This window comes from Anguilla rostrata, chromosome 3, assembly GCF_018555375.3.
Source record: "Anguilla rostrata isolate EN2019 chromosome 3, ASM1855537v3, whole genome shotgun sequence".
In the NCBI taxonomy this organism is placed as follows: Eukaryota; Metazoa; Chordata; class Actinopteri; order Anguilliformes; family Anguillidae; genus Anguilla; species Anguilla rostrata.
This window is the reverse complement of record NC_057935.1, coordinates 73,348,595-73,488,635: the sequence shown is the minus strand read 5'-3', so window position 1 is coordinate 73,488,635 and position 140,041 is coordinate 73,348,595. Positions and strand designations below refer to the sequence as shown.

The 140,041-nt window shown below is 46.8% G+C and overlaps 11 protein-coding genes and 2 long non-coding RNA genes across 21 annotated transcripts in view; 8 read left to right on the top strand and 5 right to left on the bottom strand.

Annotated features, from left to right (window-relative positions):
• LOC135251921 (TBC1 domain family member 8) overlaps positions 1–11,251 on the top strand; it is a 34,290-nt gene extending 23,039 nt beyond the window's left edge. The window contains exons 10-20 of one of the 2 annotated variants that reach the window (XM_064329801.1): positions 1–13; positions 563–680; positions 1,386–1,671; positions 2,028–2,148; positions 2,595–2,693; positions 3,744–3,812; positions 5,294–5,549; positions 6,888–6,953; positions 7,748–7,834; positions 8,183–8,280; positions 8,612–11,251. The exon at positions 1–13 is cut by the window's left edge and continues 202 nt beyond it. In XM_064329801.1, coding sequence (XP_064185871.1) covers positions 1–13; positions 563–680; positions 1,386–1,671; positions 2,028–2,148; positions 2,595–2,693; positions 3,744–3,812; positions 5,294–5,549; positions 6,888–6,953; positions 7,748–7,834; positions 8,183–8,280; positions 8,612–8,992 — 1,594 coding nt within the window. In that variant the 3' untranslated portion in view covers positions 8,993–11,251. Of the gene's footprint in view, positions 14–562; positions 681–1,385; positions 1,672–2,027; positions 2,149–2,594; positions 2,694–3,743; positions 3,813–5,293; positions 5,550–6,887; positions 6,954–7,747; positions 7,835–8,179; positions 8,281–8,611 lie in introns of both variants that reach the window. The other variant, XM_064329800.1, reaches the window with a different exon arrangement.
• Positions 1–12,803, top strand: part of LOC135251924 (uncharacterized) — a 96,310-nt gene extending 83,507 nt beyond the window's left edge. Inside the window, exon 2 of the long non-coding RNA XR_010329235.1 lies at positions 12,535–12,803. This is a non-coding gene — a long non-coding RNA (uncharacterized LOC135251924). The remainder of the gene's footprint in view (positions 1–12,534) is intronic.
• Positions 12,804–12,905: 102 nt separating this feature from the next.
• Positions 12,906–25,035, bottom strand: cpb2 (carboxypeptidase B2 (plasma)). The gene is made up of 11 exons (XM_064329805.1): positions 24,516–25,035; positions 23,479–23,554; positions 22,626–22,750; positions 22,126–22,234; positions 21,620–21,721; positions 21,294–21,401; positions 20,571–20,681; positions 16,060–16,150; positions 15,349–15,551; positions 14,839–14,923; positions 12,906–13,965 (listed from the first exon to the last, which is right to left on the bottom strand). The coding sequence occupies exons 1-11, from the start codon at positions 24,584–24,586 to the stop codon at positions 13,778–13,780; spliced, it is 1,269 nt and encodes a 422-aa protein (XP_064185875.1). The 5' UTR covers positions 24,587–25,035; the 3' UTR covers positions 12,906–13,777.
• Positions 25,036–25,971: 936 nt separating this feature from the next.
• Positions 25,972–41,353, bottom strand: lcp1 (lymphocyte cytosolic protein 1 (L-plastin)). Its single transcript, XM_064329781.1, is given in 16 exon segments — positions 25,972–26,590; positions 26,938–27,062; positions 28,109–28,229; positions 28,627–28,774; positions 29,420–29,484; positions 29,883–30,012; positions 30,399–30,594; positions 31,189–31,284; positions 33,705–33,847; positions 34,470–34,635; positions 35,103–35,184; positions 35,613–35,745; positions 36,446–36,575; positions 37,205–37,365; positions 37,832–37,905; positions 41,192–41,353. Coding segments are annotated over 15 exon segments (1,890 nt in total). The 5' UTR covers positions 37,893–37,905; positions 41,192–41,353; the 3' UTR covers positions 25,972–26,457.
• A 1,611-nt stretch (positions 41,354–42,964) lies between these two features.
• LOC135251911 (protein downstream neighbor of son homolog) lies at positions 42,965–50,184 on the bottom strand. 2 transcript variants are annotated; one of them, XM_064329776.1, is made up of 10 exons: positions 49,633–50,184; positions 49,275–49,361; positions 48,199–48,399; positions 47,805–47,983; positions 47,337–47,515; positions 45,678–45,768; positions 44,667–44,807; positions 43,988–44,186; positions 43,478–43,693; positions 42,965–43,337 (listed from the first exon to the last, which is right to left on the bottom strand). In XM_064329776.1, exons 1-10 carry the CDS (start codon positions 50,050–50,052, stop codon positions 43,200–43,202), a joined length of 1,851 nt encoding a protein of 616 aa, XP_064185846.1. In that variant the 5' UTR covers positions 50,053–50,184; the 3' UTR covers positions 42,965–43,199. The 2 variants fall into 2 exon arrangements, with proteins under 2 accessions (XP_064185846.1, XP_064185847.1); XM_064329777.1 differs by having other exon boundaries at positions 49,275–49,358.
• A 1,298-nt stretch (positions 50,185–51,482) lies between these two features.
• Positions 51,483–64,010, bottom strand: LOC135251912 (runt-related transcription factor 1-like). 3 transcript variants are annotated; one of them, XM_064329779.1, is made up of 7 exons: positions 63,865–64,010; positions 61,842–62,095; positions 58,067–58,223; positions 55,213–55,317; positions 53,635–53,823; positions 53,090–53,248; positions 51,483–52,507 (listed from the first exon to the last, which is right to left on the bottom strand). In XM_064329779.1, the coding sequence occupies exons 2-7, from the start codon at positions 62,037–62,039 to the stop codon at positions 52,065–52,067; spliced, it is 1,251 nt and encodes a 416-aa protein (XP_064185849.1). In that variant the 5' UTR covers positions 62,040–62,095; positions 63,865–64,010; the 3' UTR covers positions 51,483–52,064. The 3 variants fall into 3 exon arrangements, with proteins under 3 accessions (XP_064185849.1, XP_064185848.1, XP_064185850.1); XM_064329778.1 differs by having other exon boundaries at positions 62,861–63,904; XM_064329780.1 differs by lacking the exon at positions 53,635–53,823 and having other exon boundaries at positions 62,861–63,904.
• Positions 64,011–64,363: 353 nt separating this feature from the next.
• LOC135251914 (uncharacterized) lies at positions 64,364–69,033 on the top strand. Of its 2 annotated transcripts, none has more exons than XR_010329230.1 (3): positions 64,364–65,707; positions 67,124–67,353; positions 68,126–69,033. It is a non-coding gene; the product is annotated as an uncharacterized LOC135251914 (long non-coding RNA). The 2 variants fall into 2 exon arrangements; XR_010329231.1 differs by having other exon boundaries at positions 68,329–69,032.
• A 6,202-nt stretch (positions 69,034–75,235) lies between these two features.
• Positions 75,236–86,907, top strand: LOC135251910 (calcipressin-1-like). 2 transcript variants are annotated; one of them, XM_064329773.1, is made up of 4 exons: positions 75,236–76,122; positions 84,217–84,390; positions 85,206–85,365; positions 85,571–86,907. In XM_064329773.1, the coding sequence occupies exons 1-4, from the start codon at positions 76,006–76,008 to the stop codon at positions 85,738–85,740; spliced, it is 621 nt and encodes a 206-aa protein (XP_064185843.1). In that variant the 5' UTR covers positions 75,236–76,005; the 3' UTR covers positions 85,741–86,907. The 2 variants fall into 2 exon arrangements, with proteins under 2 accessions (XP_064185843.1, XP_064185845.1); XM_064329775.1 differs by lacking the exon at positions 75,236–76,122 and adding an exon at positions 82,265–82,751.
• A 1,090-nt stretch (positions 86,908–87,997) lies between these two features.
• LOC135251908 (potassium voltage-gated channel subfamily E member 1) lies at positions 87,998–89,661 on the top strand. Its single transcript, XM_064329771.1, has one exon. The coding sequence runs from the start codon at positions 88,679–88,681 to the stop codon at positions 89,093–89,095; it is 417 nt and encodes a 138-aa protein (XP_064185841.1). The 5' UTR covers positions 87,998–88,678; the 3' UTR covers positions 89,096–89,661.
• A 242-nt stretch (positions 89,662–89,903) lies between these two features.
• On the bottom strand, positions 89,904–92,329 carry LOC135251909 (small integral membrane protein 11-like). The gene is made up of 3 exons (XM_064329772.1): positions 92,171–92,329; positions 90,377–90,577; positions 89,904–90,117 (listed from the first exon to the last, which is right to left on the bottom strand). The coding sequence occupies exons 1-2, from the start codon at positions 92,183–92,185 to the stop codon at positions 90,389–90,391; spliced, it is 204 nt and encodes a 67-aa protein (XP_064185842.1). The 5' UTR covers positions 92,186–92,329; the 3' UTR covers positions 89,904–90,117; positions 90,377–90,388.
• A 458-nt stretch (positions 92,330–92,787) lies between these two features.
• Positions 92,788–95,920, top strand: dnajc28 (DnaJ (Hsp40) homolog, subfamily C, member 28). 3 transcript variants are annotated; one of them, XM_064329768.1, is made up of 2 exons: positions 92,788–92,888; positions 94,066–95,920. In XM_064329768.1, exons 1-2 carry the CDS (start codon positions 92,870–92,872, stop codon positions 95,184–95,186), a joined length of 1,140 nt encoding a protein of 379 aa, XP_064185838.1. In that variant the 5' UTR covers positions 92,788–92,869; the 3' UTR covers positions 95,187–95,920. The 3 variants fall into 3 exon arrangements, with proteins under 3 accessions (XP_064185838.1, XP_064185839.1, XP_064185840.1); XM_064329769.1 differs by having other exon boundaries at positions 92,796–92,883; XM_064329770.1 differs by lacking the exon at positions 92,788–92,888 and adding an exon at positions 92,895–93,428.
• Positions 95,921–98,061: 2,141 nt separating this feature from the next.
• On the top strand, positions 98,062–104,126 carry LOC135251905 (solute carrier family 22 member 15-like). Its single transcript, XM_064329766.1, has 4 exons — positions 98,062–98,452; positions 99,797–99,905; positions 100,488–100,560; positions 101,346–104,126. The coding sequence occupies exons 1-4, from the start codon at positions 98,317–98,319 to the stop codon at positions 101,607–101,609; spliced, it is 582 nt and encodes a 193-aa protein (XP_064185836.1). The 5' UTR covers positions 98,062–98,316; the 3' UTR covers positions 101,610–104,126.
• Positions 104,127–105,735: 1,609 nt separating this feature from the next.
• On the top strand, positions 105,736–120,570 carry LOC135251906 (interferon-induced GTP-binding protein Mx-like). The gene is given in 13 exon segments (XM_064329767.1): positions 105,736–105,888; positions 109,589–109,705; positions 109,808–110,006; positions 111,143–111,292; positions 111,515–111,669; positions 112,571–112,709; positions 113,111–113,309; positions 117,600–117,631; positions 117,749–117,939; positions 118,262–118,403; positions 119,025–119,183; positions 119,558–119,841; positions 119,989–120,570. Coding segments are annotated over 13 exon segments (2,082 nt in total). The 5' UTR covers positions 105,736–105,807; the 3' UTR covers positions 120,223–120,570.
• The last annotated feature ends 19,471 nt before the right edge of the window (positions 120,571–140,041 follow it).

Sequence of the window (140,041 nt, the reverse complement as noted above, 5' to 3'; positions counted from 1 at the left end):
CGGCTACTGCCAGGTACCCGCCCCCCACAGCTATCCCGCAGGCCCCCACTGTTGTCTCCCCGCCCGCCTGTAGTAAAGAAGCAGAAAGAACTGTTCAATAAACCTTAGATTAAAAACTCAATCTCCTCTCTCTCCCTTTCCCACCCCTCCCTCTTCCTTCCTGTTCTGACCTATTCAATTTTTATTCTCTCTTTCAATCTCTCTCTCCCGCTTTCTGTCTCCCTTTCTCTCTCTCTCCCTCTCCTCCTTCCTCTCTTCTCTCTCTCCCTTCCTCCCTCTCTCTCTCCCTCCCCTCTCTCTCCCTCCCCCTCTCTCCCTCTCCCTCCCTCTCCCCTCTCCTCCTCCTCCTCTCTCTCTCTCTCCTCCCTCTCCTCCCTCTCTCTCCCTCCCTCTCTCTCTCTCTCTCTTCTCCCTCTCCTCTCCCCTCCTCTCTCTCCCTCCTTCCCTCTCTCTCCTCTCCTCTCTCTCTTCTCCCCCCTCCACCCTCTCCCTCTCCCTCCTCTCTCTCTCTCTCTCTCCTCTCTCCCTCCCACCCTCCCTCTCCCTCTCTCTCTCTCTGTAGTCCATGAACATCCTGGCCTCTGTGTTCCTGCTGTACTGTCGGGAGGAGGACGCATTCTGGCTGCTGGTGGCTGTGTGTGAGAGGATGCTGCCCGATTACTTCAACCGCAGGGTTATCGGTGCGCAGTTAAACTCAGCACTTACATACAACCCTGCTTTCTTCATGATGTCAAACTCAACGCTTACATACAACCCTGCTTTCTTCATGATGTCAAACTCAATGCTTATATACAACCCTGCTTTCTTCATGATGTCAAACTCTAATTTAAGATAAGAAGAAACAAAGTTACCTGAAGGTTATACAGATAAATGTGACTATCGTGTAGAAGGAAATTAGAAACAGTTAAGGTGTGTGAGTGTGTGTGTGTGTGTGTGTGAATAATGTGTGTGCATACCTGTGTGTGTGTGTGTGTGTGTGTGTGTGTGTGTGTATGTGTGCATACCTGTGTGTGTGTGTGTGCATAATGTGTGTGCCTGTGTGTGTGTACATACCTGCGTGTGTGTGTATGTAGCTGCGTGTGTGTACGTACCTGTGCGCATGTGTGTGTACGTACATGCGTGTGTGTGTGTACGTTCCTGCATGTGTGTGTGCATGTGTGTGTCGTGTGTGTGTGTGTGTACATACCTGCGTGTGTGTGCGTGTTTGCGTGTGTGTGCTCCGTGCGTGTGTGTGTGTGTGTGCGCGTGCGTGTGTGTGTGCGTGCGTGTGTGTGTGTGTGCGTGTGTGTGTGTGTGTGTGTGTGCGTGCGTGTGTGTGTGTGTGCGCGTGTGTGTGTGTACATACCTCCCTACATACCAGGTGTGTTCCTCTCTGCGGGCTGCAGGGGCGCAGGTGGACCAGTCTGTGTTTGAGGAGCTGATTCGGGAGCGGCTACCTCTGCTGGCCGAGCACATCTCCGACCTGGCGCCGCTCTCGTCCGTCTCGTTGTCGTGGTTCCTCACGCTCTTTGTCAGCGTCATGGCGTTCCGCTGCGCCGTGTGCGTGATCGACTGCTTCTTCTTCCACGGGATCAAGGCCATCTTCCAGCTGGGCCTGGCGGTGCTGGACGCCAACGCACCAGCGCTGTGTGCCAGCTCTGACGACGGGCACGTGCTGATGATTCTCTCCAGGTTAGACCCCACCTGCCTGGGGGGGATACAGTGGAGGCAGGAAAGGAGGGAGGGAGGGAGGGAAGGAGGTGAGTGCAGAACATGATGGAGGGAGCAGGCACAGAGAGAGGGAGGGGGGAGGAGTGACAGAACAATGGAGTGAGGAAATATGTGGGTCTGTATTGCTGAAGTGGAAACAGGTAATTATGCTCTGTGATCTTTAAAATAACTACACTCTGTAGCAGGAATAAAACAAAAAACTTCAACCCATGAAAAAGTCACAATGAGTGCGTGTGTGTGTGTGTGTTTGGGTGTGTGTGTGTGTGTGTGTGTGTGTGTGTGTGTTTGGGTGTGTGTGTGTGTTTCTCGGTTTGCAGTTTCCTGGATCAGGTAAGGCATGAGGAGGACCCTGTCCCCGGGCCTCAGGGCTCACCGGAGGACGGAGAGGCGGGTGTGGAGGGAACTCAGATCAGTGACCTCATCAGAGACTCCTATGAGGTTAGACCCCGCCCTCAACCAGGCCTTATTTGGGCAGTACTTCCTGTTAGCCGTGTACAAACCAGTTCAGCAAATACAGTGACCTTTCTCCCAGTGGGATTATAAGTACCAGTGAGTCTTTTCAGTGGATAAAAGAATCATTAATTTGTTGGTTGTGTCCTGGAACAGAAACTTCTTGAGTTGAAATTAGGAAAAAGCACCGGGGACCTGGGACTTGCGAGTTTGAATCCTGCCAGTGACAAAGCTCTTTCTTTACTTCAGTTTGACTGTTGTTCCCAATGGGGAAAATGTCCTTTTTGTCAAGCGTTAAAAAGCATAACTTTTTCTGTCTCCTGTTTCTCTCTCCATTCTTCTGCCTCCCTCCATCCCTCCCTCCATCTCTCCCTCTCTCCCTTCCTCCCTCTGTCCATCTCTCCCTCTCTCTCTTCCTCTCTGACCTTGTACAGAAGTTTGGTGATCTGACAGTGCAGCAGGTGGAAAGGTTAAGATGCAGACACAGGATCCAAGTTCTACAGGCACATGAGGACACCGCCAAGGAGAACACTGTGAGTCGCACGTACACACACATGCACGCACGCACACACGCACTCACACGCACACATGCACACACACACAAACACACGCACGCACACACACGTACACACGCACCCGCACAAGCACACGCACACACACACACACAGACACACACATGCACACACACGCCCGCACACACACACGCACACCCACACGCGCACACAGACACACACGCCCACACACACACACACAAACACACACGCACACCGACTGGCTGAAGCTAAGCAGGTGGGGGCTTGGTTAGTACTTGGATAGGAGACCACCAGGGAATACTGAGTTGCTGCTGGAAGTGGTGTTGGTGTGCCAGCAGGGGGCAGTCTTCCCTCTGGTCAAATAAACCCCATGAGACGTTAAACTGAAGTCCTGACTCACTGTGGTCATTAAAGATCCCATGACACTATTCTGGAAGAGTGAGGGGTTCCCTGGTGTCCTGGCTAAAATCCCAGATCTGGTTCTCATAAAAACTTGCCACCTAATCATCCCCTGTTTTAATTGGCTAAAAAAATGTTCTCTCCCTCCAGTGGAGCTGCTCAGTGGCCAACAGTAGAGGATTGTGGTTGTACTGGGCAGCTCCCAGGTGTGAATGTGTATGAGTGTAAAGCAGGGCGTTCCTGCGAAAGAGCATCTGTGCTCAGTGAACCTACCCTGGGTAAATAAAGGTTAAAAAAACTTTAAAAAAAAACGCACACACATGCACACATATACTCACACACATGCACAAGCACACACACGAATGCACGCACACACACTCACACACACATACACACAGACACACTCACACACACACAGACACACACACACACACACATACAGACACACACACACTCACACACACACACACACACACACACACACACACACACACACGTACGCACGTACACACACACCCACGCACACACACGCACTCACACACACACACACACACACACACACACGTGTCTCTATGCTGCTAAACTGCTAAAATCCCTGGCCTGTGGACCCGCTTTAATAAAGTCTCCCCCCCCCTCTCCCTCGTCCCGCAGCTGAGGGTGGTCTCTGCTGACGTGTCCCTGTCCCCTGAAGATTTGGCCGATGTCTACGACCTTTTCAAGGTTAGAGGTGATCCTTTGTACTCAGCACCTTCTGGGCTCACAGTGAGCTCAGGCTGGGGTGCTGGGTAATATTCTCAGAGCGTTGGGTTGAGGCTGGTGGTGCTGAATGATGTTCTCTGAGAATGCTGGGTTATGGCTGGGGTGCTGGGTGATATTCTCTGAGAATGCTGGGTTGAGGCTGGGGGTGCTGGGTGATATTCTCTGAGAGTGCTGGGTTGAGGCTGGGGGTGCTGGGTGATATTCTCTGAGAATGCTGGGTTATGGCTGGGGTGCTGGGTGATATTCTCTGAGAATGCTGGGTTGAGGCTGGGGGTGCTGGGTGATATCTCGAGATGCTGGGTGGGCTGGGGTGCTGGGTGATATTCTCTGAGAGTGCTGGGTTAGCTGGGGGTGCTGGGTGATATTCCCCTGGTGAGAATGCTGGGTTATGGCTGGGTGATGCTTGAGGTGATATTCTCTGAGAGATGTCTGGGTTGAGGGCTGGGGTGCTGGGTGATATTCTCTGAGAGTGCTGGGTTGAGCCTGGGGGTGCTGAGTGATATTCTCTGAGAATGCTGGGTTGTGGCTGGGGGTGCTGGATGATATTCCCTGTCACTGCACTTCTACAGATCTCAGATCTTTCTTACCAGAAATGCTGACTGAATGGGAATCTGAAGATATTTTATAATAATAGAGTTGATCCCCGTACTTCTTGCTTGCAGTGTTACTGGCCATAAAAGTCTAATCATCTCTAAAACTATAGCTGCTCTTATTTGCTTCAGTTTGTAAGTTACTCTGGGTAAGAGCTAGATGGGCTGAATGGCCTGTTCTCACACTCATAGGTCCTTATAGATGTAATGTAATGAATCTGAGCTCAGTGGAGCTGCTAGATAGCTCTCAGATGCCTGGCACCAGCGCCACCTGCAGGCCTCCCTGTTCACTGACAGTTCATCTCCAAGCAAGATTTCCTTTTATCTATTTTACACATTTACACATATGTGAGTGTGTGTGTGTGTATGTCCTCTGTAGTTAGTGTGTGCATGTTTGCATGTGTGTATGTGTGTGTGTGTGTGTATGTCCTCTATAACAGGTGTGTGTGTATAGTATGTCCTCTGTTGTGTTCTCTGTAGCAGGTTTGTGTGTTCGCGTGAGTGTGTGTGTGTGTGTGTATGAACTCTATAACAGGTGTGTGTATACAGTATGTCCTCTGTTGTGTTCTCAGTAGCAGGTTTGTGTGTGTATGTGTGTGTGTGTGTCCTCTATAACAGGTGTATGTGTACAGTATGTTCTCTGTTGTATTCTCTGTAGCAGGTTTGTGTGTGTATGTGTGTGTGTGTGTCCTCTATAACAGGTGTATGTGTACAGTATGTTCTCTGTTGTGTTCTCTGTAGCAGGTTTGTGTGTGTATGTGTGTGTGTGTGTCCTCTATAACAGGTGTATGTGTACAGTATGTTCTCTGTTGTGTTCTCTGTAGCAGGTTTGTGTGTGTTTCTGTGCTGCAGACGGAGTATTTCATCAACCTGTACTGGGGTGAAGAAGCAGGCGGTGCCGGGGGCGGGGCCCTGAGGCAGCACAACCCCAGTGGGCCGTACGCCGAGCAGTACCAGGTGGATCGGGTGCAGTTTAAGAGCCTGTACCACCTGCTGGCGCCGTGGCTGTGTGGCCTGCACACCGACACTGTGGCTGACCGCACCTTCTGCCTGCTCGACCTGAACCAGGAGTCCCTCGTCAACTTCAGACATTTTGCCGGCTGGCTGGGTACGCCTGCAGTGCACGTGTGTGTGTGAGTGTGTGTGTGCGTGTGTGAGTGTGTGTGTGTGTGTGTGCATGTGCGTATGTGTGTGTGTGTGTGCATTTGTGTGTGTGTGTACGTGCATTCGTGTGAGTGTGTGTGTGTGTGCATGCGTGTGTGCACGTGTGTGTGTGCGTGTGTGTGCGTGCATGCGTGTGCACGTGTGTGTGTGTGCGCGTATGTGTGTGTGTGCATGCGTGTGTGTGTGCTTGTGTGAGTGTGTGTGTGCATGTGTGTGTGCTTGTGTGAGTGCGTATGTGTGTGTGCGTGTGTGTGTGTGCATGCGTGTGTGTGTGTGCGTGCGTGAGAGTGTGTGTGTGTGCATGTGTGTGTGTGTGCTTGTGTGAGTGTGTGTGTGCGTGTGCGTATGTGAGTGTGTGAGTGTGCATGTGTGTGCGTGTGTGTGTGTGTTTGTGTGTGTCTGTGTGTTTTAAAGCATGTGAACAAGGGCAGAGATACGAGTATAATGGGACTCGGGGTGAACAGGGACGTCTGGAGTGTGGGGTACATCTGTTGCATAAACACATTGCAGTGCCTACAGCTGGCACCAAAGCACCATCACCATCCCCAAGACCACAGGGAGCTCTTAGCACAAATTGATTCAGGAATGACATCGTTGGAGTGTCATGTGAAGTTCCTGGCAACAAAGTAAATCACCTCTGATTGGTCTGAGACCTTTATTCTGCTGCGGTTTGGTTTAATCCAGCTGTTTTATTGGCCTTGTAGAAATGTGTGATCTGCCAAAGAATTTATGCACAGAATGGGTTTCTCAAGCAAGGGATATGTTCTGAAATAAGGCAGAACGGAGCACTGCTGATTAAAGTAGTTAAAAAAAGTTTGAGAAATTTTTTCATGCTTTCACTGTCTATTTTTTCAGGAAATTGTCATGCTTTCTGAAAATGACATGAACTAACAGGAAGTAATACCTGGTTTCCTCACAGAATAACTGTAACAGGAAGTGAAGCCTGGTTTCATCACAGAATAACTGTAGTTCAGTGTGGCAATCATCCCTACTTCTTTCCTCTTGGAATTTCCAGTTCTATATTAGTTCATATATTTTCATGAAGAAGCATACCTGAGGAATCCATTGGCTCTCATAGTGTCTGTAGCCACTCCCCTTCATAAATATTTATGATTAAATAAAAAGTTGTAACACTTCAGATTCAATGGTAGATAGTTTTCTGTATTAAGATAATACAAAGATAATTATCTCGTTAATCTAGATAATCTTTTGTGAAACATGGTTTGGCCTTCACCTTGAGCTCAACTGTCTCTATGAAAACTGTGTTTACTCTGTCCCTCAGATACGATGTACTGTGGGGAGCTGAACGAGAAGATCCGCCTGCTGTATCGCCTGCACGTCCCCCCAGGTGAGACCCCCCCGACTTCCCATATTGGGCAGATTCAATTTGTTTCCAGAGCAGTGATAAATGTGTAGATTAATTATAGCAGTGATAGATATGTGGATTAATTAGAGCAGTAATAGATATGTGGATTAATTATAGCAGTGATTGACGTGTGGGCTAGTTAGAGCAGTGATAGATGTGTAGATTAATTAGAGCAGTGATAGATGTGTGGGTTAATTAGAGCAGTGATAGATGTGTGGATTAATTATAGCAGTGATTGAAGTGTGGGCTAGTTAGAGCAGTGATAGATGTGTAGATTAATTAGAGCAGTGATAGATGTGTGGATTTATTAGAGCAGTGATTGATGTGTGGGCTAGTTAGAGCAGTGATACATGTGTGGGCTAGTTAGAGCAGTGATAGATGTGTGGATTTATTAGAGCAGTGATAGATGTGTGGGCTAGTTAGAACAGTTATAGATGTATGTGTTAATTACAGCAGTGATAGATGTGTGTGTTAATTAGAGCAGTGATAGATATGTGGGCTAGTTAGTGCAGTGATAGATGTGGGCTAGTTAGAGCAGTGATAGATGTGTGGAATAATTAGAGCAGTGATTGATGTGTAGGCTAGTCAGAACAGTGATAGATGTGTGTGTTAATTAGAGCAGGGATAGATGTGTGGATTAATTAGAGCAGTTACAGATGTGTGGGTTATTTAGAGCAGTGATAAATGTGTAGATTAATTATAGCAGTGATAGATGTGTGGGTTTATTAGAGCAATGATATATGTGTGGGTTAATTATGCATTTGGATGTTGTGCAGCTCTCACTGAGCATGAGGATGACCCCTCCCCCCTGAAGACCCCGTTGCTGTCCACCAGCAGACCGCTCTACATGGAGTCCCCTAACGGTGAGAAACTGAGCACAGACCGGTTCACTGTCTCTCAGGGAACAAGGGGAAAGAGGAAAGGGTTTAGGTTAAATGGAGTTATCATACACCATCAGTGAAATTATCACAAAAGAGAACTGATGGACTTTTACTTTTGCTCTTACTGTGAAAGAGAGCTGAAAGAGTTTTACTTTTGCTCTTACTGTGAAAGAACGCCGAAACAGTTTTACATTTGGTATTACTGTGAAAGAGAGCTGAAAGAGTTTTACTTTTGCTCTTATTGTGAAAGAGAGCTGAAAGAGTTTTACTTTTGCTCTTACTGTGAAGGAGAGATGAAAGAGTTTTACTTTTGCTCTTACTGTGAAGGAGAGATGAAAGACTACCAGGAGCAGCTGAAGCAGATGCTGAAGGATCTTGCCAAGGAGAAGGAAGAGAACATGGAGAAGCCGTTACCCATGATGACTCAAGTAATCCAGAGAGTTCCACAGAGATCCCCCGACATTCCACCGTTTTGATGGGCAGCAAGTCTCTTGTGATTTTTTTGTAAACTGCAGGGCAGCATTTGATTGTCAATGCAGTCATTACTTGACTACAGACCCCACACTTTAAGATCTAAATTGACTGCTGATTGAAAGGAAACCACAAATCCTACATGCCCTGTAGCCCTCCAGAACTTTAGTTTGACACTTTTTTGTTAAGCCATCTTCTGTTTGGTTAACACATCCCTCTCATCCCAGGACTGGTTATGATCCTGTCCTGTTTGGTTAACCCATTCCTCTTGCCTTGTCTCTTGTGCAGAGGGAGTTCATCCAGTTCTGTAAGACCCTGTACAGCATGTTCCATGAAGCTCCGCAGGAGGAGAACGAGCTCTTCCAGGCCATTGCCACAGTTACCAGCCTGGTTCTGCAGATCGGGGAGGTGGACCACAGAAGCCGGTGCTCCCGGGAGGAGGAGGGCAGGGCCGCAGCGGCAGAGGAACCCCCCTCGCCCAGCATATCGAGGTCCGGGAGCGAGTGGACGGTCAGCTTCGCCCAGATTCTGGCCTCCCTTCTGACAGAGCAGTCTCTCGTCAACTTCTTTGAGAAGCCCACGGACCTCAGGACCAAGATCAGCCAGGCCCGGGAGAGGCAGTACCACGAGCGGGTCGGACTGCTGGAGATACAGCAGGGACCGGGCTGAACCGAACCCTGCAGCAGGTCTGATTATCGATGATCCTTCAACCAACCGTTCGTCCTAGTGACTCAGATGAGGACGTGTCTTTGTGCCTTTACTAAAAATTCAGTGTGTCGTGGTGACGGGCGGGAGTGAGGGCCAATAGGAAAAGAGGAGAGCTTGTCACTTTGGATCTGGGATCTGCCCTCATTGAATACTGTTACCCTTGTCATTTGTGAGCTGACCCAAGAGCCCCAGATGAGCTTTTTAAGTGTCACAGCTCATCTTTGTCCTGCTCTGTTTCGCTGTACCTCCAGCTGGGAATGCACTGCATACTTGCCAGAGCAATGTGTTTTTACTTTTTACTAGATTTTATTTTTAAGGAAATGCCTTAAAATAATCCATGTTTTTTTCAGATAAGTACACCGTATTATGGAGGGAAGAAATTAAAACCTTTCACACACGCACACACGAACACTCGCAGACACACATGAAAACACACGCATGCATGCACGCACGTGCACACACACACACGCACGCACATGGACAAGCACACTGAATGCCGAGCTGGATGGGGTTGCAGGTTTGAGTCCTAGTGCCCCATGCAGTTTTTTCAGAGCCAAAGGAAGTGGCTTCTCATCCATGCACCAATTAGAACAGAGTTCAGGCCATCTCGGAAAACACACTGAGCGTGAGGCACATCAAAATGAAATGGACCTCTTCATGCGTAGTGTTTCTTTGAAGGGATAGTTTAGGTGCTGGTTTCCTAAAATATTACCTCAGGTTTAGTGTATGATTTTGATTGGCTCTCACAGTCTTTGTGATGTCCTGCCGGCTTCACAGTGGTAGGTATTGGGCATTCTGGGGGTTGTGGTCTAACACAAGAAAATGCACTTCAGCAACTCCTAAGCCATTTGTACAGAGGTTGTGTGTGTGTGTCTATATTACCCAATTATCCTTCAAAAAATTACATTTCATATTGATTTTGGCTCTGAAACCTGAGACTGCTGCATTCAAGGAAAGGGAGGAAAGTGCTGGTGTGATATTAAAACTGGTATTTAACATGTACAGTACGTTAACACTGAGAATAAAAGCTATTAAGTAATGTGTTCATATGTGCAGTCTCAGGAAACATGGCCTTCCTCTGTAAACTGCTCTGGAGTTAATTGAAGTGTATTTTTGTGTTTAAGACCATGGACCCCCAAACGTCCCTACATTAGTGACTGTAAAGCCTGTACATCTTCTCCAGATATCTAAAATATCCTTCATTGCAAAAACAGTATTAGCCAATCAACAAAATACATAAAATTTGAAATATTAAACAATCCAGATATCTCCTTGTGTATCCGCGCTGATAACCTGTTCTTTTGTCCGTCCCGTAAATAGCTCTGCTAGCTCTGCAACGTATCCGATGCTTGAGCTAACCCCCATTTATCAAACAGGAAGTGCCGCTGGGGGGGTCGTGGAGTGACCTGGAAGTTCACAACTGAGTGTTGTTCTGTGTGGCCTGAATCAAGTCTTTTACAATTCTGTCCCATTAAGTCATTTACAATTCTGTCACATCAAATCTTTTACAATACTTTTACATCAAGTCGTTTTAATGTGAACCGATGAAACCATGTAGCCGAATGTGTGCTTCTGAAAATACATCTTTCAACGCAGAATAATCATAGGAAAGTCTCTGCATAAGAATGAAATGAAACGGTTGATAAATTTATTGTTTGTGTTTTCTGAGGACTTTTTTTCTGATTTGCACAGACTGCCTGATTTTGTTCCAGTATACATATGATCTGTTTTCATTAACTTTTTTTCTTTACTTGAATCTTGAATGAAAGAAGAGTAGAAGGAGATGGCATCTGGTCACAGAGTACCAAAACCTGCCTATGCAGCCGTGTGTGTGTTAGCGTTAGCGGGGCACAAACGGCTGTTTGCACAGTATTAATGAACCCAGCGGGTCCTCCATTTGCAGCTTCTGAGAATGTGAAGTCCTCCTGATGGTAGCTTTGTGACCCCCAAAGTGGGGGGAGCCTGCAGAGGTCATCAGAGACTGGCCGGTTACTGCAAATCAGTGTTTCCCAATGGAGGAATCAAGTCTGTGATTGACAGCATGTGGTGGCAGCGCTAGCCAAGATGAAGTACTATGAAGAGGCCTTTTCATTTTTATTATTTTTATTACAATATTTTAAATCTTGTAAACTTTTGTTATTCTTTTTTTCTACAAAGAATTTTAAAAAATGATTTTGAACATGATTCACAACATTAAAAAAAAACTCTGGGTTCCACAAATGTGTCATTTTTGTAAATTGCATTTCCGTAGTCTTCTGTAATTGGAAGGTGCCATCTTAGAAAACAGGTTGTCTAAACTGCATTTACATTACAGGCATTTAGCATACACTCGTGTCCAGAGCGGTGACATCACCGTACTGGCAGCCAAGTTTATCAGCTGTGTGTTTAGCTGGAGTTTAAACCTCAGGTTTAAACGACTAGACCATAGAACTGCATCACGACTTAAACAGCTGCTTTTAAACTCAATGATTATATTCATAGTTTTAAACAGCTGTTCCGGTCGTAATGTAGTTTTATGGTCTAGGGGTTTAACCCTGAAGTATATGCTCCAGCTAAGCACACTGCACTTGACCCCACAGGTTTAACACTGCCACTATAACCCATGACAGCCTGTTCAAGAGGAACATACAGCCCAGTGAGTTAGATTTTGTTAATTACCATGTTATGTGATGTCCTGAGCAAAGAAACTACTTTTACTTGGACAAGGTATCAGTTTGTAAAACTTTGGGCGCAATTATTTTGCCCAAGAGTTGCCAGAATCAACTCTGCACTATTCAGATTTATAGAAACAATTAGAATCAATTCACAGTGATTGAGGGCAAGCCGGTTTGCACCCCGGAGCAGATGTTGTTAGTCTGGCTCAGTGGTTCTCAAACTGGTCCTGGGGACCCCGTATGTGTGCTAGGTTTTGTTGCAACCACAAATGCAATCCCAGAATTTTAACAAGCTGGTAATTTTTCTTAATCATGCATTTTAATGTTTATAGGGATTATTTACCCTCTTATGTGACATTATGTCAGAAATAGCTTTATATGGCATGAAGAATAAAAGTCCACACTGTGCAATATTGCAAATGATTGCATAAAGAGAGGTAAAAACATTAGCTGATCAAATTAAAGACTAAAGCCCTATTCGCACGGGACTAGTATTACCTGGGGACCTCTAGTAACTTGTAATAATTGTGGAGGCTGTCTGTGATCTTAATCCCGTGTGAACCTGCCATGTCCGTAATTTGTGAAGTTAAAATTCTACCGCAAATTGCCTACCATATTTCGCCAAACACAGAGGTCATGTGATAATATTAGTCCTGTGCGAATCGGCATCTCAGTGATTTGGGGTCGTATTTTACTGTTATGCAGAGCAGAGCCTTAACATTTTCAATCATATCCGGGGGGATAATGTCAGTAAATTCGAGTAAAATACAGACTTCGCTTATCCCGTGCGAATGCGCCACACGAAACACAGACGTGGGGGGGTAATTTCTAATCACATGAGGTCCCCAGGTAATACTAGCCCCGTGCGAACAGGGCTTAAGGCTCCTAACTGGTGTGGACTCATGGCCACTAAAACGAACCACTTGGATAATGTAGAACTCTCCTGGCATAAGCTCCCCCCCCCCCGTGTGTGTGTGTGCGAGGCCGAGCTCGCCTGGTTTAAGCCCCACCCCCAGCATGTGCCGTGTGGCTAATAAACAATCTCCCGACTTAAGCCCTGTCCCCCCCCCCCCGTGCGTGTGTGCAAGCTCACCTGGCTAAAGCATCATATATAACAACATACACGTATAACTAGAGTTAACCATTTCTGTCAATTCTTTGTGTGCATCTCCCCCCCACCCAAAAAAATAATAATACTCAAAACACACAAAATTCTGGCATATTTGTACATGTTTTTTTATCTAAGACAAGTTAAAAATGATCAGCAGAACAGAACATAGTAGTTCAAGATTACATGGCAATATGTACTTTCAAAAATGTATCTGAAGTTGAATTCTATTTAAATTGTATCACTATTAAATGCCTAATACATTTGTAGGTGTACTAAAGCAGTAGTTCAGTATAATATTTGTGAAACTGTGCGTTAGAGATTGCAGGTTCACTTCCTAAGTAGGGCACTGCTGTCAAGCAAACCACCTCACCTGGATTACTTTAAGGGGTTTTAGAGGTGTGCACATCATTAGATAAATTTATACGATATACCTGGGAAATGATTGCAGCTCCAGCTGATAGCTACATTTGTGAACGTTATGTAGGATGGCTGCACATTCAGGATTACGTTAAAATTTTAGTGCAAAAAGACAATGTAATTATTGATTTGAAAGAGGGAAAAAATCAGACAAGCATCTGTTCTGAATGATCAAACACAACACTGGTTAAACACTAAAATGTCTGGCAGGATCAAGCCAATGGCATAGTTTAATAGTTCAATGGGGCGTTATAGTAGGAGTATTACGACAGGGTTACTGGGTTTTGTAGTGTAATAGTTTGGGACGTTATAGTGGGAGTATTACGACAGGGTTACTGGGTTTTGTAGTGTAATAGTTTGGGACGTTATAGTGGGAGTATTACGGCAGGGTTACTGGGTTTTGTAGTGTAATAGTTTGGGACGTTATAGTAGGAGTATTACGGCAGGGTTACTGGGTTTTGTAGTGTAATAGTTTGGGACGTTATAGTGGGAGTATTACGGCAGGGTTACTGGGTTTTGTAGTATAATAGTTTGGGACGTTATAGTGGGAGTATTGCGGCAGGGTTACTGGGTTTTCTTGATGACCCCGAGGGCAATGGTCTTGAGCGCTGTGAGGGCCTCGTTGCAGGCTTTGGAGATTAGTTCTGGGGGCAGAAGGAAGCCGTAGCGCCCCCTGTCCTGCAGCTCAAAGGTGAAGGAGTATTTGATTCCCAGCTTATAGGCCCAGTCATCAGAGCCACCGGGGGCAAGATCTGCACACAAGGAGGGTGGGGGGGGTTGGTTGGGTGGAGAGGGGTTAATGCAGTGAGCCAGAACAGGTAGAGAAAACATGACCTTTATTTAAGCTACATTATCGCTGCTATAAAATATGTGTTCATATTCAGTGCACATAAAAGGTAGTTTTGCAGATTACAGTATTTCCCATCTGTGCAGCACGCAGGGTTTAAATGGATTGTCTGAGAGATGCAGATGCTTCCGTGGCCTGTACAAACCCCACACCTGGTGCTACTAGGAGACACACCACAGTCCTCAGTGTGGGGGTTAGGGTTAGGGGTAGGGTTAGGGGTCTTGTGGGGGGTGTTGCTTAGGGTTAGGGGTTAGGGGTTTTGTGGGGGTGTTAGTTCGGGTTAGGGGTCTTGTGGGGGTTGTTAGTTAAGGTTAGGGTTAAGGGTTTTGTGAGGGGTGTTGGTTAGGGTTTAGGGTTAGGGGTATTGTGAGGGGTGTTGGTTAGGGTTAAGGGTTTTGTGGGGGGTGTTGGTTAGGGTTAGGGGTTAAGGGTTAAGGTTAGGGGTCTTGTGGGGGGTGTTGGTTAGGGTTAGAGGTTAGGGTTAGGGGTCTTGTGGGGGGTGTTGGTTAGGGTTAGAGTTAGGGTTAGGGTTAGGGTCTTGTGGGGGTGTTGGTTAGGTTAGGGTTAGAGGTTAGGGTTAGGGGTCTTGTGGGGGTGTTGGTTAGGGTTAGAGGTTAGGGTTAGGGGTCTTGTGGGGGGTGTTGGTTAGGGTTAGAGTTAGGGGTTAGGGTTAGGGGTCTTGTAGGGGGTGTTAGTTAGTGTTAGGGGTCTTGTGGGGGGTTTTGGTTAGGGTTAGGGGTCTTGTGGGGGGTATTGGTTTGGGTTTTTGCATACATACATATAGTTCTGGCTCCAGCTCCATATTTGTAAGTGTTCCTGTAATACATCCTGATCTTCTGTGCTGCCTCTTGAGCAAGCTCATTCTGAAAGAGAAAGAACAGCGTGGTTTGCTGTAGCTTGGCAGGCAGATATATTTTTGCACTTGCACAGGTACAGTGCTCAGGACAGAGTGTTTACAGAGGAAGAACAAAAAACTGAAAAACCAAAGCGCAGAAATAGGCTTTGGCTCCATCTTCTGGCTGACCAAACCAATTGTGCATCTGTTTTATTTTACCCCAGTCTGAAGCATATGACTCCAACTGGGCAGCACAGTCACAGGAGTATATGCACACCTGTCAGTGGACTCTAGGTGCTGAATCCAACCAAATGGGTGGGTGGGTTTGGGTGGATGGGTGGGTTTTGGTGTATGGGTTTGGGTGGGTTTGGGTGAGTGGGTTTTGGTGTATGGGTGGGTTTGGGTGCTTGGTTGTATGGGTGGGTTTGGGTGGGTTTTGGCCCAGCGGCTCACCAACTCCTGGTGGTTGCTGGCCTCCTGGTAGGAGCAGGAGTAGGGAAAGAGCAGCATCTGGGAGTAGGAGTGCATGGACAGGTACAGCTTCACTGTGTACTTGTGGCTGCGCAGGAAGTTAGCCACGGCCTCTGCTTCAGGCTCCGACTCGGGGAACAGGCCGCAGTACGTATCATCACAGGCCCTGCTGGAGGAGCCCTCCGCTGCAGGAAGCCAGTGTCAGGGGTCAGAGGTCAGAGGTTTGGGTGACACACAAATGACTCTTTATGGCATAGTGTGCCTGGCACATTGGCCTTGGTTAGTTTGTACACTAAGTAGCTAAACTGGGATAAAATTAAACAGTTTATAAGTCAATGTTAAAGAACAAATGTTAAATAGCCAGGTATAAATTTGCTACTGAGCTACCTACCAGGCCTATGTTAGCTACTGAGCTAGCTATCATGCCTAAGTTAGCTACTGAGCTAGCTACCATGCCTAAGTTAACTACTGAGCTAGCTACCATGCCTAAGTTAGCTACTGAGCTAGCTTCCATGCCTAAGTTACCTACTGAGCAAGCTACCATGCCTAAGTTAGCAACTGAGCTAGCTATATGCCTAAGTAAGCTACCGAGCCAGCTACCAGGCCTACGTTACCTACTGAGCTAGCTACGAGGCCTACGTTGGCAACTGAGCTAACTGTCTGTTTTTCATGAAATACTGGGAAACAACATACTGCACCAGTTTGCATCAAAGTTTCTGTTGAGGTCCGTTCCCGGGCAGTAATTTTCTGGGTGCCAGGAGCGGTTCTTTCTCCACATGCGGTTCTGATTCGGTGAGAGAAGTTTAACAGATAGTTTACTTTCTGGGGTTTTGAAAAATATTTCATGTTTAGTACAGTGCCATGAAAAAGTTTTTGCCCCCTTCCTGATTCCCTCTGTTGCATATTTGTCATACTGAATGGTTTAAAATATTTAGACAAAATATAATATTGGACAGAGGTAACCTTATAAACCCAAAACACATTTTAAAAATTATTATTTCATTTATTTAATGAAAAAAGTAGTCAAACACCTATATCACCCATGTAAAAAAGTAATTGCTCCCTTAGTTACTCAATCAAGCAATTAACCAAATTTAATTGAGCAATAGATTCAGCTGATTGAAGACAGCCAGGCTTGATTGCAGCCAGAGCTGTTGAATCTAAACCTCACTCATATTGAACCTTACCATCAGACATTACATTACATTACATTCATTTGGCAGACGCTTTTATCCAAAGCGACGTACAAAAAGTGCATTTTCATGATCGTAGACAACTGCTGAACACGGGTTCAGTAAGGTACAATTACTTATTTTGTACAGCTATTTCTAGCCGAGAACAATGAACACTATCCTGGTCTAACATCTGCAAAGCCAACTAGGCAGAAGAATAAGCTACAGTATTAGGACAAATACAGTTTACCAAGAAGTGCAGGGATGGGGCAACATGTAACAAGTGACAGGAAAAAAAGGGTTTTTTTTTAATTTTATTTTTTTAAATTTATACAGCGTGGTGGTGGTTAGTCTAGGTATAGTCTGAAGAGATGAGTCTTCAGGCCACGGCGGAAGATGGATAGTGAGGGGGAGGTTCGGAGAGGGACGGGGAGTTCGTTCCACCACTGGGGAGCTAGGGTAGAGAAGCTCTGTGATCCCTTTGGGCGGGTGGGAGGGGTTACAAGACGCCCTGCTGCCGCAGAGCGGAGTGGTCAAGCAGGCACATAGAATTGAGTCATGTCCTGCAAGTAGATGGGGGCTGTCCTGTTGGCGGCAGTGTAGGCAAAGGTCAGGGCTTTGAATCGGATCCTGGCAGCGACCGGTAGCCAGTGAAGTGATCGCAGCAGAGGAGTGACGTGGGAGAATTTGGGGAGGTTGTAGATGAGTCGGGCAGCGGCATTCTGAATCATCTGTAGTGGCTGTATGGCACAAGCTGGCAGGTTTGCAAGGAGAGAGTTGCAGTAATCAAGGCGAGAGGTCACCGTAGCCTGGACGAGCAGCTGGGTGGAGTGCGTCGTCAGGTATGGTCGAATCCTCCTGATGTTGTACAGGAGGAATCTGCAGGACCATAATGTTGCCTTGATGTGCTCCTTGAGGTCCAGTTGGTCATCCAGGACCACCCCCAAGCTCTTGGCAGAGTGAGAGGCAGTCACTGTGGTGCCATCAACCGTGATTGAGAGTTCACGAAGCAAGGAGGCCTTGTACGGGAAGAAGAGCAGCTCAGTTTTGTTGAGGTTGAGCTTCAGATGGTGGCTGGCCAACCAGGTGGAGATGTCAGCCAGGCAGGAAGAGATCTTATCATTGACCCGTGTGGCCGAGGGGGGGAAAGAAAAGAAGAGTTGTGTGTCATCTGCATAACAATGATAGGAAAAGCCTTGTGAATTAATGACTGAACCAAGAGATCTGGTGTATAAGGAGAACAGCAGAGGACCCAGTACAGATCCCTGCGGCACTCCCGTAACAAGTGGATGAGAAGCAGAGGCAGACCCCTTCCAGGTGACCTGGTAGGTCCTATCTGCAAGATAGGAAGCGAACCAAGACAGGGCAGTCCCGGCAATTCCCATCCCAGCCAAGGTGGAGAGGAGTATTTTATGGTTGACCGTGTCAAAAGCTGCAGACAGGTCAAGAAGGATCAGGACAGAGGAAAGGCGTGAGGCTCTTGCAGTGGCAAGTGCCTCCGTCACAGCTAGGAGTGCAGTCTCTGTTGAGTGCCCGGATCGGAAGCTAGACTGGTGAGGGTCTAGCAGGTTGTTCTGATGGAGAAAAGAGGTTAATTGTTTAAGAACTGCTCGTTCAAGAGTTTTGGACAGAAAGGGTAGAAGGGATACGGGTCGATAATTTGTTACATTGGAGGGGTCTAAGGTGGGTTTTTTGAGTAGTGGGGTAACACGAGCCATCTTAAAAACAGAGGGAACATGACCAGAGGAGAGAGAGGAATTAACAATGGAAGACAGATAGGGAAGGAGCTCGCTGGAGATGGATTGGAGAACTTTAGATGGGATGGGGTCAAGTGGACAGGTGGTTGCGCGATGAGAGGTGATGAGTTGTAATACATCGGAGTCCTCCAGCATTTCAAAGGAGGTCAGTGCGGCTGTGGGTTTGTCCTGGGGGGTTGGGGGGCTCACTGGATGGGCAAAGGAGTTCCGGATTGTAGCCACCTTTCCTTCAAAGGCGGCCAGAAAGTCATCTGCGGAGAGGGAAGAGGGAGGTGGGGGTGGAGGAGGAATGAGGAGGGAAGAGAAGGTGGAGAATAGTTTACGTGGATTAGAGACACATGCACTGATCTTAGATTGGAAAAAAGAGGCTTTCGCAGACGTGAGGGCAGATGTGAAAGTCGCCAGCAGGGTATGGTATGCGGTCAGGTCATCAGAGGATCGGGATTTTCTCCACTTCCTCTCTGCAGCCCGCAGCTGTCATTGCATCGGTGGGCTTTAGTCAGAGTGAAGTAGTCACCACAAACTTTCTACAAACACACTATGCCATGATCAAAGGAAATTCCAGAAGAGATGAGAAAAAAAGTTTTTGAAATATCTAAATCTATTTCTAAAGCTCTGGGACTCCACCAAACCACAGTGACAGTCATTGTTTCCAAATGGAGAACACTTGGAACAGAGGTACATCTTACCATGAGTGGCTGGCCTTTCTCTAAGAACGCAGTGACAACTCATCCAGAAAGTCACAAAAGATCCCAGAAGAAAATTCAGACAACTGTAGGCCTCTAAAGTGTCAGTGTTCATGACTCTACAATAAGACTGGGCAAGAGTGGGATTTATGGGAGAGTATGAAGGCATGAATCACTGTTAAGCAAGAGAAACGTCAGTGCTCATCGCCAAGGGTGTTCCCCCTCAGAAGAAATTTTTTAACACAGCTGTGAAAATATAATTTCTGGTGAATCCTAAGGGGACCATATTACAGATTACTGATCAGTAAGACTGGGTGTTCTGAATTATTGGCTGAAATTGCAGAGCAGTCATGGCAAATCACGGAAAGCTGGAAAAAGCAGAGGTCGTACTTTTTCATGGAACTGCATCTGTTTTCACTTGGACCAGACAGTTTTTGTGTCCAATGAAGGATATGTATTATATTTACAGAACTTTCTGAATTTGCGATGCCTGCCGAGAACCACACAGTGGCAAGTCGCTGAGTTTCTCCTGTCCTCTATACTGAGTTCCTCCTGTCCTCTGCACTGAGTTCCTCCTGTCCTCTGTACTGAGTTCCTCTGTCCTCTGCATGGCTTTCTCCTGTCCTCTATACTGAGTTTCTCCTGTCCTCTGTACTGGCTTTCTCCTGTCCTCTGTACTGAGTTTCTCCTGTCCTCTGTACTGAGTTTCTCCTGTCCTCTGCACTGGCTTTCTCCTGTCCTCTGTACTGAGTTTCTCCTGTCCTCTGTACTGAGTTTCTCCTGTCCTCTGTACTGAGTTCCTCCTGTCCTCTGTACGGAGTTTCTCCTGTCCTCTGTACTGAGTTCCTCCTGTCCTCTGTACTGAGTTTCCCTTGTCCTCTGTACGGAGTTTCTCCTGTCCTCTGTACTGAGTTCCTCTGTCCTCTGTACTGAGTTTCCCTTGTCCTCTGTACGGAGTTTCTCCTGTCCTCTGGACTGAGTTTCTCCTGTCCTCTGTACTGAGTTTCTCCTGTCCTCTGCACTGGCTTTCTCCTGTCCTCCGTACTGAGTTTGTCCTGTCCTCTGTACTGAGTTTCTCCTGACCTCTGCACTGGCTTTCTCCTGTCCTCTGTACTGAGTTTCTCCTGTCCTCTGTACTGAGTTCCTCCTGTCCTCTGTACTGAGTTTCCCTTGTCCTCTGTACGGAGTTTCTCCTGTCCTCTGTACTGAGTTCCTCTGTCCTCTGTACTGAGTTCCTCTTGTCCTCTGTACTGAGTTTCTCCTGTCCTCTGTACTGAGTTTCTCCTGTCCTCTGTACTGAATGTCTCCTGTCCTCTGTACTGAGTTTCTCCTGTCCTCTGCACTGGCTTTCTCCTGTCCTCTGTACTGAGTTTGTCCTGTCCTCTGTACTGAGTTTCTCCTGTCCTCTGCACTGGCTTTCTCCTGTCCTCTGTACTGAGTTTGTCCTGTCCTCTGTTCTGAGTTTCTCCTGTCGTCTGTGATTACCTCTGCAATACTGGCTTTAGTCTGAACTAATTGAGTCAGTAATGTCCAGACAGCATTTCTGCAACATTAAAAAAAGAGTTTTGCGTTTGTGGTTCTGCTCTTACTGTGGTCCATGTGTATTTATACCCATCCGGGTTCATCACAGGAAGCACATAGACATCCATGCTGTCCAGGATTTCAGTGATATCAGCAACTATATTGTAGAAATCAATTGCCTGAAACATGAGACAGGGGAGAGAACATGCAAGAATTCATATTCTGTCACTGGCTTTTTCAAGAAGCGGATTACCATCAAAATAAACAATTACTATGTAAATGAATAAAGATTGCAGGTGTAGTGTACAGGTGGAGGGCAGGGTGGGGTAGGGTGGTGTACAGGTGGAGGGCAGGGTGGGGTAGTGTACAGGTGGAGGCCTGGGTGGGGTAGGTTACAGGTGGAGGGCAGGGTGGGGTAATGTACAGGTGGAGGCCTGGGTGGGGTAGGTTACAGGTGGAGGGCAGGGTGGGTAGTGTACAGGTGGAGGGCAGGGTGGGGTAGTGTACAGGTGGAGGGCAGGGTGGGATAGTGTACAGGTGGAGGGCAGGGTGGGATAGTGTACAGGTGGAGGGCAGGGTGGGATAGTGTACAGGTGGAGGCCTGGGTGGGGTAGTGTACAGGTGGAGGGCAGGGTGGGGTAGTGTACAGGTGGAGGGCAGGGTGGGGTAGTGTACAGGTGGAGGCCTGGGTGGGATAGTGTACAGGTGGAGGGCAGGGTGGGGTAGTGTACAGGTGGAGGCCTGGGTGGGGTAGGGTGGTGTACAGGTGAAGGACTGGGTGGGGTACTGACGTAGTTGACAAACCAGAGGCAGAACGCTGGGGAGATCCACTCTCTGGCGTGGATCCCACAGTCTATCCACATGGCTCTCTTCGGCTGACTTCCCCCCTTCCCTGACAGCTGCAGGGAAGCTTTCATTCAGCCACAGATTTAAATAATAATAATGTATACAGTAACACCTATCCTCTTTATGGCTATATTACCCACCATGATAATCCTTTTAAAACATGGGTTACATCAATTTTATATTTTAAAAAATCTCTATTTTATCCATTTATAATCGAGTCTTAGTCAATGCTCATATCCCGCTGTTTACTTGCTTCTTTGTTTGTTTGTACCTTTAGAACAAGAAGTGGTCTCTTTTCATATGAGGATCCAATCAGAATGACCTCCACCATCTCTGGGTGATCGTGTTTGGTTTTATTGATCCAATGATAGATCTACAGGGAGAGAAACGCACACAAGTACACATGTGCCTGCATGCTCACACACAAATGCAAACACAGATGAATAATAACAGCTGGTTTAGCTGGTTCATAATATGTTAAATCTGTTTATTCGGTAAGCCAGAGAGGTTTATGGGACTCTGCAGCCAATCAGCTGTACCGTAGGGGAATGATGAGGTGACCAGTAGTGGGCAGAACATTGCAGTAGAAGACTGGGCCGATCACCCCCCTGCTTTGAGCCTATAGGACGGTCTGTCTGACAGTAAATGCTGGTCTGTACTGTAAAGCTCCTGCTTGCTCACAGACAGATGAACATGCGCAGCGGTGATGCCTGCAGTGCTGTGACTGAATGAGGAGCGGCATGGCATGCAGGGAAGACCTATGCAGTGTGGTCTTACGTCCTCCAGGGGGTGGTAGCGCTCGTAGTAGGAGCCACTGCTGCGCGGGTCCGAGGCATTGCTCTGGGTCTGCTTCTCTATCAGCTCCTGGGTGTTATGCAGCAGAATCCTGAAATGTGTGCATCGTACACATGCATAGTTTGGATTCGACTGAAATATGGATTTCATTTTCAAGTAATAACTTCTTTTCTAGTTTATTTCTATTTTTGATGTGGGGGTGTGTTACGCACTGGTGTGAGATGTGGGGGTGTGTTATGCACTGGTGTGGGATGTGGGGGTGTGTTACGCACTGGTGTGGGATGTGGGGGTGTGTTACGCACTGGTGCGGGATGTGGGGGTGTGTTATGCACTGGTGTGAGATGTGGAGGTGTGTTATGCACTGGTGTGAGATGTGGGGGTGTGTTATGCACTGGTGTGAGATGTGGGGGTGTGTTATGCACTGGTGTGAGATGTGGGGGTGTGTTATGCACTGGTGTGAGATGTGGGGGTGTGTTACGCACTGGTGTGAGATGTGGTGTTTGGTCAGTAGATCTTTCACAGTGGTCAGGCTGGATCCAGGGACAAACAGGTGCACCTCCATATTGGGCTTGATGTACCCAGGAGCTGCAGGCTGCCACAGCACCGTCTGCAACAGGAACACACTGCTGTTAAACTTTCACACTGCAGTTAACCTTTCACGCTGCCACTGATCTTTCTGCACTGTCAGTACCACACTGTAAATATTACTGGCTACACCATTACCTCTGTGACATTATTAGGGAAGCAGGGTCCTTGTGAATGCATCACGTCCCCACAATGCTGTTGTGGACATTTTAGGTACGTGGTGATACCAGATGTTGTGGCCACATTATGACATCATCCTGCATTGGTATGCCAATCTAGCAGTAACACTGTGACATCATCTTGTTTTAGCATGCCAATCTAGCAGTAACACTGTGACATCACCCTGCATTGGCATGCCAAACTAGTAGTAACGTTGTGACATCATTCTGCATTAGCATGTCTTAGGAGGATTTAACACTGACACAGGCATCTCCATACAAACAAGTATTTGGAAATGAGTTACTGTCTGGAAAGCAATACGTGGGTAAATGCTCAGAGTGGGTACTGAGGAAAATGTAATGTGGTTAGACGTTCAGTGTGGTAACTGCACCTGTATCTGAAATGCATAAAACCGTTTCTACAGGTTGATGTGCTGTAAGGACCCTGAGGGGCTGGTCAGTCTTCTGCAGGGACATTTCTGACCACTGTCTCTGCTTTCAGTGCAGCTGAATCGCACCCTGGCTTTGACTTCAGCCTACAGTCAGCATAGCCCTATAAACCACCAAAACAAGCTCCACGTCTGAGCATTACCTCATAATCGCTGGACACGTTTCTGACGATGCTTACTTCCTCCTCTGTTTTTGAGGTGATGGAGAACACCTGATCGCTGCAGGATACAGGTAAACAGAGTTTCAGCAGGTGGTGATTTCCCGGATCTTTCCCCTCAACTCCTGCCCTGGGAGGCGTTGGGAAATCTCCCATTATTCTTATTTTCCCAGGATGTGGTTTGGAAGCCACAGTTACTGTAGAGCTTTCATAACATAGCAGCAGATACACCATTAATGTGCATATGTGGGTAAATGGGTATAATGCCAGCAGTATTGATTGGGAGGGGGTGGAGATATCAGTCATCCGGGTCAAAGGTCATCATGGCTGTTACTACACCAAGCAGGGCTACCGTATGACCACAAGCAGGAGTGTAATTTGTCTGTTGTTTGACTTTAACAGGGGTCACACTCATATGGCCCAATCAGTGTGAAAAACAACATGCCTGTGATGCACCCCTTTTTTTGTGGTGACATTATAGTGCAGAAACACTGCCTCATTTTTGGCTGGACCGCAAACAAGAATGTGACTGAGTGACTGAGTGATGAAGTTACACCATTGGTCAGCCGGATCACGTGTGTTAGGTCCGGCCATATACTAGGTTTTAACCTGGTCTTGTTTTAAAATATCATTATTACTCATGCCTGATTCTCATTGGTCAACATAGTACTTTCTCAAGGTCTCCTGTGAAAAGTTAATCCCCAAAATCTGAGTGCTTTTCCAGTTATTTTATGTCACTGTTCCCAGTAGTGAATAAATGAACTTTGTCCATGAATTGCATGATTGTGGTTGTGGCCATTTTGAGCATTAATAGTAATATTAACATTAACTGTGAACACAAGTAATGTGTACTGTGGGGATCTGACATTTTGCCATCGTGTTTAAAGATATTTAATGACAATCAAAGTGCATCCCTGCTAAGAATTTTTTAAATACAGAGGCTACAATGCAAAACTGACCAAAGAACAGAAACAGGAAACAAAATAATTATGTAAAAAAGGGCAATAAAAACAAGGACTTACTGTTTTGGAGTGCATTTGTTATTTTCAATCAGAAAACAAATCCAAAAACACAGTATCAGGAGAAGCTTCATGTTTCCAGTCGGTGTTCCAATAACAGGGTTGTGTAATCAGTCACTCCTGTGATGAGCTGCCGCTGCAGAGGGGGCTGTATTGATTTTGCTCAGAACTGTTTGTCTTGTGGTTAAAATTTACACAAATGACGATGAGAAGAAAACCCTCTGTGTACTGTGCTATGGCTTTAATGTGTATAACTGTCGTGTCAAATAATAAAAAAACAAGAAAACATCTATTGCAGGATTCCCCAACTCTGATCCTGGAGAGAGACACTATTACTCAGCAATTTATCAGTCTAACAGGTGATTATATTGTTGACGCATTTGATCAACCTTGGGTCTGATTAAAAAAAACCTGGGTCCTGGGTAAGGGACCCCATTGGATCGTTCGTCTATCTGGTGGGAAAAGGGTTGGGGACTCTTACGGACAGTGATTTGTATGTGAGTCCATTTTCTTTATCTCTTGTCTTTGTCTGGCCCAAGGTCACTTCCCCACACTGGGCACAGTGCGTAGGCTGTACTTCGGATTCCACAGGGCCGTGTGAAGGCTGTATCTGCCTGTGATTTCCCACACTGGGCACAGTGTGTAAGGGCTGTACCTGCCAGTGATTTCCCCACACTGGGCACAGGTAAGGCTGTACTGCGATTTCCACACTGGGCCAGTGTGTAAGGGCTGTACCTGCCGTTTCGGCCATTTGCCCCACACTGGGCACAGTGTGTAAGGCACCTGCCTCGATTCCACGGGCACAGTGTGGCTGTACTGCCGATTTCCCCACACTGGGCACAGTGTGTAAGGGCTGTACCTGCCTGTGATTTCCCCACACTGGGCACAGTGTGTAAGGGCTGTACCTGCCTGTGATTTCCCCACACTGGGCACAGTGTGTAAGGGCTTCTGTGATTTCCACCGGGGCCATGTCTACTGCGATTTCCCACACTGGGCACAGTGTGTAAGGGCTGTACCTGCCTGCATTTCCCACTGGCACGGTGTAGCTACTGCCTGACCCACACTGGGCACAGTGTGTAAGGGCTGTACCTGCCAGTGATTTCCCCACACTGGGCACAGTGTGTAAGGGCTGTACCTGCCTGCGATTTCCCCACACTGGGCACAGTGTGTAAGGGCTGTACCTGCCTGCGATTTCCCCACACTGGGCACAGTGTGTAAGGGCTGCACCTGCCTGTGATTTCCCCAGACTGGGCACAGGGTGTAAGGCCTGTACCTGCCTGCGATTTCCCCACACACGTCATATGGCTGCAGTGCCACAATGGCATTGGAAGACTAAATGAAATGGATCTCTGTGTCTAAAGTACTTTTCAGATGTGTGTGTGTGTGTGTGTGTGTGCAAGCATGTGTGTGTGTGTTTGTGTGCAGTGTATAAATGAATGAATAATAGAACACACCCAGGTAAAATCATAGTACCTGGAAAAATTTATTTGTCAGACTTCATATCATAGACATATACCTGTAATACATCAAATAGCAATACTGACACAAAAATGATTACTATTGAAATTAAAATTACTTTTAATAGACCCAAAGCACAGAAAATAGGTATCTCTAGATTAGAAAATTCCATATTAATTAAAACATAAGACCATGAAAATATAATTTGTAATTGAAATTATAATTTGAAATCAGATTTCAATTCTGTGTGTATGTTTATATCTGTGTGTGTTTTTTAAAATTTATGTTGCCCCTGTGAATCCCTGGCAGGGGAAAAAGAACGGGACTTGCGCACACACACACACACACACACAAACGTATGAAAAAACACAGCTGTATTTCAGACTTCCTGAGGGTGGAGCCAAACTGTGATTAAAACAGGAAGATGAGGGTGTGCATGGGGGGGGGGTGGGGGGGTGGGGTTGGGTTGCCCTGGGCAACAGTGACCTCACGCCCTCTTCATGCCACGGGCCATCAGGCAGGCAAACACGGTCATCACCATCTTGGGCTTGACCTCCACCAGGTCCTCCGGCAGAGCGTACACCCGCGCGCCGATCTTCCTCGCCATGGAGATCGCGTACCTGCCAGGGGACAGAGGAGAGGTGTGTCATGACCACGCAACTCGGTCATGTGACACTGTGCTCCTCTGCTTTAAACACGGCCGCCAGCCATGCTGCACTCTTTTAAGGTGTTAGCTGCTAGCATACATACTTAACATTTTTTCACGCCATTAAAATGGCTTATTTTTTATATGACAACACTTTTAGAATGTTTCCTATTCATAAAGAAATATTGTTCTATATGACTGTATGTTTTCACTGCTATATCTGCAGACTGCTTTGCTCTTATTGTGACCATGTGATTATGATAAGCATGCGGATTGGCCAGCAGAAATTAGTGATGATGTCACAGGGCCAAGGGGTCATACTTTGCGTTGTTGAGCTTCTCCTCGTCGGTCAGGTCGGCTGTCTTCAGCAGGTCATAGCGGATGGACCCAGGCTGGATGGAATCAATAAGGTCCAGAACTGGCATGCTGGTACTGATGGTCCCGTCCTGGAGAGACGCACGCACGCACACGCACACACACACACACACACATACAGGGTCATTGTTTTTACTTCAGTTTAAAGATTGTCTATTTAAAATGACAGAATGCAGGCATTCAATCATTCATAAACAGGAATGGGAAAATGCCAGCTGAATATATGTACGAGGAGAGGGGTTAAGTATGAAAAGCATTCAATGTGATGGTCCTCACTAAGACTCCCTAATCTGAATGTGATGGTCCTCACTAAGACTGTCTAATCTGAATGTGATGGTCCTCACTAAGGCTGTCTAATCTGAATGTAATGGTCCTCACTAAGACTGTCTAATCTGAATGTGATGGTCCTCACTAAGACTTCCTAATCTGAATGTGATGGTCCTCACTAAAACTGTCTAATCTGAATGTAATGGTCCTCACTAAGACTGTCTAATCTGAATGTGATGGTCCTCACTAAGGCTGTCTAATCTGAATGTAATGGTCCTCACTAAGACTGTCTAATCTGAATGTGATGGTCCTCACTAAGGCTGTCTAATCTGAATGTAATGGTCCTCACTAAGACTGTCTAATCTGAATGTGATGGTCCTCACTAAGACTTCCTAATCTGAATGTGATGGTCCTCACTAAAACTGTCTAATCTGAATGTATGGTCCTCACTAAGACTTGCTATCTGAATGTGATGGTCCTCACTAAGGCTGTCTAATCTGAATGTAATGGTCCTCACTAAGACTGTCTAATCTGAATGTGATGGTCCTCACTAAGACTGTCTAATCTGAATGTGATGGTCCTCACTAAGACTGTCTAATCTGAATGTGATGGTCCTCACTAAGACTGTCTAATCTGAATGTGATGGTCCTCACTAAAACTGTCTAATCTGAATGTGATGGTCCTCACTAAGACTGTCTAATCTGAATGTGATGGTCCTCACTAAGACTGTCTAATCTGAATGTGGTGGTCCTCACTAAAACTGTCTAATCTGAATGCGATGGTCCTCACTAAGGCTGTCTAATCTGAATGTGGTGGTCCTCACGGCAGCTGCCACTATGACGCCCCCTACCTTAAAGCCGGAGATGGTGCCTTTGCCAGCCTGGGTCAGTGTGTCATTGACCCATGTGACAATAGTGTCATCATTCACCTTCTGCCCATCGCCCAGATCCTCCAGGATGTTCAATGTATACCTGTGGGACAGAGAGCATGTGCACATGGATGGATGTTGGATGTAGCAGGGTAAGACACGGCGTGGTGTTGGATGTAGCAGGGTTTGAGATGGTGTGCTGCTGGGTGTAGCAGGGTAAGACATGGTGTGGTGTTGGATGTAGCGGGGTTGAGAGGTGGTGTGTGGTGTAGCAGGGTAAGACACGGCGTGGTGTTGGATGTAGCAGGGTTTGAGATGGTGTGCTGCTGGGTGTAGCAGGGTAAGACATGGCGTGGTGTTGGATGTAGCAGGGTTTGAGATGGTGTGCTGCTGGGTGTAGCAGGGTAAGACATGGTGTGGTGTTGGATGTAGCGGGGTTTGAGATGGTGTGCTGCTGGGTGTAGCAGGGTAAGACACGGCGTGGTGTTGGGAGGCATCACCTCCTCATCAGCTGCCATAGCAGAGCCAGGGTAAGGGTTCGATTCCCAGCGTTCAGGTCCTGCCCAGCGATCCCCACCAATGAGAATTTAGCCTGATTCTTCCCCAGGTCCACTGCGTAGTTACAGTTCTCCAGCTGTCAATCGTTACATCACATGCAGTTAGCACTCATCCAGCCGTGAACATACCTGCATCCACCTGAGTTATGAGAGTTATGAGCCAGTAGGTGGAGGGGGTGGAATGATTGGCAGGGTGTGTGTGTGGGGGGGGGGCGGTGGATGATTGGCAAGGTGGAGGGGTGGAATGATTGGCAGGGTGGTGGGGGGTGGATGATTGGCAGGTGAGGGGTGGAATGATTGGCAGGGTGTGGGGTGGATGATTGGCAGGTTAATGGGGGTGGATGATTGGCAGGGTGCGGGGGTGGATGATTGGCAGGGTGCAGGGGTGGATGATTGGTAGGGTGTGGGGTGGATGATTGGTAGGGTGTGGGGGTGGATGATTGGCAGGGTGCAGGGGTGGATGATTGGTAGGGTGTGGGGTGGATGATTGGCAGGGTGCGGGGTGGATGATTGGTAGAGTGTGGGGTGGATGATTGGCAGGGTGTGCGGGTGGATGATTGGGTGAGATGGTGTGGGTGATGTTGCAGGTGCGGGGGTGATTGGTATGGTGTCGTCGGATGATTGGTAGGTGCGGGGGATTGTATTGTTGGGGAGGGTGTGGGGTGATGTTGGGAGTAGGATATGCGGTGTGCGGGGATGTTGGACGATGTCTTGTATGTGTGGCCTCACCCTCATGTGCCGCCCTTTGGGTAGGGGGTTGTCACCTGCCCAACCGGGACTCTGATCTTCTCATAGAGCATGGACGATGACCATCATCCAGTCTTGCAACACACACCCATGCACACTTACACACATTACACATCCACAAACATACATACTTACACACACACTAAACATACATACTCACACATACACTAAACATACATACACACACACATACAGGCATATAGTGTTTATGAGGACAACCTGCCATACCATGGTTTACAGGGACACACAGGCACATGCAGACTCATACACGCATCATATGCACACATATACACACACACACACATGCACATTGTCTTTTTTCATGACTGTGGGAGGAGGAAGGAGATGAAAGAGAAAATTGAGAAAATGAAGGGGAAAGCAAAGCAGGACAGAACGAAAGGCAGCAGAAGATAGGAAAGAAAGAGCAGAGAAATGCTATGAGAGAAAAAGTGAAGGCAGCAAAGTTGTCTCTGAGGGTTCAGAAGTTTCAGAGCTCTGCTCACGCATAGAGGTGGTTGACACGGGGGTTTACACCCAGAGAATTCATCCAGTTCCGGAATGTTCTTTCCTCTCGAGTCTCTCCTGTGAGTGGGGGGGTGGGGGAGAGGGAGGGAATTATTTTCATGAGGAACAACAATGATTAGACTACCTGCCTATAGTCTGAGAATGAGCAGTGTTTCACTCTGGATTAAATTCCAAAAGGGATTTATCAGAGAGAGATGTAATGCACAGATCTGAAATCAGTATCACAGAGGGAAAGGAACTGGAGGGTTCTCTGAAATTAAATCAGCTCTTAGAGAGATATCAGCTGTAGTGAGGGAAATGAGCTCTGAGGGTTTGTGGGATTGCATTAGGTGGCACAGTCCTGAGCTCAGAGATGAGTGTAAACTGAAGACCATCGGGTGGAGCTACACTCACCCTCGATGGAGCTCCAGGGTCTGGGATCAGTGTAACTGCTCTGCACTCACCCTCAATGGAGCTCCAGTCAATGTCCTGGTTCTCCGGCTTCTTCAGGGCCGGATACTTGTTGAACAGGTTGGCGATGTAGGCAAGGTTCAGCTTGGGGTTGCCACGGACGACGTCAGTCGCGGTGACAAACTGGCGGCAGCCCAGGCGGTCAGCCTGCTCCAGCATGCACTCCGCCCTCTTCAAATCCTCCTTCTCCTGTAGGGGGCAGCAGAGAGGGCTCAGAGCCATTATTAGAACCAAATATACTAGGACTGTGGTTCTCAAACGTATGAATTCTTAATTATTTAACAAATGGTTAGTTTAAGACCATAGTGCTTGATGTTCACAGTCAGGGTTCTCAGACAGCCCTGGTTCTGTAGAGCCACATGGTCTGCTGGGTTTTCATCTTAAAGAACCAGTTTAGAGTCAAGAATCCAGGTTGGTTGAGTCAATGGTACAATTAGCTGCTCTAATTAACTGCTGCAATTGATGTAATTGATGTATTCATTGTTTTGGTTACAACAATGAATAGACTGCAACTCTCCAGGACAGGTGTTTGCCACCTGTGCTCCATATAGTTGGTAAAAGGCAGACAGGCAGACAGACAGACAGGCAGACAGACGGACAGCCAGACAGGCAGGCAGACAGACAGACAAACAGGCTGACAGATAGACAGGCAGGCAGACGGACAGACAGACAGACAGACAGACAGGCTGACAGATAGACAGGCAGGCAGGCAGACAGACGGACAGACAGTCAGGCTGACAGTGAGACAGACAGGCAGACAGGCAGACAGACACACAGACTGACCCTGATCCCGGACATGTCGATGGGAATTGCTGGGATGCCGTCTTCATCTCCTTTGGGGGCCACCTGGTCCAGGAGGTTGTAGTACGCCTTGGAATCCTACAGGTAGGTGAGAACCCTATGAGTGTGTGTGTGTGTGTGTGTGCGCGTGTGCATGTGCGTGTGTGCATGTGTGCGTGCGTGTGTGTGCGTAGTGTGTATAGTGTGTGTGTGTATAGTGTGTATAGTGTGTGTGTGTATAAGTGTGTATATTTGTGTGTGTGTATAGTGTGTAAGTGTGTGTGTGTATAAGTGTGTATAGTGTGTGTGTGTGTATAAGTGTGTATAGTGTGTGTGTGTATAGTGTGTATAGTGTGTGTGTGTGTGTGTATGTAAGTGTGTATGGTGTGTGTGTGTATAGTGTGTATAGTGTGTGTGTGTGTGTGTGTGTAAGTGTGTAAGTGTGTATAGTGTGTGTGTGTGTGTGTAGGTGTGTATAGTGTGTATAATGTGTGTGTGTGTGTCTGTGTATGGTGTATGTGTGTGTATAAGTGTGTATAGTGTGTATAGTGTGTGTGTGTGTGTTGTGTGTATAATGTGTGTAGTGTGTATAGTTGTGTGTGTATGTAAGTGTGTTAGTGTGTGTGTGTGTGTATGTAAGTGTGTATAGTGTGTGTGTGTATGAGTGTGTATAGTGTATGTGTATGTAAGTGTGTATAATGTGTGTGTGTGTGTGTATAGTGTGTGTGTATGTAAGTGTGTAAGTGTGTGTGTATAAGTGTGTATAGTGTGTATAGTGTGTGTGTGTGTGTGTGTATGTAAGTGTGTATAGTGTGTATAATGTGTGTGTGTGTGTGTGTGTGTGAGTGTGTAAGTGTGTATAGTGTGTGTGTGTGTGTGTATGTAAGTGTGTATAATGTGTATAATGTGTGTGTGTGTGTGTCTGTGTGTAAGTGTGTGTGTGTGTGTGTGTATGTATGTAAGTGTGTATAGTGTGTGTGTGTGTGTGTGTGTATGTAAGTGTGTATAGTGTGTATAGTGTGTGTGTGTGTGTGTGTATGTATGTATGTAAGTGTGTATTGTGTGTGTGTGTGTGTGTATGTAAGTGTGTATAGTGTGTATAATGTGTGTGTGTGTGTAAGTGTGTAAGTGTGTGTGTGTGTGTGTGTGTATGTAAGTGTGTATAGTGTGTGTATAATGTGTGTGTGTGTGTATGTAAGTGTGTATAGTGTGTATAGTGTGTGTGTGTGTGTGTGTATGTAGTGTGTATAGTGTGTTAATGTGTATGTGTGTGTGTGTGTATGTATGTGTGTGTATAGTGTGTATAGTGTGTACGTGTGTGTGTATGTAAGTGTGTATAGTGTGTATAATGTGTGTGTGTGTGTGTGTGTATGTAAGTGTGTATAGTGTGTGTGTGTGTATGTATGTATGTAAGTGTGTATAGTGTGTATAGTGTGTGTGTGTGTGTGTGTGTGTGTAAGTGTGTGTAAGTGTGTAAGTGTGCATAGTGTGTGTGTGTATGTAAGTGTGTATAGTGTGTTGGTGTATAGTGTGTTGTGTGTGTAAGTGTAAGTGTGTATAGTGTGTGTGTTGTGTGTGTGTATGTAAGTGTGTAAGTGTGTGTTGTGTTAGTGTGTATAGTGTGTATAGTGTGTGTGTGTAGTGTATAGTGTGTATAGTGTGTGTTGTATGTGTGTGTGTTAGTGTAGTGTGAAGTGTGTTATGTGTGCGTGTTGTGTGTGTAGTGTGTATGTGTGTGTTGTGTGTGTGTGTGTATTAAGTGTGTATAGTGTGTGTGTTTGTAGTGTGTGTTGTAAGTGTGTAAGTGTGTATAGTGTGTGTGTGTAGTGTGTATAGTGTGTATAATGTGTGTGTGTGTAGTGTGTTGTATGTAATGTGTAGTGTGTGTGTTGTGTTGTGTTGTGTGTGTATGTAAGTGTGTATAGTGTGGTTAGTGTGTGTGTGTATGTAAGTGTGTAAGTGTATATATGTGTGTGTGTGTAAGTGTGTAAGTGTGTATAGTGTGTGTGTGTATGTAAGTGTGTATAGTGTGTGTGTGTATGAGTGTGTATAGTGTGTGTATATGTAAGTGTGTATAATGTGTGTGTGTGTATTGTGTGTGTGTATGTAAGTGTGTAAGTGTGTGTGTGTATGTAAGTGTGTATAGTGTGTATAGTGTGTGTGTGTATGTAAGTGTGTATAGTGTGTGTAATGTGTGTGTGTGTGTGTGTAAGTGTGTAAGTGTGTATAGTGTGTGCGTGTGTGTGTGTGTGTGTGTATGTAAGTGTGTATAGTGTGTATAATGTGTGTGTGTGTATAGTGTGTAGTGTGTAAGTGTGTATAGTGTGTGCGGGGTGTGTGTGTGTGTATGTAAGTGTGTATAGTGTGTATAATGTGTGTGTGTGTGTGTGTGTGTGTGTATGTAAGTGTGTATAGTGTGTATAATGTGTGTGTGTGTGTGTGTGTGTGTATGTAAGTTGTGTATAATGTGTGTGTGTGTGTGTGTGTGTGTGTAAGTGTGTAAGTGTGTGTGTGTGTACCTTGATGTCGGAGCTGAAGTTGTTGATCTTGGCGCAGCCGGCCTTCTCCAGGTGGTAGTTGGCCCAGCGCAGCAGCAGCTCCTCAGGAGAGAGCTTCATCAGATCCTCCAGACTCTCTCCGTCTCTGAGCAGGGCGATCAAAGCTACACACACACACACACACTGTTACTATACACACACACAGAGCTTCATCAGATCCTCCAGACTCTCTCCCTCTCTGAGCAGGGCGATCAAAGCTACACACACACACACACACACTGTTACTATACACACACACACCACTGAGAGAGCTTCATCAGATCCTCCAGACTCTCTCCATCTCTGAGCAGGGCGATTAAAGCTATACACACACACACACACAATGTTACTATACACACACACAGTTACTGTACACACACACACTGAGCTACCATACACACACACACACACACACACACATTGTTACTATACTCACACACACACACACACCCACACACACTGAGTTACTATACACACACACACACACACACTGAGTTACTATACACACACACACACACACACACACACACACACTGAGTTACTATACACACACACACACACACAGTTACTGTACACACACACACTGAGCTACCATACACACACACACACACACACATTGTTACTATACTCACACACATACACACACACACACACACACACACACACTGAGTTACTATACACAAACACACACACACACACACACACTGAGTTACTATACACACACACACACACACACACACTCCGTACCCTCATTCCTGCTGATCTCGATGTCGGCGAACAGGCCGATTTTGATGACCTGCCAGAGCAGGCCGAGCACCAGGTGCTGGCGGCCCTCCTTCAGGTCCTCGGCGCCGATGTTGACCACGTGGCAGCCGATGGCAGACGCCGAGTTCAGCGCCAGGTTCAGGTTCTCCTGTCACCATGGCGATGCGTGGGGGAGGGGGAGGGGGAGAGGGCGAGGGGAGAGGAGGGGAGAGGGGCGAGGGTTACGTGTTTACAAAACCCAAAACACACGGTGCTACTGGACTTTTAAATGCTGTTTCTCTTCATTCTCCCCAACCAAACCTGTCTGACTGGGTGCGTCTACACATTCTAATGCTTGTGTTATTTAAACTTATATCTCTCTTTCCATAATTTCACACAGCACTAAAATAATTATTCATATATTGTAAAATAAATACAGAAAAACATTTTAATTAAAAAAAATTCCTAAGGCATGATTAAGAATAGTTATAAGGAGGAGTCAACACACAAATATGCAGTTAATTTCCAAGAGAAGTTTCACTTCTCATTGTAAGACTGATATCATTCAGTATTGTTCAGTTGAATTTGAGCATCATTACTCAGACTGAAAGCTCAGAGGCCATGCAGCAGCCTTACCTGGATGGTAAAGGGGGTCAGCTTCTTTTTGTTGATGGTTCTCTCGTCGATGGTGTCTGGCACAGAGAGGTTGATCATCTTGCTGAAAAGCACAATGGTGCATGGATATGACAATGCTCATATATTTGGAAGTCTGCTATAGGTCAAATAGGGAGAAAATGTTGAAAATGTAATGCAACCTAACATAGCATATTGCAGCATAGTGTAACGTAGCATAATGAAACATAGCATACAGTAGCGTAACGTAGCGTAATTTACCATAATGTAACGTAATGTAGCATAGCGTAACGTAGCACAGCATAATGCAATGTAACGTAGCGTAATGTACTATAACATACCATAATGTAGCATAGCGTAACGTAACATAACGTAACATAATGTAACATAATGTAGCATAACGTAGCATAGCGCAACATAACCTAGCGCAATGTAGCATAGCGTAATGTAGTGCAGCATACAGCATATGCAGCGGATGAATGTAAGACTGAGTCCACAAGCTCAGACTCGTACCAGAGGATGATCCCGTCTCCCACAGCAGTGAACAGGTCGTTGGTGTTGGGGTCCATCGGCAGCACGTGCTTGCAGTCGGGGTCATTCTCCAGTGCCTTGTTCACCCAGTTAACGAAGGCCACCTTCTCCTCCTCTGATGGGTACAGAGAGAAACGCATGTTAGGAGGCAGGAATAGTTCGGAGAAATTAGACCAGAAGTGTTTTTCCAGGTGTGTTTTTCTAGGTGCGTTTTTCCAGGTGTGTTTTTCCAGGTGCGTTTTTCCAGGTGTGTTTTTCTAGGTGCATTTTCTTTGCCAGGTCATTTAGTAGAAACAGATTCCCTAATTACATTACAGGCATTTGGCAGACGCTCTTATCCAGAGCGACATAGAACAAAGTGTATATGTAATGTCCAACTTCAGGCTTGGTGTAGTGCTACATACACCACAGTCTGCAGGTAAAATGCAAGATGGACTAAATGGCGTCTTCTCATTGTGATGTATACTCATGTCCTTCTTAAAACTTTTTAGAAAATATTTAGTTCAAAATAAATCAATATATGTTCCTACACACCCTCCTCCCCTGCATAAAGGTAAAAGTCATTGAAGCCACTTCAACCCCCCCCCCCAAAACCCCCCATCCCCCCACCGGTCCAGTCCCATAGTAATCAGTGCAGGAGGCCAGAGTGGATTAGCAGAAATGTGTACTGCAGGTTTTAATCCTGTTCAAAGCAGGGCTGCCATTGGCTGGAGCTCTAGGCTCCAATCCCCATGTGCACCAATAAGAGCCTTAATTGGGTGAAGTGAAATGTAATTGGCTGATGGAGGGTGAATTGAAAGGTGATTGGTCCTCACCGGAGTAGGAATGCTGGGTTCCAGCGCAGGCCTGCTCCGAGGTTCCCGCCACAGCGCAGATCCCCTCCTTCTTATTGATGGCTTTCCGGAAGGTCTTAGCCACCTCCGAGCTCTTCAGCCCGCTCACCACCTACAGAGAGAGGGAGAGAGGGAGGGAGGGAGAGGGAGGGGGTGGGAGAGAGGAGAGAGAGAGGAGAGAGGAGGGAGGGAGGAGGGAGGGAGAGAGAGAGGGAGGAGAGGGAGAGGAGAGAGAGGAGAGAGAGGGAGGAGGGGAGAGGGAGAGAGGAGGGAGAGAGGGGAGAGGGAGGGAGAGAGAGAGAGAGAGGGAGAGGGATGAGCAGAGAGGAGAGCGGGACAGCAGGAGAGCAGGAGAGAGGGAGAGCGGAGAGAGAGGAAGAGAGGGAGAGAGGGAGGGAGAGAGGGGGAGAGGGAGGGAGAGAGAGAGAGAGGGAGAGTGGATGAGCAGAGAGAGAGAGCGGGACAGCAGGAGAGCAGGAGAGAGGGAGAGCGGGAGAGAGAGAGGGAGAATGTAAAAGATATGTTACTTACAGCCTTTACACTTTGATCAGTTGATTATCAATGCATGGATGTACACACATGCATATATGTATGCTGATGCAGAGTGGTGAGGTGGTGCTATTTCTCCATCTCAGATCCCAGCCCTGTGATAACGGGGAAGTGCTGCAGTAGAACTTGGGGCGAAACTGGGGCCTTCACACACAAGGCCCTGTGATGACCTTCGACCCCCGGGGTACTCACTGTGAGGAACTCGTCGAAGCTGACCAGACCCTCGTGCTGTGCGCCGGTGGCTGCCAGGCTTTGAATGATCTCTCTGATCCGGTACCCAGGTAAGGGCAGGTTTGCGGCTTTGAAGAGGTCATTGAGGTCGTCTGTGCTGATCTTACCCTTGCAGTCCACATCTGGAGGGTGAAAAAGAACACAAAATGCAGCCATTAACACACACACCTACACACACACACACACACTCACACACACACACAGATGCACACACATACGTACCTTCTCACACATATGCAACCCTCGTACACACACATGCACACACATAAAAGAAAAAAACACATTTTGCTGCTGTGATATGGAGGTATACAGCTGGTCTCAGAAAGTCAATGCTGGTACAGATAATAATAATGTGTAACCATGTGATATCCTGGTTAAAATTCTAAAATATGTCTGTGTTTCCGAGCATAGAGCACCCATGTCTTATGATTTCAGCAATGTAACAGACCACTTCCTGAGGGGGAGGGGTGGAGAGAGCGAGAGAGAGAGAGAGAGAGAGAGAGAGAGAGAGGGGGGGGGTGTTTTTGTGGAGGTGGAACAGTCTGTGTGTGCAGAATTGGAGGGATTTCTCTTGTCCATTTCTCTCACCAATTTTGGCGAAGGCCTCTCTAAGATCCTCAATCTCGTCCTGGGAGATCTGTGTGGCCATCTTGTGACACACTCTGCTGGGGGAAACCGTGACAACCGTGAAATCCGTGACAACACCTGCCTGATCGCGAGGCTCCTTCCTCATGCACTGTTTAAGTGCTTTAGAGAGGAACTCTCCCCCGTCTCACTCATTCCTCAAACAGCAGCTCTGCAAGTTTCCAGGCAATAACAATTCATTAAAAAATACAAATAAAATAAAAATCCCCATTCCTCTGAGTTCTCAAAACTGAATTTCAGTTAAAATATAGATGTGTGCAAATGTGACTTGTGGTCATGAGTTCCCCTCAGTGTCGAAACTTCCTCCGTCCTGTGCTGCACATCCGCCCCCAGAAATGAATTTATGACTCAAAATGTTCTTAAAACGCTGTGAAACGGAACTGAGACACAATCCCAAGCTTATAATTTCATTATTTTGCAGACAGTTTTAGGGTTAGGGTCAGGACTTAGAGAAGGCTGCTTACAGAATGCACTTTTCACAAGGTTATGTGCAGCTGTTTTGACATGTTTGACAGTCCCCAGTAAAAGCACTGCTTATTTTATTGAGCTAAACAGCACAACTACCCCAAGACTCTCCAGAACATTCCTGAGGGACCTTATTACATTAACCCCCCCCCCCCCCCCAAATAATCCTGTATGATAATAATGATAATAAGATTTCTTGCTGTGTAAAAGAGTTCATTTTAATATGAACAGAAAATAATGAGCCAATACACAATGCACTGAATTTGAGAACAATTAAACAGCAAAGAACAAAAAACACTTTTGCCGTTTTACAATATTTTTGGCATTTCACAGAACATAAGAATGTTAGAGACTTTTAATCAAAAGACATTTTCTCAGTTGTCTTATGTCTAAATGCACCACAGTTCAGGAACATTTCCTTGTGGACCAAATGTATAACCAGCCCTGTTTATCAGCTGATGGTGAAAATGGACTTCAAAATTTGATTGAGAAGTTCCTCATATGTGATCTTTTTATAACTGTGCCACTGGCAGTGGTGCTCAGAACACTGCAGTATGTGTGCAGAAAGGGCCTCTCTCTGAGCTGCTGCAGACAGAGCCGACGGGACATTCACGCGTCTGGAAGGTATGAGCTTCAGGTATCAGGGCCCAGTGAACACGCAGATGCAGAAACTGAACGCTCTGCAATACTGTGCACGAATGTAAAGACTGTTAACAGCACTCTCTGTATTCTGAACGAGAGGAAAACAGACTCTTTCGTTTGCTTTTCTTTATTGGTCAAAATGACAAAAAAAATTCACTAAATCTAATGACGGATTAACTGTGTCACAGCCAAAGTGGAAGAGAGTGTATGATGCTGAGAATATACTACAGTTCACTTTCAGGGACAGAAAGTTTGGTAAGGGACTGAATAACTAAGATTGCAGGTGTAACATTAATGAAAATACGGCAGGCTCTAATAAAGGGGACCCTCTGATTGAAACATTAACTGAGACAATAAAAAACACTGGAGGAATAAGTCGGTTGTAGAAATGTTTGTAAGCAGATTGCTTCCTCTGTATTCTATAACTCCACAGTTTATTCAGACAACTTCAAAGACTTTTTTAGAAAGTAATTCCTGTTGGGTCTGTGGATTTGGATAATAACTCAGAGAAATCCTTGGGATCATTGGATTATTTATTTATTTTTGTGTGTTAAGAGTGTAAACAGGGAGCTAGAGTGCATTTGGGTTTTTTCTCTACGAGAGTGTCATCCACACGGTACGACAGCCTTATTCTCTGCAGGTGAAATCACCATATTTGAGCTGTCACTCTCTTCCTGCCTGTGCTTCCGCTTTTGCTTCTTCAAGACGTTTAAAGATGTTTTAAGACTCGTTCGTGACCAGTGAGCTCATCCACATCCTTAAACCAGCACTGTTGCTTTTTCTGCTGACATTTTCCCTGCTATGCAAGCATTTCACTTTATTCACAAAATGTGTACAAAGCAGCTGCTCTGTCTTTCTTTAGAAACTGAAATGAGTGGAAGAGGGCTCTTGAGTAGCATACCATTTAAGGCAACTGATCATTGTTCTCATTTTCCTGGATGGACTAACATCCATGCTGAAAATGATACAGTAGATTGTTATGCAAAATTAAATAAATGTTTGTCTGAATGCATGTATGAAATCTGCATGTAAATCTACATGTAAATGTAAATCTACACGTAAATCTGCATATAAATCTATATGCAAGTCTGCATGTAATCCTACATGTAAATGTAAATCTACATGTAAATCTGCATATAAATCTACATGTAAGTCTGCATGTAAATCTACTTGTAAATGTAAATCTACACAAGCTGCCTGTAGCTCCCTCGCTCCGTTTGTGATTTTTAAAATGGCTGCCAGGAGCCACGCCTCGAAGCAGACTCTGCACGTGCCCAGTACTGTTCTCTTCAAGATGTTATGCACCAAGCAGAAATAAATTGAAAAACAAACCATCACAGGTTCGCCATGTCGCCCATGGAAGTCCTTCACCAGACAGATGTAGCCTACCTGGAGCACTGAGCTCTGTGGAGAGCTGTGCAGAGGACAGTCTGTGAATGAACTCTGCAGCAGTGAATCAGAGCCAAGATTTCATTCTCTTTTTGGGGAAACAAGCAAGCTGGTGAGCCAGCGGGCTAATAATCAGTCTGCAGCAGGGTGTCTTCTATGCTTTTAGTGCTTCTGCAGAGCTCTACCACAACTCCCTGCCCAAGCCCAGCCGCCAAATATGCCCAATCCCACCCCGCTGTGCCTGAACGACCCGCTAACTCTGCCCAGGTCCACCCCGCTGTGCCTGAACGACCCGCTAACTCTGCCCAGGTCCACCCGCTGGCTGACGACCCGCAACCTGCCCAGTCACCGCTGTGCTGAACCGCTCTGCCCAGGTCCACCCCGCTGTGCCTGAACGACCCGCTAACTCTGCCCAGGTCCACCCCGCTGTGCCTGAACGACCCGCTAACTCTGCCCAGGTCCACCCCGCTGTGCCTGAACGACCCGCTAACTCTGCCCAGGTCCACCCCGCTGTGCCTGAACGACCCGCTAACTCTGCCCAGGTCCACCCGCTGTGCCTGAACGACCCGCTAACTCTGCCCAGGTCCACCCCGCTGTGCCACACCGCTAACTCTGCAGGCCACCCGCTGCTCGCTGCACGGAGCCCTCGCGCCTGCTCGATGCACCTCACGTGAAGCGTTTTTGGGAGGTTTGCATGCGCTCATGCTCACGGACCCTCGTGCAGTCGCCTGATCCGCTAAGGAGCACGCAGAGTCGCCTCAAACCATAACTCCGCGGCGGGGAACGGGCCGGGCGACGGTCCCTTACCTTCAGCTCTACCTGCTCGCTCTGGAAGTGGTTTGGAGGGTCAGCGGGAAGGGTTCTCTCTCTCTCCACACCTGGAGCTGTGTGCAGCCAGTTCAGCCGTCAGGGAAAGCTGAGCGACAGGCGACAGCCGCAGCTGAAAAACTCTCCAACGAGGAAGGAAGTGACAAGCGGTGCATTTCAGAGCTGCAGCAAGGCACAGGTTTTTTTCTTTTGTCTTTATAAGGTAGTCCTGACATCTCTTGATGATCGCATGCTCAGTGAAACGCTCTTTGCCCTCAGGGCCTTACAAGGCTGCAGACTGAAAGAAAAGCAGAAACCTTTGTGACCCCTCCAGGACCCAAGTTTGACTCCCCTGCTTTACTTCTTAATGATACAAGGTTGATGATAAAGGTTGACAAAAGGGGTTTATGGTGTCATTTTACAGCACTAAACATCCACTGCAACAGTAACGTACCTGGTCATACCTCTTCATGGATATTCAAGATCAAGATCAAGACACTTTACTGCCATCAGTAAGAACTGAGAGGGATTTATTGCAGTGCATCTCAAAAAGATTCACACACAATACACATCATCTCATAATAATAATCAGATAAATTCAGAGTCAATGGCTGGGAAACAGAATGTCCATGACAATATGGAATTGAGTGTCTGGTATGTGTATGGAACCTGCTTAAAGGATTGTTCATCATGAATCACTTGCGTTCTTTTCCAGAACCAACAGGGGGCAGTACCACATAATACAGCCAACCTCTTTGTACTTATTCCCAACACATCAGCGACTTCAGTGCTATTTTCATTTTCATTTGCCACAAAGGGTGAATTCTTGAAATTCTTGCACCTTTCACAGATAGCTGAGCTTTTGAGACCTTTTGAGAGCAGAAGAGAGATGGAACCTCACTGATGCTTATCTTATCTTTAGTGTAGCTCCCCAGAGGAAGGAAGCGTTTGGCAAGGTCGCCATGGCGATATCGTCATGGCCCAGCACAGATGGTGAGACACAAAGGATCTGGCCGGGAAATGTCGAAATTAAACGGATTTAAAAACGGTGTGGGACGGATCTAAAAAGGTGGTGTGTGGGACGGATCTAAAAAGGTGGTGTGTGGGACGGATCTAAAAAGGTGGTGTGTGGGACGGATCTAAAAACGTGGTGTGTGGGACGGATCTAAAAAGGTGGTGTGTGGGACGGATCTAAAAATGTGGTGTGTGGGACGGATCTAAAAACGTGGTGTGTGGGACGGATCTAAAAACGTGGTGTGTGGGACGGATTTAGACTCCCCTTTCATGATTATGTAACATACGTGTTGTCCAAGCAGTGCTACAATCAGATGTAACTGTCATTAAGCCACCGATGCCATTAGGTCCCTGTATTTATGAGCAATCTCCTGCAATGCTAGCAATCTTTGCTTTTCTTTTCTTAAAAACAGGAAGTCAATGTCCCTTCTCTACAGTCCCCCACAGGAAGTTCCACAGCGTCTGTGCAACGTGACCTTTAAATGGTCAACATGAAAAGCACCAGTGCCCTGTAGCTGAGAATAAAGGAACCAACCTACTGTTTTAACCATAAAAGTCAGTTTATCGAGGCGCGCACACACACACACACACACACACACACACACGAGCACGCCCACACACGCCCCACAGTCACAGAGACATACACATACCTTTTCATAGCTTGAATTTGAGAAGCAGTTTATAAAATAAAATAAATATTTAAAAACATGAATTTCATCCTACTGTTGCCAATGACAACATAATCACAGTGAAACATGCAACATTAAAAAAAAATTAATTTAATTACATAAAATTTCATGTAAACAAGACAACGGCTCATTCAGGTAAAAATGTTTGGCAGTAGAACAAGCGGTCCGTCAGTGATGGAGACACCAGGTAGCCCTGACAATGGCAGTGTGTGTGTGTGTGTGTATGTGCGCGTATCAGAGGCTCCAGGTGTAAGAGTACTCAGGCTCCAGGTGTAAGAGTACTCAGGCTCTAGGTGTAAGAGTACTCAGAGGCTCCAGGTGTAAGAGTACTCTTTCATGTGCAGGTGTCTGAGTGTGCTCTTTCCCAGGGTGGATGGCTGGACCAGCTGCCGCACGGTGCTGGGGTGCAGTCCGCACCCCTCCAAATCCTGCGCCGCTGTGTCCTGTGGAGAGGACACACCACCAGGAGGGCCGTTACCATGGCGACAGGGTTAGGGTTAGGGCGATGGGGAAGAGACTCTGCACAACGGAGCACAGCGATGGGGGCGTGTGTGTGATGATGATGATGACGAAGCACACTCACCTGCAGATGCGGCTCTGCAGGGGGGCCCACAGGGGTGTTGAAGACTGCGGTGGGCTCGTGGGGGTACAGGCCTGCAGAGAAGCCCCCCCTCTGTGCGGGGCGGAGCAGGCGGGTCAGGGCGTGGAGGGCGTGGGGCATCACCGGACCCGTCACCTCCAGGCTGCTCACGTCCTGATACCCCGTCCGCACCTGCGTCTTCACCTTCACACTGCGCGCCTGCGCGGGGGCAAGGGTCAGGGGTCAGGGGTCAGCTCTCTTCACAGATCCTCACAGAGGGGTGTGGCTCATTCGCTTAGGGCAGTATGCAAATCAAAATGTTTTAGCTGGAATGGAGGGGGGTGAGAAAGGGGAGGAGCTGACCAAAGCATGCTCAGGGAAAGGGGGAGGAGCCACATGTTTCTGAGTGTAGTGTGGGGGAGAAGCCAAAAGTTTATGGGTGGAGTAAGGGACAGGATTGAGCATGTGCAGAGGGGGTGGAGCTACCTGAGAGGGGGAGGGGGAGGGGCTGACCTTGAGTACGTGCAGTGTGGCCCCTCTGAAGGGGTTGGGGGCCAGCAGGGTGGGGGGCAGACCAGCCTGGGACCCGGCCGCCGCCACCAGGCTCTTGCAGTTGATGAGGAAGTTGAGGAGGGTGAAGGTGCTGGAGCCCTGAACCAGAACCAGAGACTCGGGCCGATGGTCCAGCTTCACCTCACTGTGCTCCTTACGCCTGAGAGAGTCAAGGAGATACACACACACTACACACACTATATACACATACACACACACACTATACACATATACACACTCACACAACAAACACACACACACACTATACACACACAATAACCACACACACTACACACATATACACACTCACACAATAAACACACACACACATACACTTACACTATAACCACACACACTATACACACACACAATAAACACACACACACACTCACACTATACAGACTCACACAATAAACACACACACAGTATGCACTCACACTATAACCACACACACTCACAATACCCACACACTGCACACACAATATACACACTATACACACACACACACTGCACACACACTATACACACACTGACACAAACACTATGCACACACACACACGCACAATAACCACACACACACATGCGCAATAACCACACACATGCACGCACACACACACACACACAGAAGGCTGAAGGATACAGCTTGATGGAGATGGAATCCGGCTTTTTTATTTTGTCCTGAACCCCCATCTCTTTCAGCCAGGAGAAACCACCATCTTCATCATCCTCCTCCTCCTCACCATATTCTTCATCATCTTCTTCCTCAGCCAGTTCTTTGGGCCTACAACAGCAAGACTCTTTATCACACCTGACAGGCGTGGGTGCAGTGTGTATGTGTTTGAGAGTGTGTGACACCATGTGTGAGTATTAGTATGAGGGTGTGTGTGTTTGTGTGTGAAAGAGAAAAAGATATAGAGACGTGTGTGTGCGAGTGTGTGCGTGTGAGTGAGTGAGTGTGTCTGTGAGTGAGTGTGTGTGTGTGTGTGTGAGAGAGTGTGTGTATGTGAGTGTGTGTGTGTGCGTGTGCGTGTGTGTGTGTGTATGTGTGCGTGTGAGTGAGTGTGTGTGCGTGAGAGTGTGTGTGTATGTGTGTGTCTGCGAGTGAGTGAGTGAGTGTGTGTGTGTGTGTGTGTGTGAGTGTGCGTGTGTGTGTGAGTGCATGTGTGTGAGTGTGTGTGTGTGAGAGAGAGAGCGTGTGTGTGTGTGTATGTGAGAGTGTGTGTGAGAGTGAGAGTATGTGTGTGAGTGAGTGAGTGAGTGAGTGAGTGAGTGTGTGTGTGTGTGACAGAGAGAGTGTGAGTGTGTGTGTGTGTGAGAAAGAGAGAGTGTGTGTGTGTGTGTGTGTGTGTGAGAGAGAGAGAGAGAGAGAGAGAGAGAGTGAGTGTGTGTGAATGTGTAATACTATCTTTATGGGGACCAAATGTCCCCACAAGGATAGAAAAATGAGGAAAATTATGCTTTGCTGGTCCCCACAGGGACAATAGACTGTTTTAGGGTTAGGGTTAAGGTTAGGCATGTAGTGGTTGGGGTTAGGGTTAGGGTTAGAGGTTACGGAATGAATGTAGTCAATGGGAAGTCCCCACAAGGACTGTGTGTGAGTGTGTGTAAGTGAGTGAGTGAGTGAGAGTGTGTGTGTATGCGCGTTTCTTACTCAGCTCCGTGTTCTCCAGTCTGATGTGCAGTAGAGCGGGGATTCTTGCACTTCTTCTTCTCCTCCACCAGGGGGAGTGTGAAGTCAATCCCTGCACACAGAGTCACCACGTTTACAGTCCCTGCAAATACACCATGCACTCACACACTCACGTGCGCGCACACACACACACACACACACACACACACACACACAGGCACACACACTAGGGTTGGGCCGATGTAAAAATTTTCAAACCTGTTTGATATTAAGCCAAATACCGGACCGGACCGGTAATACCGAATTTTACCACTAGGCGTCGCACGTGACTCAACCGCTCCCGAGTGGAACATAATGAGAGTCCATGAATGAGAGTGTAGGGGCATTACCGTTTTAAAGCAAAATTCTGGTCGGTAGTTCTATTTGGACCGTCGTTATGCAAAAACTCTGGTCGGTAGTTCTATTTGAACCGTTGTTAAGCAAAAACCTCTGGTCGTTAATCCTATCAAAACAATGATGCTATCAAGAAAAAATAGTTCCTTCTCGTTTTATACCATACAATTAGCACCAATTTTGGTCATTTTTGTCATTACATTATTTGATAAAACTGCATGAAACCATAGGTCAATCAAATTAATCTCCCTAGCACTGTCTTGCTTTCTAAATGGTGTGGTCGCGCAGTGTATACATAACGTCTTTCTAAGACCCTCTGAAGCGGGTTTTGAATGCCAGCTAGCTTTATGATAGGTTCGCCGTCACTTGTCACCTAGCCAATATTAAAATTCTTGGTTTTAGGTCAGAATGGTCTCACGGCATGCTTGTTATCCCGGCTAGCTAGCTAGCTAACTATTGAATTGTATTCAAAACAGCGGTTACTATAAACGCAATCGTTCACAAACATACGGATGAAAATGCGTCCGTAACCATGAGTTAAATGCGTAACGCATATTCTACTGTCCAAATAAGGGACGATTCCGATTTGTAAAGCTAGCAACAGTAACTAGAAATGTGATTCAACGTTGCCATCAATTGTGAAATTGGACATGGAAAACGGGAGGGGATGTAACAAGAATTCAAAAGCGAAAGTTGCTGTTTAAACTGCTTTAGAATGCTGGATTTTGTAGCACATTGATTTTAGAACTGTTAAAAGGCCAAGGTGTCCCTTTACTGAGAAATAATGCCCACCCCTGGACCAATCAGAATCGAGTATGCAGCCAAGCCGTTGTATAACGAAATTGGATTTCCTTGTTGCCGGCCTCGGCACTAAATAGCGCAGGCCTGTCAATCTTTTTTTTTTTTTTTGCACTCAGACACTAGTGGCTCCGTTTATAAACAAACATAATATTATGTTAATCACGTTGTCATATTGTTTATTACTAATGCAATACAAGTTTAATTTAGCGCCGTCGGCACAGGTTGCTGATGTAGGCTACTTTTTCATTTGCCAGTAGGCTACGTCTCATAATGAAAAATGCCGGTTCAGTCGGTTCGCATGAAATCAAACCGGTTTAAGGTCGTACACCGGACCGGACCGGACCGGCAAAACCAGAAACCGACCCAACCCTAACACATGCACACACATACACTCGCACACTCGCGCACACACACATACTCGCACACATGCACACACACTCACACTCACACACACTCGCACACACGCACACACACAGGAGCACCCACCCTCTGCCCGCATGGCCTCACGCAGCCCCCTGGTGGTGGGGGACAGCACTGCGGTGATGGCTGAGGTGCCGCTCAGTCCGGAGGTGCGGAATAGTGCGGTGAACTGGTAAGAGCAGAGGTAGAAGAACGGGCAGAGCCGAGCCTTCAGCAGACTGTACAGAGAGGTGAAGCTCACCGCCCTGCAGGGACCACAGACAGAGACAGAGTCAGAGAGAGAGAGAGGGAGTCACAGAGAGAAAGAGTCAGAGAGAGGAAGAGAGTCACAGAGAGAGAGTCACAGAGAGACAGAGAGAGTCACAGAGAGAGAGTCAGGCTCGCAGTCAGACCTCTGCATGAATTTACAGAACTTAATGCAAATCAGAACACTTTCAGCATTCACTCACACACACACACACACCTGTGCGCACGCACTCACAGGTTTGTGTGCCATTTCCCATGATGCCTCAGTGCAGGGTAGCCATCACTCACCACTCGCTCATCAGACTCTGCTGCAGTGCCGGGTCGTGAGCCCAGGGGGCGCTCTTGCCAGAGAACCTCCTCTCAGCGGCGATGCGGGGGAAGAGGGGGAGCCAGGGCAGGGAGGGGTGCTGCCAGTACTGCAGGGCCTGCTGGAAGGAGCAGCGCAGCTCCACGCTGCAGCGGGGCTCCTGCAGCACAAACATAAAAACATGCGACATGCATGCGCCATGCATCACTGTCATCAGGCTCTGCTGCACAGCTTAAAAAGCAAGCATGAACACTTTCCCCTTTACTCACTCACACACACACACCACGCGCGCGCACACTCACTCGCACGCACGCACGCACGCACACACACCATACTAGCACACAGCATGTTTTTGGGCTACAGGCTGCGGGGTACCTGTATATTTTGGGGTAGCGGGACATGCGTGGCACGGCAGTGCTGGGTCAGCCCCTGCGCCTCCTCCCCGGCCTTCAGCTGCTCCGCCCAGGAGAAGGAGAGAGGAGAAGTGAAGAGGAGGCGAGTCTTCAGGCTCCAGTCAGCCGGGTACTCCACACAGACATGGGGAGCCATTTCACCGGAGCCATGGCCCAGTGGGCTCTGGGGCAGACACAGGAGCATTAGCATGTCTATGGTCACAGCGTAGCAGCCTGTCTGCCTGCCTGTCTGCCTGTCTGCCTGCCTGCCTGCCTGTCTGCCTGCATGCCTATCTGTCCGTCTGTCTGTCTGCCTGTCTGCCTGCCTGCCTGCATGCCTATCTGTCCGTCTGTCTGTCTGCCTGTCTGCCTGCCTGCCTGTCTGTCTGTTTGCCTGCCTGCCTGCATGCCTATCTGTCCGTCTGTCTGCCTGCCTGCCTGCCTGCACTCTCCCTGACTGCACCATCACAGACTGACCAGCTGGGCCAGTTCTGCAGGAAACTGCTGTAAAGACAACCTGTCCTAAAACACATCTGTGTGCAAAAAACTATCATTACAGCATCTGCAGAGACAGCAGCTACGTAAGCACAATCATTACAGCAGCTAGAGTAACAGCAGCTACATAAGCACAATCATTACAGTAGATACATAAGCACAATCATTACAGCAGCTAGAGTAATGGCAGCTACATAAGCACAATCATTACAGCAGGTAGAGTAACAGCAACTACACAAGCACAATAATTTCCAATAACGATACAGTGACGACAGGCAGTACAGCTTCCCTATTCATTATGCATTCCCTGTGCATTGTTATTGAGCTGACTGATTATAAATAGAGCTGCTTAAGTTTGTAGTCAATTTGAACTATTTGACAAATAACCATAATAAAAATATAGTTTTTCAAAATACGATTCATGCAGCATAATCTAGAAAACCTTATACATAAGCCTTTCAAGAACCTGGCATTAAACTAACTGAGCAAACCACTATATAATTCCACAAAATGAAACAGTGTCAGGCTACAATAGAAGGCGCTCTTCGCGGCCTGAAAACTCACTGTCAGTATAGGAGGAGATATTTTCTCGTCTGCAAACAAATCGTCTTCAAAGAGAGAATCGTCTTCGGAGACAGAGGTCTGTTTCTGCTAAGGAAAGCACAGGCAGACTTCAGACAACAGCTGAAATATCAGGCAGTATGTTAGTAAGCACACAGCACATGCGATCAGTCTCGTTCTCTCAAATACAGCTCCTTCAATTATGCGTTGTTCTGGATTATAATTCATCTTTTTTTTTTAATGATCTTTTTCTGTGCGATTAAACATACATAACAGATGCTTCCCCGATAAATGTATGGTAAATCATAAGTAACAAGCGGGTTATCCAGTTACATAATATAGCCGTCAGCATCTACTGCACCTTGTCCGGAGCTTCTTGGTAGCGTTTCTCAGCGTGGAGGAGTCGTTCAGTGAACTGCTGCGTGTCCCGGCGTGCTGGCCCTTCCGCCTGGTTCTCCACCTCGGCTTCAATTATTAAAGGTTTGCAACCCAGAGAGTACGCATCTCCCTCGGACCGCACCACGGCTCTCTTCTTTGGGCTGTTGTAGGTGTTTTCGAGGTTGGCGAATGGGTTCCTGCGCTTCACGCCACCGGGCCGAGGCGGACCATTGAGCAAAGAGCCGGGGGAAAAGGGACGGACCCCCGGCACAGATAACCCAGGACTAGCGCTTGAATTCCGGCCGCCGGAGCCGACTCCCTCGCTGCGTGCTCGCTTCTTTCTCAGACGAAGGATATCAGACGGTCTCTTGAAGCTGGGGGAGTAGCCAGCTTGTTCCGACATTTTAATTTAATTTAATTTAACCTGAGTAAATATGTAATGTCTTGTCTGCGCGCTGTCTCCTACCCTCGACTTCGCTCCCGATCAAAACAATACAAATTTGGCGCGTGAAGGATATGACACACAGATGACGTACAACTTCCGTAAAAACGACTGGGCGGGTACTTTAGAATGCGCGCGCTTCTGGCTCGTCTCAGTGCAGCAGAAACAGGCGGCTGGTCGTCAGCTCGTCTTGTCGAAGGGCCGCCAGCGTTTACAACGTTGCGACGATTGATCATTTGCGGAAGAAAGGCAAGAGAGGACATGCATTCTGATTTTTAGCTTCCTGTTACGCAGACTACTGTTTAAAAACCGGTACGCAGCGTTATACTAAGGCAGATATGATGTAAATTAACCGCATTTAAACTGTCCATCTTTATATGAAAAGAGCATTAACTTGCGAAAATGCTTTGAATGTTTATCTAAAGAGCCATTAAATTAAACAAAGGAAGCAAGGATATTAGGAAATCCTTCACTTAGAGTAGTCAAAACAGTATCATTGATGTGCCTACTGCTACTGTCATAATTGATGCGATGACAAGCTAATTCCACACGAAATTGAATGAGACCGTGATCTGAAACAGGTGGTGTACAGGAAAGGACGGATAGATCAGAAATAATAAAACCATGAATGAGGACAGATTGAGAGTATGCCCTTTACTGAGTGGAACCGGTAACACCTGATTTAAAATTAAAAGTGTCTAAAATGTTCGAAAATTCAGTGACTAAAGCGGTTTCAGGGCAGCAAACATGGGTGTTAAAGTTTCCCAGTAATAATAAAATGACGTGCTTTTATTAAGAATAATCCAACCTCCACACACTGCGCATGTGTCCCTGTGGTATTGCGCAGCTGTTCAAAATTACCAATTTAAAGTCGCACAACATAAAAATATAATATCCACCAGGTGGCGATGTTTCCCAACATTCAACGAAAGAAATTCAATTTGACGCTACTCTTTCCTCGGCGTTTAAAAGTTATAATTTTCTGGTTACTTAAGCGACAGAAACGCCAATATGTGTATCAGTATCATTGAATGTAAGGAGTCATTAAGTATAATTTTCTGTTGAGATATTTGAAGATCAGCGGCATCATTTATAAGAATGTTATTGGATGGCGTCTTAAGCACCTGTGATACATAAATCTCACATGAACGTGCTTCAGTATTACTGAGTCGTGCGAATGAGGCCAATAACAGGCACGTTTCTCTCAATAAGGCTGCGTTTCAGCATTTCTTGTACTGCTCCTGCCTAAAATTGATAATCAATTCAATTGTCATTTTTAAACGTGAACACTACCCACTTCAAGTATTCGCACGCCTTGAGTTTAGTACTGTTTTATACACACACACAGACAAACACACTCATATACACGCACAAACACACATGCACACACATACACAAACTCATTTTAATTGCAATAACTGGTGCAATGTTGCATACACTTAAATATTCACAGTCACAATTATTTAAATAAAAAGATCTTTATATGACACACAACGTGAACAACATCATGTTTAACCTGATTGGTTCTTATTCTAGGACCAGAAACTGATCCAGAAACTGTTCACACAAATGCGGAGGAGCTGCTGATCTTCCACATAAATCCACATTTTCTGTTTTTTAAACCAACAACCTGAGTCAACTTCGATTTCTTCAAAATACATGAAACATAATGAGGCTGAAAATAATTATTAATAATTTCAAAATTCTTTTTAAAAAATACAATAAGGATAAGTATAAATGATGAATTCCTGACAGGTGTAATCCCATACTGTTTTATCCACAGAAAAAAAAGAAGAGGGTTCAACAGTTTGCCAGTGTGCCTGACACACTCAACCGGCCCACCAGTCCATCAGGCCCATCAGCAAGGAAGGAGGAAGTGACACAGTGAGGTGCAGGAAGTGACACAGTGGGGTGCAGGAACTGACATGGTTGGGTGCAGGAAGTGACACGGTGGCGTGCAGAGGGGTGGGGCCTCAGTATGGCCGCCACACCACCTCCTCCAGGCGTCCGGCTCCTGCAGCCATGCTGGTAGGGGAGCCGCTGTGGCTGCCCTCAGTCTCCGTCCCCTCTGTCTGATTGGGCAAGGATGGGTTGAGAAGGGCGGAGCCTGTGGAGGCACTCGTGCAAGGTGGCAGGATGCGGGGGGGTGAGTGGTCCCCCCCGGGCACCATGGAGAATTGGTACGATCTGGCTGCTGTGCTGTAGTACAGGTGGTAGGGGGAGGAGCCAGTCTGGAAGGGCCTGCCCTGGGCGGAGCCTACAGGGTATGGGGGGGGCAGGTAGGTGTGGTAGCGGGCAGGGATGGGGGTGGGGGTGTAGGTGAAGGAGCTGGGGGGGTAGTGCAGGCGGGGGTCTGGGAAGGAGAAAGGCCGCTCTAGACTCACATGCGGGTCACTGAACACCGCCAGGTCTGCACCTGTGGGGGGTCAAAGGTCAGGGGTCAGGACTTAATATCATTGCCAGGTCACACTCTTTGGACAGACCGGGTACTCAGCTTCTGAGTTCCTTCCATCCTGTATGACTGGACTGCTAGAAGTTCTGATGCTAGATCCACTGGCACAGCACTGCTCTTGGTCCTTCAATGGACTTTCAGGAAATGCAATAATGGAATTGCTTTGGCTTCAACAGTTCAGGAGACAGAATTTAAAAAGTATACAGAGCTGAGTATCTAGTGAGTCTATAGAATCTGCGTCTCTTCCCCTGCTGCTCCTTCAGGTCCCACCACAGATTCTCTACAGCAACCAGATGGGCACCTCCTGCTTCCCCTTCCACTTCTTTATTCTTTATTACTATAGAAGCCTCATGTTAGTAACTGCAGGTTCTGGTGCCATGTAAATTAGCAGATTTATTCATGAAGAGACATGATACCCAATAGCAGGAAACTGAAAATCCACCAGGAACATTTAAGCTTCAAAAGATGAGAGGCAGAACTTCTAGTGGTGAGAATGTTTCACTCTTTAGAGCCGTATCTGGCTGGTTTGATGTGTCTGTCAGTTACCTGAGAGTCGACTGGACAGGTCAGTGAGCGTGGGCATGCCATTGGCCCGTCCAGGGGAGATGGGCGTGGCCGAGTGGACCGTGGAGGCGGAGATTTGTCCCAGGTAAGGGTAGGACTGCTCGTAAGACCAAGAAGGCGAATTCTGCATTTGTCTGGAGTCTGAAATCCGAGAATCAGAGTCACTGTCCTGCCTCCCTCCCTCATACACCAAACAGCTACATAAACACAAAGGAGACACCAGGCAGCAGTGTGGAGCAGTGATCACAGCAGCAGTGTGGAGCAGTGATCAGAGCAGCAGGCTAATTCTGACCAGACAAATGGGCCAAGAGTTGTATGATTCTAGATAATGCTGTCTGCAAAACATCCAACTCCATTTTTTATAAATTCCCAATTTCCAGTGATTGTGTGATAATCCAATTTGAGGCAGAAAATGAGAGAGAGAGAGATAGCAGGATAAGGAAAAATTGTGGAAGCACACACAGGTACACACACACACACACACACAGTACCTGTGTTAGAGCCTGGGCACATGGAGGGACACTCACCAGGCATTTGGGAGGAGCTGCTGAAGGGGGCGCTGTTGAGGCGGGGGTTGGTGGCGGGCGTGTGGGGGTGGGGGTGGGGGTGGGGGCTCCTCCTCAGGGTGCTGCGCCTCAGCTGCTCCAGCTCACTAAGCCGTTCAGAGAAACTCTGGGAGCCCAACTTCGCCAGCTCCTCCACCTTCTGCCTGTGCCCTGCAACATACCAGCTCACTGACTCACTGAGTCACTGACACACCAGCTCACTGACTCACTGAGCCGCTCAGAGAAACTCAGGGAGCCCAACTTCGCCAGCTCCTCCACCTTCTGCCTGTGCCCTGCAACACACCAGCTCACTGACTCACTGAGTCACTGACACACCAGCTCACTGACTCACTGAGCCGCTCAGAGAAACTCAGGGAGCCCAACTTCGCCAGCTCCTCCACCTTCTGCCTGTGCCCTGCAACAATGACACTGAGCTCACTGACTTACTGAGTCACTGAATCACTGACACACCACCTCACTGACTCACTGAATCATTGACACACACCTGCTCACTGACTCAGTGAATCACTGACACACCGAGTCACTTGTGAGTGTCCTTGCATAGAGACAGAGCACAATTAAGTCCCGCCCACCCCAGAGGGGAAAACAATTCATCGCTCTCCATTGACTTTGTGTTGTGTGAAGGTGCCTCTTGTCACTTTCGCCTGCCAGCAAACAACAGAAAAATGCCTAAAAGCTGTTGTGTGGTGGGATGCACTACCAACAGGGTAAAGAATCCAGAAGTAAGCTTTTATAAGCTGCCGAACCAAAAAACTGCTGTTCTCATTCGCTTTAGCTTACAGATGGCAGAGATGTGGGCGTGAATTTGCGAGGATATCAACATTTCTGTAGTCACAATGACTAGCTTGTTATCGTTAGAGAAAGTTTAGAACGAATAGTCAGTTCGTAAAACAAGAGAGTGAGATAGCTTTAATGGTAAATTACTATCTGTCCTAACATTGGAGTCTAGTGGCGTGTCAGCGAGCAAGCTAGCTGCAGTCTACAGTACGTTACTGTCATTCGAATTAAGTTGGGAGTTGGCTAGCAATGTTGATTCAACAAGCTTGTAGATGGCTAAAAAGGGGCAAATACCGATTTTCAGAGACCATTATAGCGTTGTCGCTACACTGAAGTAGCAAGCTAGAGCTAGACTAACGCAGGTAGACATAGGGTCCTAAAATAACACTTTGACAAGCTTAAATATGATGTTTTTAGCTAGCTACAGGCATTTTGTTAGCGTTTCGGCCCTTGGTTGCATATTGTGGCGCCGATTGCGTTCCCCTCCGGTGGGCGTGGTTTTCACAGTATGACGCATTGCGCTCTGTCTCTATACATGCGTGTGTGTGTGTGTGTGCATGTGTGAGTGTGTGTGCATGTGTGAGTGTGTGAGTGTGCTTGCATACGTGCGTGCGTGTGTGTGCACGTGTGAGTGTGCTTGCATACGTGCGTGTGTGTGTGTGTGTGTGTGTGTGCACGTGTGTGTGTGTGCTCATGGGGGTGTGTGCACAGGACAGATATCTAGAACAGGAACAGGTGGGGCTGACAGAGGGTGAGCCTTACGGCGTGGTTCTCTTGGCCCGTCCACGGTGATCTTGATTGCGCACTGATAGGTGGCCACCTGGGGGGGCGTGGTGAAGACGGTGATGGTGAGAGAGAAGCTCTTCCCTGTGAGGAAAAAAGAGATTATGAAGGCTATGATCTGACACACACATACATACTGCATACACATACACACAGCACACACATAACACAGCACAAACATATATACAGCACACACATACAGCACAAACATATATACAGCACACATACATACAGCATACACATACACACAGCACAAACAGATATACAGCACACACAACACAGCACAAACATACAGCACACGCATACACACAGCACAAACAGATATACAGCACACATAACACAGCACAAACATATATACAGCACACATACACATAGCACAGACATATACTGTATACACATAGCACACATATATACTGCATACACATACAGCACACGTACATACAGCACAGACATACATACTGCATACACATACATATAACATACACATACATAGTGCATACACACATACAACATATACATACAGCACATACATACAACATACTTTTGAGCTGCTGGCACAAAAGTGTCATCCTGCTGAAACCGCTCCCCTCGGTCTCCCCCAGGGGGCGCACTCATGCTCCCCACACACTGGCCCACATTACCTCCTTTGCTTTGGAATGGTGTCATGTTTAACCTACGCCTGCTTTTCCAAAAATACAGCGAGACAGGAATAACCCTCCACCTGGGACAGACCCAAACGTGTGCATGTGTGTGTGAGAAAGTGTGTCTGCGTGTGTGAGACAGATACATGGCTGGACGCTGAATCACAGCCCTTACAGACACACACCATAACTGTGTTTACTGTAACAGGCTTATCCCAACACTCAGCTCAAACTCTTAATCCTACACTCAGCTCAAACTCTTAATCCAACTCTCAGCTCAGAATCTTAGCCCAACACTCAGCTCAAACTCTTAGCCCAACACTCAGCTCAAACTCTTAACCCAATACTCAGCTCAGACTCTTAACCCAACACACAGCTCAAACTCTTAACCCAACACTCAGCTCAGACTCTTAAACCAACACTCAGCTCAAACTCTTAACCCAACACTCAGCTCAGACTTAACCCAACATTCAGCTCAGACTCTTAAACCAACACTCAGCTCAAACTCTTAGCCCAACACTCAGCTCAGAATCTTAGCCCAACACTCAGCTCAGACTTAAACCAACACTCAGCTCAGACTTAACCCAACACTCAGCTAAGAATCTTAACCCAACACACCACTCAGAATCTTAGCCCAACACTCAGCTCAGACTTAACCCAACACTCTGCTCCGAATCTTAACCCAACACTCACCTCAGACTCTTAACCCAAAACCGAGTGGCACAGTGAGCTGCCCCCCACCCCCCCCCCTCGCTGTGTGTGGAGGGGGGGCTGGTTAATTTCCTGTGAGTTCAGCTTCGCTCTGAGCATAATAAAGGTGAGTGCACTGCATTCTCACGCTGAGTCACCCCCCCGGCCCACGCCATTAAGCTAGTCTGTCTGAGAGCACAGCACTGCCATTGTGCTCCTGTCTGTGCACAGGATGTTTACTCTGAATGGAGCCTCTTTTCGGCAGAGAACATAAATGCCCAGGGCCTTACCGGGGGGGCAGACTGAGGGGGCAGACCACTGCCAAGTTAAATTTACAGTGTTTCTGGTGAGAGTGACATCACAGAGATGGATGGAGGGATGGATGGAGATGAAAAAGAGGCAAAGAGAGGACAGAGTGAGGGAGAGAGGTGAGGTGCTGTGTTGTCCGCCTCAGCTGTATCACATTCACTTATCTGCAGACATCTGGCCATTAATATTTAATGTAATATCAGCCCACAATTAAGTGACTCCATTATGCTATGAAGACATTGAGGAAAAGGCTCTGAAAGGCTGTTAGCAGCAGACCGGGCTGTAGGCTGCCAAATCTGCACAACAGAGAAGAGAAGAGGACAAAGAAATGTAGCTAACATTGAAAAACAAATGGAGAAGGGAAAGAGGAGGAGTAAAAAGAGGAGAGCAGAGGAGGCCATGCTATCCCACTCTGTTCCTGACTCGTATGAGACAGACATATGTGCCCTAACCCGAACGTTCAGTTACACATAAATATTAATGGCATATGGAGCCTGTACCGATCAGTGCTTCACTGTCCCCGCCCACTCCCTCATCAGTGTCAGCTGTCACTGTGGCCCCGCCCACTCCCTCATCAGTGTCAGCTGTCACTGTCCCCGCCCACTCCATCAGTGTCAGCTGTCACTGTGGCCCCGCCCACTCCCTTATCAGTGTCAGCTGTCACTGTGTCCCCGCCCACTCCCTCATCACTGTAGGCTTTAGCCTTTGGCCTCGCCTACCCATCACCTCACCCGCTGTGGCCCCACCCACCCCTCACCCGCTGTAGCCCCGCCCACCCCACACCTTGGCTGCTGTGGCCCCGCCCACCCCTCGCCTCGCACGCTGTGGCCCCGCCCACCCCGCACTTTGGCCGCTGTGGCCCTGCCCACCCCTCACCTCACCTGCTGTGGCCCCGCCCACCCCTCTACCACTGTGGCCCCGCCCACCCCTCACCTTGCCCACTGTGGCCCCGCCCACCCCTCGCCCGCTGTGGCCCCGCCACCCCTCACCTCACCCACTGTAGCCCCGCTCACCCCTCAACCACTGTGGCCCCCCACCCCTCACCTCGCCAACTGTAGCCCCACCCACCCTTCACCCGCCCACTGTAGCCCCACCCACCCCTCACCTCGCCCACTGTGGCCCCGCCCACCCCTCACCTCGCCAACTGTAGCCCCGCCCACCCTTCACCCGCTGTGGCCCTGCCCACCCCTCACCTCGCCCGCTGCGGCCCACGAAGCGCAGGTCATTGAAGCGCGCCACCTGGCTCTTCATGCCCGCCATGGCATTCCGCAACTCCGCCGAGAAGTTCTCATCGTTCCCCGCCATCACGGTCACCAGCGTATCGTCGGGGATTTCACTCAGAGAGACCACCTGCGGTGGGCCATGTGTGCGTGTGTGTGTATGCACGTGCGTGTATGTGTGTGTGTGTGCACGTGGGTCATATGTGTGTGCGCGTGTGCGTATGTGGATCGTGTGCGTGAGTGTGCATGGATTGTGTGTGTGAGTGTCGTGTGTAGGGGGGACGGGGTTGGAGACAGGTGAGATAAGAAAACAGAACACAGTAGGGTGACTAACATCTTAATAATTATTTGTGCATACCTTTAATATGCCAAGAAAAGTTTTTTCAGACTGTTTTGGCAAAAAAATAAGTGAGCCTATTAAGTTAGTTCATTAAGTGGCTAAATTAGATACTTTTTTTCACCAATTACGAGTATTAAAAACGAACGTCTTTTTGCAGCCGCACGCTGCATACGTGCATGGGGCTGTGCGCGAGGCTGTGGGGCGGGCGGTTTGCGGAGATGTGTGTCGCGAGAGCCATGGCTCCACACCCTGAGTAAATAAGTGTTCAATGTGGCTCATTTCAATATAAACTGTTCTGGGTTCTCAGTAAGTTTCATAGCGGCGATGAGACGGCTTACTGAAGAAAAGATAAGACCATTTTTCAATTGAGTGCAAACCACAGCCCGACACCGCGCTCACACGCGCAGCCCGTCTCATTAAAAAAACACTTCCAGTGGAGAGTGCGTTTTTGGCACCAGCATTCATTTTCCGTGACTGTTAGAAATTACGGAACTGACAGCAGGCCTAAAAGAGCTGAATTCATCCGTAAGAATCAGATACCAGGATAAATAATAACGGGAAGTAATCAACTTTACATTAAACAAAAGGTCCATCATAACTAAAAACGGCCGGGAAACAATATTTTTTAAATTTAATTTCCATTGGAGCGGTACTGAAAATCCAGGAAATGAATGTTACACCGCACAATTCCGTTTGAACTGCCTGAAAGATCTATTAAGCCACAAAATGAATAATAGCCTAAATAAAGGAATTAAACTGAAACTGCGAAGCACAACGGTCGTACTATAGCCCACTTAGTTCAGCATTCTGGAGCACGTACAATAAAAATATTGGCGGATAAAATCTCCCCCTCAAACGGGAGAATAGTAAGTTAATTGACATAAGCCTGTAGTAAACAGGCTTATATCAACAGAAAAATAGTAAACAATAACCATGTGTATTTCTATATGTGTATATATGCAGTATGTGTAGGCTATATAATCAAAAATAAATTAATCTATTTACCCAATGATTGTATTATTGTATAATTTAGTTATTTATTTTTTATTATGACGAGTAGTAGTAGTCATATTGCTACTAATACATATAGATATATAATCTGTAGGAAAACTAGTTATTTTCAGGACCAACTCCAAATGGACAATGTTGTTGTTGTTGGTAGTTGTAGTAGTAGTATTTTAAGTAGCAGTAGACTCTATGAGAGAGATCTTTATGTTTCAGCAAGCTGTGTTATATAGGCAATTAAGAGCCTGGATAAACTGCTGCAGTATGGTGTGTACCAGAATAACTGAATAGTTTTCATCTCACTAAATTAATCACAGCTATTTGCATATTCTGTGCCAGCAAGCTTTGTGTGTCAGCTGTGTTCTGTGGCAGCTAGCTTTGTGTCAGCTGTGTTCTGCGGCAGCTAGCTTTGTGTGTTCTGTGGCAGCTAGCTTTGCAGAGCTGTGTTCTGTGGCAGCTAGCTTTGTGTGTTCTGTGGCAGCTAGCTTTGCAGAGCTGTGCTCTGTGGCAGCTAGCTTTGTGTGTCAGCTGTGTGAGTATATGTGTGTGTGTGTTTGTGTGTGAGGCAGCTAGCTTTGTGTGTCAGCTGTGTGAGTACATGTGTGTGTGTGTGTGTGGCAGCTAGCTTTGTGTGTCAGCTGTGTGAGTATATGTGTGTGTGTGTTTGTGTGTGAGGCAGCTAGCTTTGTGTGTCAGCTGTGTGAGTACGTGTGTGTGTGTGTGGCAGCTAGCTTTGTGTGTCAGCTGTGTGAGTACGTGTGTGTGTGTGTGGCAGCTAGCTTTGTGTGTCAGCTGTGTGAGTATGTGTGTGTTTGTGTGTGTGTGTGTGTGGCAGCTAGCTTTGTGTGTCAGCTGTGTGAGTATATGTGTGTGTGTGTTTGTGTGTGAGGCAGCTAGCTTTGTGTGTCAGCTGTGTGAGTATATGTGTGTTTGCGTGTGAGGCAGCTAGCTTTGTGTATCAGCTGTGTGAGTATGTGTGTGTGTGTCTTTGTGTGTGAGGCAGCTAGCTTTGTGTGTCAGCTGTGTTCTGTGGCAGCTAGCTTTGTGTGTCAGCTGTGTGTGAGGCAGCTAGCTTTGTGTGTCGGCTGTGTTCTGTGGAAGCTAGCTTTGTGTGTCAGCTGTGTGAGTGTATGAGTGTGTGGCAGCTAGCTTTGTGTGTCAGTTGTATTCTGTGGCAGCTAGCTTTGTATGTCAGCTGTGTCCTATGGCAGCTAGCTTTGTATGTCGTATGTATGGGGCGACATAGCTCAAGAGGTAAGACCGATTGTCTGGCAGTCGGAGGGTTGCCGGTTCAAACCCCGCCCTGGGCATGTCGAAGTGTCCTTGAGCAAGACACTTAACCCCTAACTGCTCTGGCGAATGAGAGGCATCAATTGTAAAGCGCTTTGGATAAAAGCGCTATATAAATGCAGTCCATTTACCATTTGTATGTCAGCTATGTGAGTAGCTGTGTGAGTAGCTATGTGAGTGTATGAGTGTGTGTGTGTGTGTGTGTGAGGCAGTTAGCTTTGTGTGTCGGCTGTGTTCTGTGGAAGCTAGCTTTGTATGTCAGCTGTGTTCTGTGGCAGCTAGCTTTGTGTGTCAGCTGTGTGAGTGTATGAGTGTGTGGCAGCTAGCTTTGTGTGTCAGCTGTATTCTGTGGCAGCTAGCTTTGTATGTCAGCTGTGTCCTATGGCAGCTAGCTTTGTATGTCAGCTATGTGAGTGTATGAGTGTGTGTGTGTGTGTGTGAGGCAGTTAGCTTTGTGTGTCAGCTGTGTTCTGTGGCAGCTAGCTTTGTGTGCCAGCTGTGTTCTGTGGCAGCTAGCTTTGTGTGTCAGCTGTGTGAGTATATGAGTGTGTGTGTGTGTGTGTGAGGCAGCTAGCTTTGCTTGTCAGCTGTGTTCTGTGGCAGCTAGCTTTGTGTGTCAGCTGTGTTCTGTAGCAGCTAGTTTTGTGTGTCAGCTGTGTGAGTATATGTGTGTGTGTGTGTGTGTGTGAGGCAGCTAGGTTTGTGTGTCAGCTGCGTTCTGTGGCAGCTAGCTTTGTGTGTCAGCTGTGTTCTGTGGCAGCTAGCTTTGTGTGTCAGCTGTGTTCTGTGGCAGCTAGCTTTGTGTGTCAGCTGTGTTCTGTGGCATTCACGAGAAACAGAATGCTACAGCTAAAGCAGAAGCACTTTTCTGGCTCATACACGCACAACACTGCCTGATGCTCAACAGAGCGTAGCAAGACTACGTGCGTTCACCTGGTGTGTGTGTGTGTATGTGAGAGAGAGTGTGTGTGTCCCGTGTGTGCATGTGTGTGTGTGCGAGTATGTTTGTGTCAGTGTGTGCATGTGTGTGAGAGAGTGTGTGAATGTGTGAGTGTGCGTGTGTGCATATGTGTGAGAGTGTGTGTGTGTGTGAGAGTGTGTGTGTGGTCGTACCTTGAAAGCGATGGGCAGGGTCTTGTTGCAGCGCCAGTGTGAGGGCAGGATGGAGCACAGGAAGTTGGGGCTGTCGGTGCGGATCAGCTCCCCTGGGTGCTCTGACAGTGTCTGTGTCGTACTCTGGTCAGCAGCGCACACTTTGGCCACCAGGGCAGCGCTGTTGTCCTGAGCACCCAGAGGCAGCCCTTCGCTCATCTTCCCTGGACTCAGGGCTGCGGACGGAGGCGTAAAGCGGCGCCCCACGGTGGGGTCTGCAGTGATGGAAGGTGAAGGTGTTACCAAAAACAACTACAAACCCCACAAATCAGCAGGGGAAAAGCTAAATAAATACCAAAACAACTAAGCTACATTTGGCTAGCTTTTCAAATTTTAACATCTTCGGTGTCCTGGATGACATTTTATGGATGTTTCCCCAAGCAGAATTTCTCTTCATCCCTACAAATGTAGGCCTACTTCTGGTAACAAATAAATACATAAATAAATAAATAACCCAAAACTGGCTCTTGGCGTATAAGGCCCGGCAGCACTCCAGAGACAGTAGCCCAACCACAATATGCCACGTGCACGCAGATAGTGGGTCAAACACCGCACCAATCCATTACAGACGCCAGACCACATTACAGACAGACGCTTCATACAAATGGACACGTGGTCAGCAGAGAAAACCGAGAAGGCGCGAGTTCGCAAAATGACACAATACGTGTGCGTGATTCAATATTAGAGGAACATCTATAAATGAGAGATAACAGACGCAACCGTTTAGCCTATCTGCACGCATTCACTTCGCCACCAGGAAGCTGGCAACAGCACGCCGTGCCTTACCGCACCTGCAGGCAAAAGTGAGGCAGGACATCAACAGTTTCGACAAATTACAACACACAGATAAATGACAACTTCGCAATACAAGTGCAGCAATGCACTGGGAGCTCGGTGTGGAGTTGTGGAAATAAACGCACATTGTCTCTACGTTCATTTGAGCTTTTAGACTTCGTAACAATGAAAAAAAGTGAGCATACCGTATTTTGCGTCCCAGGGAAAAACCATTTTTGCTCTGAGATAAATTCCAACAGGGTAGCTGAGTGCCCCTGAATTCACTAAGCAAAGCTGTAGGTCTTCTGTATACTTCCCAAAATCGCAGATAAAGAGTCGCGAAAATCGACACTTGGCCGCTGACTGGGTCCGATCTGTCCGCGCTCTGTCGGGTCCCCGCTTCCCAGCTCAAGTCAGCGTCCGTGGGCTAAGCAGAACCCTCCCATCAAAGAGACTTTGGGGTTATCGTTAGCCCTACACCGCGGAGTTATCAGCAGAAGATGAAACTGGGGAGGGATAAACCTTGTCGTTGCTGCTTATCTTCCTCTCACGCGGAGACCAGTTCCAACGGACTCCCCGCCAGCATCGCCCCAACAACAGACCTGCTTAGAAAGCAACCCAGGTGGGGTCTACCGAGCGCGGCGCGTGGTGCTCGCCGGAGGTGCCATCAAAGGTGAAACACACGACTGTCTGTACCACGCAAAGCCGGGACACGCGGTAAGGGAAACAACTTATCCCCTTTCGCACAGGCGACACAAACAGACACTGTGTTAAAAGCGTGAAAACAAAAACACAACACGTGGTTGTGTTTGGAAGTTCTCCAAACACAACCACGCACAGCAGGTAAGCAAACTGCAACAATTATTATCAATATTCATTAGTCTAAAACTAAATGTATGTTGTTATGATAAGCAGTAACACTGCATTTGGGTGAAACGGATCATTATAAGGCATAAGATTCTTAGCGTGATCTCTGTAAAAGTTAGCTTATTCTAAATCAACAGCTGACAATCAAATTAAGTATCCAGTGCGGATGAATAACATTCCGTCTTCCTCGCCCAGTCAACTGTACACGTTCCATGAATGCCCACGCTGATGATACAACATGAGAAAGACGGAAAGCGCCTCTCTGCGGATGTTGTGCCAGCTTTTTGTTATATGGCCACTGCCGGGGAAACAGAGAAGTCCAGACACCACCCTTAAAACTTACACCTTGGCGTGACTGGCCCGCTACTGCCGTGCGAACGAAGCCAGGTTCTGCGGGCTCGGGCTGGCTTTACTGGCAGTTCGTGCTGCAGTAATGCAGCCCGGAAGAGTATATTTGCATACGTTGACGTTTTGGCCAATAGTGTGGCGTGTAGATAAAACTTAAGAAGTTTCTTCCAATCACCGCTGCGTCCCTAGAGCACAGTCGCCGTAATATGTCTCGCCGGAGCAGTCAATGGAATTCCACAAGCACGGCATGTGCGGAGGTTATTACAGAATACTTGTGATTGTGGTTTGTGGTGTCTAATGGCGCTTAGAGCAGGACGAGAGCAAACCAATTTAACACGACATCGGGATTAAAAAACAAACAAACAAACAAACAAACAAGAACGTATATAAATAAGCACAAAACCAGTGTTCCGCACGTCAAATAAATACATAAATAAATCGTCCAATTTAACAGTGTCTATTTGCACCCGGGTGAAAATAGTCACACGGCAGCTATTGGGCTATTTACACCCGGCCCCCTCACCCTCCGCCCTCCGGCTCCACAAAGCCCAACAAGCTGTGGCTCTAGCCACTTAAAGGTTATGTTAACAAGTTTGTAAGTCCCGGTTCTGAAGCACAGCACGCTACGACTCGGGATCGGAGTTAATGTGAGTTCATGTGGCGGCCCCTGAGGCCAAAGTTTAGAAGCAAAAACATGTTCTATCTCTTTCACACCCCACCCCCCCCCCCCCCCTCTCTAGCACAGACACACACACAGACAGACACGCACGCATGCACACACACGCACAGCTTGTAAGCCAAAAGCAAGTTTTCTCTGCACCTAAAACCCCACTGCATGCGTGCGCAAGGCTGCTGGATGTTGCAATGCAGAAGTGGCCGTTACAGAGAATGCAGTAAGACTGAGAGACCAATGGAGGAAGAGTCACTGAAGATGCACATGAGTAAGAGGAAAAGGACAAATAATAAAAATAAAAAGGTTTGAGGGCCGGGAAAGAGAAGAAGAAGAAGAAGGAGAAACAAATGAATGGCAAACAGACAGAAATATAGAGAAAGAGACAGAGAGGAAGTGCAAAGGCGTTAGCAAAGTTCCGTTGTGAGGCATGAGGCCCAGGAGAGCAGGCCTGGGTTCCCATGGCAACCCAGGTTCATGCCTGAATCTCTGCCACTGGAACAGGTTTTTTATTTATTTTCTTTTCTTTTTGGGGGGTGGAATTGGGGTTTGCATATCTTCAAAGCCTGGAATAACAAAAACAGTTTTGGAGTGAATGTTCTTCATCTCTCTGTCTAATCCATCACAAATAAAATATGAATGACTTTGTAGTTGACAAATTATGTGTGGGGTATCAACAATAGTGTAAATGTCTTCCAAGAGGAACCAGTTTTTATCCAAATAAAGTTACAAGCAAGCCAAAAAACCTGTATTGATCAAAACCTCATGTTTGTGAGAATATTTCTTTTTAAGTTTTAATCAGTTCAAGCAGTGCAAAAAAAAGAAAACAGTATGAAGTTGTAAACCAGTTTTTAAAAATTTTGCATCACTAAAATGGTCTGTAATAAAAACACATTTATCAATTTATCTGTTACTATTCACTTGTGCTCTTGCAATCATGTGATCCTAATTCCCCTCTCGATTAGTCTCCCTCTCTCCCTCTCCCTTTCACCCTCTCTCCTTCTCTCTCTGTCTCTCTCCCCCTCTCTATTTCCCCCTCCTGATCTCTCCCCATCTCTCAGTGTCCTGTTGTCCAGTTTCAGGGGACATTATGACTTCATATTTCAGGGGAAGCTTGTTAAGGAAAGCAGAAGAGAGTTCAGCCTTAAATCTTCTCAATAATTCATGGGTCTGTATTCTGTCCAAACTCTTAACTGCCACTTAGAAGTAATTAATTGATTTTTATGACATGTCACTTAGGAACATGATGATCTGACATAGCAAGACACAGCAAGGCCCTCTTTCTCTCTCTCTCTCACACACACACACACAAACACACACACGTATACTCCAGACATTTTACATCTCCACGCATTTTTAAAACAATAATGTCCTATTTAGGGAAAGCAGCACTGCTTACTAAATGAGCTAACTTAACTAATTATCTATAGCTATAGCTTTAGAGTTTGGTGAGAGGTGTTTTAGTTTTATTAAAGCTGTAGGTTGAGTTTTTTTCCAGTTTATCTGACCTTTCATCTGTCTGCCCCCCCCCCCCCTTTTCATAATGAAGCTGGTGATGTGAGAGTTTACCATATTGTGACCTGTCATGACATAAAGGTCAGGACAGGTTGTCATGGTTACAGTCCTAGGAGCCCATGCTAGCATGTGCTAGCACGCCTACGTTCACACACACTAGCACGCCCGCATTCACACACGCTGAGTGGAGGAGAAGAGAAGGATAGGAAGAAGGGAGGAGTGAAGAGAAGTCCTGGAGGAGTGAAGGAAAAGAAAAGGACAGGGGGAGGAGAGGAGAAGAGAAGGATGGGGGAGTGAAAATAAGAGGAAAATAAAGGCATGGTATTGGAACATCTCTTCTTCTGTGGTGGACATGCAGGGCAGCATGACCCTTCTGATCTCCCGCTGTTCCGCCTAATCTAGCTGTGAATACAAGTGGACATTCTGAATGTGAGAAAAAATGAAAAAAAACTGCGGTTAAAATTGTGGTGGTGAACACAGAGTAAAAGAGGCTTTCAGTTCCTGCTGCTCGAGGAGAGAGAGTGGTTAGAGTGGCAGGGGTGGGGGGGGGGGGGCAGCAGGAAATAGCAGCTTTGCTGTGTGGGTATTATTGTGCTGCGTTGTGACATCCAAGATAACGAACACTTGCAGCAAGAGTTAAACTAAAAACAAAACAGATGCACCCCACTGACAGGAAGTTTCCTCTCTAAACTGTATGTGTGCATGTGTGTGTGCTGTGTGTGTGTGTGTGTGTGTGTGCATGCTGACACACACACACACACGTACACACAAACACACACGCACGCACACACACACACATACACACACATACATACACACACACATACACACACGTACACACGCACACACGCACGCACACACACACACTGATGAGTAATTATATAGCCATCCAGCTATTTCTTCACATTGGAATGCAGAGCGCTGGATTAGAGACCCAGCTTGATTATTCCCAGTGAGTGGGTGGCTAGCCATGTGTCGGTGATTTCCAGAAAGTTCTCCACTCTTTTCTCCCCCTTGTGTGTACAAGCTTCTTATTTGCAATTAAATGTATTTTATTTCTGCTCTACAGACACTGCTCTACAGATGCCAAACCAGGAGGGGGTTTCTGTGCGGCTTTGCTCTGGTGAATCATGGACATGAGGGAGCTGAATTTTCCAGGAGAAAGGGTTTGAGGAGGTGTTACGCAATGCTCTGTTTAATGTGGGATCTTCCTGGAAATCTATGGGATCATGACTGACTGAAGGAGACCTGACACATTCCCAACTCCCTCAGGAGTGTGTCTGTTCTCATGAAATAGCTGTGAGTAATGGTGTTTATTTCAATTATTACAGTTCATCGCAGGCATTGAAACAACTTGATACACTGATAAATGTTCAACTTAAATAATTAAGGGCAGTCAAAACAATAGATTTGTTTCACTCAGAAACACACACACTCACAAACACTCATTGAGATACACACACACTCAGATGCACACACATTACATTACATTACATTTATTTGGCAGACCAAATTTATCCAAAGCAACAAACATACCAAAGTTCATTGGAACGAACACATACTCACAAACATACACACTCAGACACACACACAGAAACACTCACTCAGATACACACACACTCAGACACACACTCAAAAACACTCACTCAGATACACACACACTCAGACACACACTCAGAAACACTCACTCAGATACACACACACTCAGACATACACTCAGACACACAAACATTACATTACATTTATTAATCAGACCATTTGCTATTGAAGAAGCTGGGCATTTCACAAAACATTAACATTCCTTTTTCCTCCCTTTGGACACAAAGAACAGAATAAACTGTGGTGTGGCTATAGAGCCATAACTCTGTCTTGCTAATGTTGAGGAGAGATGAGAGTTTTTTTCTGACTGTTTTCCCCATCAGTAAACCCCCTGCGCGTGCCTATGGGGCAGAGTTCGAGCTTCTAATGACTAAATTACAAGCACTGCTCTGTGGAGGGGATGGAGGCCAGACCTCTCCCTCCCGTCTGAGTCTTCTCTGACACTTTGATTCTTTTTTCCACTCTGTCTTAGTAAAGGAAACTCTGTCACTCCCACAGTACTGACCTGGCAGGACAGTCCCAAAGGACGGGGGAGGTGATGTCATGCGGGGTTTTTAGTGCTACAGGCTGACTCAACGATGAATCTGATGATAGACACATTGGAATGGGTGTGTAAAATAAGTAATAAAAACCCTCTGACTTACTCGCCTGTTTTCCGGTACCTGCTCTTAACAGCAGCAGAAGACGCAGCTGGTCCTCTGGTATTGAATACACTCTTCTCTTCTGGGGAAATCCCCCCCCCCGACCTTTAACCCCTGCAGAGGCCCAGCACCCCACTCACGCTGCAGCCAGAGGGAAATGATAAAGTTGCATAAACATGACGCACCGTTTGGGGATGCTGTCTGAAGCCTATCCTTTTTGGAGCGCATTGGTTATTTTTTTTGTTATGACTCCAGTTATGGGAACATGGTGACTGACATCACTGCATGCGCCGTATAGATGAAGCGGCTGCTGACTGCATCAGAATCAGCACGAGTACACGGCACAACTGCATATCCATCTGCCCTGGAAGAATCCTTCACCTTCTCTTATAAGCGATTAAAACAAAGCTCCTGTTGCTCCACACTGCTCAGAACCAGACGCTGAGGCCCCTCCAGCTGATCTCTCTGAACTGACTTTCACAGACAAACCCAACTCAACCGGCTGCATACTGCCACCTGCGGGTGAATTGAGGGACTGCTGTGACACCAAACTCCAGACTTATGAATGCACCTGTACGTCAGGGGACCTGGAAAGCTCCAGTGGCTGTGGTGGTCGGTTTCCTTCAAATCAAGAGCAAATTAATTAAATTAAATTAAGTGCTAAAACCCATATTGTACGTATGTATCTTGTATGTGTGTATGTGTATTGATGCACCAAAGCTCTCTTCAGCTCTCTGCATTACAACATGTGTAGAAAAGGGGAATAAAATACATTATTATTATTATTATTATTATTATTATTATTCATAATAATAATAATGATAATAATAATAATGGCATCTTCTCTTAAATCTGTTCTGCAGAAGTTTTGCTCAGCTTGTCTTTCCTGACATTGGCTAGTTGCAGGTTCAAGGCTCCAGTGCAGGGCCGCATCACAGCTCCAGTGCAGCGCCGCATCACAGCTCCAGTGCAGCGCTGCATCACAGCTCCAGTGCAGGGCCGCATCACAGCTCCAGTGCAGCGCCGCATCACAGCTCCAGTGCATGCTCTTGTCAGACAGCAGTCACCACAGGCAGCTCCAGACTAACAGCCGCAGACAGACAACCCCAGACAGACAGCCCCAGATGGACAGCCCCAGACAGACAGCCCCAGATGGACAGCCCCAGATGAGCAGCCTCAGATGGACAGCCCCAGATGGACAGCCCCAGATGTAGAACCCCAAATGAACAGCCCCAGATGAGCAGCCTCAGATGGACAGCCCCAGACGAACAGCCCCAAATGAACAGCCCCAGACGAACAGCCCCAGATGAGCAGCCTCAGATGGACAGCCCCAGACGGACAGCCCCAGACGAACAGCCATGGGCACCACAGGGCTAGAGGCACTAACAGCAGGAGGCAGAAGCAGGGAGGCTTGTGTCAGTATTGAGTCAGTTATGTTTGCGTTACGCACACTCACAAAAAAACAGAACTAGAGGAAGGAAGCAGGAGACAGGGCCTGGGGGAAGTGGCCTCTGTGTTTATCATGCAAAGTGACAAAACCCACAGCCATGACGTCATCAGGCTCGTGGCGAAAAGAGAAGAAGAGCGAGTAACAGGAGAGACCCAGGGGTCCTGATCCTTGAGAACCTAGAGAGCAGCCCTGTCTCCCCCTCACTTCAGGTGAGCCCCTGCTGGCTGTGTGGAAGTGAAAGGGGTTCAGGGGTCAGGGGTCAGGGTTATTAATATACTGGGGGGGGGGGGCACAGGAGCACAAATGGAGAAGTGAAATGAGAAGTCCCCCTAGAGGAACTTCTTGCCCTGTTTCTGTTTAAACAGTCAGACACACACAAATACACACACACACACACACGCACACATAATGATACAGAGACTGCATTGGTGTGCTTCCTCTTCCAATTTGCAGTTTGGATTCAAAACAGCTTCTCTATCGCAGAGAGAAAGAGAGAGAGAGAGTGTGAGAGAGAGAGTATTTTAGAGTCATTATTTATAGTTAGCTGAAACAGAAGACTACCACACACAGTACCGCACCGTGTGTTCACTGTGTTGTCATTATCAGCAGCTGTTTATCTTCTCTGCTCCATAAAATAACGTCCCTGACAGATAATGTGTTTCTTTACATTTGTACACAATTACCTACAGCTCGTCACGCACTCAAGCGTTCTGTCAGAGTCGATATGCAGACACACAGACAAACCGCAAGCAGCCACTATTACCCATAATGCACCCTGCTGCCTGGAACCTTCCCTCTCAGCAACCCTATGCGGGCTAATTTGCCTTAATGCCTCTCATTCAGTCTCACCCCGTGCTGGGCTCTGTCACTAAACGCTCAATAGAGTCAGGAGTGAGACTAACAGACAGTCACTCGACAGCTGCCCTCTTCCTTCAGTGTGTGTGTGTGTGTGTGTGTGTGCGTGCGTGCGTGCTATTACAGAATGAATCCTCAGAGAAGCGACTGGTAACCAGGGGCAGGAACATGTATCTGAAGGATGTTTAATAAATGATGCATCCCTGTATTTGCTAAGGGCCCATTGGCTGAGGGTGGCTGGTGCTGATAGGAGATCAGGTGGTGAAATGGTGTCTCACCGGAGCCCTTCTGTCTGAGGCAGTCCCCTGTGCACATACACCCCCTACAGGCCACAGAAGTGAACTTCACTAGGTAAGTGGGGGATGCTTGCATTAGCATGACTGATACCAAAGTGATCCCAATAAAGACAATTCTATTTGTTGAGTTAAAATGTGTTTCTATAAGTTTAAAGTGTGGTACTAATCTACAGAAGCTGAGTGTGGTACTGATCTAGCTGAGTGTGGATCCAGCTGAGTGTGGTACTAATCTACAGAAGCTGAGTGTGGTACTGATCTAGCTGAGTGTGGATCTAGCTGAGTGTGGTACTAATCTACAGAAGCTGAGTGTGGTACTGATCTAGCTGAGTGTGGATCCAGCTGAGTGTGGTACTAATCTACAGAAGCTGAGTGTGGTACTGATCTAGCTGAGTGTGGATCCAGCTGAGTGTGGTACTGATCTAGCTCCAGTCGGAGGGTTGCCGGTTCAAACCCCGCCCTGGGTGTGTCGAAGTGTCCTTGAGCAAGACACCTAACCCCTAACTGCTCTGGCGAATGAGAGGCATCAATTGTAAAGCGCTTTGGATAAAAGCGCTATATAATTGCAGTCCATTTACCATTTACCATTTAGCTGAGTGTGGTACTGATCTAACTGAGTGTGGATCTAGCTGAGTGTGGTACTGATCTAGCTGCTCTATATCTGGGAATGCTGAGGCTGGGTCATTTTCAGGCTTGGTGTTGTAAATCAATCGTCTCTCCACCAGTGACGTGTCCACAGTGTTCTGAGTAAAGTCTCTCGCTGACAGCAGTGTCAAGTGCATATCATGTACAGAATCAGAATCAGAATCAGAATCGGGTTTATTGCCAAGTAGGTTTACACATACAAGGAATTTGTTTTGGTCAGGTGGTGCGTAACAGTGAACATAAAATAAGATAAGATAAATAGAGTAAGAAAAATAAGATAAATAGAGTAAGAAGATAGAGTAAGATTACATTACAGATATGTAATACACTTTAAAGGCTGCAGTATTACTGTGTTAGAGAGAGAGGAAGAGAGAAAGAGAGGGAGAGAGAGAGAGACAGAGGGAGAGAGAAAGAGAGAGAGACAGAGAGGGAGAGAGAGAGAGACAGAGAGAGAGAAAGAGATGAAAGAGAGACAGAGAGGGAGAGAAAGAGAGAGAGACTGAGACAGAGAGAGAGAGAGAGAGAGGGATGAGATCACCGGTGGAGATAGATGAACAGAGATAGATAAATAGCAGTCCTAAGCTTATATTGTGCACAGCTGGTTAGTTACTCCAGTAACTAACCTGCTGTGATTCATTTTTTTAATCAAACATACAAACCGCCATTCCTCAGTCACAGATGGATGCTGCCAGAAGGCTTTTTCTTTTGGGAAGTGTAAATATCAGGAGAAATGTTTTTTGTGTTTTATGTACTTACAGGACATGATGGGGAATGGGATTATAGACCCAAAGCAGCCAGAGTTAATCTGCTCATCAGGTTGTAATTTGTCCCAATCTGAACTGGGGAAATCCGAAGCCCATCTTGGGCTGAACTGGACTTCCTGCTCTCAGTAACATGGATTCATCCTGTTGTGAAGTTGTGACCCAGCAGGGAGTCTCTGTTACTGGGGACAAGGGTCTAGAGAGCACAGCATCCAGACCATATGCACCTGGACACGCATGAGACAACCCATCCCAGGAACAGAATCCAGGCTTTGGTTTTCCTCCTAGGCCTGCATGCCCCCTGCTGGCCCACCAGAGAATCACATCTGGCAGAAACGTATTTATCCAAGATGATTCCGGTCTATGTATTAGCCAATTACATTACATTACTCTCTCTTTCTCTCTCTCTCTCTCTCTCACACACACACACACACTCTCTCTCTCTCACTCTCTCTCTCTCTATCTCTCTCACACACACACTCTCATACTCTCTCTTTCTCTCACACACACACACACACACACGCTCTCTCTTTCTCACACACACAAACACACACTCTCTCTCTCATACACTCAGACACACACACACACATATAGATGAAGGGAAACTAGCAGGAAGCTGCAGGTCTTGCTGGTGAGAGTTCTTTCTTCTATTGTCAGTTTTCCTCTTCAGAGCTTATAAATGATTTACCGATGAGGCGATGAGATAATGATTGATGAATGAGCAGGAGAGCAGGGGTTAGCGCTAAAGACATATTATAGGGTCACTCTGCTTATCAATGTCACACTCATTAGTGTCTGATAATAATACCCAATCATCCGTCCCATCCTCCCCAATTTCCTGCAAAGCACGTCTTCCATTGGTCCTGCCTCCTTCCCCTCCCCACTCCTCCAGTGGCCCCGCCTCCTTCCCCTCCCCACTCATCCACATCCCCACTTCTCCACTGGCCCCGCCTCCTTCCCCTCCCCACTCCTCCAGTGACCTTGCCTGTGCATCAAACCTTTTACTGATCAGTATGCAAAATGAGTGTCTGTACACACACACACACACACATATACATGCACACACACACATATGCTCACACACACGCACACACACACATACACACACACGCACATACACACCTACACAAACACATGCTCACACACACACACACACACTTTCTCCCTCTGTTATGCCTTATTTATTTCAGGCAAATAGTGGTAATTGATATGGTGTAACTGATTCTACTGCAGGATTGGCTGGTGGTAAGTGGGTGGGATCCAGTTTCTATGTGTGTCTGTGTGTGCATGCACGCATGCTTGTGTGTGTGTATGCGTGTGTGTGTCTGTGCATGTGTGCGTGCGCACTTGCTTGTGTGCATGTGTGTGTGTGTGTATGTGCATGTGTGCATGCATGTGTGTGTGTGGTGGGAGGGAAGCTATGAACGACAGGGCACTTGCTCTCCTTTCATGGAGACTGTGAAGTAATACGCTCATCCATGTTGTCCCACCCTAAATGCAGCTGTTACCAGTGGAAGCCTTCACAGCTCTGATTCCCTTTTAAAATACAGAGGAACAGGCTGGTATGCTGCAGTTAAGAACAGCCACATTCACACAGTTCAGATAATGGATGCACAGAAGCACCTGGAGATTATCTCCTGCAACACGCCCCCCCCCCCCTCACTCTCCCCCACCCATGAATCCCACCAAGTCAAGTCAGCACATACCCCACCACCCCATCCCCAGCCCCCCAACCCCACCCCACACCCCATGAATCCCACCAAGCCAAGTCAGCAGAGTAAGCATCTTAATCAGATTACAGCATACATCAGAAATACAGAACAAGCAAGGGATTAACCTACAAACTACCTGTCCTCTGCGAGACAGCAGGAGAGAGAGGGGGGTTTGCATGTTCACCCTGTGTCCGTGAGGGTTTCCTCCGGGTACTCCGGTTTCCTCCCACAGTCCAAAGACATGCAGGTAGGCTAATTGGTGACTCTAAATTGCACGCAGGTATGAGTGCGTGAGTGAACGGTGTGTGTGCCCTGCGATAGATTGGCGGCCTGTCCAGGGTGTAATCCTGCCTCTCACCCAAACCCTAACCCTAACAATAGATTTAATTATATATTCAAAATTGTAAATAGAAATATTTCAATTGTATGGCACTTCATAAAATTTTAAAGCACTTTAAAATGAATGGGGAGAAAGAACTCACCCCATTCACAACCAATGTGTAACGACCAGTTGGATTGATTTAATAACTGCACTTAGTTTTGAATTCCTGTAGTTCAACTCAAATCTAATGTGGGGTGGAGCCAGTATGCTCTTAACTGTGGCCCAAACCTGAAGTGCAGAGGATAAATATCAGCATTATAAATTTAATTTTGCACAACTCAATGCATAACCACGCTGTCCTAAAGCAACACAGTGATCCTCTACAAGGCACAGGTGGTACCCAAAATGTATCTGCCATCCTCAGAGTTGCCTTCCAAGCAGCCGTCCCAACACCCCACAGCCCAAACGTGTGTGTTTTTAATTTGCCTCTGGCCCATGTTCGGCCATTGATCCTGTGGGGACTACAGATATTTAATTATGCTGGATATTTTCAGGTCTCTCTTTCACATAGCAGAGATGGCTAACTTTACAGAGCTGAATGAAAAAACTGAGGTGTACAGCCCAGGGGTCAGAAAGTAAAAGTACTGCGATGTGTTTCTTCCACCCATGAACTCAATACTAAGTAGTTCTACCTCCTGGCTAAAAAATCGTGCTAATTAGCAAATCCAGATGACTGGAACAAAATGCTGGGGAGGACTTTTAGTTTCTGAACCTGGACTTCCAACCTCTGGGCAACAGTGATTCGGTTCATAAACAAAACGCACGAGTTGGCCTTCCTGATACAAGTACAGATCTATTTTACACCTCGCAGTACGGCCAGCAGAGGGCGAAATGCGACCACTGCAAGTGAATCCGCCCATCTGATCAGCTGTCTCCAAACCGGCCATCAAGTGCGAGCACAGAACTGCGGGCTCCAGTTCGTTCTGCGTTATTATCTTTATTTAGCGCTGTCAGGAATCCACACGAGCCGGTTCATGAATGGTGAAAAGTGAAGGCCTAAAAACACTATTCTCTTTGTTGTAATGTAATCTGCACTCACGCCTTTGACGAAAATGGCTTTGATAGCATTTCGACTATTGTTCACGCTTGTACTGGAGTAGGCTACCAATGACAAGGCTGGTAAAATTAGAAACAGGAAGTTCGTCTCCGTTGTTTCGTCTTTGGTTTTTTAAAATGATTTATTTACGTGTTTTTTTATATATTATTAGGCACTCAACGCGGGGCTGTGTACTGTTTCGGCTCTGATGACAGCAGTGCGTCATCCGAGTGGACGTCATCACCTTGAATTAGAGATATTACCTTTCTGACAAGCCTGTCTTGTCTGACCTTGTACAATTTTTAAAACAGCACTGACAAATAAATAAATATATATTGCCGCTGCCATTCTACACTTTTAATTCTGCAGTCGAGGTCAGAGAAAGTAACGAGCGCTGCGGCGGTATTTGTGTGCTGTGTTGAATAGCGGGGAAGAGATCCGTCATTATACAGCTACCGTTAGCCAGCTAGCACTTGTCATCTAACTTTCGTCTGTTACTTTATAACAAGCATTCGGGAATAAATTGCTTGTGTAACCTTGCCCAACCTCAAGATACGCGTGCACGCCCCGACAAGTCATGCAGCAACCGGGGACAAACGAGGAGGCCCAGGTCGATGTGCATTTCACCGACCTCCCCAACGCGCTTATCGCCTGCAAAGTAAACGAGGATGTCTTCATTGATCAACAGTTAAAGGTAAGAATCTGTTAAAAGGCATATTATCCGTTATAGCGTTCACTGTATTACTACGTTATTCTGTAGACAAAAAGCAGGCGTGCTTGATGAGTTACTTTGCTTTAGGTCAGTGAGTTTGCCAAACATTGTCATGTGTACCTGGCTTAGCTGCACGGTTGTTTGATTAGCTAGCTAGCTAGTTGCCTATCACTTCTACGTAATTTACTATGCAGAAACACTATTTTGCAAAACACCTCCGTTTACTTGCTTGTCAGCTAAGATGCCGATGTTTGTATGAACATGAGCTAGTCGGTAGGCTATGCACACTATTGTACTTTTTGCGGTGACAGTTTGGATGCGTTTCCGTTTGAAACAGCTCAGCAATTTACTATTAAATTCCTTCGGTTTACAGGTTTACTGCAAAAGCCGAAATGAATTGTGGCTTTTGCAAGTGCCTCATTTGCTCGTGTTTAACGCTTTGACTGGTCCTCTCTGCAGTCAAGGTGCACCACGTTTGTCACCCAACCGTAACGCTGCATACTGACGGGTAACATCGACATGGTTTAGAGAAGTCACAGTAACTTTACAGGGCGAAAGTCAAGTGGGTGAAGCCCACAATCTATGATGAACTTTTGCGTTCACGTTGTTCACTGTTACCGTGCGTGCTTGTTTGGCAGTGTTTCGTATTTTGTAGCATTTCATTGTTATGCATCAAAATATGTTTACTGCGTGTGTCACGTGCCACGCGTGTCCCGAGTTAGGCTTTTCCACCTGCAGCGCCACACCCGCGCGTCAGCGAACAAACTGTTCCATTCCACCTTCCATGCGGGACAGGAACAGCGCCGTCAGCGCGAAACGACAGAGCACTCTTTACCCTGCTGTGATGGAAAAACAGGAAGCCTGGAAAAATGTATCCCATCCGTGAAATATAATTCAAATTGAGCTTCATTTGACCTGGTGTAGGGTAACACAGGGACATGGCAGTGGCAGTGAGTCCTACAGCAGGATTAGCCTCAGTGTGAGTCAGTGAGTCCTACAGCAGGATTAGCCTCAGTGTGGGACAGTGAGTCCTACAGCAGGATTAGCCTCAGTGTGAGTCAGTGAGTCCTACAGCAGCATTAGCCTCAGTGTGAGTCAGTGAGTCCTACAGCAGCATTAGCCTCAATGTGAGTCAGTGAGTCCTACAGCAGCGTTAGCCTCAGTGTGAGTCAGTGAGTCCTACAGCAGGATTAGCCTCAGTGTGGGACAGTGAGTCCTACAGCAGGATTAGCCTCAGTGTGAGTCAGTGAGTCCTACAGCAGCATTAGCCTCAGTGTGAGTCCTACAGCAGCATTAACCTCAGTGTGAGTCAGTGAGTCCTACAGCAGGATTAGCCTCAGTGTGGGACAGTGAGTCCTACAGCAGGATTAGCCTCGGTGTGGGACAGTGAGTCCTACAGCAGCATTAGCCTCAGTGTGAGACAGTGAGTCCTACAGCAGCATTAGCCTCAGTGTGGACAGTGAGTCCTACAGCAGGATTAGCCTCAGTGTGGGACAGTGAGTCCTACAGCAGGATTAGCCTCAGTGTGGGACAGTGAGTCCTACAGCAGGATTAGCCTCAGTGTGAGTCCGTGAGTCCTACAGCAGCATTAGTCTCAGTGTGAGTCAGTGAGTCCTACAGCAGGATTAGCCTCAGTGTGGGACAGTGAGTCCTACAGCAGGATTAGCCTCAGTGTGAGTCAGTGAGTCCTACAGCAGCATTAGCCTCAGTGTGAGTCCTACAGCAGCATTAACCTCAGTGTGAGTCAGTGAGTCCTACAGCAGGATTAGCCTCAGTGTGGGACAGTGAGTCCTACAGCAGGATTAGCCTCGGTGTGGGACAGTGAGTCCTACAGCAGCATTAGCCTCAGTGTGAGCCAGTGAGTCCTACAGCAGCATTAGCCTCAGTGTGGGACAGTGAGTCCTACAGCAGGATTAGCCTCAGTGTGGGACAGTGAGTCCTACAGCAGGATTAGCCTCAGTGTGGGACAGTGAGTCCTACAGCAGGATTAGCCTCAGTGTGAGTCCGTGAGTCCTACAGCAGCATTAGCCTCAGTGTGAGTCAGTGAGTCCTACAGCAGGATTAGCCTCAGTGTGGGACAGTGAGTCCTACAGCAGGATTAGCCTCAGTGTGAGTCAGTGAGTCCTACAGCAGCATTAGCCTCAGTGTGAGTCAGTGAGTCCTACAGCAGCATTAGCCTCAGTGTGAGTCAGTGAGTCCTACAGCAGGATTAGCCTCAGTGTGGGACAGTGAGTCCTACAGCAAGTTCAGTTCAAGCTTTTTATTTGATAAAAATGGAAAAGGGGAGGATTTTATCTGAGCTGCATGAAGATTACCGTTAAAATATTAAATCCAACAAAAACTGACATAGAAATAGCATCAGAGAGAATTACAGAATTCACATAATCTGTGTTGGCTGTTGCTCTACCTGCTCTATGGAACAGAGACAGATGAAAGTTTTACAGTTTAAAGATTTTCTTTTTGGTGAAATTATTACTTAGCCAGGATTTATTGAGAAGTCGTTAGGCCGGGTCCACTGAGCAGTCTTGTGACGGAAATTTCCGCTGTTTTGGTGGAAAGTCCTGTTAGTCTGTGGAGCTCTACTCACGAGTGTCTGCTGGCATCCGGACGTTTCGATTGGCCAGGAACAGCTGGACAACTTATATTTTTCACTTTTTATTTTTCAGAAAGAATACAGTGTCCTTAACAATTCGATTGGTTTTCATATCATTGTATACAAAGAAAGCATTTTCTCCAAAAAGATGAAATACATTCATAATTAATATGTAGGCCTACCTGTAAAAACATTTTTGTTCATGGAATCAGAAATGTTTAATAGGCTAATCCATGATAAGCCATACTTCATTTTTCAAATGAATTTAAGTGCCCAAGACAGTACAGCATTAGTACTTTAGTGTTATTGCATACAGACTAGTTCCAGATCGGTCTAACAGCATTTCCAGACCAACTAGTCTGTATGAAATAACACTAAAGTCCTAAGGCAACTTAACTAACCAACAACCAAATGATGTGAAACGTTCAAATGTAAACAGCTGGTTTTCTGTGAATAAAATGTCACCCCTTGTGTTCCATTATGCTGGTTGAATGCCATGTTCCAGATGCATTGTGAATGGGAATAAACATGAGCCTGACTCACATTGTGCAGGGTAACTGACGCACTGCGTGGCTTCATTGTTTTATCACATTTAGAGTGCTTGAATCCTCCTTCCGTAAATATCTGTGTGTGTGTGAATGCTGCGGTGTTTGGGGGAATTGTGACTCATAGCCTTTGTCTAAAACGGGACGGCCCCATAGTAGCATTTCATTTTGACTAAATGCCAAGTCAGATGACTAAACAGTATCTGTCTGTCTGTATTCAAGTTTAAAGGTTTTGGGGAAAGAAAATCTGTGACTTCGTGATTGTGTCTTTTTAAAGTGGTGAAATCCACTTGCTAAATTTAGGTGTATAAACAAATAAACCAAAACAGGAAGAAAAAATAAGCTAGTTGAAATCCTGCTTGGGGCACAACCTTTTGTACACGTGAGTTTAAAATTCAGATTTATTTATTAGTTATGTCTAAAATATGAAATTTGCTACCCCACTTTGGCCCCTGGGTCTCGAGGATGACCTCAGTAAATACCCCACTGTGCCCCTGGTCTCCTGGATGAGCTGTGTAAATACCCCACTCTGCCCCTGGGTCTCGTTGATGACCTCAGTAAATACCCCACTCTGCCCCTGGGTCTCGTTGATGACCTCAGTAAATACCCCACTCTGCCCCCCAGTCTCCTGGGTCACCTCAGTAAATACCCCACTGTGCCCCCCGGGTCTCCTGTATGAGCTGTGTAAATACCCCACTGTGCCCCCCAGGTCTCCTGTATGAGCTGTGTAAATACCCCACTCTGCCCCTACAGACTGGTAGAGAAGATACTTTAAGGAAATACAGTAAAATGTAAATGTAAAATTTAGCCAAATGAGCAGATGTGTCACATGCTTAGGAAAGTACCCTGAACCCTGGTCAGGGAAAGTTCGCTGAAGACCGAAGAGCTGAGTGACATTGCATCTGCAGTTAGATGGACACATTCCACGCTGACAGCAGTGATGTCCTGAGTCTGGAAGGTGGGGCTTACTCATTTGAATCTCAGGCTGAATTTACTCCGTGTGCCCCAAGGCTAGGCCTGGCTCAGACTGACTCACTGAAATTTATGAAGAAACAAATTTGGTTTGCATTGAGGAAAATTCAATGTTTAATAATTTTATAATGTTTGACCATCAAAATTGAAGGAGAATCCAGGCCTGTGGTGTGGAGGGTATTGAGTCTTCATGTGTGCAGGTTTTCCAGTGTTGGTGGCAATGGGGAGTGTGTGTGCAGGCTGGGAGTGTGGGAGTCTTACCTTGAGCTGCTGTCCAGCAGCCACCGGGTGTGGTACGCCACACCCAACCCAAACATGCTCATATTTTCCCTGCATTAGCTGACTCACGTGTCTGTCACATGCAGAGGGAAAGCAGGCCAAGGAGGACATTTACTACAGTATCAGGGCATTTACTACAGTATCAGGGCATTTACTACAGTATCAGGACATTTACTACAGCATCAGGGTATTTACTACAGTATCAGGACATTTACTACAGCATCAGGGCATTTACTACAGTATCAGGACATTTACTACAGTATCTGGGCATTTACTACAGTATGTGGGCATTTACTACAGTATCAGGGCATTTACTACAGTATCAGGACATTTACAACAGTATCAGGGCATTTACTACAGTATCAGGGCATTTACTACAGTATCAGGACATTTACTACAGTATCAGGGTAGTCACTCTCTCTGTGGAAAATATTAACAGTGCTCTGCACTCCTGGTGACTCATGGAAGAGTTCAGCTCCCACAATGCACTTGCACCAGGTAGACGGCGTGATAAAGCCCCAGGGTGTCAAACTATGAAGGCCTCTTCCTGGAGAAGTCTTCATTTGGAGATTAATTTGGAGTAATGTGTGGAAGTATCTGTGTGGAGACATGTCTAGACACCCTCACACACACACCCACACTCGGCTTTGTTCAGTGGCTGTGCTGTAAGCCCTTTGTTAAAATATCGCTCAGGAAAGTGCAAGTTTTAAGGAGCTTGTCACTCTTGATGTGTGGCTAAAGTTGTTCAGTGGTTTGGTTCTTTTTTTTTTGGTTCATTGAACCCCAGGCTTATGTTATACACACAGGTGACTGTCAGTCGTCCACACATGACTAATATCATTTATTTCGAGCTAAGCTAAGTAATATTTATTCAAATTTACACAGAGTCCTCGTGTCTGGAGTCCAGCGCTGTGGGCAAACCTGTCCACTGCTGCCCCAAATCCAGCACTCTGGGTAAAACTGCCCACTGCTGCCCCAAATCCAGCACTCTGGGCAAACCTGCCCACTGCTGCCCCAAATCCAGCACTCTGGGTAAAACTGCCCACTGCTGCCCCAAATCCAGCACTCTGGGTAAAACTGCCCACTGCTGCCCCAAATCCAGCACTCTGGGTAAAACTGCCCACTGCTGCCCCAAATCCAGCACTCTGGGCACTACTTATTTATCTGTAGATAAATCCATGACCCTCAGATCCAGTGAAATACACACACCCAATGGCTCACGCTCACACCCAGTGACACAAATACATATTTTCTGTTCTTGTGAATGAGTCCAGAATTGCACACCCGCGTGGCTCAGCCTGTTTGGTCAGTAGGCAAGTGTTCTTTGGGGTGCCTTTGAGTAAACTCCCCAGGATACACACCAGGGACCCCAGATCAGCACAGGTCTCCTCTGACTGGTGTTAGTGAGGAAATGCTGTGGAAGAGGAATGGTTTGAGCACGCATGGAAAGTATGCTGTTGGGTAACACAGCTGTCTCTCTGCTAGGATATGCTGAGTAAGAGTTTCCATCCTCAGAGAGAGAGAGGGAGAGCAAGAGAGAGAGAGAGAGAGCAGCGTGATGTCACCATTTTCCACTCCTCTCTCTCTGTCATTGTGTAACTGTTTAGTCAGTGAGGGCAGGACATGGCTTTCTGCCACGGATGGATGCCCTGCCCCAAAGTGGGTGGAGCTCTGATGTACTGTGGGGAGGTGGGCGGGGCCTGTGGATGGCTGGTATAAAATGCAGAGCCGCTGAGTGTCAGGGCTGTTTGAAGCGAGGCCTGGCAGCAGCTGATCTCTCCGGAAGGTTCTGCTGACGGAGAGCTGCCTGCCCTGCAGTGTCTGCAGCCTGACCGAGAGGGAAACAGACAGCACTGACCAGCAGGACATAGCCTATCTGTGAAATACTGTTCGAGTCATTTTTCCAGTGCCTGTTTTCTGTTGTTCCTGAGAGGGGGCAAGCTCTTCCTGAACTCTGGGACAGTCCTGCTTTCTGATTGGTCAGTTTCCTGTTTCCTGTGTGGCGGTTGAATCCGTTTCCTCTCCGCTTGCTCCTGCTGGGAAAAGCTAAACCCACCCGCCATCTATTTTCCCTGCGACCTCCGACCCCTCTGACGTGCCAGTGGATTGGCCACTTCTGCATCAGATCTCCCATCATGCACCTGAAGACCACAAAGTGTGATCACTTGTGTCTGGTCGTTTCGCTGGAGAACCAGGAAGTGTTCGTCAAACCCGAAGCACGGGTAAGACTGGTCTGACTGTGGTTACGGTTCATTATTGGGTAAACTGCGTCTGAGTAGTTAATTCCCAGGCTTTTGGTTATATTGGTGTACCTGGTGTTGTGCTTAAGGCTGCTGCCTGTTATGGTCGTGGTTAATGCTGAGGTCTATACAGGCCTACTGTTGGTTGAGCTGGTCACTTTACGGTGAAGATGGTTGGCCAGGTCTGGGTGCATTTAAGGTTGTTTGGTTGTGGTTACGGTCAGGCAGTGTATTCTGTCCTTCTGTCTGTTTCTCTGTCTTGCTTCAAGATTCCTGCTGTGCTCTCTACTGAATTGCATTTACTATTTGTGTAAATGCCCAAATGCGTAAAGCTGAAGTCTGAATGTGTCTTATCATTGTAATGCTCTGTGGTGTTGCGTAGTTAAGGACGTCATGGTATTACATTACACGACATAACGTTGCATACTTATGCATTTGCTTAGCTGACGTATCCAGAGACTTACAGAGCGTATGGCTGATACTGCTGTGCTGACTCAATAAAGGGTCCTCTGGTTACCATGGCACCGCACGGCTCTTTCTCCAGCAGCCAGGGTGCAGTGTGCTAACAGTGCTCATTCCTGTGTGTTCTCAGTGTGCTAATGACGCTCATTCCTGTGTGTTCTCAGTGTGTTCTCAGTGTGCTAATGACGCTCATTCCTGTGTGTTCTCAGTGTGCTAATGACGCTCATTCCTGTGTGTTCTCAGTGTGTTCTCAGTGTGCTAATGACGCTCATTCCTGTGTGTTCTCAGTGTGCTAATGACGCTCATTCCTGTGTGTTCTCAGTGTGTTCTCAGTGTGCTAACGACGCTCATTCCTGTGTGTTCTCAGTGTGTTCTCAGTGTGCTAATGACGCTTGTTCCTGTGTGTTCTCAGTGTGTTCTCAGTGTGCTAACGGTACTCGTTCCTGTGTGTTCTCAGTGTGTTCTCAGTGTGTTCTCAGTGTGCTAATGGTACTCGTTCCTGTGTGTTCTCAGTGTGTTCTCAGTGTGTTCTCAGTGTGCTAACGGTACTCGTTCCTGTGTGTTCTCAGTGTGTCCTCAGTGTGCTAACGGTACTCGTTCCTGTGTGTTCTCAGTGTGTTCTCAGTGTGCTAACGGTACTCGTTCCTGTGTGTTCTCAGTGTGTTCTCAGTGTGTTCTCAGTGTGCTAACGGTACTCGTTCCTGTGTGTTCTCAGTGTGCTAACAGTGCTCGTTCCTGTGTGTTCTCAGTGTGCTAACGGTACTCGTTCCTGTGTGTTCTCAGTGTGCTAACAGTGCTCGTTCCTGTGTGTTCTCAGTGTGCTAACCGTACTCGTTCCTGTGTGTTCTCAGTGTGTTCTCAGTGTGCTAACGGTACTCGTTCCTGTGTGTTCTCAGTGTGTTCTCAGTGTGCTCACCGCGCTCGTTCCTGTGTGTTCTCAGTGTCTTCTCAGTGTGCTAAGAGCGCAGTTCCTGTGTGTTTGCAGGCCGGGTTCGAGGCCCTGTTTCGTGCCTTCGATGGCGGCGCCTCCTTCCAGTTCTTTAAGAGCTTCCGCCGCGTGCGCGTCAGCTTCTCGCACGCCATGGCCGCCGCGGAGGCACGCGCTCAGCTGCACAAGAGCGTCTTCCACGGCAAGGAGCTGCGGCTCTACTTCGCACAGGTACCCCCCCCCCTTACCTCACACCCCCTCTCTCACACAGGTACCCCTCCCCCCCTTACCTCACACCCTCTCTCTCACACAGGTACCCCCCCCCCCTTACTCACACCCTCTCTCTCACACAGGCACCCTCCCCTTACCTCACACCCCTCTCCACACAGGTACCCCTCCCCCCCTTACCTCACACCCTCTCTCTCACACAGGTACCCCCCCCCTTACCTCACACCCTCTCTCTCACACAGGCACCAGCCCCCTTACCTCACACCCTCTCTCTCACACAGTACCCCCCCCCGTTAACTCACACCCTCTCTCTCACACAGGACCCCCCCCCTTACCTCACACCTCTCTCTCACACAGGCACCCCCCCTTACCTCACACCCTCTCTCTCACACAGGTACCCCCCCCTTTAACTCACACCCTCTCTCTCACACAGCACCCCTCCCCTTACCTCACACCCCCTCTCACACACAGGTACCCCTCCCCATTACCTCACAACCCCTCTCTCACACAGGTACCCCCCCACCCCACCCCACCCCATTATCTTACACCCTCTCTGTGGCACAGGTACCCCCCCCCCATTATCTTACACCCTTTCTGTGGCACAGGTACCCCTCCCCCCCATTATCTTACACCCTCTCTGTGGCACAGGCAGTAGTGCCCTCCAGTGCTTGCTGTACTTCACTCTGAATGTGTTTCATAAGGTACTCTGGATAAGAGCAGCAGTTACATTACTCCCTCTTCCTCCCTCTCTACTCCCTCCCTCTCTCTTCCCTCGCTCTCCCTCCCTCTCTCTCTTCCTCCCTCCCTCCCTCTCCCAGTCTGTGCATATCGGGAGCCCCCGTTTGGAGCCCCCCAAGCCTGATAAGCAGTTCCTGATCTCCCCCCCAGCGTCCCCCCCTGTGGGCTGGGAGCAGGCCCAGGACGCCAAGCCCGTCATCAACTACGACCTGCTGTGTGCAGTCTCCACCTTGGCGCCAGGTACCGCACACACACCTGCACACACACACACACACACACACGCGCGCGCGCACACACACGCACACACACACACACGCAGTATTTAACTACTGTCCTGTACATAAAGACTGTTTCCAAAAAGCAGTCAGCAAACACCACTGTTGTGTGCACTCTGCCGTAAGTCCCAGTTTGAGATCTCAGTCTCTCACCCCCCTGTCCCCCCCAGGTGAAAAGTACGAGCTACACACAGGTACTCCCACCACCCCCAGCGTGGTGGTGCACGTGTGTGAGGCGGAGCAGGACAGCTCAGGAGGTGAGGAAGAGGATGGCCCCAGGCCCCGCCCCAAAATCATCCAGACGCGCCGACCAGAGTACAGTCCCACGGTCCTGCAATGACACCCCGCTCCCTCTAATGCTGCAGTGTGCGTCTGTACCACCGGGGGGCGCCAGCCCCTGCAGGACACCACCACTGGAGGGAGCCCAGGAGCAGAGCATCTCTCTCAGCTCACAGCTTGTTATGACTGTGTGTGCTTAACACTGTGGGCTGGCAGCAGGAAGCACACTCTGACCTCTGACCTTTCACTCATCTGCTGTCACTCGCTGCATCTGTGAGCCACAGTGCGGGAGAGCAGGGCCTGTGTGTGTGTCTGTCTGTATGTGTATGTCTGTGTGTGTGTCTGTCTGTCTGTATATGTGTGTGTGTGTGTGTGTCTCTGTGTGTTTGTCTGTCTGTATGTGTGTGTGTGTGTGTCACCTGGCTTTTTTCTGTTTTATAAATGACTTGGTTTTGTTTTAGATGCTGGAGGACAGGCTGACAGACAGTGTAGTTTTATTCACACCTGTTATTTTACCTGGTTAATGTACCGGTACCATCCCTACCTCTATGCAACACCCCCTCCTCCCTCCCTGTGTTTCATATTTAGCCTCTAAAACCTGGAGCCTCTCACCTCGCAGGCACAGGTGTGTTAAATGTAAGGAAATTTAAATTGTCTGTCCTCTCAAATGCTTGGGAGCAATAACAACATGCAAACAGCAGAGGGCAGCAGAGAAAATCATACACAGCCTGACTTGGCCCGATTTCACAAACTCTTTACTCAACAGCTAAAGGGCTAAAAATAAGCATCATATACATTTATGTAGTTAATGAACAGACATGCGTGAGCTCAGATGTGTGATAATCTGCTCATCTGCTCAGCTCTTCGCCCTGGTCCTGTGCCCTGTCGTATGACATTGGCTCTGCTGTTTTTGACTGTGATTGGTCATTCTGCACACTGGTCTGATTGGCTCATTCAGAAGGCTTCTGTCATGGGGTAATGCTGGGAAGTGGAGTTCTGGGGTAGAGGAAGGCTGTGCTGTGCGCTGAGTGCGTGCTGCTTCTCCCCTGTAGATCTGTGAGCAGGACTGCTAGCATACTGTACACCACTCTCCTGTACTGTATATATTTGTATATATGTATATGGCTGGGACTGTTCTCTTGCGCGGGAACAAACGGATCATTGTGTCCATGTCACTCCTTCTGTCCTTAATCCATTTGACTGACGCATTAAAGAAACGTCACTTTCAGTGTTCAGTGGAGTTTACTGATGTGTGAGCACGTGCATGCGTATGTTTCTGTGCGCTCACCTGTGTGTGTGTGTGTGTGTGTGTGTGTGTATCTTTAGTGTTTAAAACCATAAACAGCATATAAAACCACCTTAAATGCTTACATGCATTACAGTTACAGTAATGAGTAATGTATTAGAGAGCTAAGAAGGGGCATTAAGAGGGGTCTTTGTTTTGTGAGGACCAGCGGAGTCCTCTGAAGAATGTAGATTCCTGTTAACACAGGTCCAGTTCAGGCCAGTGAAGGGACACAATGGCACTATTGATGGGTGTATTAGTGTAGCTGGAGCTGGGGGATACTGTACAGGGACCAGGGATCCGTGTGACTTTCACGTGACCTCCAGGAGCACCCGACACCGTAAGAGTGCACGTGTACTCACACGTGTACGTAGATACACATATATACACGCAAACATGCACACATACACTCACATGAACATACACGCGCATAAACACGCACACACACAGACCCACACATACACAAACAAACATAGAGACGCAGACACACACACTCACACAAACACGTACATACAGACGCAGACACACACACTCACACAAACACGTACATACAGACGCAGACACACACACTCACACAAACACGCACACACACACACACTCAAGCTGAAAATTTGACTAAAGTTATTTCCCTCCCTACAAATGGGGGCTGGACAGTACACTCAAACCTTGTACCAGGCAGAGTCTGTGTAGTTCAGACTGCTGATGACCAGATGTTTGTAGGTTCGATTCCTATATTGGGTTCTGCTCTTATGTCTTGGAGTACAGTGCAAAACAGCCCTCTTTCCCCAGAGCCATTGGTCATGAAGCGGCTAGCCTAGCCATGTGAGTGGTCTTTACTGGGTCAGTCTGCCCCAGGCTAGCCATGTGAGCGGTCTTTACAGTCTGCCCCAGTAAAGACCGCTCACATGGGTAGCCTGGGGCAGACTGGCTCAGTAAAGACCACTTACATGGCTAGCCTGGGGCAGACTGTAAAGACCACTCACATGGCTAGCCTGGTGCAGACTGGACCAGTAAAGACCGGTCTTTACAGTCTGCCCCAGGCTAGCCATGTGAGCGGTCTTTACCAGGCCAGTCTGCCCCAGGCTCTAAAGATGTCTCCTTGACCTCCAGCTGTCATCTCACTCTCATTAAATCTGCTGAAAGTCCAGAGGAGAGGGAAGGCAAGAGGGGGTGTGGCATCCTGCCTCTGCCAGGTGTGTTCACCTGTCCTGAGGTTATACCTGTCCTGTAGTGAGCTGCTCACAGCCAGAGAACAGACTGGAGCTCAGCTCGGCACACACAAGCCTGGAATAGGATTTTCACCAACAGCATCATTGTGGGTATGTGTCTTTGGTTTGCCTGCCTGTCTTTGCGTCTAAACAACTTGATTTACCCAGTCAGTCATTCACTGAAGTGGTGCTCTCAGGAAATGACGTACTTCAGAACAGCGTAGAACACAAAAGGGTTATGAAGGTAACTGGCTGTGGCTGTCATTGCCTGTAATAATAACCCATGACATGACAGTGTAACTGGCACAATTGTTAAGGAGGGAGTTCATGGTTGAAAAGTTTGCACTTTTGTGTTTTTGTGTGAGGATGTCACCAGGATGGAGAAAATAGCCCAGTGAAGGGCGCTGATAGAGGAGTCCAGTGAGACAGTGGAACAAGTGATCTGCGTGAGAGCGCAAAGTCCAGTGCATAACCTGCAGTGCACCTCCAGTCCAGCAGAGGGCACTATGCCACAGAGAAACAACACAGACCTGCAGGACCTCCTGGCCTCTTGGCTGCAGCACTGCCTGAACAGGACGTGGGGGACCACATTATCTCAGGGGACTGCCACCCAGCCGCCAGCGTTCCCCCAGAGCCCAAACCCGACCGGGGGTGAGGGCGTGGTTTACATCCTGCTCATGGTGGGCCTTTTCAGTTTCTTCACCTTCGGCATCATGCTCAGCTACATCCGCTCCAGGAAGATGGAGAACTCCCAGGATCCCTACCACCAGTACATTGCGCACGACTGGACCCGGGACATGGCTCCACCCCCCTCCACCACGATCTCCAAGGTGATGGGCAGGTCTGCCTTTGACCATACCCTCTTAAAGAAAGAACCGGTTGTCATCGGCAACCCCACTGCCCTGGCACAGCTCCCAGGGTGACGAGGGGGGGGCAGGAGCATGGATTCAAAAGCCTCACCAGGTATTCAGTACCTGTATTCTCCTCTTTCTCATCACTGCTTCAGTACAGATCTTGGTTGGGGACTGGAGCACAGACAGCCTGCTGTTGCCCCAGTGTTTTACTCGCTCACGCTCCGTAAGGATTTTTCAGCTTCTTTGTAGGAAAACAGGACTTTCAGTCTGGAGAATACAGAGCTGTTTATCTGGGGGATCTCTAGGGTCTGTGGTGAGAGCTTAATGACAGTTATGAACCTATTTTTACCATTTGTAATAAATCCTGTTCCAGTGTGAACAATCACTGCTGATGATTCAGCTGCTGACTCCAGGCCGATAACTGTCTATTCTTTGCTTTATTTTAGTCATAATTGGAAATCATGATGTACACATTTATTCAAGAGTAAAATTATGCAATAATTAAATGTACTATTGATTTTTTTAAATGCTATTGTATCACACTTAAAAAGCTCCATGTATGATTGTCCTACAGTGTCACACAAACTTACAGGCATAAGAAAACGAACACTTATTAAATACTAAGATGCAAAGTCTGCCATGAGTTACTATGGATACCCCACATAACTTCAGGTAAGAAAAAGTATTCTAAACTGCCATCTAGTGGTAATTTTGTGCAATCATGACAGAAGTTTTTTCTTCCCATCTCCAAAATTTGTTTTACATTTGATCTCAAGCACTTCTTATTCATCAGTCCCCGGGACTGACAGGTTGGAGCTGAATATGCACTCCCCTCCCACCCCCTCCCAGCATGTGTCCCTGAAGTTAAACAGCCCCAGACTGTGAAAAAACGGCTTTTATTTACAAACAGGGAGAATAAATTAAAAGCTGACAGTATATTTAATAAAAAACTCAGTCCATGCTGGGCACTGGGGTCCAGGTAGAGTGTGATTCCGTCTGCTGTCGGGGGGGCGGGGCTCCTCCAGGGCTGGCCAATCGGATCCTCCGTCCACTTTGATCAGACATGACTACATTCCACCAACTGATCGCTCCTGTGAGACAGCACAGTCCATTCACGCTTGGTCTCCAGGATGCACTCAGAACTCTGCACTCAAACACTGTGTGCTGGATGAGTATTCACTGGCACAGATACACTACCTCTCTATAATACAGCCTGAGCCACCTGTACAGGTGTGTTACTTGCAAGACTCCCCGTACAGGTGTGCTACTTACAGGACTCCCCGTACAGGTGTGTTACCTGCAAGACTCCCCGTACAAGTGCGTTACGCGTCTGTGTTACAGGTGCATTACCTGTCTGTGTGCTCAGTCGTCCTTCTTGTTGTCGATGAGCTCCTGCGCTTGCTGCGCCAGGCGTCTCTTCATCTCCCGCTGCTTCTTCAGCTGCTCCTCCTCTCGCCTGCTCTGGTACATCTTCACCGCAGCGAAGCCCAGGCACAGCAGCAGGGTCTTCGCTGCCAGGATGTAGAACAGCAGTGGCACGTTATCCAGGGCCTGAGGGGGGGTTCAAGGTGTGAGCACTGGCGCACTAAGAACCCGCACACTGAGCACCCACACACTGAGCACCCACACACTGAGCACCCACACAATGAGCACTGGCGCACTAAGAACCCGCACACTGAGCACTGGCGCACTGAGCACTGGTGCACTGAGCACCCGCACACTGAGCACTGGTGCACAGTTACACGCACGCACACCCAATGCAGCAGCATGCGCCGACCCTCTCCCGCGCTCAGTACAGTTTGAATATATTCCTTTGCAACTCAACACCGCCCTACAGCCTGCAGGGCACCATCTTAACTCAGACACGTGAAAGGTCCAGAGTGCAGGATAGATCTGACTAACATGCCCACTTACAGGTCTAAGTGTAGTTTTTTTTTTAAAAGAGTTTGGACTGTGGTTAGGACAGTCTGCTGTATCCGAGCACCCACTGCCATACCCAACTACACTGCTTCCGGTTTGGCAGAAAGAAGCGGTTATGTGAAAGCACAGCCCGCCTTCAGTCTATTTTTAAAAAGTACCCCCGCATCTAGAAAGCCCTGGGACAGCTGCAGGGTAAGAGGGAGGAGGGTTATGAAATTAATGGGTGAAGACTGTAGGGGGGCCACAACCACAGACAAATGGGACCTTGATCCTCGAGTCTGTCGCTGTCAGTCAAATACACTCCTTATTACACAGCCCCTTATCTGACCTCTACTGCACGTGCCTGCTCGATATCCACATCATTCGTGTCCACTGACATTAAATAAAGGCAGGAGGAAAAACACGTTAACGTGAAAAAATGCGACCGTGTCAAATGCAGAATTATATTAGCGTTTTGGTTTTAAACATCCTAATGCCGCTGAATCCGCGTTTCATCTACAGGGTCTGGGCAATGCTCAGTATGCTAACGTCTATAGCTGCATAAAAATATATGCTGGCTGTTAACATGATGAAAGAGCTTGCACTGAAGAAAAAACACAGAATACACTTAGGACACCAACAATTCAGTTCCTTATATTCACGTTCAGTAGTAAACAAAAACGTCGGCCCAATTCTAATTTTCAACCCCTCAGCTAGAGCTACGATCGACAGCTAGCGAACCGATTGAAATTTAGAAATGCATCCAATCGTAAAGAATCGGTGACTATGCAAGCTATATTAACGCCTACTGTGTATAACTAAAACTACTGTGGCTCCAAACACGTGGTTTCTTGGACTATATTACCAACAGAGACTGTACAATTCTTGATACTTGATATCTCCCAGACATTATACACAAGATAACACTGAGCTGATCTTGCATTATCACTACACATTATAATTAGTATATAGCGCTGCTCTCAATGCTCAATGTAACAGGCTCTAATAAAATAATGAGGTGAATCGGTTGGTCTAGAAACCGAATAATAACAACTGACGAAACAGCAAGCAAATTAATTTACACAGTCATTACAAGCAAGCTTACAATAGACAGACCTATTAAACAAGGGTATGTTAGACAACGTTAGCGGTTAAACAACGTGACAATAAATTGTATAATTTCTTAAATTATATTAAAGTGAATTTCTTAGAGAAGAAATGTATGAACTGTCCAGCGAATCTCACCCTCCAGTTGATCATTTTGATTTCTCGGTGACGTCAAACACTTCCCTGTACGAGAGTTTGACGGGAACGAGAGGCAGAGAAAGGACCATTTCAGTACTATGTAGGCGGGATCATTGTAAAACTAGCCAATAGCAAAGCACGCACTCTTGGCTTCACGTGTTGTTCACGGACCATTCGGAACGCAAGACATGTACCTGAAACTTCTAGAGAACTGCGTGGTCTACCCAAATAAAGATTGCTTAATTACAAGAGCGTGTTCCTTCTCAAGCACGATTGTGTAATATGTAAAACAACCAGAGAACAGAATATCTGTTCAGCAGCAAAACTCATGTATCTTGCCCATAGGCTGTATAAACAATAGATTTTACTTCCAGTAGATCCAGATATAGGCCTATGGCGTCGCTCCTCTAGTTTTAGATCTTCGTGATTGCTGCAACAGCAATTGGATGCAACAGCTAATGTATACAATTACAACAAATTTCCAGCCAAGAACTTAAGATACACACGGGACCTTGCTGCTTGTCAATTTTATGGTTCTACACGTCTGAAAACCAATCCGAGGCTATGTTGTGTTATTTAATAAACTACGTTTCCCAAAATGCACCTCTACATATCAATACAGGACGTTGCGTTTGTCCTGTTAACGCTGAGTGAAAATGGACTGACCTTGTCGTGGAATAGCCTGCCTGGTTAAACTGTATGGCGCTCTGGTCGTACGGTAACATGTCCATATTGTTTTATGGAAAACACAGCGTTAATATTTGTCTTCTTTGATCTTTAGCTCGCTGGTTACACCCAAGAACGACTACCATGTCAACGTTATTAGATATGAAGTAGCATATGCACGTTTAAATTTAGCTAGGATAGCTAGCTAAGTTAAGCCAAAGATATGCCGTTTGCGAGAAATTTTGGGGTAATAACTCAAGCTGTTATAAAAACAGCAATTCCTGTTGCTACATAAATTCAGTATATTGCCAGTTATGTTGCTTGCCAGGGCAAGTAACGTGAACTACCGAAATGTAGAGCTCTGTGCTAAACTACCAGTTTTGTCTGAACGATAAAGCCATTGGATGTTATTGATGCTTTGGTTTTAATTTCTCTGGGAGGCTTCACACAATGGGGAAGTCCAGATATCTGAGCTTATTGTTGGCAGGCAGTATTATTATCTATTTATTCTCATTCGTGAAGTGCAAATATTATTTACAATTTTTTGAGCTTCTTGTCCTGGGCAGTGGAAAGAGTTGGATTCCCTAGCAGTGTAAATGATTCTTGCACACTCCAGCATGCGTGCCATGTAGATGCTGTGTGTTTGTCTATGCCCGTGTGTGTGTTTGTACTGTGTGAATGAGCGCAAGAGTTTTGTTTATGTGTATGCCAGCTTTCTTGTGAGTTTTTATTGTGTGATCAACAATTGCTGTATGTGTTTGTCTGTGTGTGTATGTGTTTGCATGTGTACACGTGTGTGTGTGTGTATGTTCATATTCTGTCAGTGTAGGATTGTTGTGTGTGTGCATGACTGCACGTACGTGTCTGAGAGTGTGTGTGAGTTTGTGTTCATGTGTGTTCAGAGTGTGTGTGAGTGAGTGTATGCCAGTGTGTGTGTGTGAGTGAGAGTGTTTTTATGTGAGTGAGTGTGTGTGTGTGAGTGAGAGTGTTTTTATGTGAGTGTGTGTGTGTGTGTGAGTGAGAGTGTTTTTATGTGAGTGAGAGAGTTTTTATGTGAGTGTGTGTGTGTGTGCCTGTGTGAGTGAGAGTATTGTTATGTGAGTGTGTGTGTGAGTGAGAGTGTCTTTATGTGAGTGTGTATGAGTGAGAGTGTTTTTATGTGTGTGAGTGAGAGTGTTTTTATGTGTGTGTGTTTTGCGCTCAGGAGTCTTGCTTCCCTTGTCCTGCAGGGGGGGCTGTGCAGCGCTCCATGCTGCGGTGTGTGGTCTGGGCGGAGCTACGGATGGCCCTGCTGCCCCCCCGAGGCGCCCCCGCTGTCTGTCAGTTCAGCCACGCCCCCCAGAGGAGCCTGAGGGAGAGCTATCGGCTGCTGCAGCTGCCGGACCCGCCCTACAGCCAGGCCCAGGTGAAGGAGGCCTACCTGCGCATGGCCAAGCTGTACCACCCCGACTCCGGCACGCCCACCGCCAACTCCGCCCTCTTCTCCCAGATCCAGGAGGCCTACCGGACAGTGCTGGCCCACCTGTCCCGACAGGGCGCGGAGGCACAGCTGGAGGCGGAGGATGAGGAGGAGTGTGAGCCGAAGGGCCAGGCACCCCAGCACAGGCAGTACCTGAGCTACGAGGGGGTGGGGTCGGGCACGCCCAGCCAGCGCGAGCGCGTGTACCGGCAGCACCGCGTGGACCGCGCGGCCCAGCAGGTCCTGGAGTACCGCCAGCGGGAGCAGGAGCGGGCGGCGGCGCGGGACGAGGGCGCGGTGTCGGACCGCCAGGCGCACAAGCGCAGCCGCCACGCCAAGATCACGCAGGCCGTGGAGCGCCTGGTGGAGGACCTCATCCTGGAGTCCATGGCCCGCGGAGACTTCCAGAACCTCAGCGGGGCCGGGAAGCCCCTCGCCAAGTTCAACCACAACCCCTACGCCGACCCCATGACCCACAACCTCAACCGCATCCTCATAGACAACGGCTACCAGCCGCAGTGGATCGTGGTCCAGAAGGAGATCCGGGAGGCGGTGGAGAGGCTGAGGGCGGGGCTGCTGCAGTGCCGGGCCGGGTTTGGGGACCCCATGACCCCCGCCGAGCAGGACCGGTGGGAGGAGCACTGCCAGGCCGCCGGTGACCACCTGACCAGGCTCAACAAGAAGGTGGACGACTTCAACCTGATCGTCCCGCTGCTCAGCAAGCAGATGGTTCACTTCAGCCTTCAGCGCGAGCTCGACCGAGCCCTACAGACCGACAGGGAGAGACGACAGGAGAGAGAGAGGGAGAGGGAGAGGGAGAGGCGAAAGAGAGAGGAGATGACGGCGAGTGGGCGGGGGATCTTTTCCTGGGTCCAAAACCTGCTGAAGTGACTGATGTGATGCCTCCGTTTCAATCTCCACGGAAACGCATTCTGCATCGTAGGTTAACAGGGTCAGCAGATAACAGGACAGCATCACAAATAAAGGCTCAAAACTCTGGGAGGTGCACATCAACCATGTACACTGCACACACTCAACATTCACTTGGCATCACAGACCATACAGCTTACTTTGCACACTACTGTTGTGTCCGATACCGTATTTCCCAGATTGACGAGCCAGGTGGCTGATGGGAGAGTTGGGACAGGCTGTACATGTGCTGACAGCACAGCTTGCAGCAAGGCTGTACCACAGCCAGGGATTTCCACTCAAATACAGGCCTACCAGTTGCCACTGGGAGTCTATTACTGAGATGATTAGACTGACTGGGATTAATTATTGAAATGACTGATGATAATTCTGATAATGATTCTGAGATTGTTTCTCATTGGTCTGTGACACAGAGTTGTTTTTTGTCAAATCTATATTTACATCATAGACATGGCACAAGTCATCTGTTTTTCTGTCTTTTTGTATCATAAAAATATATCTGTTAAGTAATTACTTATACAGTACATACACAACATGGACAAAAGTATGTGGGCATCTGACATCCAGCATCTCATCCAACATGGGCTTTAATATGGAGTTGGCCCACCCATTGCTGCTATAACAACCTCCACTCTTCTGGAGCAGACCCAGTGATTTGTTCTGTATATGCTGGCATAAATTACTTCAGGTCTTTATTCTGAGCCTAGTTTGGTCATTTTGTTGCTTATTTGTGGGAGCAAAAGTAGACTGTTTCCACTGGGGGGAAAAATTTCTAACATTTACAATATACTGAAACATATTTAGACAGGTTATGTGCAATTAATTTGTATCCTGGTAAAATCTACCAACCAGTTTCTGTGGATATAGTGTACAGCTATCTGACCCCTCACGTATGAGAGTAAAATCTAGCTGGCTTTATTGCAGAGTTGGCATGGTTTACGCATGGAATGGCGGTTGGTACGTCGCAGTACAGCATACTGTGTTCTGTCGTGTTTTGTAGTTAGCCGACAAGAAAATCTGCAATTAGTGGGCGAAATCATCCTTTAATTGGCCAATAGGCAAAATAATCTGATACTAGGACAGTAATGGGTTCAGTTTTATTTAATTGTTTGTTTTAAAATACATTACTATTTTACCGGGTTTATCCGTGTAACCGATTCCAGTCCTCGGTTTATTGTTATTACGGGCAAAAATGACAGCGCGCTTGAGTTGGCGCGCCTATAGCTCGTCTCAACACCGCCCACTTCGACAGGCTGGGTGTATGGGGTGGGATGGGGTGGGGTGGGGTGGGGGGATATCATTTTATATACAAGTACTTTCCAAGTCGCATGTGGTAGCAGGCTGAAGTTTGATCTCTATTGGAACTTTCTTAGTTTTCCCAACAGCCATAGAAATTGAAGACGCGTTTACGGTCGTTGGAGAAATGGGCATTTACCAATTTTTCCTGTTTTCTGCTGATCTTTTTAGTTCGGGTAAAGTATCCATTTACATTTAAAATAAATTTCACAAGATATTACTCTGCAATGCAACGCGATATCATTTTATTATAAATGTTAAAATAACAAATTGCAACATTTATTTTTTGTCAACGGTGTGAATGTGTTTGATGGCACTTGGACAGGTGTTCACTATATGCCAGGCGTTTTCCCTCGCTGTGGTGGGGCTAAAACCGCAGTATCGGTGGGACCTGGTCGGGCAGCTGAACGACTCTCGGGACAACGATCGGTCATTCCGACACTGGCTCCGCGAGGCGAGCGAAACAGAGGTGCACGTGCACCTGCATTTTAACGACAGTCGCACTTCAATCGTCTCCGAGGTAAAAACTGGATTTAGTTAAGAGCCTTAGAAGCTAAATAAGTTTAGTGATTTGCAAGACAATGAGGAATCATTCCTGATTTCAATCTTTTTTTAAAACTTAAAAAAAAAATGTGGGGCAACCTTGAACTGCAGGTTTTAAGTCTGCATCTTCTCCAGTGGCCTATATGGGCTTTGGGCCCTATTTTGAGCACACACGTACACACACATGCACTGCACTGGGTACCCTCGCAGACCAAGAGAAAGCTCTATACCTCTGACTGATTCTAAACCTGCACATCGGATAAATGATCCTGTATAAATTAGATCATAGTTTCATTATATTTGACGTTGTTACCCATTTGCAGTTTAAAGGTCTTTGGGCCCTTGTGGACCGGGTCAGTAAAATGAGTCGGTGGGTTGTGACCCCAGATGTGATTTAAGGACAGTGTGTTTGTGCACCTGCCGGGAATAACAGAGCTCCCATTGGTCCTCGTCAGGAGCTGCCAAACTTCCCCGAGGCTCATTGCAGGGGCACATTGTTCAGGTTAAAGTTTTTTGGCACATCTAGGTACATGAAGACTTGAATGGTCGGCATGCAAACAGTTCTGTTTCTAAATGCCCTTAGAACAAACACATTCCTCACACTGCTGCCACTGCTCATCTCTCAGTCTACCTGTTCCTTACCTGCACCTCACTCTCACCTGATCCCAACTCTCACCTGTCCTGAACTCTCTCACCTGTCCCTGCCTCTCTCACCTGTCTCTCTCTCTCTTTCTCTCTCACCTGTCTCTCTCTCTCTCTCTCTCTCTCTCTCTCTCACCTGTCCCTGCCTGTGTTGTCTCTCCCAGGATCGTGGGCAGTATGTCGTATTATGGGCTGACTCTGAATGTGGAAAACTTGGGGGGGAATCTTTTCCTCAACCTGGCCTTATCTGGGCTGGCAGAACTGCCTTCCTACCCGCTCAGCCACTACCTGATTGGTCAGAAATGGTGAGTTTCTGTTCAGTTTGATCTGTTTGTGAATGGTTTGCGGTGATTAGAGATATTTCAGTGGGTTCATAGATCTGCCTCAGGCTCTTTCAGTCTTCTTTGTAAGGTGCTGGGGTATGATGATGTTGAGCCACACCCATTTTCACAAAGCACCATTGATGATCCTAATTTGCACTAAATCGAGACTGGGCCTTGTCCATGTTGTGTGTAGGGCTGAATGGCTGAATGACTGAATGGCTGATTCTGAGCTGATGAGACTGGGCCTTGTCCATGTTGTGTGTAGGGCTGAATGGCTGAATGGCTGAATGGCTGATTCTGAGCTGATGAGACAGGGTCTTGTCTGTGTTGTGTGCGGGGCGGGGCGGAGAGGAGCTCTGTGTGGGTTTCTATGGGTGGGAGGAGCAGCCAGCTTGATCATTGCTCTTCTGCTTCAGAGGCAAGGTAAGTTTCCCCAGCGCTGGTACAGGAAGTGTGTGTGTGTGTGTGTGTGCGTCTGTGCGTGTGTGTGTGTGTGTGTGTGTTTGTGTGTGTGTGTGCGTGTGTATGTGTGTTGTGTGTTTGTGTGTAAGGGCGTGTGTGTGTGTGTGCATACATATATTACTGCATGTATGCCTGCATGCATGTGTGTGCGTGCACGTGTCTGTGTGTTTGTGTGTGTGCATGCATGTGTGCTTATAATATATATAATTTAAAAGCTCTATATACATTTAAAAGCTCACTGTGAGATCACTGTGTAAGCTCACAGTGTAAGATCATCGTGTAAACTCACTGTGTAAGCTCACTGTGTAAGATAACTGTGTAAACTCACTGTGTAAGATCACTGTGTGAGTTCACTGTGTAAGATCACTGTGTAAGATCATTACATTACATTACATTTATTTGGCAGACGCTTTTATCCAAAGCGACGTATAAAAAGTGCATTTCATGGTCATAGACAACTGCTAAACACAGGTTCAGCAAGGTACAATACTTATTTTGTACAGCTATTGCTAGCCAAGAACACAGTTTAGTTCACACAGTGAACACTATTCAGACCTAACCTCTGCAAAGCCAATTAGGCAGAAGAATAAGCTACAGTATTAGGACAAATACAAATTACCAAAAAGTGCTTGGATGGGGCAACATGTAACAAATGTCATGAAAAAGGGGGGGGGGGAGACTTAGAGTGAAATATACAGTGTGGTGGTGGTTAGTCTAGGTATAGTCTGAAGGCGGGGCGACATAGCTCAGGAGGTAAGACCGATTGTCTGGCAGTCGGAGGGTTGCCGGTTCAAACCCCGCCCTGGGCGTGTCGAAGTGTCCTTGAGCAAGACACCTAACCCCTAACTGCTCTGGCGAATGAGAGGCATCAATTGTAAAAGCGCTTTGGATAAAAGCGCTATATAAATGCAGTCCATTTACCATTTACCAAGAGATGAGTCTTCAGGCCACGGCGGAAGATGGGTAGTGAGGGGGAGGTTCGGAGAGGGACGGGGAGTTCGTTCCACCACTGGGGAACTAGGGTGGAGAAGCTCTGTGATCCCTTTGGGCGGGTGGGAGGGGTTACAAGGTGCCCTGCTGCCGCAGAGCGGAGTGGTCGAGCAGGCACATAGAATTGAGTCATGTCCTGCAAGTAGATGGGGGCTGTCCTGTTGACAGATCACTGTGTAAACTCACTGTGTAAGATCATTGTGTACAGTGTGTGAGAGGTGTGTGTTTAAAGTCTGTGTGTTTGCTCTCTGTAGACACCAGGCTGTTTGTGTGTGAGAGGTGTGTGTTTAAAGTCTGTGTGTTTGCTCTCTGTAGACACCAGGCTGTTTGTGGTGGTGACCTCGCTGCTGGGAAAGGCAGCCATCAGCTCGGCTTACAGCATCCTGTTTATTATCACGTCTGAGCTCTACCCCACTGTCCTCAGGTAAAGACCCAATAACCTTCTGTGTCCTCAGGTAAAGACCCAATAACCTTCTGTGTCCTCAGGTGAAGACCCATTTAACCTTCTGTGTCCTCAGGTAAAGACCCAATAACTTTCTGTGTCCTCAGGTAAAGACCCAATAAACTTCTGTGTCCTCAGGTAAAAACCCAATAACCTTCTGTGTCCTCAGGTAAAGATCCAATGACCTTCTGCACATCGTTAAGCCACATTTCAGTGTTACTGTGCATTCTGTATCATAGCATGATAACATGCTTCTGTTACTCTGTGTCTGCATGATAACATGCTTGTTACTCTATATGCCAACATGATAACATTATTATATAAGAGTGTTTTTAAATCTGTTCCTCTTACTTCATATATCCACTTGATAACATGTTTTATTAGTTTTGTTTACCAAATTTTATGCGTATGCAATAATAAATATGCATGTGGGTCAAACTAGAGGAATGGAATGAAAAGTGACAGCTGATGGTGTTATTGATGTGACGGACAGTGTTACACAGGCCACTGGCAGGTTGTGGATGTGATGGGTAGGGTTTCAGGGTGTGGCTGATGTTGTTCCAGGAACACCAGGATGGGTGTGTGCTCCATGGCCTCCCGAATTGGGGGACTCCTCGCACCCTTTGTCCCATCTCTGGTGAGTGAAAGTGAGCCAATCACAACTCTGCTTTCATCTACCTCTCACCTGAAATTTTTGTGCCATGTGCTTGGATGTTCTGTATGTGCCTGGATGTTCTGGATGTTCTGTATGTGTCTGGAGGTGCTTGGATATGCTTGGATGATCTGTATGTGTTGGATGTGTTTGGATGTGCTTGGATGTTCTGTATGCGTTTGGATGTGTTTGGATGTGCTTGGATGTTCTATATATGTTTGGATGTGTAGGATGTGCTTGGATGTTCTGTATGAGTTTGGATGTGTTTAGATGTGTCTGGATGTTCTGTATGAGTTTGGATGTGTTTAGATGTGTCTGGATGTTCTGTATGAGTTTGGATGTGTTTAGATGTGTCTGGATGTTCTGTATGAGTTTGGATGTGTTTAGATTTGCCTGTGTGTTCTGTATGTGTCTGGATGTTCTGTATGTGTCTGTGTGTTTTGTATGTGTCTGGATGTTCTGTATGTGTCTGGATGTTCTGTAAGTGTCTGGATGTTCTGTATGCTTCAATTCATGGTCTGTTGTTCTACATATGAATGTTGGATCCAAAGAGCCTAACCCTTACTTAAAGGCTCCCATTATTAAGGAGTTCTTTTGATACAGTTTTTAAAGACTACTGTTTGGTCTGATCTAAGGGAAATGTAATTATTGAAATAAAATTATTACAATATAGTGTCTAATATAGTAACAGAATATCTGTGGTCTTTTCCCCATAACAAAAGAGTGACCAGTCTAGTAACAGCATATCTGTGGTCTTTTCCCCACAACAGAAGAGTGTGCATCTGGTTCTGCCGTTTGTGGTGTTCGGTGCTGCTGCGGTCTCTTCGGGCATGCTCAATCTGGTCCTTCCTGAGACTCTTCACCAGACGCTGCCAGACGGCCTATCAGACCTGCACATTACTTCTGGGAATGTGGCCTACAACAAACTAGAGGTCAGAGTTGAGACCCTGCCGCAAGTAGGCAATGACAGTGTGAGTACCAGAGCCAATCAGAAATCAGCATCACATCACATGGGCAGTACCATATCAAAATGAAAACCATGAAAGTTGATGTCATTGGTGTGGCTGAGGAGACGGCCCTCATGGGGAATCACACTATCAACTGATATCACTCTGTGCTGCTGAATCACTATCAGCTGATATCACTCTGTGCTGCTGAATCACACTATTAACTGATATCACTCTGTGCTGCTGAATCACACTATGGGCTGATATCACTCTGTGCTGTTAAATCACACTATCAGCTGATATCACTCTGTGCTGTTAAATCACACTATCAGCTGATATCACTCTGTGCTACTGAATCACACTATCAGCTGACATCACTATGTGCTGCTAAATCACACTATCAGCTGATATCACTGCTGCTGAATCACACTATCAGCTGATATCACTGTGCTGCTAAATCACCCTATCAGCTGATATCACTCTGTGCTGCTAAATCACTGTCAGCTGATATCACTGTGCTGCTGAATCACACTATCAGTTGATATCACTGTGCTGCTGAATCACACTATCAGCTGATATCACTGTGCTGCTGAATCACACTATCAGCTGATATCACTGTGCTGCTAAATCACTATCAGCTGATATCACTGTGCTGCTGAATCACACTATCAGCTGATATCACTCTGTGCTGCTAAATCACTATCAACTGATATCACTGTGCTGCTAAATCACACTATCAGCTGATATCACTGTAGTGCATTGTTGAATTCCCCTGCAGGGTTAAATGTGGTCAGATCTACCTTTAACCCCCTACAGCGAAACTCAGAGGTGCTGGTAAGAGCACTTATTGTAAAATTGGGAGATGGTTGTGACGTCCCGTGGATGCCTGGTCCAGTGCTCACACCCAGAACCCCCTGGCCATCCTAATTCTACCTAACCCCGATGGGACGTCCCACCACCACACACCCCAGGTCCTGCTCAGCCGAGGCTGGAACCTGCGAGCGTGAGGACCAGCTGATCTGGTGCCCAGGTGGGCCCAGGTTAAAGGCGTGGCTTTAGTACTCTATGCACGACTGAAGTGTCTTTACTGAACTGTTACAGCACATTTCTGTGCTGTGGAATAAGCCTGTTACAGTGATTTGAAGATGGTGTGGTGTGCCACATTATTTTTGTATCTTGAATAGAGATAAAGAGCTTATTGGAAAAGACTTTGCAGAGTGGCCTGTCCTCATGTTAAAGTTCTCTTATATATTATAGTTCTCTTACTGAATGATTGGCAGAAGTCCTGTAAATCCTGTTGCCCTGGAGACCCTGGGAATTTTGTAAAATGGATGCTGTGTAATTGGTGGCGGTTTTGGAAAATGGATGCCGTGTTACTGGTGGCGGTTTTGTAAAATGGATGCTGTGTTATTGGTGGCGGTTGTGTAAAATGGATACTGTGTTATTGATGGGAGTTTTGTAAAATGTATGCTGTGTTATTGGTGGCGGTTTTGTAACATGGATGCTGTGTTATTGGTGGCGATTTTGTAAAATGGATGCTGTGTTATTGGTGGCGGTTTTATAAAATGGATGCTGTGTTATTGGTGGGAGTTCTGTAAAATGGATGCTGTGTTATTGGTGGGAGTTTTGTAAAATGGATACTGTGTTATGATGGCAGTTTTGTACAATGGATGCTGTGTTATTGGTGGCGATTTTGTAACATGGATGCTGTGTTATTGGTGGCGATTTTGTAAAATGGATGCTGTGTTATTGATGGGAGTTTTGTAAAATGGATGCTGCGTTATTGGAGGGAGTTTTGTAAAATGGATGCTGTGTTATTGGTGGGAGTTTTGTAAAAATGGATGCTGTGTTATTGATGGGAGTTTTGTAAAATGGATGCTGTGTTATTGGTGGGAGTTTTGTAAAATGGATGCTGTGTTATTGATGGGAGTTTTGTAAAATGGATGCTGTGTTATTGATGGGAGTTTTGTAAAATGGATGCTGTGTTATTGGTGGTGATTTTGTAAAATGGATGCTGTGTTACTGAAGTTTGTCAGACAAGCGAGGATTAATTAAAAATGTTTATTTTCTGAATCCAGTGGTTCCAACAGTCAATGCCCTGGCTAAAATGTTCAGCACTCTGAATACTGAACACAAGTGTTATTGCGTGCTAGAACCCCACACTTCACCTAAGCATAATATATATTTTATGTGATTTTATTTAATATTTGTTGAAAATGACCACTATCAATAAATTGCCAGATTCATTCATAGGTCAGTCTACAGTAAACTGGTGGAATCAATCGACAAGCCAAAACAAACTCTATGCCAGGTCTTGAGATTAAATAAATGAATTCAATAAGAATGAATGAATGAATGAATGAACTTTATTTATATAGCACCTTTCATGCACTGAATGCAGCTCAAAGTGCTGTACAATTCAGCAGCAAAAGCAAAAACACCAAAAACACAACTTTAAAACCATACACATACACAAGAAGCATTCAATTAGCATAATGAACTGGAATCCTACATTGTTTACTGAATGCAGGCTCACTACTTCTAAATTGCAAAAAAAAAAAAAAAAAATACATCAACCAAAACATTAAACAATTTATTTGAAAATACCAGAAGAGAGAGCGACCGATAAGCCAGACTTTGCAAAGTATTACCCTCTTCTGGTTTAAATGCCTCAGGATTAAAATAAACAAGCTAGAAAAGAAAAAAAAACAAAAGAAATGAACCACCACCAAAATAGAAAAGAGGAAAACTCCGATCCCTGGCTCCAAAACCATGGGCATGTTTGGCCAGTTTGGATGATGCCAAGTTGAGCTGTGGAAGGATGGGGGTGGGGGTGCAGACTTGACTGACATCTCCAGGCACTAACAGTTGGAATCCCCCCCCCCCCCAAGCTCTAGCCCAGTAGTTTCCAGTAGTTATGATTTGGTCTCAGCTTGGGCGATACTTGTGGCCATGTTTTGGCTTGGCCTTGGTTGGGGAATGAGGGGATGGTCTGAAAGTTGCTCTGTTTTATATTGCATACTGTGATATGTGTCATGGTCCTGTTTTCCTGTCTGTGTTTCCCCTGTTGGGCCGCCAGATGGCGGCACTTCTGTTTTGTGTCCTGCTCCCCCCCTGTTAATTGTATGATTGTTTCATTGTCTCGTTATCCCATCATTGTTCCCACCTGTGTCTTATCCCCTCCTTCTGGTTTGATTGTTTTTTTGAGTTCACCTGTGTCTTGTTACCCCTGTCTATTTAAGTTCTCTGTTCCCTTGACTCGGGTGCTGTTTCCTTGTGTTTGTTCCCGACTTGCGTTTCATCAGACCCATTGTTCCTGCCTGCGTTTTTTACCTGTTTGTGTTTGTTTCCTGACCGTATGTACCTGCCTGTGTTTGTTTCCGATGATTGTTTGCAAACCACCGATTATACCTGCCTGTTTTGTTTGACCTGCCCTTGTGCTCTGTTTGACCTGCCCTTGTCCTCTACCGGCCTGTGTTCTGCCCTGCCCATGTTTGTGAGTTCCTCTTGTTTTCTGTTTTATTTAGATATTTTGAGTTTGTGTTTTTGCCCTTCGTGTCCTTTCTGTTCCCTGTTTGTTTGCCTTCCTTTCTGTAAGTAAAGTCTTTGTTAATTTTCTCCCTTTTGAGCTTCGTGTTTTTTTCCCACTCTGCGCCTGGGTCCCAGCACCCGTACCGTTACAGATATGGGTGTGTATTCTTACACTGTGATAAACAGCAGATCGGCCTTCCTCTGACACCAGTTCATTCTGTTCTTTTGCCCTCTATATATTATGATTAAAGTATTTAAACAAGAATGAAGAGGAACAGGTTTAATTTATTTTTGTATCATCACTTTATAACCAATGATGATAAAGACATTTGACAGTGTCAACAAGAAAAATGTACAGCAACTAAACAACTGTTCAAGTTAGTGTGTCTAACTTAATCAGTAAATAAAAAAACCCCTGAAAATATTCAAGCCTGTAACCCAAAAGAAGCTTTGTGTGTACATGTGTATGCCCGTGTGTGTACGTGCGTGTGTACATGAGTATTTTTGTGTTTGTGTTGATGCCATTTATGTGTCAGTCGGAAAACCATGAATCAAAACGCACTGAGCGCACAAATCCGGAAAATAATTACTTGTCAAACGCAATAAATATGGCTATTAGTTATCATTGACTGGGTTAACTAACGTAAACTAGTCTGGCATCTTAAATATTCTTCAAGTCAAGGTGGGCATTACGGGTGAAACGAAACCAGACGTAGGCTACACTACTTTCGTTTCCTCTCCGTGGTTATAAAGGATGTCAGCTGCGGTCCTCGCAACAGTTCCAGAAGTTTGGAGCGAGCACCTTCCATCGTCGATGCAAAGTGAGGCTGTGCAAGTAAGTTCTACGGGCCAATAGGCTGCACCAATTAGGTCTGAATAGTGTTCACTGTGAACTGTGTTCTTGGCTAGAAATAGCTGTACAAAATAAGTATTGTACCTTACTGAACCTGTGTTTAGCAGTTGTCTATGACCATGAAATGCACTTTTTGTACGTCGCTTTGGATAAAAGCGTCTGCCAAATAAATGTAATGTAATGTCATAACGCGTGAGTAAAACTAGTGCCAACTTTAGCAAGCTTAAGTGGTGCATGTTTTTTTTAATTTTTTTTTTACAAACAGCCGTGAACAAAAATGCACGGATATGACTACGAGATAAGCGATGAAATTGTAAGATATCTTAGTGTTTCGCATTTAAGACAAATTAAGAACGTTTCCCTAGCCTAAATTAAATTAAACGGTTATATGATAAATGTTGAACTATACTATTTAGCAGGCTATTTAGATTTTATTGGTGATGATGATTCTGATTATCGTTTTTGTTAAGGGGTCTCATAAAGCCGCAAGTTTATATGTATATTTGGCATTTTATTTTAGGTGATATATTGCTTGATTACCGTTGACTGGCTTGGGTTAATCACCATCGACACCATTGTTGTCCATTAAGTGGTCTATTTCGCTTATCAACACGTCACGAATTCATGATTCTGATAGGAACAAGTAGGCTATCAGAATCTACAGAGCGGAGTAGGCTACGGGGCTTGTCGAAACCAAAGGGGCGTGTTGGCAACCTGTTTCTATTTATTATCCCGTCAATTACGCAAAGCATTCTCCAGGGACGTAGGCGTATAAAATGTATATTTTAGTGTGCCTCTCGTAACCTGTCGTCTCAGAACCGAAGCAATCGTGGAGAACCGCTACGTTCTTACCAAACAAATGCCGTAAGACACCCTTACCTTCAGCCACCAGAAGCTAAGTGTCCATTACTCATATGAGGAAAACGAGTCCTGATACTGTATACTAGTTCGTTCCGGTCCACTTCACGCACTGGTTTTAGATGAATTCCTTGTGATGCGAGTGTTGCATAACACGTTCTATAATAAAACGTAGCATGTTTGTATCATAATTGAATCCTCCTCTTCGCGTTGTAATAGAAAATACCATTAAAATTCACGGAAACGATCAATCTCAATTTTCAATGTTTTACATTATTTAGGCTAAATTGTTGTTGTTTCTGTTGTTGTAAAGCCTAGAAATAGCATTGCACACCAATCAGCCCAATTATCTTTTGTAAGTAATTGTACAGTGGATTTTATTTCAGTGTTGCTTTTGATTTTGAACCTATTAATATCAAGAGTTAAGATCCAGTGGACCACATGGCCAGTAATATAATCAGACTTTTTGATAACCTCATTCACATCACCAGTGTAGCACATCAGTCCAGTAGCATATAGAAGGTAACACATTGCAAACATTTTGGTAAATTCACTATTATATTGCAAACAGGAAATTACTGGAGCTTTCTTACAAACTAGAGCCATGGCTGCCATGGTGATGGGCTTTCTTTCCTGTTTATTATGGTTTACTTCGGTTTTATGAGACTGATAAAATAAACTTGATGTTTGAAACTTATGTAATAATCAAATAATACGATTCATTGCTCAGAATAAAGTGTGCATTGTCACCTGCACCTATTGCTCACACTTGTGTCTACTATACTGTATGTAACCTACTAGCTGTATGAATTACTAAAGGAGAAGTAAAAAATTTTTTTAAAAGTATGTATCGGATGGGCTATCTATTCATGGCAGGATGGAAAAATAAATCATCCATTCGTTCATCAATCTGAAAACCCAGACACACACCCACACACACATGCACACACACACACGCACACACATGCCATTGACATTTGTTATTAAAGATTTATTGGTGAAAAACCAAGTTCAACTTAATTGCTTTTCGTTGACTTTTTGTAAAAGGTGATCATCTAAAAATTTGATATCCAGTATTGTGCTCCAATTCTTTTACACAACCACCGTTGGGATGTGGCATCACAAACACATCTGAGTGAAAATGGTTTGGTTACCGTACCGTGCCATGCCGGGGCAAGCTATAATAAAGCCGAATCTCAGCCAGCAAACGCCGTAGAGAAATAACTCGCCATGTTATGTAGCAGAAGTGGCCCAAACCTGGGACAGACACCAGTGTGTGTCCGTGCGCTGTCTCTGCTATCAGACCGTACTGGGTCTGTGCTATCGGACCGTACTGGGTCTGTGCTATCGGACCGTACTGGGTCTGTGCTATCAGACCGTACTGGGTCTGTGCTATCGGGCCGTACTGGGTCTGTGCTATCGGACCGTACTGGGTCTGTGCTATCAGACCGTACTGGGTCTCTGCCGTACTGGGTCTGTGCTATTGGGCCGTACTGGGTCTGTGCTGTCGGGCCGTACTGGGTCTGTGCTATCAGACCGTACTGGGTCTGTGCTATCAGACCGTACTGGGTCTGTGCTATTGGGCCGTACTGGGTCTGTGCTGTCGGGCCGTACTGGGTCTGTGCTATCGGGCCGTACTGGGTCTGTGCTGTCGGGCCGTACTGGGTCTGTGCTATGCAGCCGTACTGGGTCTGTGCTATCGGACCGTACTGGGTCTGTACTATGGGACCGTACTGGGTTTGTGCTATCAGACCGTACTGGGTCTCTGCCGTACTGGGTCTGTGCTATGGGACCGTACCGGGTCTGTGCTATCGGGCCGTACTGGGTCTGTGCTATGGGACCGTACTGGGTCTGTGCTATGGGACCGTACTGGGTCTGTGCTATTGGGCCGTACTGGGTCTGTGCTGTCGGGCCGTACTGGGTCTGTGCTATCGGGCCGTACTGGGTCTGTGCTGTCGGGCCGTACTGGGTCTGTGCTATCAGACCGTACTGGGTCTCTGCCGTACTGGGTCTGTGCTATCAGACGTACTGGGTCTGTGCTGTCGGGCCGTACTGGGTCTGTGCTATCGGACCGTACTGGGTCTGTGCTATGGGACCGTACTGGGTCTGTGCTATCGGACCGTACTGGGTCTGTGCTATCGGACCGTACTGGGTCTGTGCCGTACTGGGTCTGTGCTGTCGGGCCGTACTGGGTCTGTGCTATGGGACCGTACTGGGTCTGTGCTATCGGACCGTACTGGGTCTGTGCTATCGGACCGTACTGGGTCTGTGCTATCGGACCGTACTGGGTCTGTGCTATCGGGCCGTACTGGGTCTGTGCTATCGGACCATACTGGGTCTGTGCTATCAGACCATACTGGGTCTGTGCTATCGGGCCGTACTGGGTCTGTGCTATCAGACCGTACTGGGTCTGTGCTATCAGACCGTACTGGGTCTGTGCTATCAGACCGTACTGGGTCTCTGCCGTACTGGGTCTGTGCTATCAGACCGTGCTGGGTCTGTGCTACCAGACCGTACTGGGTCTGTGCTATCAGACCGTACTGGGTCTGTGCTATCAGACCGTACTGGGTCTGTGCTATCGGGCCGTACTGGGCCACAATCAGCAGCCAACAGCCAGCTGACTGCACTGGAACTTGTTTTGTAAAATACAATGTTTTCATAATTTGCCTTTGTGAGATCAGTCAGTTTGACTGCAGTTATGCATGACGGGCTCAGATTTGGGCCTTGTGGATGCTGCTTGCATTTTCACTTATTTCATTAAAATATCAGCAGTAAACAAAATGTTTAAAAACCCAACCAATTATTTCATTTTGCTTCTACTCAGTTAGCAGGTGTCATAGCTGATATGAAAATGCCGAAACCGGCTGACCCAACACGAAAGAAGGGGGCGACTGGCAGACCTGCTTCTGAGGGCCAACAGCCCAGTCCTGACCTCCCGAATGTAAGTATTTCACAGCTTTCCTTGAGGGTAGTGAGGAGTAGCCTCCTGCTTGATTGAGTTTCTGGCGGCGTTGCTCAGTGTAATTTGGGCCTGCACCCCCAGGACAAAAAGAGCAGCACGTCTCTGGACCAGCACTATGAGGAGAAGGTGCGCCCATGCATCGACCTGATCGACTCCCTGCGCTCGCTGGGTGTGGAGGAAGACCTGGCTCTGCCCGCCATCGCTGTGATCGGAGACCAGAGCTCTGGCAAAAGCTCCGTACTGGAGGCCCTGTCTGGGGTGGCACTGCCCCGGGGGAGCGGTGAGATACTCACAGTCCCACCATGCACTGCCCCCGGGGAGCGGTGAGATACTCACCCTCCCATCATGCACTGCCCCGGGGGAGCGGTGAGATACTCACACTCCCATCATGCACTGCCCCCGGGGAGCGGTGAGATACTCACACTCCCATCATGCACTGCCCCCGGGGAGCGGTGAGATACTCACACTCCCATCATGCACTGACGACTGAAGACCCACCTCTTCAGGCTGCACCTCTCCCCATCCCTCCCTTCCCCCCTGTAAATGACTAAAACTTAGGGTTGTAACTAGGCAGCTGTTTCATAGGTAACTTAGTTGATGCGCCTGTCTTAACGACTACTTGTATTTTTATTTATTTTTATTTTTCCATAGATTGCGTTGTTGCCGTTCTCGTTGTTAGTGTTAATCAGTTTAACCATCAGGGTCCAAGTTGAACTATGCGGTTGTTCCCTGTACTTGGACCGGTACTTCTCTCTAGGGGTTTCGTCATACTTGTTCCTGGTTATGGTTATACACTTTGTTGTACGTCGCTCTGGATAAGAGCGTCTGCCAAATGCCTGTAATGTAATGTAATGTAATGTAATGCACTGCCCCTGGGGAGCGGTGAGATACACACACACTCCCATCATGCACTGCCCCGGGGGAGCGGTGAGATACACACACACTCCCATCATGCACTGCCCCGGGGGAGCGGTGAGATACACACACTCCCATCAGCTGTTGCTGGAACAGATCTCACCTGCTTGGATCAGGTTTGATTAAGTTCAAAATCTCCAGCACAGGTCTGGCTTGGCTTGTGCCAGTGTACAAGTTATTAACACCATTGAATGAGTTTGTGACTGCACTGAACACTAAATCTGGGCATGACTAGTAAGTTTGATTCTTTTCATCCTTTGTGACCACACTGTGTGTATCATATGAGCTCAGACTAGGGTGTGAATGAAGGCTGAATGTCAAACGTTTGAAACTGAAACAATATAAATGTCTTAAAAATAAAAAAGACAGACATGACTTCTGTTTCTATGGAAATATCTTATTCTACCATGACCAGGCATGATGTATGTGAGCGTGGATACAGTTGCTAGGTATATTATGTGTATGAATACAGTTGCTAACTAGGTCTTATGTGGCCTACAGGTATTGTGACCCGATGCCCCCTGATTCTGAAACTGAAGAAGGTGAAGAGGGGACAACCTTGGGCGGGATTTCTGACCTTTCAACATAACAACAAAATGTCCAAATATGACCTCACAAGCCCAGATGAAGTGGGGAAGGTGGTCGACAGTGGTTAGTACCATGACATCCAGATTCTGGCTGGCTGTAGGTGGCTGTACATGACTGGGGGTTCAATAATATGAGCCAATGTTTAGTGTTTCAATGTGGACCATGAAGGGAAGCTTGTGTAAAAAAAATTATATATATAAATAGATATTTTCACCTGTGAAATGGTGATTTTAGATGTGATTTGTTCCTGAGGGACATGCGCTGTGTTTGTGATGCGTTCTGCAGTTCAGAAAATTATCGCCGGGAAGGGAGAGGGGATCAGCCATGAAATGATCACACTGCAGATCGAGTCCACGGAGGTCCCTGATATCACGCTCATTGACCTTCCTGGGATTGCCAGGGTTGCCGTGGGTAACCAGCCAAAAGATATTGGTGATCAGGTGAGGGGAGAGGGGAAACATGGCAAAATTATGGAAAAAATGGCAGAATTATTTACTTAGAAAGTGCTGTCAGAACTCTCAACTGCATCATAACTCACAACTGCATTTAAAATGTTGTGTGTGCATGTCACCTAGCAACAATCAATCTTCAAGAAGAGTCTCACATAGCCTCACATTCTATTTTATAGAAACATGGGAATTGAGCTTCAAAGTTTGTTTTTCTACAGCAAAATGCGAATCTGTTGCAGTTTGCCTTTCCTGCTCTAGTTTCTTTATCAATCTGTGTGACACACAGACCATGACACTGGTGGGAAATAATGTTAGGTAGCTGTTGCTAACTGTCCACTGCTGACCTGTTCACTGCACAACTGCTACCATTAGTCAGCTATGGTAGTGTTCGAACACAGGGCTGTACTCATTGGCATATTAATTTGACTAAACAAGCAGTTTCACTTCCTGCTTCTCACAAGCCAAAAGCTGGTCTTTTGTTCATTTCGTTCATTCAAGTTGTTCATTAATTGAACTCAATTAAACTCAAACAAGATGTATTGAATGTACCAAAAGACTCAATGAATGAGATGTTGCTGAATTAGAATAATTAAAATAAATATAGAAATTGGAAAATAAACAATAAAAATACGAAACCCCTATGGTTCTCCAGTTGTCTGCGTAGCCTGTGTATTTTAAATAAGAGTTTTGATAAAAACTGGCCTTTGCAATAGTTGTGCCACATGCTTAGGCTAACTGTGCTTATGATAACTGTGCTTATGCTAATTGTGCTTATGATAACTGTGCTTATGTTAACTGTGCTTATGCTAATTGTGCTTATGATAACTGTGCTTATGCTACCTCTGAAGCCATACCATTTGTTTTTAACCTGTGCATCTTTATGCCCTTACAGATTAAAAGAATGATTCGCGATTACATCAGTAAACAGGAGACCATCAGCTTAGTGGTGGTGCCAGCAAACATTGACATTGCCACAACAGAAGCTCTGAAAATGGCAAAGGAAGTTGATCCAAGTGGACAGAGAACTCTGGGTAATGAAGTAGAATGTGCCACACCGCTGGGAGCAAACTACAACCATGATTTGAGGCTGTCTTAATATCTTTTTTCTCTCTCAGATCATTGTACATGATCAATTATCTTACTAAAATAATCAAACCCCCCCCCCCCCCACGTACTGAGGAGTAATTTGTCACTACTGCACAAATATAGGTATATAGGTATTGGAATGATGCCCATTATAATCTAATGGAATGCTCATTGTAATGATACCTATGCTAATTTAATGGAATGCTCATTGTAATGATACCTATGCTAATCTATTGAGATGTTCTCTTATCCCATGACTAGGTTGAAGACATTATGATTTATGTTATGTATGTTGTCTGTTTACACTTAACAGTTAAGGTGCTCTGTCTTCTTTGTCAAACTGCAGGTGTCCTGACCAAACCTGACCTGGTGGACAAAGGGACCGAGGAGACTGTGGTCAACACCGTCAACAATCTGATAGTCACCCTGAAGAAAGGCTACATGATGGTGAAGTGCAGGGGTCAGCAGGAGATAAACGACAGCCTGACCCTGGAGGAGGCCATCCGCAAAGAGAGGGCCTTCTTTAGAGACCACCCTCATTTCAGGTGAGTGTGCTTTTACACCCATCCCTGAGAGCACCTTCAAGCCTGTATCCCAGAGGCTGATCTTATTCAGGTGAGTGTGCTTTTACACCCATCCCTGAGAGCACCTTCAAGCTCGTATCCCAGAGGCTGATCTTATTCCAGCTGAGTATAAATCCTCAAATTTTTTCAGCTCATAGGAAATTAACTGGCTACTTGTTTCCTTTGTCAAAAAAAATCACAAAATGCTGATGACATGCACTAAACTTGGTTTTCCAATGTGTTGGATGTGGATTTTTATTGATGTATTGGTAAAAATATGAAAAGTATTCCATCTGACATCAAGTGGAAGTACTTGCTGGACCTTAGCCTATTTGTAGTCAGTTTGAATGTAATGACAGTTTACTGTCAATAAAAAAGTTTAAGCTATTATTGTACCTCTTTTACATTACATTACATTACAGGCATTTGGCAGACGCTCTTATCCAGAGCGACGTACAACAAAGTGTATAACCATAACCAGGAACAAGTATGACGAAACCCCTAGTGAGGAGTACCGGTCCAAGTACAGGGAACAACCGCATAGTTCAACTTGGACCCTGATGGTTAAACTGATTAACACTAACAACGAGAACGGCAACAACGCAATCTATGGAAAAATAAAAATACATAAAAATACAAGTAGTCGTTAAGACAGGCGCATCAACTAAGTAACCTATGAAACAGCTGCCTAGTTACAACCCTAAGTTTAGTCATTTACAGGGGGGAAGGGAGGGATGGGGAGAGGCGCAGCCTGAAGAGGTGAGTCTTCAGTCATCGTTTGAAATGGGTCAGTGTCTCAGCTGTTCTGACCTCCACAGGGAGGTCATTCCACCATCCTGGGGCCAGAACAGACAGGAGACGTGTTCTGGAAGTGCAGGTGCGAAGAGGGGGAGGTGCTAGGCGTCCTGAGGTAGCAGAACGGAGGGATCTGGCTGGCATGTAGGGTTTGAATATCTTGTGGAGGTATGCTGGGGCTGATCCCTTGACTGCCTGGTATGCTAGGACCAATGTTTTAAATTTGATGCAAGCTATAACAGGCAGCCAGTGGAGGGTAGTGAGCAGGGGAGTTACGTGGGAGTGTCTGGGGAGGTTGAAGACCAGACGAGCCGCAGCATTCTGAATGAGCTGCAGGGGTCTGGTGGCAGATGCCGGTAGTCCAGCCAGAAGAGAGTTGCAGTAGTCCAGGCGGGATAGAACCATTGCTTGGACCAGGAGCTGGGTTGAGTAGGTGGTGAGAAAGGGGCGGATTCTGCGGATGTTGTATAGGAAAAATCTGCATGCCCGGGTTACTGCTGCAATGTTGTTGGAGAGGGACAGCCTGTTGTCCATCATCACTCCGAGATTCTTGGCGCAGAGTGATGATGTCACTACGGTGTCCCCTAAGGAAATGGAAAAGTCGAGGAGGGGAGAGGATAGAGCAGGAATAAAGATTAGCTCCGTCTTTCCTGGGTTGAGCTTCAGGTGGTGATTGTCCATCCAGCTCTGTATGTCCCTCAGGCAAGCGGAGATGCGGGCAGGGACCTGTGTGTCCGATAGGGAGAAGGAGAGAAAGAGTTGCGTGTCGTCGGCATAGGAATGATAGGACAAGCCATGGGCAGATATTACAGGGCCAAGGGATCTGGTGTACATGGAGAAGAGAAGGGGACCAAGGACTGAGCCCTGGGGAACTCCGGTGGTGAGGGGACGGGGTGGTGATACCTTACCCGCCCAGGCAACCTGGAAGGAGCGGTCAGAGAGGTAGGACTCAGTCCAGTCAAGGACTGTGCCGCGGATCCCTGTTGCTGCCAGGGAGGACAGGAGGGTAGAGTGGTCCACCGTGTCAAATGCAGCGGAGAGGTCTAGAAGAATCAGGACAGAGGAGAGGGAGGCTGCTCGTGCGGTATGGAGTGACTCACTGACCGAGAGGAGTGCAGTCTCAGTCGAGTGGCCAGGCCTGAAGCCAGACTGGTGGGGATCAAGCAGGTTGTTCTCAGAGAAGAAAGCAGAGAGCTGGTTAGATGCAGCACGTTCCAGTGTTTTGGATAGGAAAGGGAGGAGAGATACCGGGCGGTAGTTCTGAATGACTGAAGGATCTAGTGTGGGTTTCTTCAGCAGCGGGGTGATGTGGGCCTTCTTGAAGGATGAGGGGAAACATCCAGAAGATAGGGATGAGTTCACGAGGGAGGCGACAAAAGGGAGGATGTCTGGTGTGATTGCTTGAAGGAGAGATGAGGGGATAGGGTCGAGGGCGCAGGTGGTAGGGCGGTGGGTGAGCAGAAGCTGGGAGACTTCAGTGTCTGAGAGGAGAGAAAGTGTGGAGAAACGGGCGAGGACGCGGAGGGGCGAGACGCAGAGGGGGCGGAGGACGCAGAGGGGGCGGAGGACGCAGAGGGGGCAAAGGAGCTGCGGATGTCTGCAATCTTTTCGTCAAAGAATGCTGCGAAGTCATCTGCAGTGAAGGAAGACTGGGGTGGAGGAGGTGGCACGCTGAGGAGAGAAGAGAAAATAGAGAAAAGTTGACGAGGGTTAGAAATGGAGTTATGAATTTTGGTTTGGTAGAATTTTGCCTTAGCGGCAGTGACAGAAGAAGAGAACTCTGTCAGGAGAGACTGATAGGCTGAGAGGTCAGATGGGTCCCTGGATTTGGCCCACTTCCTCTCAGCAGCGCGGAGGGTGGCCCTGGAGGTGCGTAGGATGTCAGACATCCATGGACTGGGAGGGGATGAACGTGCTGGCCTAGGGACGAAGGGGCATAGGGAGTCGAGTGCTGAGGAGAGAGATGACGTCAGGGTGGAGGATGCAGAGTTAGTGGGGAGCTTGGAAAATGATTGAAGAGGGGGGAGGGAAGCAGTCACTCTGGGAGCAAGAGAAGAGGGTGATAGGGAGCGGAGGTTACGGTGGACAGTGACAGTGGGGATGGGAGGGGGAGAGGGAGGGTGTAGAGAGAGGGGGAGGGAGAAGGAGATGAAATGATGGTCAGACGTATGCAGGGGGGTAACCGTAAGATTGGAGCTGGAGCAGGTTCTCAGGAAGATCAGGTCTAGGAGGTTGCCTGCCTTGTGGGTTGGAGGAGAGTGTTGTAGGGAGAGGTCAAAGGAGTGAAGTAGTGGTAGGAAGGCAGCAGACTGGGAGGCCTCTAGGTGGATGTTAAAATCTCCAAGGAGGATCAGCGGGGTGCCGTCCTCAGGGAAGGAGCTGAGCATGGTGTCTAGCTCATCCAGGAAGCTTCCCAGGGGCCCCGGGGGGCGATAAATAACAATAATATAAAGGTTAGCAGGGTAGGTGATAGAGACAGGATGGAATTCAAAAGTGGATATGGACAGGTCAGGGAGGGGGACAACAGAGAATTTCCAGGTGGGGGAGATCAGTAGACCAGTACCACCACCACGGCCAGATCGCCGGGGGGTGTGGGAGAAGGAGTAGGAGGATGAGAGGGCAGCAGGAGTGGCAGAGTTGTCTGGTGTGATCCAGGTCTCTGTGAGGGCAAGGAACTGCAGGGATTGGAGGGAGGCATAGGCGGAAATGAAGTCTGCCTTGCGCGTAGCAGACTGGCAGTTCCATAGTCCCCCTGTGACCGTGAAGTTCTCACAGGGGGTCAGCGGGGGGTAGCAGAGGTTAGAGGGGTTCCGTTGTTGAGGGGGGCCACGTCGCTGGAAGCGCCTTCTGAGGGGGAGAGCACAGACTGGAATGGGGAACTGGCTCATAAACTAGGAGGGAGCGACGCAATCGTCGCTCGAGGTACTAATAGCAGCTGAAAAGCTGAGTCGAATAACGCACTGATTACAGAGGTTAACAGTTTGTGATAGTGCAATAATCGCAATCTATCAATTCTAAGAATCAAACAACCTAAAAACAAAGACACCTAACGCAACCTAAAACCAAAGACACCTAACGCAACCTGAAAACAAAGACCAGTTTCCACACAGGGAAAAGTTTAAAATCTAACGCGGTATGTAATTAGTAAATGAACGCAGATACTTATCCACTCTAGCAGGACGGATTTCTTTGTTGATCAATCATGTTTATGGGCAGGTCTGCATATAATAACCATGGTACAAACTTAAATAAAAGTTATGTTTATGGAATCAGGTTTGTCACATTTTTAAACTGTCCGGTCCCCCTCCAGGTACATGTTTTTAAAGAGACTGACCTAACTCCAGGCATGAATGCGACTAAATTTATCTCCAAAAGACTAACCTCTTTTCAGATAAGTGTGTTTTAAGCCTGTTTCTCAGAGAACACCTCTCGTACGGTCAGAGTGTTTTTAAGCCGCCTGTTCCTCCCATGTCTCAGGACTCTCTTGGATAATCGGAAGGCCACCTTTCTCAGCAGCTTCAGTTCCTATTCCCTCCACTTCATCAAATTCTTCACGTTTTCATGACCATTTTCCTTAATTTCCCCCTCCTGCCTCTGTACCTGCCTCTAAATACACTTCAGTGTCTCCTGCACATGGTGAAATATACTTTTCTTTTCATCTTTATTTTTCCTGGACATTTTATGGCATTTCCAGAAATCCCTCCCAAATCTGGAACAACAGATTGATCAGAAGCTGGCACAGACAAAAGAAAAGCTGAGGATCCTGGGAGATGGAGTTCCTCAGGATCAGGCGCAGATGACTAGCTTTCTGGTTGAGGTGAGTGACTATGCGGAGAAAGGAGAGTACCTGAGCAGAACAGCACCACTGAACCCCAGAACCGCTGTCTCACACATGTGCCCAGCATCCATCCATCCATCCATCCATCCATCCACCCATCCCTCCATCCATCCATTATCAATACCCACTTATCCACCCTGTGGCCCTGTACCCTGCATCCATCCATTCAATATCTGTATCCGTTTATCGACCCTCCCGCCCTGTGCCCAGCATCCATCCATCCATCCATTATCTATACCCGCTTATTCACCCTGTTTACAGCATCTCCTCACTAATCCATCATGTGTTTTATGTCTTGCAGAAAATAAGCAAATTTAACAGACTTCTCATGGAAATAGTCCAGGCAGAGGAAGTGGTGGAGAAGGGTGAAACCAGGGTGTTTACCAGAATCCGATCCCACTTCAGCAACTGGAAGACACAGCTTGAGATGAAAGCCAACAAACGTTAGCATCTGCGTTAGCATAGCATCTGCTGAGCCTTTCCTCCAGCTACTCCATACTGAAAATGCGATCCTGGCATTGAAAGTGCAAAAATGCAGCTTATTAGAATTTTTGTGGCTTTCATTTCCAGTTTAAGTTCATCAGACAGCACACTTGTATCCAGTTTGATAACCTGCGTCAAACAGTAAATCATATCAATATGGTGTATATTGATTTGAAGTTGGTTTTCAGTTTTTGCCCCTTTTAAAAAATTTTTTATGGCAAAAAAGTCAGTTTTCTCAATTTTCTAAACCATGTCAACCACTCTGGATAAATACTGTATGTTATTAATAGGGTTAGGGTAACTCTGGATAAATCCTGTATGTTATTATTAGGGTTAGGGTTAGGGTAGCTTTGAATGTTATTAATGTATGGGCCATGGCAGTTGGCCTGGTATATGAACTGCTCCCATATCTCAGAGACTCCAGTAGCAGACATTCTAAAAAACTTCAAAAATATTTATCTAAAATATTTTTGTTAGCTGATGACTTGTTGAACTACATCTCTCTCTCCCCCTCGCTCTCTCTCACACTCCCTCTTCCCCCTCTCTCTCATGCTCTCTTCCTGTTCCCCCCCGTCTCTCAGTTGACGAACACCTCCGGGATGAAGTGGAGGAGTTTGCTCGGTCCCGCAGGGGGAAGGAACTGCCTGGATTTGTCAACTACAAGACCTTTGAGGGGATCGTGAAGCACCACGTCCAGGACATGGAGGAGCCGGCTGTAGTGATCCTGAGGAACGTCGCAGGTGAGGACAGGGAAGTGCTCCTCAATCCGCCCGGTCCAGAATGGCCCCTGCACCATTACATGCTGTGCAAACGTTGTGCAAGTAACTCTGGAAAACAGCATCTGCTCAATGAGACACCTGGAGCCCAGGAGACATCTGTTCCCATGAGTACCAAACACCTCCACACACCTAATCTTCCACTGCCATGTATGCCCTGCCCTTTTCGTTGTCCTGTCTGTATGTGTTCATTTCTGTTATGTGTTTCTGCAACATGTTTCTTTTTTCCTTTTTCCATTCTCGAGATACAAATTAGAGATGTAAGGGACAACGTATAATTATTTTTTTCAATCCCCTGTCTATCTCTCCCCCTCTCATTTTTAATCTTAAAAACCAAGAAATTATCAGGTCCAACGTGAACAAGATGGCCGCCTCTCACTTTGAAGCTTTTCCGAACCTGCTGCGGGTGACGAAGGTGCATGTGGAGGACCTGAGGGAGCAGGAGAACCGGAACGCTGAGGAGAAGCTGCATGGGCAGTTCAGCATGGAGAAAACCGTGTACTCCCAGGACTCCCTCTACAGCTACCAGCTCAACGCCGTCAAACAGAGGGGCACATGCTTGGGGGTGGCGCCTAATGCAGACATCAAAGAGATGACCCAGCACGTCAACGCATATTTTAAGGTGAATATCACGTATGCAGTAATATCAGTAATATCAATATCAGGGTCTGGTGATGATAGATAAAGATGAAAAGGTTGTCCAGCCTGTTGGGAGGGCTGTGCTGGAAGGGTAAAGTCAAGTCTTTCTGTTTGTGTTTGCACACTGCAGCTGGCCTCTGATCGGCTGGCCAATCAGATCCCTCTGATCATACACTATCACCTGCTGGACAAGTACGTTGAGCGCCTGCAGATAGCCATGATGGGGATTTTAGGGCAAGACCATAGCGTCGGCTGGCTTCTGCGAGAAGACTCCAACAAGAGCCGGGACAGGGAGGCCCTGGTGGGCAGCGTGGAGAGACTGAGGAAGGCTCGGCAGCTGCTCGCCAAGTCTGTGCTCATATAGCCAGCAGGGGGCACTACAGTGCCCTTCTGAATGTTCCCTTATGAACAACTGATTTTTTTTAGTCTAGCTGAAAATATTCACGGTGCTGCAGATCTGCATTTTTATTCTTTTATTCACTTGTTAGCATTGTATAGAGATAGCTATATAGCAGCGAAGCCTTTTGTTTGGGAAATGTAACGTTTCACTTTCCTACAGTTTGCAGGTAGCCTAATATTATGAATTTTTTTCACCTTGAATAATATAGACCAATGTTGGGTCACTGTTGGATATCTTTGTTACCTTTAACTGGGGCAATGAAAATTGTGACATTGAAGACTACAATTTCTTTAATAAACTGTCATATAATGAGTTATCAGTGTGAGCCTTTGTTTGAAATGATTTTCCCTGGGTATGAGTAGATGATGCAGTGATCATCTCCTCCCAGTGATAATGCTTTAAGTACACAGACCATAATACTAATTACCCTCTGAAGCCAAGCAAAGAAAAAAACACATTAAAAATCACTGAAAGTAGGTTTAGGTGTGGAAACACAGTACGACTATGGCACCGGTTACCATACAAGCCAGTATTTACTGGACCAAATTGCAACAGATTTCGGTGCCTCTTTAAAATAAACACCTGAGCTGGTAATTGAAACTGTTTTCCAGCACCCTCTGGTGCTCAGAAAGGGACTTTACAGGCAACAGGTATCGCTCACCCCTGCCCCCGCCGCACACCTTCACTAGCTAACGCTACACTCGCTCTGCCGACTCAGGTACCTCAGGTGTCAGTGACAGGTATCCTTAGCAAGCTAGCTAACTTAGTCAAAATGGCAAGAACAAAATAGAATAAATGATCAATGTAAAATATAATTTAAACATTTAATACTTTGTGGCCTGTCATAGGGAAGGATTACTTTGAGGTCCCTAATATGAGGATTTTAGAGGGGAGTTTCTGCTCAGCTGCAGTTGTGCAGTGATGACACTCTTGGAGTGGAGACCTACGTTGGTTAAAAAGCGTCTGCCCAGTCACCATGTTGGCAGTGGACTGTCCGATTCTGTCAGAAACATTACTAACAGACAGAAAAGAAAGGTAATGAGTGCACCTGTACATTCATACCAGACCAGGGCCCCGTTAACTGCATAACTGCAGTGGGTAAAACCCTCCCAAATCTGGAACATGGACCGAAGCAAAATCATCTGTTCCAGGTTTTGCTCAGCAGTTATCCAGGTAATCCAGTAATTGTGAAATACCCTATACCATAGTGTAAAGGTCTATTTTTCATAATCCCTTTCATATTAAATAAAGAGACGTTGCTAACTACATTGCAATTTACCATTCAAGAAGTCAGTACAAAAACAGTTACATGAGCACCTTGTTCACTTGTATATTAAGTGGAATTAAACTTGTATTGAAACGCTGGCCTGTAACTCAACCCTGATTTTGCACACGTAACGTTGGATTGTAAACACAAAAGCTCTGTCAAAGATTACAATACAGAGAATTCCAGGCACCATATTTGCAGCTAACTGGAGGGCTAGCTAACATCGATCCAAATCCAAATAAAATGCGATTACATAACCTAGCCGGCTAGCGTGGAATGTTTAACTTTTTGGAATGTAATTTTAACGCGAGTAAAGACGAGGTATATTTACAATAACATTTGCTAATAACATTTAAGATATTTCAAAGTAAATCAGTACTGAGTTGGGTTGCTGTATAGGCAGAGTAGGAGTCGCTGCAAACCCTGTTGCAGGCTGCAATAACGGTTGTATTCCTCATCCTATTTTTAAACGGTCTACCTGGTGGACCAATAGACTGTATGGTGGTGGACCAATAGACATATATACTATGTCTATGGGTGGACCCCTTATAGGATAAAATGCCATCACACGATATTAACATCAGTATGTTGTTTTGCGCATGTGTATGTAGAAGATAACGCTCGTTCACAAAGCCTGTACGTAGCTGTATTAGCTATGAAGCTAACAAGGCGTGTGATGTCCACGGTTTGAGTGTACTATGAAGATTCGGTAGCACTTCTGTTTGTAAGATTGGCAGTACACTGCATTGCCAGCCTTACCTTCGCACTAGGACTACCATAGCTACAGGCCTTTCTACAGTTTACTTGCTAGAGGTAATAACTACTTAGCTTACGGAACGGTTCTTTAGCCTGCAAATACCATACAGGCTTTTCTACAGTTCACTTGCTTTAGTTAACTACTTGGCTTAAGCCAGCAGGTTAGGGTAAGAGTGTCCAAACCTGAATTAGCACACAGTTACGCATTCTTAGCGTTGTTTGTTAATACGTACACGACACCAGTTCCGGAACCGACCGGAAGAAGAAGGCAACCGTTATTGCAGCCCACAACAGGTTTTGCGCACCTTGACGGGGGGAAGCCCGAAGGTCAGTAAGTCTTCGAGATCTTGTAATCCCCAGGGGCAATGTGTAATATAACCTGCAAAAGCATTTCAATAATTTTCTACATTTCATATGCAATAATTTGAAAATGTATAGGCTGTCGACTAAAACCGGATGCTTAATGACACAGTTTTTTATTTTTCAATTTTTATACATTTCAAGACCTGTTGTAAAAACTTGCAAGAAGATTTAGACTTTGTAAGCGTGATGACATCATGCTACCAATCCTAACTTGTATTTATTAACAAAACTTTTCAATGTGGAATTTTAATATTTTCACTATGTAACCCAATAGCTGACAGCCACAAAGAAAGTAGCTGGAAATTACCAACATTTGGGCTGTTAAATTCATAGATATGTAGGCTATATATTATGTCTATGGTTAAATCTGCTAGCAATATGCTGGTTGCTATCTGAAAATGGAGGGACAATCGCCTGTCAAGGAGAGTATGTATAATGTGTAACATCTGTAAATCCTGAGGAAAAAGTCTGGGCGAACCAGTTTGCTAGTAACAACACATCCAAGACGAAGTAGCTCGTACCGACATAGCTCAAGCCAGCAATTTTACTGGAATTTTTTAACTTCCATGCCCTTTCAAGGCCCAGACCAGATTCGAACCCAGGACCTTCTTGCTTTGAAGGCGACAATGCTACCAACTGCACCACCCTCACAAAGATCTATATTGTTTAATTTGTGAATTTATTGTCGATGCTGCTTGCTTGCTTGCTTTGTTCAGTTTCTGAATCTTCGCAGAGCAAGGTTTCTTATATGTAAATCCTGGGCAAACAATGGGCCAAGCCAAAATGGCAAAATATTAAGCTTTTAATGGTCTTAACAACAAACCATTGGTCAGAAAATTAGCAAGAATTAAATGCACTCCTGAGACCTCCTGTGCCACCATTTGCTCGTTTACTTTTTTCTGCAGTGAACTGTTTGGGGGAAAGCTAGAAACAGGGAAATTCACTAATATAGTCTTCTTGTATGCAAAGGTAATGATAATGATTAAAATATTTGATTTAAAATTCAAACTAACACCTGTCTGGGTATACAATATTTTCCAAAAATATCTTCTGGAATGTTTTTATATCTTAAAAGATTAGTCATTATTTGGTTATCTGCCACACCTGATGCAGCCCAAGGGCCTGATAACAAGCTCTTAAATGGAACCAGGATTGATAGAGCAGGGAGAGATCTACAGTATGCAGTGTTGTGAGTCCCATGGTAAAGGAGCTCCAAAAAAAGCAAAATGTCATGCAGGGGTTGCTGTCAGAAACCACATAGGCCTAGCTGGTCTTCGTCAGGCCAACTGTAGGTATTCTGAAATTTACAAGACCCTAAAGACAGAGGACATCCCTATTTCTCTATCAGCTATTAAGAGAATAGGTCAACGCTTTGAAACAACAAGTAATGTTGCCAGAAAGAAAAGATCTGGAAGGCCCAAAGCCTCATCATGCATGGATGTCCACCTGCTGAAATTTACAGTTCTCAAAGACAGGGAAAAAAAGCCTACAAAAACTGTCAGCAGAATTCAAGACCTCAGAAAACAAGACTCTTTCGAGAAGAACAATAACCAGAAGGTTATCTAATGCAGGTTTAGTGTCTAGAAGAGGTGTAAAAAAGCCATTGCTGTCTCAGAAAAACAGCAGAGTTATGTGCAGCGTTGAATCACGATTTGAGTTGCATGGTGATAGGTGTCTTCAAAGATCTGGTGAGAAATACAATAGTGAATGCATCTCTACCACAGTTAAGCATGGAGGAAGACGTGTCACTTTATCTGTGTCACTTTTTCTATTTGTTTAGTTCTTGCTAATTTCCTGACCAATGATTTGTTGTTAAGACCATTAAAAGCTGAATATTTTGCCCTTTTGGGCTTGGCCCTTTTTTTGCCCTTTTTTTTGCCCTTGAGTGTATGTATGTGTATATATATACTCATGGTATATATACTCAGCTCAGGCTGACAGGTGTGTTCTCTGTCCCAGGTAACTCCGCCGGCTCCGTTGGGCATGCCTGCTCGACCGCTCGTTTAGTCTTCGACAAGTCTCTGCTTCTGGTCTTAGTCTTAAAGCCTGTGCCAGAAAACTTTGGAGCATATTTCTCGGGCCATTTAATGCTACTTCTCCTCCCACAGCCAACAGTCTATTCTTTTACGCCCCTTTCTTCTTTCACAGAATTCAGTCAGGACAAACCTGTCTTTCAGTTACTGTGGGAGGGCTTTCCTGATTGGGTATAGTATATGGGGGCGTGGTTCATGAATCTGTATATAAGACAGATGCACTTACGCTCCGATTAGAAGAGGAGGATCGCCACAGCGGAAGGACAGAACTGACAGAAGGGCAGATTTTGCAAGAACAGGAAGCTTCTCAGCTGTGCCGATGGAAGTGAAACATGTTCCCTCTCGACGTATTGCGCAGAGCCGCACTACTATCACTGACAAAATGATACACGGCACCGCCGTACGTGGAAATGTGGATACAACCAGCATAAATCGGCCCGTACCCACGCAGCTGGAACCATGAGAGAGAGCAGCAATGCTACGGAAGTCTACAGCGAGCGTGTGTGCGCGTCACATACTGCCCATAGGCTTACGAGCGCCAGCCAAGGTGCCCGAGAGACAAAATGGTGCAAAGGGATGGAGGAAACCACGAGGGAGAGCTATTACAAGCACACGGTTCAGAAAGAGATCCTCTGGCCTCGGGAGACACCTGAACCCTGAGGGCACACCGTGGGCACTGGATTTCGTGCTCTGACTCGCGTCCTCATTGAAGTTATGAGATCATGGCTCGGAGGGCTCAACTTTGAGCTCTGACGTTAACTTTCATGATGAACATATCTCAATAAAAGTTATTATATGCCCTCTGCTACCTATTTTCTGTTTTCTTTTTTTTTTAAATTCCCTGACTGAATGTTGTCTATTACCTGGTCTTTTCCTGTTAGCAGCAGAGTCCAGTAATGCTGCTGTTGCTCCCATTGACAACCATTCACCCATTGATTCTCCCTCTGACTTTTACTTCGCTTCAAACACAATAAGTCTGAACAAACCAGTCTGTGACAATACAGACTAGATGAAGTAGCCCAAAGCACAGAGCTGAAGCCAGCAAATTCACAATACCGTCTTGTCGTTCAGGCTTGTAGCGACATCCGAGTCACAAGAGCTTAGTGTTCACTGGATTCTGTAGTCTTCATATTAAGGAAGTCATATTAAGAAATCTGTTCATTTCTGTCCTCCGTTTTATTATTTATTATATTACTTCTACTTCCATAACCAACAGTTGATTCCTTCCTTGCCCTTTTTACTTTCACAGTCAAAATGTGAAACCTCTCAGCTCTGCCTACGGCAGTGAGCCGCTCTTTCCTGACGTACAGCTCAGAGCCGTTTGGTTCTCTGAAGATAGATCTCTATTGTTTTACTTGACTTGTGCCTTTATGATTATTGTGTATTATTTCTTTCTTTGTGATGAAGCAGTGGGATGGGACATTTAAATGGTTCACGGTCGCTGGTTTGCTCGCTCCTGTTAAAGGAGCTCGTGATTGATGCCACTTACGGACCATGTGCCAGCGTTATTCAGTCAGGAGGGGTTGCTCCTGACACACTAAATGGAGTGTGAAATGATGGGTGTAATGCAGCCAGGGTGATAGTGGGAGTAGCACAGCGTGTGAGTTAGTGTGCGTCTCACACGCTTTTACTGCGCGAACAAACTGTCTTTCTTTGTCCTTTCATGTGTTTTATTCTTCATTTATGACTGCTGAAATTGTTTAGCCAAATGGCATTAATGAGCCAGGTGGCTCCTCAATGGATATAGGCTATGTACAACAGTGTGTGTGTGCTTATGTATTTGTATCTGTATTAGGCTACTACACTGTGTGGTTGTATCTGTATTAGGCCACTACACTGTGTATGTGTTTCTGTATTAGGCCACTACACTGTGTAGGCGAATCTGTATTAGGCTGCTACACTGTGTATGTGTATCTGTATTAGGCTGCTTCGCTGTGTAGGTGTATCTGTATTAGGCTACTACACTGTGTATCTGTATTAGGCTGCTACACTGTGTATGTGTATCTGTATTAGGCTGCTTCGCTGTGTAGGTGTATCTGTATTGGGCTACTACACTGTGAATGTGTATCTGTATTAGGCTGCTACACCTACACAGTGTATGTGTATCTGTATTAGGCTGCTACAATGTGTAGGTGTATCTGTATTAGGCTGCTACACTGTGTAGGTGTATCTGTATTAGGCTGCTACACTGTGTAGGTGTATCTGTATTAGGCTGCTACACTGTGTAGGTGTAGCCTATCTGTATTAGGCTGCTACACTGTGTAGGTGTATCTGTATTAGGCTACTACACTGTGTAGGTATATCTGTATTAGGCTGCTACACTGTGTAGGTATATCTGTATTAGGCTGCTACACTGTGTAGGTGTATCTGTATTAGGCTGCTACACTGTGTAGGTGTATCTGTATTAGGCTACTACACTGTGTAGGTGTATCTGTATTAGGCTGCTACACTGTGTAGGTGTATTAAACTACGGCAGATGGTGACACTGATTACTCAACATTGGCTTTGAATGAGCCATTCTGCTGCAGGCCTGAGTGAGAGAGGATGTGATGTCACACTGTCCTCCCAGGGCTGTATGACGTGCAGTTTGTCACACAGGCTGTTGCTTGGTGTGAATGCGGTGTTTTTAGACATCTCCACACTCCCACCACAAACGTGTGAAGCTGTAAAACCAGCACAAAACGTCCTCAAGCCACGTGCACAACAACTAAGGCTTTACTAATGCCCTCTCTGCAGCAGAGACTGAAATCACAGCTGAGAGAAGGTAAAAGCTGTGCTAACGTGCTAATGCAGTTAGCCCCCTCTCTGCAGCAGAGACTGAAATCACAGATGAGAGAAGGTAAAAGCTGTGCTAATGTACTAATGCTGTTAGCCTCCTCTGAGTAGCAGACTGAAATCATAGCTGAAAGAAGTTAAATGCAGCGCTAATGTGCTAATGCTAAAATTGCACATACATGCAGATACGGGCATGCGATATGGTGATCAGCCAGATGAATCAGCCTGCTGTAACAGCTCCACATGTAGCTGCCGAATCACTCTGCTGCCGGGTGGCTTATTCCTTTAAGGCCCCATGCTGTGGATGAGCCTCACGGCCTTGGATATAATCCAGTCCCTGCCAGGGCTGACTGTGGCCAGGAGCTCCAACGGGTGATGCGCAATGGCCGATTGCATCACCCAGGATACAGGAGGGTTCAGTCAGTTAGAGGCCCACATTTTAGTGCTCTCTGCTGGTCGGTCGCAGCAAAGCGGGCATTCTATCGGACTGTGGTGGAGAAGGAGTCGAGCCGAAAGGCAGAGTTCACGATTTACCAGTTGATCTTCACCCCTGCTCTCACCTGTGATCATGAGCTATTGTGAGATCGCGAATACAAGTGGCCAAAATGGCGTTTCTCCATAGGGTAGCAGGGCTTTCTCTACTTGACAGGGTGAGGAGCTCAGCTATCCGGGAGGACCTCAGAGTAGAGCCATTGCTCCCCCACATTGAAAGGAGTCAGTTGAGGTGGTTCGGGCATCTGATAGGGATGCCTCCTGGGCGTCTCCCTCTGGAGGTGTTCCAGGCTCGGCCACCAGGGAGGAGACCCAGGGGCAGACCTAGGACACGCTGGAGGGATTATATCCAGCAGCTGGCCTGGGATCGCTTTGGGATCCACCGGGATGAGTTGGAGGAAGTTGCTGGGGAGGGGGACGTCTGGGCTGCTCTCTGCTTGGATATATATACATACTTTACATATATTTAGTATAATGGCATATACTGTAGAATAAGACACATAATTTTGTCTCCAGTTCCCCTCCTGCAGATAGTGAAGTGATACAGCCGGGTTGCATAGCTGCACACAGACGAACCACAGGAGGGTATAAATGAGAAAATTGAGTGACTCAAAGACCAAATTCCCTGCCATCTTTCCTTACGTCTTTTCAAAGTAGCGTGCAGTTGCAGGAAATTCAAAATCCTTGATTTTTTGGCCCACAATGCTGTTAGTGGATTTAGTAGTGGACAATGTTAATATTATTTCTTTTGTCTTTTGGCCACATTATCTTACAGGAAAGTTATTTTTTATGCCACCTTACATGGGCTAATTTATATTTGATTTCCTTCATCTACTGTTAGTTTTATTATGCCTCATGGATTGATTTTGTGTGATGTCACTGTGGCCCTCAGTGCCGTAGCTGAGTGGTGGCATTGAATGAATGTTACAGGAATGTTCTGGAAAGTTTGGGCCTGGATTTTTCGCGTTCTTAATGAAAAATGTTCAAAAATGTTCCTCCCTTTTTACTAAAGCCAGTGACCACATACCCAGTTGAGGGGTGGAAGTGTAGTATAATGGCTAAGGAGTCAGTCTTGTATCGCAAAGGTCGCAGGTTCGATTCCCCGGTAGGACACAGCCGTTGTACCCTTGAACAAGATACTTAACCTGCAACCTAACCTGCATATCCAGCTGTATCATTGGATACAATGTAAGTCATTCTGGATAAGAGCGTCTGCTAAATGCCTGTAATGTAACTGTAAATGTAATGGGTGCCGTGTTGAGTGGTGTTTTTTCATATCCAGATAACATTTTTCCTATCTACTAGATACATTGACCTGAGTGATGTTTTACTGTTTTGCACAGTAACTCAGCAAAACCTGCAAGGGATTTTTCTGGAGCAGCTTAATTAGCTGTGCTTAAGAGTACAGAAATGCTTCAGTGCTTTCACCAAAAAAATTTTACTCCAGAAAATCTATGGCTGATATGTCAACTGTTCCCTGCCTGTGTGTGTGTCTGAGAATGCAGTTATAAAGATGGCCACTGTGTGTCGCTGTCACCCCACACTATTTCTACTGTGTTGCAGTATACACTGTACACTGTAACCCAATTCTCAGGATACCCCGTCATACTGTAACTAAGTGACACTATAACTAAGTGATAGTGTAACACAGTTGCACTGGGGGCAACATAGCTCAGGAGGTAAGAGCGGTTGTCTGGCAGTCGGAGGGTTGCCGGTTTGATCCCCCGCCCTGGGCGGGTCGAAGTGTCCCTGTGCAAGACGCCTAACCCCTAACTGCTCCCAACGAGTTGATTGGTGCCTTGCATGGCAGCCTTTCACCGTTGGTGTGCGTGTGTGTGTGAATGGGAGAATGAGAGGCATCTGTTGTAATGTGCTTTGGATAAAAGTGCTATAGAAGTGCAGTCCATTTACCATTTTACCATTTACCACTGTATTCCAGTTAGCCTTCTGACACCAGACCTGCTGTAATGAAAACACACTGTCATCCATTAACACTGTACTATGCTGGGACTGTAATCCAGTTTTACTGTAATCCAGTATGCATGCTGTGCAGTGATTATGTACACTGTGGGCTCTGTGATGGTGTCCCCTACCTCAAAGGGGTGAAGCCAGAACATACGCAGCAAACCTGGGTGGGGGGGGTGGGGGGGAAGGGGGATGCATGTTTAGATCCACATTCAGTGAATTATGGCCGACCTTTGAGTTGCATGGATTAAGTCAGTTAACAGGAATAGTCAATATAACAATATGTCCTGAAAATGAGCTGGCAGATTTATGCTTGTATCGGGTTAATCTGGATGGAGGTTATGAATTTATAAGCTTTGAATATTTTGATCTGAAATGTAATCCTATAATTAATGATAACATGGCTCACTGTCGTATATACATAAACAGACACACATTTGTACAAGCACACAATCAGAAGCGAAATCATGCATGCACTTAACACATACACACATGCATGTGCACACACACGTATGCACACATACACACGCATGTGCACACACCCGCGCACACATTCACACACAGACATGCACACTGAGACATTCATGCACACACACGCTCACGCACACGCATATGCACACACATGCACGTGCACACACTCTCAGTTTGGTCTCTGCAGTGTGCTGTGATGCTGACACTGGTGCTGCAGTGGGGGGGGGGGGACTGGCGGTGAGGCCAACGCCTTTCTGTCAGACAGACTACAGCCGCAGCTCTCCCTGTGTCTGAAATTCTTACTCCTGCAGTACACACACACACACACACACACACGCATGGAGACAGGCAGCTTGCAAGAGCTACATAAGATTCTGCTGGGAAAGGGAAGGGATTGGTTTATATATGTGTGTGTGCGCATGTGTGTGTTTTGTGTGTGCGTGTTTGTGTGTGCATGTGTGCGTGTGTGTGCGCGTGTGTTTTGTGTGTGTGGGTGTGTGTGTGTGCATGTGTGCGTTTTGTGTGTGCGTGTGTTTGTGTGTGCATGTGTGTGTTTTGTGTGTGCGCGTGTTTGTGTGTGCATGTGTGTGTGTGTGTGCATGCGTGCGTGTGTTTGTGTGTGTGTGCGTGCGTGCGTGTGTGTGTATTGATCTTCTCATTTTTCTCCAGTGAGTTCTTCCTCAGATGTTGTCCCACTTTATTAATGAGAACATGCCGCTGGAGAGCTTTGTTTAGTTCTGCCCTGTCACCAGCTTTGTAGGTATAACGCCTTTGTTTAGAATGCCACCCTTCCCAGAAGATGAGCTCTCATATTTATTGTACTTATGTAATAAGCACATGCACATTTCTTTAGTAAAAGGATGCCATTTGGTTTTGGTATTTTATCATATTTTAATCAGTTTTTACCTCCTCCTTATTTACCTCCTCCTTATTTGTAAAGGAATGGAATGGGTGTGATGCACATACACACACACACACACACACATTGTATGAACATGCATAAGCTATTAATGTTAAAGTTTAATTTAGATGTACACAGCAGAAGCTTTGCCAGGTCACTGGGTCTCCATCGCTAATGCAGTGTTCACATGGGAGATGAGCAGCTATCAGTTCCTCTGCATGCTAAAAAAATCTCCTGCATCTTTATTATTAAAAACTCTACAGGCAGAAACATCCTGGAAAAGTAAAGAGTATCAGTACAGGGTCACTGCATTGGGGAAGGCCCAGGCGAGGATCAGCACAGGGTCACTGCATTGGGGGAAGGCCCAGGAGAGGATCAGCACAGGGTCACTGCATTGGGGAAGGCCCAGAAGAAGATCTAACTGTATGTCAGCTCTGTGTTGCTGGGATACTCCACCTTAGAAAACACTGGATTGTTTATTTTCTTAAAAGACTTTCTTGTCCACGGCCACAATCTGCAATCTTCTTGCATGATGTGTGCTCTGTTATAGCTGAGTGTGTGTGTGTGTGTCTGTGTCTGTGAGTGTGTGTGTGTCTGAGTCTGTACTTCTGTTGATTACCAAGTTTTCTTCATCTTGCATATCTTCTCATCAGTCTTTGCTCTAATGCTTCCTGCTTTATCAAATGCACAAATATTTCGCACAAAGTTAGTGCTAATCAATAACATAATGAAACAGAGGGCTAGGAGAACTCCGCTTCCAGGAGCACTTGAAATGGGACTGGTCCAAATTCTTAAAGCTCAGAAGCCAATCGGTAATGGTGGGTTTTCAGGATGATTACCTCCAGAGTAACTTACGCTGTTCACATTTCTCGTACCAATCCCTGATCCACACAAGTATTTTACTACGGCTCGAGGGTATAGCTGTCAGGCCCCCCTGCTCCTCCTCCTGCTTCCTCAGTCATGATTGTCCTCGAGGCACCTGTACAGAGCAGCCAGCTCTGCAGACATTCAGACTCTCAACACGAAGAAAAGAAATCTCTAAAGGAGCCCCCGCCCTTCCCCCCAGGGGGCAGTTCTGTGGAGGAGAATGGGGGGGGGGAGTGAGAGTCAGCAGTCGGGGGGCGGGGGGCGCGTGGGGGGTGGGTTATTGATGTAATGGCCCGGACGAGCTGCAAGTGTGTGGGTGTTTATAACCTGCGCTTTTCTCATTCTGTACCTCCAGAGTGGCCTGTGTGTGGATTCAGTCCTGAATCTAAAAACATATACAGCATTACATTACATTACAATACATTTATTTAGCAGGCGCTGTTATCCAAAGCGTATGTACAAAAGTGCATATCATGGTCATTGGACAACTACAAACAGGTTCAATAAGGTACAATACTCATTTTGTACAGCTATTTCTAGCCAAGAACACAGTTCAGTTCACAGTGAACACTATTCTGACCTAACTTAGGCTAAACTAAACTGGGGAGAAGAACAAGCTACAACATTAGGACAAATACAAACTACGAAAAAGTGCTGTAATGGGGGTACATGTAACATGAGTGTCATGAAAGGGGGGATTTAAAATGAAATGATACAGAGTGGTGGCAGTTAGTCCAGGTATAGTCTGAAGAGATGCGTCTTCAGACTACGGCGGAAAATGGGTAGTGAGGGAGAGGTTCGAGGAGGGACGGGGAGTTCGTTCCACCACTAGGGAGCTAGGGTGGAGAAGCTCTGTGATCCCTTTACTCGGGTGGGAGGGGGTACAAGGAGCCCTGCGTCTGCAGAGTGGAGTGGTTGAGCAGGCGTATAGAATCGAATCATGTCCTGCAAATAGATAGGGCCCATCCTGTTGGCTACAGTGTAGGTGAGGGTCAGGACTTTGAACCTGATCCTGGCAGGAATGGTAGCCAGTGGAGTGACCTCAGCAGAGGAGTGACGTGGGAGAATTTGGGATGGTTGAAGATGAGTCGGGCAGCAGCATTTTGAATCATCTGTAGTGGCTGTTGGGCACAAGCTGGCAAGCTTGCAAGGAGAGAGTTGCTGTAATCAAGGTGGGAGGTCACCATAACCTGGACAAGCAGCTGGGTGGAGTGGTAGTCAGGTATGGTCGAATCCTTCTGATGTTGTACAGAAGGAATCTGCAGAACTGTGATGTTACCTTAATGTGCTCCTTGAGGTCCAGCTGGTCGGCCAGGACCACCCCAAGGCTCTTTGCAGAGTGAGAGGCAGTCACTGTGGTGCCATCAACTGTGATTGAGAGCTCACGTAGTAGGGAGGTCTTGTATGGGAAGAACAGCAGCTCAGTTTTGTTGAGGTTGAGCTTCAGGTAGTGGCTGGCCTTCCAGGTAGAGATATCAGCCAGGCAGGAAGATATTTTATCATCAACCTGTGAGGCAGAGGCGAGGGGAAGAGAAAAAAAGTTGCATGTCGTCTGCATAACAGTGATAGGAGAATTAATAACTGAACCAAGAGATTTGGTGTTTATGGAGAACAGCAGAGGACCCAGTACAGATCCCTATGGTACTCCTGTAATAAGGGAATGAGGAGCAGAGGCAGACCCCAGGAAGGGGGTAGGATAGGAAGTGAACCAAGACAGGGCGGTCCCAGAAATGCCCATCTTAGCCAAGGTGGAGAGGTATATTTTGTGGTTGACCGTGTCGAATGCTGCAGACAGGTCAAGGAGGATCAGGACAGAGGAGAGGCGTGAGGCTCTTGCAGTGGTGAGTGGTAAATGGTAAATGGACTGCATTTATATAGCGCTTTTATCCAAAGCGCTTTACAATTGATGCCTCTCATTCGCCAGAGCAGTTAGTGGTTAGTGGTTAGGGGTTAGGTGTCTTGCTCAAGGACACTTCGACACGCCCATGGCGAGGTTTGAACCGGCAACCCTCCGACTGCCAGACAATCGGTCTTACCTCCTGAGCTATGTCGCCCCAATGAGTCCCTCCGTCACAGCCAGGAGGGCAGGAGGGCAGTCTCTGTTGAGTGCCTGGATCGGAAGCCAAACTGATAAGGGTCTAGCAGGTTGTTCTGATGGAGGAAAGAGGTTAGTTGTTTAAGCACTGCTTACTCAGGTGTTTTGGACAGAAAAGGTAGAAGCGATACGGTCGATAATTCATTACATCAGAGGGGTCTGAGGTGGGTTTCTTGAGGAGTGGGGTAACGCGAGCCATCTTAAAATCAGAGGGAACATGACCAGAGGCAAGGAAGGAATTAACAATGGAGGACAGGTAGGGAAGAATCTCACTGGAAATGGATTGGAGGACTGTAGATGGGGTGGGGTCACCCAGTTTCCAGCCTTGTGAGTGTGGGGAGAAGAAGACTGGGAGAGGGCAAAAGACTGGAGGAGTGAGGCAAACCTGGATAGTTGGGAGGTCTCTGGTGGGAGGTTGAAGTCTCCCAGTAGAATAGCAGGAGTGCCATCCTCAGGGAGGGAGCTCAGGAGAGTCTCCAGATTTGCATATATAGACTATCGATACATATGGACTATAAATACATCATTTTTACATTGTTAATTGTTTAATGGGTACTCCGGTTTCCTTCTGCGGTCCAAAGACGTGCAGTAGGCTAATTGGAGACTCTAAACTGCCTATCGATGTGTGTGTGTGAGTGAATGCTGAGTGTGCCCTGCGATGGATCAGTGAGCTGCCCAGGGTGTATTCCGGTCTTTCTCCCAATGCATGCTGGGATAGGTTCCAGCCCCCCTGACCCACACCAGGAATAAAGGGGTCAGATGAGGAATGGGTGGATAGCCCAGGAGTGTATCCCACAGAGCGCTTCCTCAGTGCTGCAGAACACAGCCTGTCTGGCTCCCTGCTCCATGGAGGACATTTTAACGTTATGGTGGGTGATTCAACGCAACAGGAGAGAAAGGCTATGGTGTGTGTGTGTGTGTGTGTGCGTGTGAGAGAGACACAGAGAGAGGTGATGAGAAGAGGGAGCAGAGAGAGGGAGGGATGAGAGAGGGCTAAGTAATAAACAATGAACACTTATACTTGAAAGGAAAATAACCTCACATTACAGGATTTTTTACAGATACCTTGTAGGACCAACAAATGCATGCATCATGGTCCATTGGGATACTCAGAGAGGGAAAAACTGGGATACAAGAGTGTAGGATTTGGTGTGAAGCTCCTCCTCCCTGGTGCAGGAAGCCCCTCCCCCTGTTCAGGAAGCTCCTCCTCCCTGGTGCAGGAAGCTCCTCCCTCTGATGCAGGAAGCTCCTCCTCCCTGGTGCAGGAAGCTCCTCCCCTCTCCTGTAGCTGGCCCAGGCTCAGAGCTCTCCCTAGCACCCCCTGCCCTGGGGCTGTTACCATGGCAACCCTCACTACCTGTTTTATTGGGGGGATTCAGGGGGTGCAGAAGTGGATTTTTCAGCAGCTGCAAGAAATCGAGGAACTGAGGACCCCCCACCAAGCTCTCAGCACAGGGTCTGTGCCGTGGGGTTCCTGGGTGTGTCTAGAAACAGTAGGCTGTAGGTTCGAGTCCCTTGTGAAGTTTCTGGGTGAGTCTAGAAATAGTAGGCTGTAGGTTTGAGTCCCTTGTGAGGTTCCTGGGTGAGTCTAGAACTGTAGGCTGTAGGTTTGAGTCCCTTGTGAGGTTCCTGGGTGAGTCTAGAACAGTAGGCTGTAGGTTTGAGTCCCTTGTGAAGTTCCTGGGTGAGTCTAGAAATAGTAGGCTGTAGGTTTGAGTCCCTTGTGAGGTTCCTGGGTGAGTCTAGAAACAGTAGGCTGTAGGTTTGAGTCCCTTGTGAGGTTCCTGGGTGAGTCTAGAAATAGTAGGCTGTAGGTTTGAGTCCCTTGTGAGGTTCCTGGGTGAGTCTAGAAACAGTAGGCTGTAGGTTTGAGTCCCTTGTGAGGTTCCTGGGTGAGTCTAGAAATAGTAGGCTGTAGGTTTGAGTCCCTTGTGAGGTTCCTGGGTGAGTCTAGAAACAGTAGGCTGTAGGTTTGAGTCCCTTGTGAGGTTCCTGGGTGAGTCTAGAAATAGTAGGCTGTAGGTTTGAGTCCCTTGTGAGGTTCCTGAGTGAGTTTAGAAACAGTAGGCTTGGCTTGGTTTTGAAGAGAAGAAAACAAAAGAGGGGAGGAGAGGAGAGAGGAAAGGAGAGGGGAGGAGAGGAGAGAGAGAGGAGAGAGGAAAGGAGAGGGGAGGAGAGGAGAGAGAGGAGAGGATCAAAGAGAAGAGAAGCACTAAGGTGCTCAGTATGTCTACTCTTGTTTTATTTGGCTAGGACTGTGTGTGCAGTAGAGAGAGGAATGTGAGGGCTGTCCCAACCCTTAAATTTTATCCTTGTTTCTGAGAAAGAGAAAGCCATATTTTATTTGTTCTATTTCTTTCATTGTTTCTCGTGTTCTCTCCATCCTCTCCACTCCTCCTCTCCTCCTCTGCTCGGATGCATAAAGAGAGGGAGAGCAGAATGCTTTCATTTTCATCTGTCTTCCGCATTTTTTGTGATTTAATTTAAAAGACATTTCTATCGCGAGCTGCGTGAATTCCTGGCTTTAATCTTTGAAGCAGGGTCTTTGGCACGTGGCTGAAGTTGCTTAGCAACAGCGAGTGGACATGGTGGGGGTGCATGTGGGCTGTGGGCGGGGTCGCTCTTGTGCCAAATGCGGCGATGTCAGCAGCACACGCAGCTCCCTAAGTGGAGCGATCTGGGAGTAATCTCCTCTACTGACAGGTTCATACAGACGCCCTGCAACACACGCACACAGGCACGCACACACACACACACACGTGCACTCATGCACACTCACACTCACACTCACACGCTTTCACGCACTCACACGCACTCACATACACACACGTGCACTCACGCACACGCACACTCACACTCACACTCACATGCTTTCACATGCTCACACGCACTCACACACACACACGCACACACACACACACACAAACACACACTCGTGCATGAACACACGGTCATGCATGGCCCTGTAGCTGGAATTTTTACATTCCATTCATTACTGCACTAGACTTACATTTGTGGGGAAAACAAATTCTCAATAATTGGTGCACACAGCACCAATCCCACAATGCCCTGCACACAGCACCAATCCCACAATGCCCTGCACATAGCACCAATTCCTCAATGCCCTGCACATATCACCCATCCCATAATGCTCTGCACACAGCACCCATCCCATAATGCCTTGCACATAGCACCCATCCCATAATGCCCTGTACACAGCACCCATCCCACAATGCCTTGGACACAGCGCCCATCCCACAATGCCCTGCACACAGCTCCCATCCCATAGTTCCCTGTGAAAACTCACCCTGCCCATTCCCAATTCCCTTTGTAAGCTCAGTTTTGTTTTCAAACAATAAATCCTGAGAACAGGATGATCTCAGCAATTTGAAATCAATAGAAGTGCTCCAGCTCTTCAAACTTGATTCATTTGAAGAGGTCAAGCCTGTCAGTAAAACAGAAATTTGGTGTGAATTTAATTAAATGTAGGGGTCAACGCAACCCGGAGGGACCCTGCAAGTGATTTCATCTCCCTAACACCCCCTCAATGTAACACCCCCTGCTCTAATACTCCCCCTCTCTGTAACACCCCCTCTCTGATACCCCCCCTCTCTGTAACATCCCCTCTCTAATACCCCCTCTCACTAATACTCCCTCTTTCTAATACCCCCTCTCTAATGCCCCCCTCTCTAATACCCCCCCTCTTTAACACCCCCTCACTGTAACACCCCATCTCTCTAACACCCCTCATTCTAATACCCCCCTCTCTAATGCCCCTCTCTCTTATATCTCCTCATTCTAATACCCCCCTCTCTAACACCCCCCCCTTTAACAATCCCCTCTCTCTTATACCCCCTTGTTCTAATACCCCCTCTCTAATGCCCCCTCTCTCTAACACACCCCTCTCTGTGTGAAAGAGAGACAGAAAGAGAGAGACAGAGAGAGAGAAAGACAGAGACAGACAGAGAGAGAAAGAGGGACTGAGAGAGAGAGAAAGTGTGTGTGTGCATGCAGGAGAGAGGGATGGGGGGGGGGGGTGATTGCTGCTACCCAAATTGCTGAGAGACTTAATGATCTGGATCTGCAAGCAAATTGTCCATCCTTGTTTTTATTGTCCCCGGTTTCAACAAAAAAAACAATCCCAGCTTAATGTGCTTTTCCAGTAGACCCTGCAGAAGAGGAAAAGATGCAACTCTCCAAAGCGTTATCACTGTTACTGCAGCTCCTCCAAACCCCAGAGCTGCACACTGTTACCGTAGTTACTGCTGCTCCTCCAATCCCCAGAGCTGCTCACTCTTACCGCTGCTCCTCCAACCCCCAGAGCTGCACACTGTTACCATAGTTACTGCCGCTCCTCCAAACCCCAGATCTGCTCACTGTTACTGCTGCTCCTCAAAACCCCAGAGCTGCTCACTGTTACCATAGTTACTGCCGCTCCTCCAAACCCCAGATCTGCTCACTGTTACTGCTGCTCCTCCAAACCCCGGAGCTGCTCACTGTTACCACTGCTCCTCCAACCCCCAGAGCTGCACACTGTTACCATAGTTACTGCTGCTCCTCCAAACCCCAGATCTGCTCACTGTTACTGCTGCTCCTCCAAACCCTGGAGCTGCTCACTCTTACCGCTGCTCCTCCAACCCCCAGAGCTGCACACTGTTACTGAAAAAATTATGATTATCATGTCTTTAAAAATATAATACTGTTCATTACTGTTCAAAAACAAATGTTTTTTTTCTGGCTCACAGGTGTAAGTGGTAACCAAAGTAGAGAAAAGCCAAGGTTTTTTAAAAAAAAATTTATTTTCCTTTTTCTTTTTATGAATTATGTCCAATATAAGCATGTCCAACATTACATTTATTTTTAAAAATCAGAAACCTTGTCGACAAATCCCCGTCTGTAGCCAGGAATCCTCCTCACACAGAACAAACAGCACTACATGGTGGTTTGTATCTGTTTTGCCAGAGTACACAAACACCCCCCTGGCTTATTAACCAATGGTATGCTCCAGCTGTGATCATTTGTATCAGTCATGCCACTGTCAGGCCCCATGTTTGTGCCGGATGGTATGTTCCAAGAGCGGGGCGACTCCTCCCCTGCCTGCTCCCTCCCTCCCAGGGGAACATGGGAACACAGGACAGTGCCTGAGCCGCTCCTGTGTTTTTCCATGAGAAAGTGGCCCCTTGGGGGCGGGAGTTCAGGGCTGTTCCCAGGGGGGGTGAGGGGTGGGGTTAGACCGGTACAGTGGTGGAACAAATGCTCTATAGTAGGAAATATGAGACAGTCACTAATGAGGCATGGGGGGATTATATTGTGTAATAGTGGTATGTTTCCCTTTTTACTAAGTTTCTTTCATAAACACTGTTGTGAAATCTCCCTCACCATTCCAAGTGGAAAAACTGGTTTTTCCAGGTGAGGTGGAAATGTAAGATATCCCAGGATACATCAGGATGGCATGACTTGGACAGGCCCTTCATTTATGACCCTTACAGCTCCATGACAGTTAGGCAAGCAAGCTGCTTAATGGGGAAAACCCAGAGCTGGGCCCTGTGCAGGGGAGAGAGAGAGAATGGAAGAGGGAAAGAACACGAGAGAGAGAGGGAGAGAGAGAGAGAGACAGAAAGAAAGAGAGAGCAATGAGCTGTTCAAGGTCAGGCAGGTCATGTGACCTGGGCAATGTAGAGGTCACCTTGTTTCTTTTCCTGGTGATGAAACTTTTCCACTCTGCTGGTCGCCCCGCCCCCCAGACACTGGGATCTTCACACCCATGCACCCCTGACACTTCACCACAACTGAAGTCT

Excerpts from the sequence above, each read along its gene's own strand:
- LOC135251905 (XM_064329766.1), top strand. The coding sequence starts at position 98,317 with ATGGCTGATTCTGAGCTGATGAGACAGGGTCTTGTCTGTGTTGTGTGC. Across the intron at positions 98,453-99,796 it reads TCTTCTGCTTCAGAGGCAAG|ACACCAGGCTGTTTGTGGTG; the intron begins GTAAGTTTCCCC and ends TGCTCTCTGTAG. Across the intron at positions 100,561-101,345 it reads CACCCTTTGTCCCATCTCTG|AAGAGTGTGCATCTGGTTCT; the intron begins GTGAGTGAAAGT and ends TCCCCACAACAG.
- LOC135251911 (XM_064329776.1), bottom strand. The coding sequence starts at position 50,052 with ATGTCGGAACAAGCTGGCTACTCCCCCAGCTTCAAGAGACCGTCTGAT. Across the intron at positions 43,694-43,987 it reads CCACACTGCACGTACTCAAG|GCGCGCAGTGTGAAGGTGAA; the intron begins GTCAGCCCCTCC and ends GCCCCCGCGCAG. Across the intron at positions 43,338-43,477 it reads CTGCAGAGCCGCATCTGCAG|GACACAGCGGCGCAGGATTT; the intron begins GTGAGTGTGCTT and ends TCCTCTCCACAG.
- LOC135251912 (XM_064329778.1), bottom strand. The coding sequence starts at position 62,888 with ATGGTTTTTCCCTGGGACGCAAAATACG. Across the intron at positions 58,224-61,841 it reads CCCTGCCCATCGCTTTCAAG|GTGGTCTCTCTGAGTGAAAT; the intron begins GTACGACCACAC and ends GGCCCACCGCAG. Across the intron at positions 53,824-55,212 it reads CGGGCCAAGAGAACCACGCC|GGCACAGGCAGAAGGTGGAG; the intron begins GTAAGGCTCACC and ends GGTATGTTGCAG.
- LOC135251908 (XM_064329771.1), top strand. The coding sequence starts at position 88,679 with ATGCCACAGAGAAACAACACAGACCTGCAGGACCTCCTGGCCTCTTGG.
- LOC135251910 (XM_064329773.1), top strand. The coding sequence starts at position 76,006 with ATGCAGCAACCGGGGACAAACGAGGAGGCCCAGGTCGATGTGCATTTC. Across the intron at positions 76,123-84,216 it reads TCATTGATCAACAGTTAAAG|GCCGGGTTCGAGGCCCTGTT; the intron begins GTAAGAATCTGT and ends GTGTGTTTGCAG. Across the intron at positions 84,391-85,205 it reads TGCGGCTCTACTTCGCACAG|TCTGTGCATATCGGGAGCCC; the intron begins GTACCCCCCCCC and ends TCCCTCTCCCAG.
- cpb2 (XM_064329805.1), bottom strand. The coding sequence starts at position 24,586 with ATGAAGCTTCTCCTGATACTGTGTTTTTGGATTTGTTTTCTGATTGAA. Across the intron at positions 14,924-15,348 it reads CCAGCAACCACCAGGAGTTG|AATGAGCTTGCTCAAGAGGC; the intron begins GTGAGCCGCTGG and ends TTTCTCTTTCAG. Across the intron at positions 13,966-14,838 it reads AGCTGGAGCCAGAACTATAT|ATCTTGCCCCCGGTGGCTCT; the intron begins GTATGTATGCAA and ends CCTTGTGTGCAG.